Source organism: Phoca vitulina, unplaced genomic scaffold (assembly GCF_004348235.1).
Source record: "Phoca vitulina isolate PV1807 unplaced genomic scaffold, GSC_HSeal_1.0 scaffold8, whole genome shotgun sequence".
NCBI lineage: Eukaryota > Metazoa > Chordata > Mammalia > Carnivora > Phocidae > Phoca > Phoca vitulina.
This window is the reverse complement of record NW_022589711.1, coordinates 57,313,399-57,419,094: the sequence shown is the minus strand read 5'-3', so window position 1 is coordinate 57,419,094 and position 105,696 is coordinate 57,313,399. Positions and strand designations below refer to the sequence as shown.

The 105,696-nt window shown below is 43.3% G+C and overlaps 1 protein-coding gene and 1 non-coding gene across 3 annotated transcripts; both read right to left on the bottom strand.

The window, feature by feature from the left end:
• Positions 1-29,033: 29,033 nt before the first annotated feature.
• Positions 29,034-87,962, bottom strand: ETV5 (ETS variant transcription factor 5). Of its 2 annotated transcripts, none has more exons than XM_032406965.1 (13): positions 87,783-87,962; positions 84,605-84,723; positions 84,383-84,470; positions 84,205-84,252; positions 84,061-84,111; positions 59,395-59,524; positions 58,185-58,472; positions 46,782-47,041; positions 44,676-44,735; positions 39,897-39,965; positions 39,568-39,737; positions 35,130-35,231; positions 29,034-31,602 (listed from the first exon to the last, which is right to left on the bottom strand). In XM_032406965.1, the coding sequence occupies exons 2-13, from the start codon at positions 84,647-84,649 to the stop codon at positions 31,381-31,383; spliced, it is 1,533 nt and encodes a 510-aa protein (XP_032262856.1). In that variant the 5' UTR covers positions 84,650-84,723; positions 87,783-87,962; the 3' UTR covers positions 29,034-31,380. The 2 variants fall into 2 exon arrangements, with proteins under 2 accessions (XP_032262856.1, XP_032262857.1); XM_032406966.1 differs by lacking the exon at positions 87,783-87,962 and adding an exon at positions 87,649-87,772 and having other exon boundaries at positions 31,381-31,602.
• On the bottom strand, positions 65,449-65,555 carry LOC116634240. Its single transcript, XR_004299919.1, has one exon. It is a non-coding gene; the product is annotated as a U6 spliceosomal RNA (small nuclear RNA).
• Positions 87,963-105,696: the final 17,734 nt, after the last annotated feature.

The window sequence follows — 105,696 nt, the reverse complement described above, 5'->3', positions numbered from 1 at the left end:
GTATCTCATTGAGGTTTTGATTTGGATTTCCCTGATGCCGAGCGATACTGAACACTTTTTCATGTGTCTGTTGGCCATTTGGATGTCTTCTTTGGAAAAATGTCTGTTCATGTCTTCTGCCCATTTCTCCTAGTTTGTTTCTAATCGTAAGTAGGGATATTTCTTTTTTTTTTTTAAGATTTTATTTATTTATTTGACAGAGAAAGACATAGCGAGAGCAGGAACACAAGCAGGGGGAGAGGGAGAAGGAGAAGCAGGCCTCCCGCAGAGCAGGGAGCCCAATGTAGGGCTCGATCCCAGGACCCTGGGATCATGACCTGAGCCGAAGGCAGACGCTTAACCAACTGAGCCACCCAGGTGCCCGGGGTGTTTCTTTTAAATTCACATTTAGGAGCACCTGCGTGGCTCCATCAGTTGGGCTTGATCTCACCTCAGGTCTTAATCTCACCTCAGGTCTTGATCTCAGGGTCATGAGTTCAAGCCCCATGTTGGGCTCCATGCTGGGTGTGGAGCCTACTTAAAAAATAAAATTTAAGGGGTGCCTGGGTGGCTCAGTCACTAAGCGTCTGCCTTCAGCTCAGGTCATGATCCCAGGGTCCTGGGATCGAGCCCTGCATCAGGCTCCCTGCTCAGTGGGAAGCCTGCTTCTCCCTCTCCTGCTCTCCCTGCTTGTGTTCCCTCTCTTGCTGTGTCTCTCTCTGTCATATAAATAAAAATAAAATCTTAAAAAAAATAAAAATAAAATTTAAAAATAAAAAATAAATTCATGTTTATTTGGTGGAGTAATATCTCTCCCAGAATTGATGTGCAGCTCCAGAATTTTAGTCAATACTTAAAAATAAACAACTCTACAGATTCTGATAGCTGCAGATACCTTAGCTCAAAGAATTATTTTGGTGATTATCTTCCTTTACAACCTATTGTGATAATACATTTCAGAGTTTGATTTCTTTAGAGCCTCCATTATGGTGAGCTGAAGGAGGAAAAAAAGAATGCAAGTCACTGTACAGAAAGCCGAAAAAACCTGGGGCTTTCATCTGAAAAGGTAACTTTTCATTCTATTCTTAGAAAACTTCCCATTCCAGTGGATCTCCATGGTGGTTGGTGGCTTGTGGCTGGATTATCACTTGCAATTGCACCTGCCTCTTCCAACAAGGCTGTTTGTAACGAGACTAAGAAATATGTGGTATGGGACACTGCTTAGACAAAATAGTTAGAATCATATATACGTATATGATATATATACATATATATCATATACATTGTTTTCCTTTATCATTACATATGTAGTACAGGCATAATGTAAAAAAAGTGATAAAATATGAAAAATAAATGATGTATATGTGGAAATGCACCAAATGTGAACAGTGGGTTACTTCTATGTCATGGAATTAGGAGTGATATTTGTTTGTTGTTTGTTTGTTCCTATTTTTTCTGCATTAAACCTGAAGTTCTTATATTAGAGAAAAGGGAGCTATTTTTCCTTTTCTTTAATTTTGGAAAATTTTAGACTTGACTAATAAAGCTAGACTGTCACCTAGAGCTGTGCAGTGGATTTCAGACTTGCTTGGGACCCGTGACCCCTTTATGCTTTCGCCCTCTTCTTTCTCCCTTTTGGACTGAGAATACCTATCCCCTGCCTGTCGCACCACTGTATTTTGGAAATAGAATTGTTTTCTGGTTTCACAGCTCCACAGACAGAGTGGAATTTTGCGTCAGGACGTACTATATCCCAAGTCTCACCCGTAAATGACTTAGATGATGAAATTTGGGCTTTTCGGAGTTGATGATATTTAGATGAGATTTTGGATTTAGAGCTGATTCTGGAATGACTTAAAACCTTTGGGGACTTTTGGGGATATTTAGTATGTGGGACAGATGTGAATTTTGGGGAGCCCGAGGGCAGACTATACTAGGTTGGCTAGTGTCTCCCCCAAATTCATGTCCTTCCTAGAGCCACAGAATTTGACCTTATTTGGAAATAGGGTCGTTGCAGATATAGTTAAGACGTAAGTTAAGACAAGGTCATGTTGGAGCAGTGTGGGTCTGTGATCCAGTATGACTGGTGTCTTTATAACAAGGGAATATATACATAGAGAGAGACACAGGGAGAAGACCACGTGACAGGGGCAGAGGAAGGAAGAGCAAGGACTGCCATTAATACCAGAACCAGAGAGAAAGGCATGGAACAGATTCTCCCCTAGACCCTTGCGAGAGAGATCATGACCCTTGCCCACACTTTGCCTTCAGAACTGTGAGACAATACATTTCTGAGGTTCTCAGCTGTGCAGTTAGTGGTACTTTGTTACAGTAGCCCTAAGAAACTAATATAATTTGCACATAGGCTCCTGTATGGGTATATTATGCACATTACAAAACGTACACAGAAATAGATATTGAAGGGGCGCCTGGGTAGCTCAGTTGTTAAGCGTCTGCCTTCGGCTCAGGTCATGATCCCAGGGTCCTGGGATCGAGCCCCACATCGGGCTCCTTGCTCCGCGGGAAGCCTGCTTCTCCCTCTCCCACTCCTCCTGCTTGTGTTCCCTCTCTTGCGGTCGCTCTCTCTGTGTCAAATAAATAAAATCTTAAAAAAAAAAAAAGAAATAGATATTGAAGAATGTGTAAAGATGAAAAAAACTAACATTTTAAACCTTTTCTTCCTTTTTTTTTTTTAAAGTAATCTCTACATCCAACATGGGGTTCCAACTCACGACCCCGAGATCAAGAGTCGCAGGTTCTCCCGACTCAGCCAGCCAGGTGCCCTGAATAAACTAGCATTTAAAAAATAATTTCAACTTACTTATTGTTCACAAAGAGTTTGGCATAAGAGAGCAGTGGTACTATTTGCCGTTTTTAAATAAACTTATCTTGGGATAATTTTACAGGTACAGAAAAATTGCAAAACAGTGCAGAGAGTTGGCCAGAGACTTGGCTGGTGTGGCTGGGGGTGGGGGCAGGAGACAGGGCCTGCTGGATGACAAGCAGCTGTGATATCTAGGAGAGAACACTGACCTTGGAGCAGGAGACCCACGTGAAAGCCTCACTCTGCCGCCCACCATCTTCCTGCCTCCCTCAGTTTCCTCATGAGGGAGAACACGGGCGACAAAGCTACTGACAGAGTTGTGAAGGTAAACTAAATCCTCACTCTGCCCTGTGTTAGCTAAATGAACCCGGAGAAGATATTCGACCCCACAGTGTCCTCCTCTGTTAAAGTGGGGAGAGTCCTGTCTTCTCTATAAGGTTATAGGGGGGTAAGAGGTTGTTCAACTCTAGGCCACCTGGTCGTCTGTTCTTCCCTTTCTTTGTCCACTCAGCCACGTTTCCTAGGCTTTCCCTTAAACAGAGTTCTTGGTTACAGTTGCAAAAATGCCAAAAGGCAGCTCAAATATTTGCATGGAATGTTCAGACATACCATGAAAACTTGCTCCGAAACATACAGCTTGTGGCACTAACATTATTGACGTGTGTGTGTGTGTCCGGGGGTGGGTTGGTGACCCCTTAAAGACCTTCCAGTCTTAGGATGCTTTGTTTCAAGAGAAGCAGAATCTAGGCTTGTTGCTTTTATGCTGCGAGTAGTCTTCAGCTCTGTCTGGAAAATTCCAGGAGGAGGCTTCTTTAGTACATATGTCGGAGAAGAGCTGATTTGTTCTAAAACTAGCAAGTGCGTGGGATGCTACGCACCATTGCTCCTCAGCACCCGCCCCTCGCCCCCACTTCTGCGACACCAGCCTTGCCTTCAGCTGAGGAACCTCTGCCACCCCCGCTCCTTTCTCCCCAGACTCCCTCAGGGGGAGGGGGCACCCTCCAGGGTCTGGACTTCAGCCCTTTCCTCCTTTTTTCCCTTGACGACAAAGATCACTGAACAGGGATTTTAGAGCAGGTTGTTCTTACATCAGTTAGTCTCTGTTTCTCAATCCTGGCTACACTTTAGAATCTCTTGGTGAATATTGTAAAGCATACAGATTCCTGGGTCTCACCTTCAGAGATTCTGGGGAGAAGCACAGACACTGGTATGTTTGAAAAACCTTCTCAGGTGATGGGGCCCCTGGCTGGCTCCATGGGCGGAGCGTGTGACTCTTGATCTCGGGGTTGTGGGTTCCAGCCCCATGTTGGATGTAGAGATTACTTAAAAATAAAATCTTAAAAAAATAATAAAAAGCTTCTCAGGTGATTTTAAAGCCCAGCCAGGATTGAGAGCCAGTCCAGAGTTTTCTGAGCACCCCTCACTGAAGGCAGAAACCTTGTGTCTCTTGTGTACCACCGTATCCACTAGCAGCACAAATATTTGTTGAATTAAGGAATGAAACAGACTCCTCAGAGCCGTGGGAAGTTCCTTGGATGCCCCAGAGTGTTGGGAAGAAGAGGGCTACTTTACTGGGCTCCAGGCCCCCATCCTTACTTCACCTGGAGCGCTCACATTTATCTGTTGAATTTTAAATATATACTTGCACATAAGGCATGGAAACCCCTCATTTACCGATGAATTCTGGTTGTTTTAGATAAAAGAGTAGGGACGATGTCTCCTGATGCAGCACAATGGCCTAAGAACAAGTGTTCTCACGATAAAATAAAACTCCAGCACATGTTCATGAACAAGTTTTATAATTTAATAACACATTTGTGGAGTTCAATACAACCTTATAGCCATTTTTCCAAACACTTTAATTTTTAGAATAGTTTTAGATTTACAGAAGAATTGTGGAGACAGTACAGAGTTCCTACGTACCCTGTACCCAGTTTTCCCTTACTATTAATATCTTACATTAGTAATATACTCGGTAGCAATTAATGACCCAATATTGATACATAATCATTAACTAAAGTTCATCACTTTATTCTAATTTCCTTAGTTTTTACCTAATGTCCTTTTTCTGTTTCAGGATCCCACCCAGGATCCCACACTACATTTAGTTTGTCATGTACCCTTATATTTTTCTTGATTGTGACAATTTCTCACATTTTCTTCTTTTTAAAGACTTTGACTAGTTTTGAGGTGTGCTGTTTGGGTTTTTTAGAGTGGTCCTCTATTGGAATCTATTTTTCTCATGGATGGACTGGGGTTATGGGTTTTGGGGAGGAAGGCCACAGAGGTAAAGTACCATTCTCATCCCATCATACGAAGGGCACAGACTCTCAACATGACTTCTCACTGTTGATGGTGACCTCCATCACCTGGCTGAGGTGGTGTTTGTCTGGTTTCTCCACTGTTCAGTTATTCCTCCCATCCCTGCCCTTGCCCTACTGTTTTCTTTGGAAGGCAATCACTTTGTGCAGCCCACACTTGAGGGGTGGGGAGTTATGTAACCCTCCTTGAGGGGGTAGTATCTACATAAATTATTTGGAATTCTTCTACTCGGGAGATTTCTCTTTTTCTTTCTTTTTATTTATTCAATCATTTATTTATAACAGTATATCATATATATACTCTGGATATTTATTTTATGCTTTGGGCTATAATCCAATACTTCTTTATTTTGTTTTGCAGAATGTTCCAGCTTTGGCCATTGGGAGCTCTTTCAGTTGGCTCAAGTGTCCCTCTGACATATGACCATCAGTTTTTTTTCTTTTTTTTAAACACTTCCTTACTTTTTGGCACCACAACATGCCACAGGCTCATCATGTCCTAGATTGTAGCCATCTAAAAATGTACTTATATTGTTGTTGTGCACTCCTTGATTTCAGATTAATGTATATTTTTCTCAGAATAATTGAAAAATTTAAAAAGTATTAGACAAGTGTGTCAGGCTGTTAGAGATTTTACGATGTTGGTCAGCTTTTACAATTCGTAATTTGCTGTGCTTTCTTTCCTTGGTCAAAATAAATATTTTTGTACCTAATTCGGTATTCATGATTTTGTTTGTTTTTCTTTTAAAAAGTCCCTCCAATTATAAAAGTTTTAGGCCCTGGGGAGCCCTTGGTGCCCCTTGCTTCTTCAAGTGAGCCAAGACATTTAGGAATGAAATCTAAGTCTTCAATAGTCAAGGTCAAGTGAGAGAATGACAAAATACGAACATGGGAAAAAGCTGGTCCAGCCCATGGGCCAGGACAGCTGAGCCTTCTCTTAAACTGGTTGCTGACCATGGGCCTTTGCTAAGAGCACTTCTTTGCCAATAATGTAATTCAGTTGTTATTTTACTAAGCACATGGTACTAGTGACTCATTCAATAAGTACTCAGTGAGAACATTTATGTGTTAGGCATCTTTCTGCATAGCTGGAGATAATAAGACAAAGTCTCCAACTCAAAAGATGGGAGGCACATGAATAATTACAAATGGAATGTGACAGGTGTTCTGGGGCCATAAAATTCTCCAGGAGAGACTTATTCTCTCTTGAAGGGTTAGGGAAGGCTCCATAGAGCAAGGGATATTTGGATTGGGTCTTGACAGATGGGTAGAAGTTTACCAGGCAAAGAAAGGGTCATTTAGGTTAAGGAGTAGGGTGGCTGCATGAATAAGACTTAGGGTTGTGACAGGGCCTGCCAACCACAGTAGGAACCTTAGGGAGTCTAGCGAGCCCAAAGTATAATTACTGATTCTTTCAGTGTCCTTGACTCGATTAACAGGCCCTGTGCCAGATTCATCGTTGTAAATTTAGCATCTACATGGTTCACGGTGAAGAGTAGGTGCTCAAGAGCAGTGGTTGAGTGAAGAAATATGGCACTCGTTCTAAACTGACTCCTTCAATGTATGTGAATATTTGGCTATAAAGATGTCCAGTGTAGCATTATATATAATAATAAAAATCTCAAAAGAACTTAGATGCCCAAAAAAGTGGATTGGTTAGACCAAGCATGGTATCTTCACTAATGCAATAGAATTCTATATAGCCATTAATAACAATAAAGATAATACTTATGAATATGGAGCAATAGTTATAACATGTTGAGTGGAATAGGAGATTACAAAAACAAAATATACAATATGAACTCAGTTTTGTAAATTATGTGTGTGTATAGGTGTGTATATGAAAATTGGGCAAGGATTTTTACAAATTATAGATTATTCCAATTTTCTCCTTTTGGTTATCCACTCTTCCTAATTTCTCTATAATGCATGTATGTTAAATATGTAATAAGAAAAATGTTTCCAGAAGACTCAAATTTTGAGAAAAAATGTTTCTTGAACAGCCATAAAGCAGTAACCAAAACGAGTTCTCTGTTGAAATGCAAATCCTTGTGTGTGCACGTGTGTCCGCATGCAGGGGCGTATGCTGGTGTAGATGGTGTGGATGTACCAATATTTTAACACCTTGTTGCCCCACATTGAATGGTCTTTTCTTAACCATTGTCTGATTGCATTCTTGCTGCAGTCCTTGGTTAGAGGCCAGGCTGGCATTACTGTGCGTGGGATTCTGTAAATGTTATAAACTCACACTCGCAGCCTCAGCCCTGCCTCGGCGCACAGAGCACTAATTACCTGGCTGAGCTGAAACTCGTCCAGGGCCTTCTGATGCCTGGGAGCCAAAGCATTCTTCTTTCCCGGTCCGGAGATTATCTGATTGGGAGGGGGGCAAAAACCAGCCATATTAATATCCCAGGGCTTTTTCCTGCATCGTAGCCTTTAAAAGTCATACCGTAGAATATTTGATCATACACAGACATGTCCATAAAACATGCTTAAGTGAAAAAAGCCCAATTACCAAAGTGTGATCCTGTTTTAGTAAAAACTAAAATGTTTGCAGAAACACAGGAAAATATCTGAACTAAGATTTACGATCAAGAGCAAAAAGCAAGATGCAGTATATGTGGTCTGATGCCTCTTATGGTAAGAAAGGTGTAAAACAGGAAGTTATGTTTGTACTTGAATTCGCATTCAGGAGCCCTACAAGGATACACAAACAACCTAAAAGACTTCACCTGAGAGGGTGGCAGGGGGTGGGAAACGTAGCTGGGGTGGGGGCAACACTTCTCAAGGAATATCTAGTCAATACCACTTTGTTTTGAACATTCAAAAAAAACGAAAATTACATTAAAAAAACACGAGTAGACATACCAAAATGCTAATTTTGGGTGCTGGAGAAACATGTCATGTTTATTTCCTTCTTTTAGTGCATCTGCATTTTCTCAATGTTTTTCATGTGTTCGAAAAGGAGTTATTTAAAAATCTTTTTTTCTAAACTTATTAAAGTCTTTGTACCCTTGGTTGAAAAGAGGAGCTGAACGAGATTACTAACGGATTTTGGGGAAAAGTGGTTGTGTCGGATACCATAAATGCGAATCCTTCTTTCACCTGACGCTGTTTATTACTTCAGGCTGCCAGGCTGCAAAGAAACATTCTGGACATGGTTTCCATTGTAAGAAGAGCAGTAGGCCCCAGAATTCTCTCCAGAATTGCATTTGAAATCCAGCTCTGGCTACAAGATGAAATGCAGATTTTCCACCGCAGGCCCGTCCTTCCCACTCTCCGCCCCCAAAAGTTGATTCAGATGATACTTGAAAAAGAATCCCACACCACCTCCTTTCAGGGAAATGCAAGAAGTCTAGTCCAGAGACATTCTCTGGGCCTTTAGCATTTTTGATTGATTGTGAATTTAATATATTTTTAACTCAATTCAAGTGCTTCTCTCTCAAGAGACTGCTCCTCTTTTTTCTCGTCTGTGTTGTCTGGATTGTAGTCAGTGGAGTTTGGCTGCGTGTTTGTTGACACATTTTCTGGGCAAGGCTATTTGAGAAATACTGACATTTCCTCTAACTTTCTCTTTAGGCATCAACCCAGTTTGTCTCCCCATCCCTGTTGGGGCTCCAGTCTCTCTTTCTTGGAAGAGAAGAATCCGCTTTCGTCTTCACAATCATTTTCAGATTTTTTTCCTCTTTCTTTCTTTCCTTCTCCAGACTTGTCTCTATTCCATGGCCTGGGCATCTGCCCAGCCAGCTTCCAAACCATGCTGTGTCCTGAAGCACGGGGTCCTCTGCTCTCAGATGTGGAAGGGACCTCAGAGATCCTTTTAATTTGCATATTAGGAATCTCCTCTACTACATCCTTGCCAGATAGTCACTCAATGTCTTTTTAAACACCTCTAGTGACAGAGGACTCACTACCTTTCAGACCAGTTGGCCATCTATTGTTGGTGTTAGAAAGTTGTTTCCTCAGGAAGCTGAGAGCAAGCTTGTGGTCCTCTTACTTGCTCTTTGGGTGATTTCTGATCCGAAAAGAATCACCTGAGACAGGAGGATGGGGAACAGAGATCATTGCCCAGCCTGGACCAAAGGGACCAGAAGTCTGGCATTTGCCCCGAGGGCAATGGTGAGAGTGGGGGTGGGGCGGAGGGGAGGTCAAATCTTCTGGATTTGGCCTTAGAAGACAGGGCTTCATCCCTGCGCCATCTTTCACTTACTGACCAAGTTATCTGGAGAAGTCATTTGTACTCTGAATCTAGTTTCTCTCATTTGTAAAACTGGAGTTGTAATAACTACTTCCCTGGGCTAATGGGACCACTGAATGAAATAACCCAGGCGAAAATGCTTTGTAGCTATAGACTTTTATGGAAAGCACAGTTGTCATCTAAATTCTAGATGCATAGCTTAGTAAGTCCGTGAACCAGCCCAGCCTGAGGAGGTTACAAAGTGGAGGGTTTGGGGATTAACTTTGCCTACACGTGTGTATCATTGGCAGGATCAGCTCGTGACCGTTGTTGGTCACCTCTGGGGGGCCAACCCAATGTGATGACAGAATCTGGGCATGTCAGAGGCTGAAGGATGTGAGTTCCCATCTGGTATAAAATGCTCATTTTCAAGACGAATGAGAATTGGTGCCTTGCCCAGTCACATGGCTCAGTAATGGTGGGCTGGCTGACCATTGACCCCAGAAGCCTGATTTTTAGGCATAGCTCTTGTCAGTTTTTCTGGTATTTTGGACAGTACAATCTTCATTGTGTAGGATTTCCTGGATCACTGTAGCAAGTTTAACATCTCTGCTCCCCATCCACTGAATGACGGCAGCGTCTTGTCGTCTTTTTTTTTTTTTTTAGATTTTATTTATTTATTTGAGAGAAAGAGTGAGAGAGAGAGAGAGAGAGTGAGCACGAGAGGGGGGGGGGGTAGAGGCAGAGGGAGAAGCAGACTCTCCGCTGAGCATGACCCCAGCCAAAGGCAGACAATTAACCGACTAAGCCACCCAGGCGTCCCTCAACCTTGAACATTTATTCTCTTTTACAGTCTCAAGCAATTCCTCATCTTCTGTTCTTACTCTCACACTTGTTTGCTCTTCCTCACTCTCGTGCACACTCTCTCCCCCATTTACCACCCACTCCTCACTACTGCTGTCTGTATTTAACTATACTTAAGTTTCTCTCATTAAAAATACCCCTGGGGGTGCCTGGCTGGCTCAGTCCGTGGAGCATGTGACTCTTGATCTCAGGGTTGTGAGCTGGAGCCTCACGTTGGGTGTAGATATTACTTAAAAATAAAAAAATCTTAAAAAAAATACTCCCAAACCCCCAATCCTTTGACCAACTTCTCTCTCCTTCCTCATCACAATCAAGGCTGTTTAGGAAATGACAAGAGTAGTACAAAGACTTCCCACATACTTTTTGCTCAGACTTCCCAAATGTTTCCATATTACCACATTTGCTTTCTCTCTCTGCATCTAATTTCATCTAAACATATAAATGATATGTTTGTATTTATATATTTTATTATTTTCTCCTTAATTTATTATGTTTTTATTTATTCTTATTTCTACTATTTTTCTGTGTTCTAACACATTGATTTATTCTTTTTTTTTTTTTTTTTTTTTTTTACAGGGGGTGGCAGAGCAGAGGGAGAGAGAGAATCCTCAATAGGCTCCACACCCAGTGCAGAACCTGAAGTGGGGCTCAATCCCAGGACCCTGAGATCATGACGTGAGCTGAAATCAAGAGTCTGACACTCAACCCACTGAGCCACCCAGGTGTCCCGCACATTGATTTATTCCTGCATATATATATTTTTCTGAACTGTTGCACACAGGATGCTCATTTACCGCTATACATTTCAGTGTGTATTTTCTAGAAACATAAGTCAATGGTCAAAATCAGGAAATCAGGGGCATCTGGGTGGCTCAGTGGGTTGAGCGTCAGACTCTTGATTTCTGCTAAGGTTATGATCCCGGGGTCATGAGATTGAGCCACGCTGAGGGTTCCATGCTCAGCAGGAAGTCTGCTTGTGATTTTCTCTCTCCCTCTGCCCTCCCCCAACCCCACTCAAGTGTGCTCGCTCTCTCTCTCCCTCCCTTTGAAATAAATAAATAAATCTTTGAAAAAAAATCAGGAAATTAACATTAATATAATGTTATCTGATCTATAGATCTTATTCAGATTTATCCATTGTCCCAATAATGTCGTTTATAGCAAAGGAAACTTCATTTGTCACGTTTTAGTTGTGTTTTTTTTTTAAATCTGAAACAGTTCCTCAGTTTTTTCTTACTGTTTTATGACGCTGACATTTTTAAAGAGTAGAGGCCAGTCTTTTTAGTAGAAAATCCCTTAGTTTAAGTTTGTCTGATGTTTCCTCATGATTAGGAGTTCTGTAGGAATACTACAGAAGGGAGGCTGTGTTTTCTTAGTGCATCATATCAGGAGACATGGGGTGTTGATTTGTCTTATTATCGGTGACATTAACTTTCATCACTTGATAGTGTTAAGCAGGTTTTCCTCTGTAAAGTTACTATTTTTTCCATTGCAATTAATAAGTATCTTTGGGAGATACTCTGAGACTCTGCAAATATCCTTTAGTCCTCAAACTTTTCACTTACTAATTTTGGCACTCACTGATGGTTCTTAGCTTGCATTAATTATATTATTGTAATGGTTGCTGAATTATGATTTTCTAATTCCTTTATTCCTTCTACATTTATTAGTGATTTAAATGCATGCTCTTTTGTCAAATGCCTTTTCAGCGTAATGGGAATGATCATATTATTTTTCTTCTTAGATCTAGTAATATGAATTATACTGATTGATTTTCTAGTATTGAACCATCCATGCATTCATAGAGTATCCTCATGTAGTCTTTTTTTTTTAATTCTGCTGGGTCTGTTTGTTAATATTTCATTTAGGATTTTTATATCTATATTTATAAATTAGCTTGACCTGTAAATTTTGTGTATGCAATCCTTGTTATTTGTCTGTATCAATGTTAAATTCTCATTGTAAGAGACATTTACAAGGTTTTTATTTTTTCCAAAGCTGTGGAACTGTTTAAATAACATTGGCATTAGCAGCTCTCAAGAAGTCTAGTAAAAATTCCCTGTGTGTACGTGTGTGTGTGGGGGGAGATTCCCTGTGAAATTCTCTGAGTTTGCTGCTTTTTGAGGGAGTAGCTCTCTGATAAATTTCTCACCTCCTTTTATGGAAATTGGTCTATTTTTATTTTCTACCTGTTCTGAGGTTGATTTTAGGGAATCATATTTTCCTAGAAGTTGGTCAGGTTTTCAGAGTTAGAAAATCAGTCTCATGACCTTTTAGTGTTCTCTAATTTAGGTGTATTTCTCCCTTGTCATTTCTTATTTTGTGAAATTGAACTTCCTCATTGTATTCATTTTGTTTGGTTGCTGTAACAAATTACCACAAGCGTAGTGGCCTATTATCTCACATTTTAGTAGGTGGAAGTCTGACTTGGGGACTGCCAGGCTAAAATGAGGATGCTGACAGGGCTGCATTCCTTTCCAGAGGCTCTGGGAGAGAAGCTCTTTCTCTGCCTTTTCTAGTTTCTATAGCTGCCTGCATTCCTTGGCTTATGGTCTTCTACTTCCATCTTCAAGCCAGCAATAGCACACCAAATTCTCACATACATCTCTTGGACCCTTCACCCATCGTTACATTTCTCACTGACCTCAACAGGGAAAGGTTCTCTGATTTTAAGGACTCCTATGATCAGGTTGAGCCCACCTGGATAATCCAGGATGCTCTTCTATCTCAAGGTCCTTCAGCTTAATCAATATGTGAAGTCCCTTTTTGCCATGTAAAGTAACATATCCCTAGGTCCTATGGATGAGAGTGTAGACATCTTTGGGGGGGCCATTATTCTGCCTACTATACCCGTTTTTTCCCTTAATAAGATTGGCAAATTTTAATCTATTTTATTATTTTCCCCTTATTTATTCATTGTGTCTTAATTTATTCTTATTTCTATTTTTTCTGTTTTCCAACTTTGATTTATTTTTCTTTCTAGTTTCCTATAGTTTATGTTGTTGTTCTTTTTAAAATTTTGGAGTCAGATGTTCAATTAATTTGTTTTTCTTCTATCTTCTTTATCAGTTTAAATAAAATTATGAAATTTTCACTGAACACTCTTTTAATACTAGTCCATAGGTGCTGCTATGTTGTTTTCGTTGTTATTGCTTCTAGATGGACTAGAACTTTAGTAGTTACTTTTCCTTAAACCCAAGAAATGTTTAAGACAAAATTCTAATATTTTTTTAATTTTTTTATTTTTAAAAAATATTTTATTTATTTATTCATGAGAGACAGAGAGAGAGGCAGAGGGAGAAGCAGGCTCCCAAGGAGCAGGGAGCCCGATGCGGGACTGGATCCCAGGACCCTGGGATCATGGCCTGAGCCGAAGGCAGATGCTTAACCATCTGAGCCACCTGGGCACCCCAGAATTCTAATATTTTTAAAAAAATTTCTGAAGGTGGGGGGCTCTTGGGTGGCTCAGTTTAGCATCTGCCTTCAGCTCAGGTCATGGTCCTGGGACCCTGGGATCGAGCCCCAAGTTGGTCTCCCTGCTCGGCGGGGAGCCTGCTTCTCCCTCTCCCCTGCCTGCCGCTCCCCCTGCTTGTGCTCTCTCTCTCTGTCAAATAAATACACAAAATCTATGGGTATTAAAGAGGGCGCGTTCTGCATGGAACACTGGGTGTTATACGCAAACAATGAATCATGGAACACTACATCAAAAACTAATGATGTAATGTATGGTGATTAACATAACATAATAATAATAAAAAAAAAGAAATTAGGGCCTCCATGCAAAGAAGGGTCTGAGGTGAGATTAAAACTTTCCAAGAAGTATTTCCAGCTATATTCTACAAAGCTTTTGACCTCTGTTACATTTTTCTTAGTATATGGTCTGTAGAGTTCCTAAAGTGTGCTTATTTAAGGAATCTCAACCTTTCTGAAATAAAAGAACCTACCAGTTAGTGTGATTAAAAAAAAAAAAATACACAAAATCTTTTTTAAAAAGAGTTTATTTAGAAAAATTTCTGAAGGTGGAAGGGTCTTTTTATGTTCTGATTTTTTATTACTGGTATTACTGTACATTGGTCTGAGAATGCTTTCCTATGGTCCAATACCTGATCAAGTTTCATGAATGTTTCAGGGGCCCTTGTGGGGAACAGGAATGTGTTCTTTATTTTCAGGGTATAGAGTTGAAATTTTATCTATCAGAACTTGTTTATGAATAATTACATATGTAAGGTCTTATCTGTCATTGCTTATCTATCATCGTTTATCCACTTGACCTGTCATGGACTGAGAGAGGTGAATTAAAGTCTCCTACTAAAGTATTTGTGTTTATTTCTTCTTGTATCTTTTCTGACTTCTGCTACATGATGGTCATTATTACATTTCTTGGTGTATAGATTTTCATAACTATTAGATCTTCATTGTAGATCTTCCTTACCTCATTCAGTGTGGTATTTTTGATGTATAAAAGCTTTTAAGCTTTTATGTAGTCGAGTTTTATCAATATTATCCTTTTCGGTTTCTGTGTTTTGTGTCATGCTTAAAAAGGCTATCTCTATTCCCAGTTTTTAAAATTATTCAGTCATGCTTTCTTCCAGTACTCTTGTGGTTTTGTTTTTTGCATAAAAATTTAAAAAATCATCTGGAATTTATTTTGATGTAAAGAGTGAATAGGTGCCTAGCTTTGCTTCCTACTCTTGAACGCTGGTCTTTTCAGATGGCTTATCAGATGTCTAAACATCTTTATTGGATAATCAGTTATAGGAGACATCTGTTGTTTCTGCCTCCTGCCCAGCATCCTCTGCCTCGCTCTTTAATAACAGCCCGTCCATTTTCCCTGGGGAACTACCTCTCAGTCCATATGGTTTGTCTGGAACTGGTACTAACTCCTGCTGCAGGGCTGGGTATATAAATCAAACTTGGTGTCATCTCCCTGGCCGCAGTCACTGACTTGCGGATGGGGCATGACCTAAGCTAAGACAATCAGATCCAAGAAGACTTAGTTCTAAGACTTTTATTGATATTATTTCAGAAGACATCATCTTTTTCTATTGGACTTGAAGCTCTGCAAGTGTAAGCCTGGGTTTAAAGGGACCACCATCAGGTATAATCCAAGAACGAAACCAACAAAATGAAAAGCAGAGCCTTGTGTGATAGAAAGAGAATAGGTACTGGTGAATCTATGTGAGCCTCTGGATTCAACTTTGGCTTAGTCCTGGACTTTTCTGTGATGTGAGCCAAGAGGTCTACTCACCTTTTAAGATATACCAGAAAATTAACATCTGACAACCACCAATGTGTATATTGATTTACTCAGGCAAGATCATCAGAGGATGATAAAATCATCAGGGGAAATTTAATTGGGGAATGGTCTACTTATTAATCCCATAGGGGAAAGAGTAATTTTAAAATAGAAAGAACTAATGTGCCATGGTGAGCGCTGTGAATTCTGTAAGACTGATGAATCACAGACCTGTACCCCTAAAACAAATAATACATTATATGTCAATAAAAATAAATAAATAAAATAGAAAGAACTGGTGTTACCACCTTAACCACGTGATCAGCTTCAGGCTCAGCCCTCTCAGGGTAAGCTGACATCATGTGCCTCTCAAGGTGATGGGATAGGAAGTACACCAACACTTAAGTAGTAATTCCTGCCCAAAATGTTTAGTAGAATCTAATCACGAGAGACTATCAGACAAATCCAGCTTGTGATGTATTTTCCTAGTCAATAGGCTTGGTAAAGTTCTTACAACTTAGGCACTTTCATTTTATATACTTTTATAAATAGGTAGAAGGTTAGATGAATTTAAGTGAAATGTTTGCATGTGTCTATTATATTACTCTTTCATCTTGTCATAGATTTGAAATTTAAAAAAAAGACAAATTTGCAAACAAAGTATCCTTCATGCAAGCACACTGAAATAGGTACTATATAAAAATCTCATGGGCTTTCAAATTTGGTATGCCTCGTTCAATAAAATAGTTCAAACCTCTTTTGTCAAATCATATTATGAAATGTGCATTGCAATTACAGTCAATACTCATCTTATTTCAGTTTATAATAAGATTTTCCAGTTCTTATTAACAAAAAATAAAATTATACGCTAGCCGCTGGACCAATTAGTTTTAGCAGTATATACCTTTCTTTTTCATTAAATACATGGGAAATTTAATCATAATGTCTAATGAAATTAATGGAGCTATTTTGGCCTTTTTAATGCATTATTTTATTGCATTATCCCCCCAAAGCTGTCCACCAGAGTTCAATACCCACGTGAACACACATTTACTGAAGGAATATCTTGTTTTCAGTAATACTCATCACATTAATAGTAATTGATAACTTTAGTCACACATCACACTGAATAATTATAAAGTAATGAGTACTACCATTATCATCTCGTTCTGGTAACTCAGACGTGATCAATTATATTAGACATGCATCAGTTTGATCTCGACTGATTTTAGTAATCTTTCTTACCATACGTGCTATAAAATGTATTATTTCAAGTTTTTATGTATTTCTTAAATTCTGTATTAACACATTTATCTGAGCTGAAAAATGACATCTGACGTTTACTGACAGAAAGTAAGTCATAGTCTGGTTTGGCTGGTGGGTTTACCACGAGACCCAGCTTTGCAAAAAATTATTCTAGTAAATATTTTTCAGCATGTTTATTATTGAATGATCTAAAGGGAACCTCTGAAGTTCTATCAAATAGAGTTCAAGCAAGTGATGCAACAAAGGCACATAAACAAAAAGTCCTGAGTGATGCAGCAGACAGTTTAGGGCACTTCCCTGGTATTCTTGCCCCCGTGTAATATCTTCCCCTTCTGTGTGGGCGGGACCTAGAACTTGCTTTTAGCTAAGGGAATATGGCAAAGATGATGGGATGTACATGACTACGTTTATATGATTTTGTTACATAAAAGCATAACTCCAGTTTTATTAGAACAGACTTTGCCTTGCTGGCTTTGAACCAGCAAATGGCCGTACTGGGCTGACGTCAGTGTGGCAAGGAGCTGAGGGTGGCCTCTAGCTGGTCGACAACAGAGAATTTTCTCTGTGAATTTAGAAGGGAATCCTGTTCCATTTATGCTTCCGATGAGACTTCTGTCTCTTCTGGCACTTTGCAGCCTTATGGGACCCTGAAGTAGAGGACCCAGTTTAAGTCATGCCTGGACTCCTGACCCACAGAAATTGGGAGAAAATAAATGTGTGTTGTTTGAAGCCACTAAGTTTGAGGGTAATATTGTCATGCGCTAATAGGTAACTAATACAAATGGCAAAGATATGTTGAAATTCATATTTCAATATTTGAATGCTTTTGGAAACTATCAGATTAAATACAGGTCCAGGCAAAAGAATTACAGGTATAACACACAGTAGTAATTCTCAAACTGGAGCTTCAGAATCACCCAGAGGGCTTGTTTGGTAAAACACGGACTGCAGGTCTCATCCCCAGAATTTCTGATTCAGTAGGTCTCGGTGGGGCCTAAAATTTCTAACATTTTCTAACATAGAAATTCTAACATTTCTAACAAGTTGCCAGATGATGCTGATGCACTTGTCTGGAATCCACACTTTGAGAACCACTGATGTAGAAGCATTTGGTAGCTAAGTCTTGGTAAAACCTTTTCGGTATACTTACCAGAAATGGAGGAAATGATTAGACTCTAGTGACTGGTAACTTCCAGTTTGTTTGTTTTTTTTAAAGATTTTATTTATTTATTTGATAGAGAGCACAAGCAGGGGGAACAATAGAGAGAGAAGGAGAAGCAGGCTCCCCGCCAAGCAGGGAGCCCAATGTGGGGCTCGGTCCCAGGACCCAGGGATCATGACCTGAGCCGAAGGCAGATGCTTAACCATCTGAGCCACCCAGGCACCCACAGTTTTGTAAGTTAAATTGATTCCAATCTTTCCTTTTCAACGAAATTGAAGGAGGACCTAATGGAATTGTCAATTGATAGATCATTTAAAATAATTTCTGATGAAGATCAGTATGTGGACTTTGGCATATAATGTGGAAGGACTATTCTATAATGGAGTGGCATTTCAATTAAATACACACACACACACAGCTTATTCCATTCTTAAGGATTTGTTTAAGTGAACAAGATATATTAGTTAGGGTAAGTTAAACTGCGGTTACAGATAGACTTAAACATGGTTCAAACATTATCAAAGTTTGTTTCTTAACTGGTGGGTGCTCTTCAGCATGTGGTGAGTCAGAGACCCAGGCTTCTCCCATCTCGTGCCTCCGCCATCCGCCAGGGTCTTGTCATCATCTACATCCAACTGGAAGAGGGCATCGAGGAGGTACTCATGCTTTTCTAATAGCCCTAATCCAGAGGTAGCTTACATGTCCACTGTATCTATCTGGGTCCAGTCAGAGGAGAGAAACCATAAGGTAATTTGAATAAGGAGAGTTTAATATGAAGAATTACTAACCAATACAGGAGACTGGAATAACGGGATTGGCAGTTCAGAAGTAAAGGAATAGCAGATATAAAGAGTGAGTACTAGCCCTAGGGTGAGATAGAGCACCAAGGAAGGGTCCCAACACCCTCCTCTCCCCTCAGGGCTGAGATTCAGACTTTACTGGAAAGGCATATATATATTTATTTTTAAAGATTTTATTTATTTATTTGAGAGAGAAGAGAGCACAAGCAGGGGGAGTGGCAGAGGGAGAGGGAGAAGCAGTCTTCCCGCCGAGCAGGGACCCCGATGCAGGGCTCGATCCCAGGACCCTGGGATCATGACCTGAGCTGAAGGCAGACGCCCAACTGACTGAGCCACCCAGGCATCCCTACTGGAAAGGTATATTTGAGAGTTCCCAAGATCACCCTCAGGTTTCATGATTTGTGAGAAGGATTAACAGAACTCAGAAAAGCTGTTATACTTAAGGTTATGGTTGATCACAGTGAAAGGCTACAGATTAAAATAAGCAAAGGGAAAAGGCACACAGGGCACTGAGTCCAGGAGAGACCAGGCACGCTCTTCCAGTTGTCCTCTCCCAGAGGGACAGCACATCATTCTCCCAGCAGTGATGTGTGAAAAACACTCATGGAACATTGCCAACTCAGGAAGCTCACCTGAGCCTTGTTGTCCAGGGTTTCCACTGGGGGCTGATCATGTATGCTTGGCTTACTGCCCATATGGCTCACCTCAGTTAACCCTCCAGAGGTCAACTGAGTCTACATGGTCCAAAGCCCCCCAAGTATAAATCACATTGTTAGCATAGACTATGTGGCTTGGCCCAAGGTCCTAGGTAAACAAAGACACTCTTCTCAGGCAGGATATTCCAAGGGCTTAGAGGTTATCTCAGGAGCCAGGCAAAGGCCAAACCATTTTTTGGAACGTGCAAGGTTTGGAGAATGCAAGCCTGCTAAGGTAATTCTTTACTGTCTTAGAGGGTATGGCGATGGCTCACTGTAGGACAGAGAGTTCCTGACTGGTAGAACTTGCTGGAAATCCACCCTCTTGGGTGCCAGAGAGAGCTGCTCAAGGTCCTTCGCTACAGAGCTGACCGGGAGGGTACAGTACCGAGGGAAGCTTCTGGCCGCTGGTTGCTGCTGGCTACTGGGCACCACGGGAGCCTGCGCAGGGCCTGGAGGAAGTGTGAGCACGGTGGGAGTTGCAAACATTCTGCTATAAAACCACTGAAGGTAGGGGCGCCAGAAGAAACCGCTGGAAGCTGCTTGCTATGCAGCAGCTAGGTGCTAGAGAAGCTGGGATAACGTCGGGAGCCCACACGCAGGAACTGGGAAGCAAAAACTTTCTCCTTCAGGGTCACTCCGGGTCACACAGCCTTCTGCTGACAAAGCGTCACCGCCTCCTGGCAAAAAAGGAATGCATGTGGGGCCCAGGTTCATTTCACAAAGCAAACAAAAAGGATGAACTTGAGCTGAGAAACAATATATTGATAATGGGCACGGCAATGGCAAGGGATGCTGGGGAATGTAGTGTAGCCACGTTATGGCGACAATCTTATTACCAAGGGAGAAGAAGAAAATGACTTTGGTGGACAGCTAGCACCGTCTGTCCCACAGTGTATCTTTGCACTTACTTAAAATTGAAAATCAGGACTAGAATTGACACTAAAACCCATCTCATTCATACAGTGAACTAATGGAAAAACAGGAGTACCCCCATCTCAGGGTTCGCTGACAGATTCATTTTTGATAAATTTTTACTTTTTAATTTTAATAAATATATCCCAGATTTGGTTATATAGTTATATTGTTTTGATCAATTGTGAACTATTAATTTAGTAATCACTCAATACAGAATAATTTTTCAACATGTAAAGCCTTGTTGCCAAAGGAAATTATTTAAAACAATTTATGGTATATAGGTATGACAGAGTAAGATTAAAAGGCAGGATAAAGACTTCCCAGCATAAAAGTAGATTATATCGGGATAAAATTCTTTTGGGGGTGTACATGGAAATAGGATTCAAGCATAAAAAAGAGTGACATCAGGGCATCTGGGTGGTAGGTTGCTTAAATGTCCAAGTCTTGCTTTCAGCTCAGGTCATGATCGCAAGGTTGTGAGATCGAGCCCTGTGTTGTGCTCTGTGCGGGCTCAGGATTCTCCCTCTCCTTATGCCCTTCTCCACTCTCTAAAAAAAAAGAGTGACATAAAAGTCTGTGAAAGAGATTGTATAGTTTGGTGATAATCAATGATGAAATTTAGTAATGGTGGTAATTAAATTGGTAGCATTATTGAATCCATTGTTAAATTGGAATAATTATATTTTAAAATGTCAGAATTTACAATAAATTGGAGATTATATCCTTTTCAACTTTTCATAATATGATAGAAAATATTAAATGTTGACTTAAGACAGTGCTAACAGGTGTCTGGTTTTTAAAAATTCTTTTCTATGGTATGTGAGCAAAAAATGTGAAAACTACTGATATCATTCATCACTGAATTCTAAGTAGCTGGCTTGGTGCATGCTATGTAATAGGTGCTCAATAAATAATATCTGAATAAATAAATTAAAGAAAAGAAAGAGGGAATGGCAAATTGAGGTGTAAGCATAAACAATGTCTTGCCTAGACAAAGGGTATAAGAATCAAGTACGAATCACAGTCTTTTTGGTGAACCTTTTGCAGTTCATACAAATAACCTTGAAATATGCCTATCCTTTGCTTAAACGTCCATCTTCTAGGAATTTATCCTGAAAGTCATAAAAGAACAAAGACGCTGATTACTGTATTTACTTGTTCAATAGATCTTTTTTTGTTTGTTTAAATTTTATTTATTTATTTGACAGAGAGAGAGAGGGAACACAAGCAGGGGGAGTGGGAGAGGGAGAAGCAGGCTTCCCGCCGAGCAGGGAGCCCAACGATGCAACGATGCAGGGCTAGATCCCAGGACCCTGAGATCATGACTTGAGTAGAAGGCAGATGCTTAACCAACTGAACCACCCAGGCGCCCCTCAATAGATCTTTCTTAATCACCCCCTCTGTATTGGAGATAAAGCCGTTAGCAAAGTATACAGGGTCCTGCTTTCATGGAATTTACAGTCTATTGGGAAAGACAATCAACTAATCTTGCAAAGAAATGAATAAGAATTGTGAGAAGTGCCATGAAAAAAAGATAGTGTGGGAAACGTGGACAATGGGAGATGAGAGCAAAGGTAGGAAGGCCAGGAAATTGAAATTACTCACTTACTTGTGAGCGTAGTTGATTGTTTTCCCCTGGGGTGACTTTGGAATTGAGATTAAGGTCTGTGTTGAGGTTAAGCTGGTTGGAGGTCAGGGATGGTTTTGAAAGCAGTGTCACATTTCAGGTCCAGGGAATCGTTTGTGTCTGGCTGGAGCGGGACGGGGCAAGGTATGGTTGAAGCACCAGGAGGCCTGGTGGGGGGCTGGAACATCTACAATAAGAGAGAATGGGGCAAGATGAAGCTGAAGAGATAGGCAAGGACTCACGTTGTAAGGCCAAGTTAAGGATTTTGGTTTATCCCAAGAAATGACTAGAAACATTCTTTTGAGGACTACTTCACGTGACATAAAAAGCACAGACTTCAGGTGTTCAGTTTGCCAAGTGCTGACAAATGGACGCGTAACAGCCCCCGAAACCAACATCTAGAGCATTTCTACCACCCCAGAGCATTCCCTCCACCCCTTTCCAACCAGTTCCTGCCCATCCACACCTTGCTGTCACTTTCTGATTTCTATCTCCACAGCTCATTCTTCTTCTTCTTTTTTTAATTGCTGAGTAGCATTTTGTTGGATGGATACCACAACCTGTTTATCCGATCTTCCCTTGATGGACCCTTGGGTTCCTTTGGTGGCTATTGTGAATCAAGCTTCTCTAAATGTTAGCGCAGAGGTCTTTTTGTGAACACATGTCTATATCTCTCTTGGCTAAATACTTATGATTAGAATTGCTAGATCATAAAATGGATGCATGTTTACCTTTATAAGAAACCACCAGTTTTCCAAAAGAGTCGCACCATTTTATATGCCCTCAGCACGGTATTCTCGCCAACATCTGGTGGTATTAGGCTTTTAAAATTTTAGGTGTTCCAGTGGTTGTCGATGGAAAGGCGCAAGTGAGGGAGTGACTTGGGCTTAAAAATCATCACTCTGACTACAGTAGGGAGAAGGGGTTGGGGGAGGTAAGGGTGGATGTGGCAAGGTGTGTTACGGGGTGATGGCAATAGTCCAGTGAGAAGTGATTGTGGATCAGTTATGACAGTGATGGTGGATGTGGATTTGAGAGATATCTAGAAGGTAAAATTAGTAGGAGTTGGTTGTTAATTGGGAACATGAGAAAAAGCCCCAATTCTTTTTCTTTAAATTTTTAAAATTAACATATAATGTATTATTTGTTTCAGGGGTACAGGTCTGTGATTCATCAGTCTTACACAATTCACAGCGCTCACCATAGTACATACCCTCCCCAGTGTCCATCACCCAGCCACCATATCCCTCCCACCCACCTCCACTCCAGCAACCCCCAGTTTGTTTCCTGAGATTAAGAGTCTCTTACAGTTTGTCTCCCTCTCTGGTTTCATCTTGTTTCATTTTTCCCTCCCTTCTCCTACGATCCTCAGTCTTGTTTCTCAAATTCCTCATATCAGTGAGATCATATGATACTTGTCTTTCTCTGATTGACTTATTTCGCTTAGCATAATACCCTCTAGTTCCATCCACATTGTTGCAAATGGCAAGATTTCATTTTTTTTTTAAAGATTTTATTTATTTATTCATGAGAGACAGGGAGAGAGAGAGAGAGGCAGAGGCAGAGAGAAGCAGGCTCCCCGCCGAGCAGGGAGCCCGATGCGGTACTTGATCCCAGGACCCTGGGATCATGACCTGAGCCGAAAGCAAATGCTTAACCATCTGAGCCACCCAGGTGCCTGAAGATTTCATTTTTTGATGGCTGCATAATATTCCATTGTGTATATATACCACATCTTTATCCATTCATCTGTTGATGGACATCTGGGCTCTTTCCATAGTTTGGCTATTGTGGACATTGCTGCTATAAACATCGGGGTGCCCGTACCCCTTTGGATCCCTACATTTGTATCTTTGGGGTAAATACCCAGTAGTGCAGTTGCTGGGTCATAGGGTAGCTCTATTTTCAACTTTTTGAGGAACCTCCATACTAAAAGCCCCAATTCTTGTTTTTTGTTTGTTTGATTTTTGAGGATAGAGATCACTTGGCTTGGTTTTGGATATATATTTGTGCTGCCTTAATCTTCAGCAAAGGGACTGCTCAAAAATGGTATAGTACATATGTACTGTGGAATATGATGCAGGCACTAAAAATGATACTGTAGGAAAAGACTTCCTGATCTGGAAAGATATTAAAAATATATTATTTAAATAAGTTAGAAATCTATGTTCACTGTACAGCATGACCTTATTTTTATAAATAAATAACAATACAGAGAAAAGCCATGTGGATGGGGCTCCTGGGTGGCTAAGTTGGTTAAGTGACTGACTCTTGATTTCAGCTCAGGTCATGATCTCAGGGTCCTGGGATTGAGCCCCATGTTGGGCTCCTCGCTCAGTGGGGAGTCTGCTTGAGGATTCTCTCTCTCTCTCTCTCTCCCTCTTCCTCTGCCCCTCCCCCTGCTCATGTTCTCTCTGTCTCTCTCTCAAATAAATTAATTAAAAAAAAAAAAGAAAAGCCATGTGGAAGGATGTATGATAAAGTGTTAACTGTGATTTCTAGGTGGAGTTTTCAGAATAATTTTAAATATGGGCTAAGGTTTTTCTGTTTTTCTACAAAGAACATATGCTAATTGTGTAATATGAAAAAAGGTTATTTAAAAACACTTAACATTTCAAAAAAAGAAATTTAAGAGCACAGAACAAGAACAGAGTCCCATAGGAATGGCAAAGATGGTGGTGACAGCAATGTAATCTCTCCTCCTCTATCCCCGAATCGCTCACCAATACCTTCAGGGCAGGACACCTGGCAGGGATACCCAGGGCTCTTTCAGACTTTGAGAGTCAGGGAATAGAAGGGCTAGTGAGAGAGTCTGAGCTGAACTCAAGCCCAGGATTCTGAATCCATGGAGCCTTCTCTGATCCCTGCCTCAAACCGCCTTCGAATCATTCGGTTGTGTCTCTTTCTCTCACTCTGTGGAAATGAGCAAGTAATCCATGACCTCCATGTTGCTAATTCCGTCCTCACCCTACTGACAGGTTATCAGAAGCATCTGCCATATTGATTTCTCCTTTCTCCTGGAAATACTGTTCTGATTGTCCCTACCTGACTAGCCACTTTCCCCCCTTCTCCTCTGACGGTTCTTCTCCATCGCCTCAACCTCTTAATCTTGAAGTCCTTAGGGCTCAGTCCTGGGAACTTTTCTTTTTTCTATCTAGACACATTCCCTTAGTGATCTCATCCAGCTTCAGCTTTAAATACACACTGACGACTTCTTTGTCTCTACAGTCTGGATCTTTCCCCTGAACTCCTGACTTGTATATCTGAATTGATGTTCCCATTTGGATTTCTAATAGGCATCTCAAAGTTAATATGTTCAAAACAGGATGCCTGTTCTTCCCCCACTCACACCCCCAATTTCTCCTCTTCTATCTCAGTAAGTAGCTGTAAATGGCAACTTCGCAATTCCTTGTACTCAGGCCAAAAATCCTTGGAGCCATAACTGACCCCTCCCTTTCTCTCACTCTACACATCTAAAACCTATTGGCTCTACCTTAAAAATATACCCAGACTATGGCCCCTTGGTGCCCTGGACCAAACCACATGTGACCTCGCCTGCATTACCATATAGCCTACTACTTGGTTGTGTTTCCTTCCCTGTTCCCCTAGGACCTATTTTCAACTCAGCGGCCAGAGTGGTCCTTTAAAATATAGGTCAGATTATGTCACTTCTCTCTCAAAACCTCTAACAGCTAAACATTAACAGAGCAAAGGTCAGAGTCTTTAAAGAGCCTGCCTGGCCCTAGATAATACAACCACAATTTCTTCTTTCTGTCTTTGTCTCTTAGTATGCTCCCCATCTCCCTCCCTCTGATCTGGAGTCACAGGCCTTGCTATTCCTAAATATTCCACATGTATTCAAAGTTTCAGGGCCTTGCACTTGCTCTTCCCTCTGTCTACATGCTTTTCCTTCAGATATCCATCTGGCTACTTTATTTTTTTCAAGTCTTTGCCCAGCCGCGAGGTCTTCCCTGACATCCCTACTGAAAATCGCAACCCCCACACTTCACCATTCACTATTTCCCTTTCCTACTTTATTTTTCCCCCTAGTACTTAACACCATCTAATGAATACTGTGACTATTTGTTTCATGGGTTTTTTACCCCCTTCCCCAGATGTAAGATCCCTGAGATCAGAGACTGGTACCTATTTTTTTCCCTCCACTAATCCTAGAGCTGTGCCTGGCATAGCATAGGCCCAACTTATTGGATGAGTAATAGTAAGTTATAACTTGTATTCTAGCTTCACATAGACAACCATTTTCCCCACTAGCCTGTGAGCTGTTTAAGGGGAGGGTGGGTTTCCCTGTGTGACCCTCACCCCCACCCCTGCCTCAGGGCATCTATTGCAGGGTCTTATACAAAAGAAATGCTTGCTATATGTTTGTTAACAGAATGAGGGAAGCAAAGAATCACCCACCTTAAGTATGGAGACCACAAAACCAAGGTCATCCAGGAGAGCCCTGCTCATGTGAGAAGTAGGTGTAGCCACCTGCCCCCTACCTGCTCCATGTCCCCTCAGCCCACCTGAGTTACTACGTCTACCGACAGCTCTCTGCACACAGACCCCTGGGCCTACCCTCTGCTCCTCCTGGTAGGAAGTACACCGAAGAGTTCACATCCCTGGGAACAACCCTCAGCCAGCTGGGGCAGGAGTTGGTGGAGAAATGCCCACCCTCCTCAGCCTCTGGTCAGTGTGGTCCAAAGAAGGTGGGGTCAGCGTCTTTTGAGTCTGAGCCGCCCTGAGCTGGCAACTACAGCATATAAGGAGTCACTAAGGTATTACCGTGCCACGAACAGGGCTTTATTTGAAAAATGCCATCTGAAATCATTTGTTTTCAGCATCCAGCAGTGCCTGGCTTCTCGCAGGTGCTCAGTAGAGGCTTGGGAAATGAACGAACATATATCTTTGATGGTGGAACTCAGCAATCTTCAGAGCTTCCTTAAAGGTAATGACTTGAGGATGTTTTTAGCTGTTAAACCTTAGCAGACATGTGTACGCAGACACACACACACACACACACACACACACACACACACACCCTTTGAATTCCCAAAGGAACTCCTTTCTCCCATACCTCCTAAGAGATCCCGAATATCGGCTCGTCTCGTCAGTGCCCTCACTGATCTGGGAGGTTAGGCCAGGATGGCCCTGAGATCACTGAGTTAATCCAGTCAGTCCCGGAGCTGGGGCCAGAAGCCCCATGTCTAGTCCTCGTCCCACTGTAGCTACTGTGAACATTCCAAGAAAGTACTTTGGGAGGCTCACAGCCATATTTTCAGATTCAATTTCAACAGAGTGTTACCATTTAAGAAAGTCTGCCAAAAAGATAATGGGGACAAAGAAGTGCTCTGTAAACTGTTAAGTGCCATTCAAAGGTTAGCTATCTGAGCTTCACTGCCAAGGTCAATAAACCAAGGCTTGGGTATCGATTCAGGTCTTAAACTGGAAGAGCTGAAGAAAGGCTGGTCGCTCAAGGCCTGGTGTCTGGGACGTCGGTGTATTTGCCGGGATCAGAACCCCCGGGCTGGTTTGTGCTCCACTCTCACTCCCACCGCCTACTTCAAGTACAGTGCACTTACGCTAAATAAAATCAATGCTTACATATATATGTACTAAAACTGATGCTTTTCTGGCCTTTTTCCCTTTTGCTTGTGTTCCAGAAGCCACACACGGAGCACCAGCCACCTGCACCACCAGGCATCGGATTGTGTAAGGTGTCCAACTGTCTGGGGACATGAGTGTTTTTCTTCCACATTAGTTTACGTTTGTCCCAGCTGCGTTAGAATTTAGATTCTGCGCATACCCTGGCTCTCATGACCACATTCTTTTGCCCTCACACTACCTCTTTGTCATCTACCAACTGAGTAAGCATTGTTTGCCTGGCCTGGCTCATGAAAGGGGACCTCGATGAAGAGTAAACTTCACATTTTCTGGGCTTCCTTATCCTAGTGCCCAACGCTAGAAGGGCGGCCCAGTGTTTGGTGACCTCCCGCATTAGGTTAACGATCTGGGTCTGGGCCCGGGCTGGATAATGAGCCCGTGAATAATGGGGAACTGATTGTCATAGCCTTATCGTGGTGAAGCTCGCTTTGTCCTCGGCTCCCCTGCCTTCTCTCCAAGCATCTTTTCTTAATCTGTCGAAGCTAATGGGTTTATGTGGCAGGCATTCAGGCCTCACAAGCTCCGATTCGAGCCGCTGTGCACGGATTCAGTCTCAGATGTTTGTACACTTACGGGCTTGTAAAAGAGTGAAAGAAAGATGGTAGATAAACTTACAGAAAGCCTTCTGTTAGAGGCCTGAAAAAAGGTTCTACTTATTTCTCTCCTGTAACAGGAATCTTGAAAAGCCCAAAGGAAGGTGCAGAAAAGCGTGAAAGAGGAACACGGCATGGTCCCGCCCCGCACACAGCCCCGCACACAGCCCGGCACCCTGTATTTCCTTCCACCACACCTGCCCCACGCAATCAACCGATACATGCCCACCAGGAGGAGATGCACTGGGAAAAAAAATTCCTTCTGCTGCACGTCTAGGAAAATCACAGGCCAAGACTTTCTGAAGTCTTTGTTGTCCTTCCCAAAGGAACAGCCTGATATTGGTAAAAATTTTACTTGTTACGATTAAAGCTTGTTTGGGGAAAATTAGTAACGAAGAATTTCTTAGGTGCTTACTGTTTTTGCAAGTATATATCCAAGGGGATGAGCTAGAATCACTCTGGAACTCACAATCCTAGCCTAATTAGTAATCTTACACACAGTCCAGGGTCCAAACAGGAGCTAGGCTTTAAAAAATGGTTACTAATTTTGAGCAGGTAGGTGGGCTCAAGGAGATGGGGTGGTCTCAGCTCACCATTGGCTGAGGAAGAGGACCTCTCTACCTCCTAGTGCTTCGGATTCAGTTTTTATCCAGAGTTTAAGAGGTAAGGCCAAAGAGCACTATGCACTTCTATTTCCAGGTAACAGTTCCTTTAATTAGTCTCTACTCCAGTCCACTGGTAAGGCTAAACAGGCTGAGAGGGACAGAGGGAGAATGGGGTGGGGGGGGGAGAAGAAGAGAGAGAGAGAGAGATAGAGAGGGAATTAGAGAGAGGAAGCCAGGTGGCTTCTGCTTGCTTTCAAATTAGACCACAGAGGGCAAGAAAGAGGCAGGTTTCAGGCACTTGGTAAACTGAAAGCAAACTTCTTTATTGTACACAGTACAGAATATAACGCAGCTTGGCAGGATGCATACGGCCCTGCGCAGGGGAAAGTACTTCAAATCAACTGGCAGGTTAAAGCCTTTCTGCACTGTAGACTTTCCACACTCTGGAAAAGAAGCAAAAAAAACCCAAAACAAATAAAAAACCAAAACCATCCGGGAGGTGCATGAGTCCAATGGGAATGCAACGGTGATGCGCCATCCTGTGTCCCGTGACAGTACAGGCCCCATAGTTATGGGGGGGCGGGGAGGGGAGCTCAGGCTACAGAGGGTTATTTTCATACTTGCTAAGACAGCATAAATTCATCAAAAAAAGAAAACCCAAACCAGGATAAGAAAGAAAACAAAACAAAACAAAAACAAAAAAACCAAAATCCTATACAGCATTTACAACAAATAAATCTCTAGCCAGCTGGGGGTAAAATATGCATCTATATATAGACTATGTGTAGGTTAGAGAGCTATAAATATGGTTGGGAAAGAGTCCTTTGATTAGAGTACAATGCTAATTAAGGCCCAAGCTAGAGGTTCAATACCTTGGCGGGCTAATTAGCTTCCAGTAGAGGAAAACCTCGTGTGTTCGTTGCTATAAAACGCACCCCTTCTCCCTATGAACCTCTTCGCAGACGTGCGGCTGCTGGTCAGAAGGGGGACTGGCGGAGACGGGCGCGCGCCCCAGTCAGAGGCAAACAACTCAAAGCGTGTTTCTTCCCCTCACCGAGTCGGCACTGTGCGGCGCGGCGGCAGACCAGCGGTCATTCTCAGCGTGCTAAGTGCCGCGGGGGGCGCGGGGTCCCACAGCGGAGCAGGCAGCAAGACTCTACCGCTTCCTAGGAACTTCTCCTCTACTCTGAGGCCGACTTGCACATTGCTTTAGCTGGGTGGTGGAAAACTTTTCCAATATCATACAGCAACCGGAGTAAACCTTTTTCTTTTTCTTTTTTTCTTTTTTTTTTAAGGTGGTGGGAAACTAAAATGCTAGCACTGTTTTTTTACCTGTCAGTGTCACACGTACATCTCAAACCCTATTGAATCATATGCAGGGTTTAAAGTCCAAGGATTAAAGAAAAAAAAAAAAGAAAAGAAAACAAACTGATGAAATGGAAGTTGTCATCGGTCATGCCCGGGGAGACATCCCCAGGGTTCCCACCGGGTGGCCAGGTGTCAAATGGACATGACGCGTATTATGTACATATGCTTTCCAGAGAGGGCGTGTTAGAGGACACGGGGAACTATACACATAGAATCTAAGCGGTGTGTCCAGGCTGCCCTGCACACCTCAAAAATGTACAACTCAGGTGCAAATGTTCCGTCAGGCTGTCTGGTGCAGAAAGCACAAAGCAGGCAATAGAGTGGGCTTGTGCGCGGCTAAGGGGGCGCCCCCAGCAAAGCCCCTTTCAAGCTGCAGCGTCTTCATCAGTCGGCACTGCCCTGCTAAGGACGCAGTGCACAGTTACCAAAAGGTTTGTTTTTTTTTTTTTGCTTTAAATACCAAAACTACAAAAATCAGTTTATAAACTGTTTTTCCAAAACAACCACCAAAACAAAATGATCCCCCAAATCAAAGCAAAACAAAATACTGTCAAAAGTGTAAATCACCCTTCTAAAATGAAAGCCATCGACACACAGCCGTGTGACTGGGAAGAGAAAGGGGGCTTGTTCTACTTGGTGACCACATGGCTAGAAGGTTCCCAAGAGTAGCAACGGTTTATTATTTGAGAACCATGGAGTGGGTAACAGCTGTTCTGACTTTCCCCCCTTCTTTCTAGACCGAGGGGGAAAACATTTCAGCTTGAGCTAGAAGAACTCTCCGAATTTTAAGATCTACTTTTAACCCTTCGCGGGTTGAGCCTCCCCAGCTTCTTAGCCGACCGTTCTACAGGTTTGTCATTTCTTTTTCAATAAATTGTGCAAATCAGAGCCCTTCTATGTAAAGGCAATTAGTAGTCCATGATCAATGCAGATTGTCACACACTCTTGTCCTGGTTTGTGGGCACTAACCTGAACAAGGTATTGCTTTGCATATATTGTCCATGGGAAGGAGGCTCCATTGCAATCTCTTCCCAGAAACCTTGTCAGGATCAGAGCTGAGGCACCAGCCTTTTGATGGCTTTTCCGCCCCTGCCCTGTTCCCACTCCCCAGCCAAGGTATCTGTCTTTAAGGGTGCCAATCCAGAGACAGCTTGGGTTCTCCCGATAATACTCAAAGGGCAAGCTTTAGGAACAGCCAAAAACACAAACAAAACCACTGCCCTCGTTTGCCTGAATGGGAACTGCTAGCTCTAGGGTTCGGCCGCTCAGCCACTCAGAAACTTAGTAAGCAAAGCCCTCGGCGTAGGGGAGGCTGCTGCAGCGATCCATGTCCAGGAGGTAAGCCGGGTTGTCTTCAAAGTGGGTCAGCGGCAGGGTATCCTCCTCGCTGAGGTGACACTCGGACTCTGCTTTCAGGAACGGACGCTGGTTGTCGGGGAAGGCCATGGAGAAAAGGGCATCCGGGTCACAGACAAATTTATAGACGTATCGCTCCCCAGCCACCTGAGAGAGAGAAAACACACCTTCTCAGGCCCAGCTGGAACAGGGCACGGGGCGAAGGGGAAACCCAGGGAAGGATGACGAGGTATTTTTACGTCATCAGGTTCTCAAGGAGCCAGGGACCAAAGGAGGCTCATTAGTAACTGATTGTCCAAATCATTCAGATTTATTTTGATAAATCTCGGGGACCTGTTATCTGCCAAGTGTTTTGTTGACACCATTGCTTAGCAGTTGAAGACATCTGAATTTCAAATTCACAGTAGATAGGCTCGCCATTTATTTATTTATTTATTTATTTATTTATTTATTTAGGTCCTTTTAGAGGAAAATTCTCACTGTGTCGTACTCACAGCTTAGAAAGAAAGGTTATGTCGAGGCTGGTGCTTGGTGTTACAAGGAGGATTGAAAAGTGAAAGGCAGAAGTCAGACCCTGTTTTCAGTTACCACCGAAGTTCACAGTCTTCACAGTACTGCTTTGTTATTTGGAAGGGCTAGGAATTTGATCAGTAGAGCCTATGTAGAAATTTAAATGTGTTCCAAAGCCAAATAAAATTGCTTTTTGGCTTAGCTGCAGTTTTAAATTATGCATTCCATGGTTCTGCTACACCGAAGAGCTGCTAACTACCTTTTTATGAATTTTATGCATTATAATATTATTAGAACCAAAGGTTTTGATTCGAAGGCCTCATGATGTAGTTGATGAGCCATCCAGGTCAATGGGATCACTTATTCTCTGCTGGTCATTTAGCATCAGTGCAAGAGGACCCAACCACTGAAAATCAAACCTGATAACGCGCTTTGCTTGGGTAATGCAAAGGGGCAAGGGAAGGCAGCTGAAATTACTGATAAAATATTTTTAGGCTCAAAAATTCGAAAGGTTGAAGTTAACCCTGCCCTTTGGTCATTCTGTTGTGATTCTAAAATCTCTTTTAATTGCAGAAATATGGCTTTGCTTCCAAATCTTGGGTTTAAAAAAATCCGTTGCTACAGTGGCAGCTTGTAGAGGTAACAGCAGAATTCTCCTAATAGGTCCGAAAGCTTATTTTATGGTGACATGTCTGTCTAGTCACCAGAACATGGCTGTCTGCGCCAACGTTCTTTGGAATTCAAACACTAGGAATCAGGGGCTGTGGGAGTGAAACGGGACAAGCAACATCTTCGCCAAAGCAAGTCTTAAGGGTAGCAGATGTACACGATCCATCAACCCTATTTAGTTTTTTAAGCTACACACCTACCCTAAATCTCTTGATGCCCCACCCCAAAAGCCAGTACATATACACAGCAGAGGGAGGCAAAAGGGCATAGTGGAAATAATATGAGATCAGGGGCCAGGAGTGGATGGCTTCCCCTCCTCGTTCAGTCACTAATGAGTCTTAACCTCTGTGCACTTCAATCTTCCCTTTCAAAAGCTGAGGGTTTGGGACCACAGCTTTTCTACCTCTCTCCCCACACGGGCATGCTATCATTCACCTTTAATCAGTTCTCTTTCACTCACGGGTCATGTCATAAATATAACAACAACCCTTTACATTGGGTAGCACAGTATTATCTCTGGAACATTTTCACATATATTACCCTGTGAAATTACAGCAGGGTTTTTTTTTTTTTTTAATCTCCACTTTTATTAGGAAGAGAGGCTTTGGGAGGTTAATATAAAGCACCCAACTAATAAATGAGAGCATTAGGATCTGAACCCATCCAAGCCTCATTCTTGTGCCTTCCTATACTCTTTGCCTGTCTTGTTCTCAGAAATGAAGTTCTCTTCTACTTCCCGAAACAACTGACGACCTAGTCACAGGGACAACTCACTGTCGGTAGTTCAAGTGATTATGTCTTGTCACATTCCCTCAGGTTGGATCTGGAGTTGGGAACAGCAAAGGAATAATAGCACTTCTTCCTGAATTTTAGGATTCCACCTAATAGTATTAACATTAAAAGGGGAGTGAGTGTGTGTGTGTGTGTGTGTGTGTGTGTATGTGTGTGAGAAGTTTGGGGGAAATGGAAAGTGATTGCTAATGGGTTTGGGGTTTCTTTCTGGGGTGATAAGATCTAAAATTGATTGTGGTGATGGTTGCACAACTCTGTGAATATATTTAAAAAACCACTGAATCGTACACCTTACAAAAAGGGGAAATCGAGCAACCACCCTTCCTAGATTATCTATCAACTCTGTGCCAAGCACTGAAGTCAAACCCTCCGCTCTGCCCCACAGGAGCTTACATTACAGTACAGAGAGAAGGGCTGTGATAGAGAGGTGTGCAGGTGCCACTGGAAGGAGGAAAGGACACCCAGTCCCAGGACTTCAGATTCTTGGGAGTGATGCAGTGATGATCGGCAGGCCAGGTAATGAAGGCATTCGGAATGTTCTGGTTCTTAAATAGGATGATAGCTTAATAGGTGGGTTTTTTTTTTTCATTTTCAAATATGCTTGATGACTTCCATGCACATGGTGTATATTCTTTGGTAAACAAATCCTACATTAATTAAGAGAAGATGACCGTGCCAGCGAGAGCAGTCAAGTGTGGGTGAGGAAACAGGAATTGGGTGATGGTGCCCAGACTGGGAATAGCCTTACGGTCTGTATGAAGCACTAGGAAGTCCGTAAGACTTTATCTTTATCTTCACCTTTCTTCTTTATCCAGAGGACCGTGGCAAGCTGTTTAATAATTTTTCAGATGGTGAGAGGAATATGGGGTCACATTACCACCTGCCTATGAGAAAGATCAGCCTGGCTTCGGCATAGACAAGTTCTCAGCGGCAATGGCCATATGCTTCTGCCAAGTGCATCTTATTGGCCACCCACCACACAGACTGCCTAAATGTGTAAATGTTAGAATCTGGGTAACAGTACGGCATAAAATATGGTGGCTTAAGAAAGATGAACCAGTGATTAACCATTCCCAACTTCTGCCTATCTACGGGGTTTTCAGATTTTGTGCCAGGTTCCTCAAAATACGCCTTATCCTTTATTTTGCAAAGAGCGAGCTGGTACTAGGTGATTCTGCTGCCATTTTACAAACCTTGGGTTTTTTTTAACTTGCGTTCCAGTTTTTTCTGTAAGTTCTGAAAGAGAAATAGGATTTCCTGACTCCTCTAATGCTATTGAGAGTCTTTAACCAAGATATTTAGAGGTCTGGGTGTTTTGACAGCTAAAGACTTCAACTCAGCTCTTATGGCAGCGGAGGCCTTCAGGTTGATTCCTTCATGTACTCCTTTATGGATGTAATTGTTGGCCTGTGTTTCTGGACATTTCTGTAATTAGAGGCAGTTTAAGTAAAACCAGGGAGCCTAATTTTCCTATAGTGTGTTCCACGTGCAACCTCTGGTGTTCGTTTTCCCAAGAGCATTAAAGTATCCTTTATATCTCATTTGACTCTTAAGTTTGTTCTCCCAAGATTTTTTCCTACCACAGAATCACTTACAAGGCTAACATTTTCTCCTAGCCATTATAAACAGTCACATTACAGAAGCCCTTGACATTTTCTTTGAAAGTGGTCAGAGTGGTCTAGGTGCTTCTTATAATGGCTCACCTTCTGCATGATGCCCTTTTCGTAGTAATAGCGTAGAGAACGGCTGAGCTTGTCATAGTTCATGGCTGGCCGGTTCTTTTGGATGCCCCAACGCCGAGCAACCTAAAGAGACAGGAAAGTAGAGAGCAATGCAAACTCATTCCCTGGGCCTAGTGGTATTCTCCCAATCCCAGGAGCGCCAGCTCTGTGATTTGACTGCTTTGGTCAATGGTCCACTTCCCTGACCTGGAAGCAAAAATACTTAATTCCCTCAAGACCCAACATTCAACAAAGGTGATGATTCAGTCACAACCGCTAAGAGAGGTGAGATCCAGAGGTGGAAGAATCCTAGCACTTTAAGATTGCAGAGGGCTTGGCTAATGTCCCAGAGGAAGCAGGCTCTCTACTGTTTCTCCACATATGAATTATTGACCAATACCCATAGACCATTAACATGTTGCCATTAAGTGCTATGGTTTCTGTAGCAGTCAATAAGGAATAATTAGAATGGTCATTCCTGAAACATTAGGAACACACTAGTGAGTTGCTAATGGGCCAGCAGAGCAAAAGTTCAATTCTAATAAGATTGGCGAGGGGCTGGGAGCTGTTTACTTACTGCAGCTCATGGAGTAAGGGGGAACCAGATCATTCCAGCCCACTGCCATCCAATCCCCTGCTCCCAGCAGACTTGCAGAATGGACATTAAAACATGCAGCACCATTATCCACTTAATGAAAAATTAACAGGGCTTCCCAAACAGTTCTGAAGTGCATTATATCCAACCCAGTCCACCTGAGGTGCAGTGATGGGGAGATGTAATTGGAGCTTTGGGCAAAGAAGCCTTATAGCAAGAAAACTTCCTAGTGGACTTTACCCAATTGTCAGGACAGCCAAGCAATTTCTGTTCTCAAGTATCTCAACATCCAAATCCTACTTGTAAGGACGACCGTCCGTGTAGGAGAAGAGTAACTCTAGAAATGGGAGTCTCCTCAGAGGTCTTTAAATGTATGGAAACCAGGGGTCATGTTTTGAATATTTGAGGTCACTTTTGGAAACTTAAAAAAAACACACACAAAATAACTATATTCCTTTCAGCTTTAAAAAAACAGATGTTACACATGGAATGGGTAGTAGGGAGACTGCAAATGGGAAAAGCGGATCATGAAAAAGCATTTCACTTAAAATACTTCCTTAAAGCATCTGGGCAGAATGAAAGCAACATCTTCTGAAATCAGGATTCTAAAATGACCTTTAAAAATACCAGAAATGATCTGATAAGCAAGGAAGAATGCGTCTGTCCTAATTACATTAGAATAATTCAATAGGCATGATTCCTCTCTGCCTTGCAACAGACCGTGTGAAAGCGAAGTTTCCATTCGTTTGCCCTGGGCCCCGTATGGCACGCATGATGTCCCTGGCTCTCCTTTCTCCATACTGCACCCATTCCAGTGTCTCTTCAAAATAGCCAAAAAGGCACAATTCACCAAAAATCCATCCCTCGGTTAGAGAAGATAAACATTTTAAACCAACAGAAACAGCGGTGCAAGGGAGACCTGCTCAACCAATACATGTCCTTCCACCCTGTTCCAAAGAAATGACACTACGAAGCTGTCCTTGAACTGCTGTGAGCCCGCAAGTGATGCAGGGCACCCGAAAGGAAGCCTGGCCTCATCGCCTTACTGGATTCAGTGGTGGAAATCAATTCTGGAATATTCTTCGACTTCAGCCTTGACCTCTCTTTGCCGTCACTTGCATAGGCAATGGCTTACTGGAGCGAGGTTCTGTACATGCACCGACTTCCAAGCAGTTCTGGTAGCCATAGTTACTGACTCATCCTCTTGGGCCGGGGCCCTGTGATTCAGTAGCCTTCCCCAGAGCTGCTCCTCCTGCAGTAATGCATGATGCGGCACAACCGTAAGCTGCTGGAAATGAGGGCTGCCCTACTTCTGGGGGGAGGGGAGCAGGCAAGAGCTTGTTAGCAGCTCTTTCTTTCATTTTCCCATTCATTACTTCGATCACACGCATCTTGAGGACAGAGGCCGAGAAAGAGTTAAAAAAAAAAAACACCTCACATTTTTTTTCCCTCCCTTTTCAAGAGAGAGCAAGCCACAGCACGGGGAGCAGCTCTTTCTCGCAGCCCATCCTTTTAAACCTCCCCATGGCATCAGTTATCTGCCACATGTTCAACAAACAACCCTACCCCCCAAAATATTCATTAATGCAGATTCACAGTTAAAATGGCTCCAGATTAAAGCCGAGTCAGTCATAATTGAGAGGGTGCTAAGCTGGATGACTATCAAAAGACATTTGATTAGGGGGCCTGCCAAAACGCAGTTCTAAAACCACAATTTCCATGCACAGTGTAATGGATATTATGGATAATTACCCAGAGTGCACTACTCAGCCACACAGCTGCCTACAATTACGTCCCAAACAGCTTCCTCCTCCGCTTCACCCTTCAAGCTCCCCCCATGACAACGTCTTCCAGCTTTCTCGAGGAGTTGGTATCATCCTGACTTTAACAAAGAGTGGGGACGGCAAAGTTATACAACCAGTAGGGAAAGAGCTCAACCAACGCTGCACGCTGCATGTCCTGCGGCCAAAGTGCGCACACGGAACAGAAGCGGTTCTGGAACGTCAGAGAACCGAACACTCAGAGCTCGTGGAGCGCTGGGGGATTTCAAGGTGGGGTGGAAAGAAGTACTTCCTGCAGGAACGAAGCGGTCCCGTCAGCCGAGGGAGGTGCAAGGCCACCACAGGCGTCTCGTGTGACTTGGCTACTTGGCATTTATGAGCATTTTGGATTAATATTAGTTTCTCTATGAAGTACGAAAGCAGGCGCCCTTTACCATCTGTTCATCATTGTCTTTCCTGCTGGTAGGAGAGCAGAAGATTCAATAACAGCTTTACAGAGGGTCATAACCAGGTTTACCTGCAACAGCGCAGGCTCTGCTTAGGCCCGAGGCAGTGGCAATAAAGTAATAAAAGCTCCTGTTTGTGAAATGAGATAAATCAATAAGGACTGCCCCCATGACAGATGTGCTTGCAGCAAGCCTCAGTGGGTCCAGGCAACACGCTTTCTTCAAGCCGCCTACCAGCCAGGCCAAGAAGGTGGGGGGGATGGCTCTCGAGCATGGCGCCATTTCCACCTGACTTGCCCCAGGAGAAAACTTCGAGAAACACAGGCGTACCAAACTCTGGCTTTGAAGGGAGACTCAGTCTTAACGGAAATGGCTGATGATAGGAGAAGTTGACACACTTTCATTTTTATGAAGGATACAAGACAGGGAACACCACAGATCCTTCTTTTATAACTGCCTTTAGTGAAGCCTTCCTTACCCTCCTACCAGCCAGGATTCTTTAGACTTTCCAATCCACATAGTCTCCTTTTCTCATTTTAACTTTCAGACCATTTTCTTCTTCCAAATCAAGTGCCAAGTGGCTACTTCCTGCTGTTAACCCCCCGGGCCAACTGATACCCTTGGTGGGCTGAAGTGAGCCCCGGAGTTAACTGAACATCTAAAACTGCCCTTCTTGCTCAAATGCCTTCCAAGGGGACTGTTCCCATTTCATTTACACCCAACCCAAAGATACCTTTTGCTCTGCTGGTTTAGCATATAATACCTAGGTATACGCTACCAAAAGAAGCCTACATCAGATTTTCAGGGCATTTTTTTTTTCCCATTTATAATCTCTCTAGAGTCTAAATCAAACAGAAATTTAAAATCAACCCCTTTGGAATATGCCTAACTGAGAACATGATTTAATTTACTTTGCTATGTGATATTCAGGAAAGGGGTTCTGTAGATTCTCCCCATTGAAGAAATGGTACTGGTGCTGTCTGTAGGCCTTTCTGTCTATAGTTCTGGTGGTGTTTCTTTTTCTATTAAAATAATGAAGGTTTGGGCTACCTCTCAACTATTGTGATGCCACATAATACACAAGAAAAATCTAGGCTCATAAGATTGACCCATTTCTGATCATTTTCTCTCTCTAGGGCAGAGCCATTTGAAATATATGGTGGGGTGGTTGCGTCTGATATTACCAAAATGTCATACAATATGTTCATGTAGCCTCAAATATAGCCTGTGACATACGAGGACCCACACCAAAACAAGTTGGTATCACTGAAACAACACTTGAAAAAGACTTTCCAAGATGGAAAACAGATGCTATGTGGATGCATGTCTTCATGGCCTCACTCTTCTGATTTTGCAGACGTGTTACTAATACTTTTTGTGTTTTCTACAGTGGAGAACTCTGCCTGTTCCCAAATTGTAAATTGTCCTATTACTAGGAAGAGAACTGCCAAGCCCATTGGCCAGGCCAGAATTTGAATGAGAAGGAAGAGCAAACTTAACACAGTAAAAAGCCTCAGTGGAGAACTAAACAAGAGCAGACATCATCATCATCATCATCACCCAATCAAATATCCTCCAAGCCCAGCACCAGTGCTTACCTCCTCAGGCTCTATCAGCTTAAACTCCATGCCACGGCCCGTCCAGGCAATGAAGTGGGCATTGGCTGGGTCATCAAGCAGGGTAACCAGGAACTGCCACAGCTGAAGAGAACCTCGCCTCTGGTAAGGAGGCCCCTCCCGATACATGGTGGGTTCTTGTTTGACTTTGCCTATTTGGGACGAGGATATACATGCAATACTTTAGTCTTAGGTTTCTTGGACAATCTGGGCATGACGGAGTTGTTAATGCCAACCTGGCGTTCGCAAGACTGAGGTGTTCCGATACCTGTGCCATTCCGGCTCAGCAACAAACTGGAGGGGCTACTCACCTTCCAGTCTCTCAGGAACAACACAAGTGTCGTCAAAGTACAACCGGGGATCTTTTTCATATGAAAAACCTGAAGGAAAATTCAAAAAGAAAGACCATGTTGCTTAACAAATTCTATCTGTATTCTACTAAAACTCCGGCTTTAAGGACTAAAATGGAATTCTACTATTTCAGGTCCTAAGCCCTACTAATTGCCATATGTATGCCAGACTGAATTTGGGGGGCTTCAAAAGGACTTAGGTGTTCGTGTTCTGATGTCTCAGTCAGAGAAGCGTCGATTCCTGCTATTCAAGCTAAGAGTGCAGGGAAGTGCTGAGTCACCAGTAAGTTCCTTCACATCTTGTTAGGAGGTCTGTATAGGTCAGTGTTGCTGTGACTAAGCTTTTATATCTGAGAAGACACCTCATCTATTTCAGTTGGCCTAGCCGGGAGGATTTGGTTGATCTGTACTTAGTCTTGCCATTTTCCTTTTAGCAAATATTAATTTCAACCTTTCTCAGGACTTGTCGAGGCTGCCCGTGTACCTCATTCAATTATGAAAGAGCGTGGAGGGCAGACGATGCTGCCAAAATGAGGAAAGACTTGGGCCTGTGGAGGGTTGTGAGCAGCGGTAAGTTTAAAAGCAAGCTGCAAGTATTATCACCAGACATAATGGAAGAAATCTGAAGAGACTTTCTAGCAATAAAAATGTATTCATTATAGAGACAACAAAACAGAGGTCAAAAAAGGGGAACTGATGGGCTCAACACATGTAAGTGGAAATGAAAGGAAAAGAGGGCAAAAAGTGAAAGGGGTCAAGGAGAAGGAAGGATGAAGGGGGCGCCTGGGTGGCTCAGTCGTTAAGCGTCTGCCTTCGGCTCAGGTCATGATCCCAGTGTCCTGGGATCGAGTCCCGCATCGGGCTCCCTGCTCCGCGGGAAGCCTGCTTCTCCCTCTCCCACTCCCCCTGCTTGTGTTCCCTCTCTCGCTGTCTCTCTCTGACAAATAAATAAATAAAATCTTAAAAAAAAAAAAAGGAGAAGGAAGGACGGCCGGCACTCTCAATCCACACACCCTTAATGTGCACTCCGCGCTGACCACCCAGTCATGTCACCAGGGACCCTGACAAGATCAGCGGTTCAAATCAAAGTCAGTTAATAGGCTTGATGGGGACCCTATCCCTCCCTGTGGTCGAGCCTGCTCCTCTTCCAGCACACTCCTCGGCAGAGAGCCCCGGCAGCTCCCATGTGCTCAGCCCAGTGCCCTGCTCCATCCACCTGGCTGGGTACTACAGGGGTGTGTGCGTGTGTCTGGGGTGCGGCGGGGACAGGCCGCGAGGCTGCGCTGCAGTGAAGGACTAGCCTGAGATTCTGAGAGGGATTTGCTAGCACTTGAAAAGTCCACGGGTAAAGACGCCAAGAAATAAACGGCTGTTCTTTCTTCACAATTGGCCAAGATCAAGTTCTTCTTGGCAGGACCAGTGCCATGTTTAAAAGGCCTGGGACTGGGAAAGCACTGCCCAACTTGGAAGAAACTGAGATTATCTTGAGGTTTGTATTATGCATTTTTGTTTTCTCAGCCCCAAGCACTATTTCTCTGTTTGCTTCACGATATCAAAGGAAGTATATTTTATTGACATTTATTTATTATTTAATCCAATAAATATTTATGCCAGGCACTAGAAGAGGGTGGATAACAAGAAGAATAGAGACTCGGTTCTTGCTCTCATGGAGCTTGTACCCCGACGGGAGGAGATATAATAATAAAGCAGGGAAAGAAAACTGAGCCTCAGGGTACTGTGGAGCATTATAGAGTGTGGGCCATGGAGCCAGAATGATGGACCTGGATGGGCTGTGTGACCTCTGTGCTCCAGCTTCCTCATTTGCAGACAGCGGAAGATGCTCATTGTATGAGAATTAGTTGTGTGAGAATATTATGAGTTATTAACATATATTCTGTTACACTGATCTGTTTATCTTTATACCTCCGTGTCAAGAGTAGTTTCTGGCACATAAGTATAAAATAAATGAATGTTAAAAAAATTAAGATAGTAATTGTACACTGTGATAAGTACTATTAAGAAATGAATTGTAGGGGTGCCTGGGTGGCTCAGTCGGTTAAGCGTCCAACTCTTGATTTTGGCTCAGGTCAGGGTTGTGAGACTGGGCCTGAAGATTCTCTCTCTCCCTCTCCCCCTCCCCCAAAAAAGAAATTAATCGGATAATGTGAGAGCTTTATCTTATATAGTCTCCGTTATGGATTCTAAATTCCTTGAGGATAAGGACCATGTCCTGAATATCTTAGTATCCTCATATCACCTCGTACATAATAAGTGCTCAACAAATATTTGAATAAATATGAAAGATTCTCCATTAAAAAAAGATTTAAGAATACAATGCTAGCTTTTAAGTCAGGGTTTCAGTGACTCCTATGATAAATTTATTTTCCAGTCTGGTACTAGGAAACTGACTCTTATGACAAATTGTTGTACTTTATATTATCAACAAGAATTACATAATCCCTTTTTTCTTTCTTTCTTTCTTTCTTTCTCTTTCTTCCTTCCTTCCTTCCTTCCTTCCTTCCTTCCTTCCTTCCTTCCTTCCTTCCTTTCTTTCTTTCTTCCTTTTCTTCCCTCCTTCCTCTTTTTTTTTTTTTTGCCTTGGCTGCCAGGAAGCTATAAATTTCCTGACTTTCCATTTGGATTTTGACACTCCAGTGATGTTTTAATTGCCTCATTATGAAGTCATTATAAGTAAACTCCTTCAAAGTTTACACATCTGTCAAACTTGCCATGTTATTTTTAGTGCTCTTCTTCCTGTTCTTCCTCTAGGTAAGGATAATACATTCACAGTATACAGGAAAAAAAATGTAAATCTCAATGAAATTCTAGGTTTGGTTTTCAAACCAATCAGATGAGGGCCTGCCCATGAGTGTCGTTTCAGTGTATCTGCGGTTTCTAGTCACTGCCCCACGAGGTCCTCTAAAACATCTGCAAGATGCTGTTGGCTTAAGTGAAATTAAGTCAGTTGAAGTTGCCCCAGCAGTTACAGCAGTTGTGGCCACAACCATCCCACCACTCAAAGGTGGCAGGAAGGAAGGACCTGTTTGAGGAGCCCAGTGGAGAGGAAAGATTTACCCGCCGCGCAGAGATTCCAGGTGAACGAGCACTAAGGCAGGATGGCTATCTTAGTAATCGCAGATGCCAATCAGAAACACTTGTCTCACTAACTGGCATCCGTGGTGAAGCCTACAGAAGAAGGAAGGAGAAGCCACATCATGGTAATTTAGAGTAATTAAGAATGCAGGTCTCTCTGAAACTAGCTTCTCCGATGCATGGGGGGTGGTCAGGGAGAGGAATGGGAAAGAGTAGGGGGGGAACACACAAACTCGCCAGATATTCTGTGTGTTGTAAGCAGTCCAATGCTTTACTAAAAATATTTCCTGTAAGAGCATGCTCCTTTCTAAATGTTGTAATTATGCACAATGTTTTCCTCCCTCTCTTCCCCCACTCCCTCCCAGTTTGCCTGCTGCAGACATCAGTTGCTGCCGCAGAAACATTCGGGAACCTGGAAGAGAGCCCCACACAGCTGTGCCGATCGATCACAGTCAGAGGTCCGGTAGACAGCTCTTCCTTCCCAGGGCTGGACACACATTCAGAATATTCTCAGGCACCCAGTGCAACCCCATTGGGTGTCCCCTCTTACCAGGTCAGCGGGAAGCAGCTACCCATAGAAATCACGCTTGTGAACCAATCACTTAAAAAACGAGCAGATGCTTCCTAGTACTGTTTTATGAGCTTTTCAATCCTCCTTGGATACACACTGGAATCACCTGGGGACCTTGAAAAAGGACTAATGCCTAAGCCCCACCCCAGAATTTCTGATTTACTTGTTCTGGGTGAAGCCCGGACACCAAAAGTTTTAAAAGCTCCCAGCTGATTCTAACGTGCAACCAAAGCTGCGACTCTCCATGCTAGAGCAGTTCTCAAAACTGAGCGTGCATCAGGACCCCCTGGAAGGCGTGTCACAACCCAGAGTGCTGGGCCCCTGGAGCCTCTGAGTCAGCAGTGTGGGGTGGGTCCCGAGAACCTGCATTTCCAACAGATCCCAGGTGAAGCTGATGCCATGGGTTTGGGGAATCACACTGCCCTGGGTATTTAAGGACAGATGTATAGGACAAAAAGCAACTCAGTCGTTAGGCGTCTGCCTTCGGCTCGGGTCATGATCCCAGGGTCCTGGGATCGAGCCCCGCATCGAGCTCCCTGCTCAGCAGGAAGCCTGCTACTCCCTCTCCCACTCCCCCTGCTTGTGTTCCCTCTCTTGCTGTGTTTCTCTCTGTCAAATAAATAAATAAATAAATAAATCTTTAGGACAAAAAACAAGATGTACTTCTGGGAAAAATGTTGTAAGAAAAAAATCCCTTCCCCGTTTCAGTGTTCAGAGAAGAAGTCCTAAACGTACCATCTCAAGTATTCACACAGTTCCCAAGTTCTAGTTCAGGCTGATAATGTTATAAACAGCTACATACACCTCCCTGGATGGAAATGGGGGAACCAGATTGGTTTATTTTTTCTTCATATTATCCTGTGACCTCTGAAAAGTGAGAGCCATTACTATTGAAAATGATGGTGGCCCTCACTGCATTCAGGAGTGTGCCTCAAAATAACTGAAGGTTACCATCAATTAGCTCTCATTTTCATGACTTAAGAAAGGTTTAACCTATCTATGATCCCAAATCTTAGCCTGGAAGCTGAGAAATTTTAAGTTTGTTTGAATATTATCTTTTTTTAAAAGTTACTTACCTTCATGGCTGCTGGAGAAATACCCCCCTCTGATATAGGATGACTGGCAGTTAGGCACTTCTGAAAGAGAAACAGACACATACTCTGTCAGTAGCTTCTGTACGTGAGTCAGCACATCTCTTGAACTGCAGCCCCGTAGTGAAGCCCCTAGACCTTCTCCTGCTCCCAGGTCATGTCTTTCTGGTCTTGACCTGGGAGAGAGGTGCCACCCTAACTGGCAACATGGGCAACACCATTACCCACCATGTGAAAGTAGGACTCTTGGCTCCTGATCAAGAGAACGAGAAGGAAAAAATGATGCTTCATTCTTATAACTTGTTCATTTTAGAAATTAGTTAACACCAAATCTGGGGAGAGAGTTAATGGTATAAAAAGAAACTGGCTTTCAAAAGGCCGAGCTTGGCCTTCTGTCTCTACTGACTCAGGGGCTTTGGGGGTTAGAGTGGGATGAGGGGTGCTTTAGATCTTTCCCAATTTGCTCCCCTTTACAGCTGGTGGTCACATCCAATTCTGTGCCAATGGATGAGGGTGCTTTTTAGGCCAAAGAGGTTAGGGGATTTGAGGTTAGGAGCGAGGGCAAGGCCATTTGCAAGGACGTTTCCCCATGTTGGAAGTGTTGGAATGAAACCCGAACTCAAGTGAGCTCTTTTTCAAGCATCAGGTTATCCAGGTGTCCACTGAGAGGAAAGCTGGTAGGTTGAGTTGTGCCCATGCGGGACACATGAATTACAGATATGGTAACATCTGCTGAGTGTCTTGCTTTAAGTGGGGTGGGGTGGGGTGGGGTAGGGTGGGGTGGGGTGGGGTGGGGTGAAAAAACTCTTCAGGACGGATTAAAATGTCAATCCCCAAGGAAAAATATTGCTGGTCATGCCTGTTCCTGAGAAAAATACATCAAAGCTTTTAGGAGGAATGCCAGTGAGAATTTTACAAGCTATCAATACCTATACGCTTGGTAATTTTTTTTATCATAAAGCAACAGATGTCTCCCTTCTGTCTACCTCCCAGCCTTTCCCATAATCCATTTCTGCCTGAATTGAGCAATCTATGTATTATCTCCCAGAAGGCCAAGAGCAAACTATATAGCCTATTTGCAAAAGTCATTCAAATACATACTGCCCCACCCTTCCCCAGGGTCTTCAAGAAAAACTGCCATGGAAAAGGCTGAAAACCTACCCACCACCCTCAAATTCCTTTAGCACCAACTGCAAGAAAAGAGTGAGAAAGTTTAAGTAATTTCTGAAAGAAGAGGAAAAGAAGAGGAGGAAACAGTTTCTAAATGTGCCAAATGCAGAATTCCAACTCTTCTTACCCCTAATGATCTCATTTAATATGCCTGGCCTATAAGATACGTAGTTCGTGAATAAGTGTGTGTGGTGGTGGCAGAGGAGGGGGGAACCCCCAAGCACAGCTTAAACTTCTTGATATGCTTATGTTTCTAGACAAGAGGTAACCCACAACCAGACAAGGGTGCCCTAACATGTTACCTCTCCCCATGTACATCAGCAGCCTCTGAAGGACACCAGCAGCCTCCTTGCCCAGAAAAGGAATGCAATAGGGCAGTGAATCCCATGAGGCAATCAACAAGACAGCCTTTTCCATGGTGTACCCAGCACCCCATATAGTCATGACGTACCAGATGATTTCTCAGAATACCATTCATTTCAAGAATAGAAAGAATCCCATTCTACATGTAGACTCTCTTCCTTATGCTCATATTGGGAGTTTGTGAGTCTACCCTATTCAAAAGGAAAGCCGTAAAGCTAGGGGCAAGGACTAAAATGCAGAAATGATATTTCCTAGGTCCAGTGACCCTTAGATAATAGGTCTTAAAAAGGGCATCGCCACGATTGGATCTTTAGGCTCGGACTCAGAGGTGTGCTCCCCACCACTTTTGAATAACTACTGCACTTCCTCCCACTGGATGGCTTTTCTGTTTTGTTTTGTATTTAGTTATGAATAAACAAGTCGGCTTTAGTAGCTCCTAAGTTCTTTGAGGGTGATTTTTTATAAAACTATTCCCTAAAGCCCTGCACACAGAAGACAATAACAACCAGACAGATCAATGAGAGAATGAAGGAAGAAATGGCATGACTTTGTGCTAACCTGAATCAACGCAGTAATCCCGGGGCTCCTGCTTGATTCCCATTGGTGACTGGAACCCATGTGCCGGGGGGCCTGGCATGCCTGGGACCCCATGTTCATAGAGTGGATCATGGTATTCTTGTTTGAATCCCTGAGGGGGCGGGGGAGCTGCAGGGACAATAGGTTCTGACATTTGCCGGTGGTAATTGGGGCGATTATCTCCAGGAACTCCCGACTGAGGAGGGAAGGGGTGGCAGGGTTCAGACAGTTGTCTCTGAAATCTGCAAGAAGAAAGTAGTTATAGTTTTTAGCTAAGAACATGATATATGCCTACTCTGATTTAGCACTGGGAATTAGAAGTTCAGATAAATGAAATTATTTGCAAAGCACTTATTAATGCCTATTTCTGAACATTTTACCCTCTTTCCAAAATTATAGGGCATATTTCAGACCTCTTGAGTCAGGGAGTGGCAAAAAAGCAATCAAAGCAATGACACGGTAGCCTCTTGTCTCCCATGCATGTTTATTTCATACAGTCCCTCTGTACAGTTGGGCCAGGTTATGTGTCTAAATATATAAGACCACTTATTTGCAAATAGGACTAACATATACATATATTTATTAGTTCATTCCTTCTTTTGCCTGTAGATAGAATCAAATTTTAAAGACCAAAGAGTACAAATTGACCAGTTAGAAAATGTAATTTAAAAAATCCCATTCGTAATAGCAATGAAAAACAGAAAATCTCTAGGAATAATCAGGAAATGTGTAGGCCATATAAGAATAAAACCTTAAAACTGTTTTCTTTTTTTTTTTTTAAAGATTTTATTTATTTATTTGAGAGAGAGAACGAGAGAGACAGCATGAGAGGGGGGATGGTCAGAGGGAGAAGCAGACTCCCCGCCGAGCAGGGAGCCTGATGAGGGACTCGATCCCGGGACTCCAGGATCATGACCTGAGCCGAAGGCAGTCGCTTAACCAACTGAGCCACCCAGGCACCCCAAAACTCTTTTCTGAGGAAAAGAAAGAAAATTTAGTTAAAGAGAAAACATTTAGAGGACTTTGAAGCTATTGGTTCACTGACAATTATTCTTTAAAAGCAATGCCTTCCCAATCAACTTGATAAAATGATTCTATACTTTATTTAAAATAGTAAACAATTTTTGAAAAGAAATAACGATCTTTTAGATATATTCACAAATTTTCTAAAACTGCAATAATTAAAACAGCAATATAAGGAATGAAAGATAGGCATATCTAAGGAATTGAATGGGAAGTCAAAAACTGTCAGGTATATTCTAAAATTTACTACTTGTTAAAGTTAGCATTTCAAATTAGTGGGGGGAAGGTCCCTGTTTTATACCACATGTCAAAATAAATTTCATATGGATTCAAGATTTCAATGTGAAACCTTAATGACAGAGAAAATATATGTGGAAACATATAATCTGAGAGTGAGGGAAAACCTTTTTACACATCATACCAACAGTGGAAATCATCAAGATAAATATGGATATTCCTCATTGTATAAATTTCTACAGTTCAAAAAACACCAGAAACAAAATCAAAAGAAAACAAACCGAGGAGAACATCTCTAACAGTCAGAAAACATCAGAAACAAAAACCAAAAACAAAACAAGCTGGAGAAAAATCTCTAACAGGTACAGCAATATTGCTGACATAAGCAGCTTTTAAAAATCAGTAGAGAATGAATATCCCAGCAGAAAAAAATGGGTAACGGACATAAATAGGAAAATCACTAAAGAAGAAATACTAATGATCGTAAACAAACAAGAAGTTCAACGTCATTAGTGATCAAAAAAGTACTAAGAGAGAAAAGGTTTGTCCTGGTTACTTGGAGGATAAATCGGTAGTTAATAGATCTGTGCCTGGCACATAAAAAGCACTGAAATCATAAATATGATGAGATCTAGTTACAAGGATGGTCACCAGTGCAAGCCTCCAACAAGGGAACTGGCTAAGCACATTGTGATATAGCTCTTTAGTTGAGAGCAACAATCAAATATGATGTAATACACAAATATGTAAGAACCTGGAAAGATATTTTTGACATACTGTGGAAGTTACAAAGAACATCAAATTTTTGCAAAAATAAAAATTATTTATGAAAAAAAGTATGGTGTCATACAGATCTTGGGAGAGAGCTGCATAACTAAATGTGAACACTGTTTATCTTTGGTTGGTTATGATATTAGGGGATTTTCTTTTTTTGCTCATCTGCAGTTTAATAAATATACACTACCATATAATAAGACAGAACAATAAAAGCCTTTTGTTATTAATTGGGTAGCATTAATATCCTTCAGCTGTCAGAAAAATCCAAAAGTATGTCAACTGCACCTTCTCTGTTGGAAGGGCGGTATAGTAAAAGGGAAAGTGATAGAGGGCAAATTTTCTTGGCTTCAGTTTCCTCATCTGTAACATGGGGGTGTATTATGCATCAAAATGCTACTGGAATGATATAATAAAATCATGTCTACAAAGCATGGTTTGCACCACAGCTGGAGGATAGGTGTAGAAGTTAGAGATGGTAACCCTCAAGGTGAGGTCTCGATCCATGAAATATGTATAAGACACTCATCTCTGTGTATAAAGAAAAGCATCTGTGAATATATGCCCTCAGGTAGAAAGCAGGAGCCGAGGTTCAGGTTCAAAAATCAAAAATTTACAACAATGAATTCCAGTGGGTTATTTAAAATCAACAATAGAATCCTGTAATATTAAGGTCTTACTCTAACTTTCACTTGAATCCTATGAATAGCTTTCATAAAATAACTTGAATTTGATTTGAATCAATCTGTGGCAACAGGTGGCCAACAGATTTCTAGAATATCAAGATTCAAAATCTTTAACTGAAGAGATTTGGATGCAGAAGAAACATTGTTTAGATCAGGGTTTAGCAAGGCACTCACTCTGTGGGGATCTTTACTACCTTACCAAAAGCAGTACCGCAAGATCATGTCATAACATGAAGATCATCAAACAGTTTTACATATGCTTATCCTTTTATCCCAGACACCAAAGGCATCAGAATCTGCCTGGCCAATGTATTAAACAAGTTGTACAAACTATTTAAGGTTCGCGGGGTTGAGAGCCTTTCCCAGCGGCGCTGAATGCATTACAGCGGAACTTCTTCAGGAATGCGGATTTTCAAGGTTGCTGTTATTTAAGGAAACCCTTCCAGGGTCTTTGAAGAAGTGTAAATTTGAAACCCGGGTTTAGGCTTGACATTTAGAATACAGGCAGCAGCGGCCCACTGCAAACCTGATTTTTGAAGCGAATTCTGAAGAAGTGGGCAGAAAAGAAAGATGAAGATATTCTCAAGGCCTTATTTTTATAAAGTACCAAACCTCCCAGCCAAGTACTAACGAGGCCCGACCCTGCTTAGCTTCCGAGATCAGACCTTACACTAGCAGGAAGGAACAGTAACAGAGGCACCCATCTTCCACATTCTCTCCCCTCTGCCACCATCTTGGCTCCTTCAAAGGTGACCTCCACAAATCACTTCCTTTGATGGCTCTGGGAGGGTGCAGAACCGCTTAGTTCTGTAACCAGAGCCCCTGCAGCTGACAGGCCCAAGCCCTTCACTTCCTCCCGGTGCCTAGCTTCTCACCTTCCAGAATGAAACTCTAGAGTCGGCTTCAGGAAGAGGTACTTCCATATGGGTACCAGCCAGCAGCCCCTGCCCCTCCCCCAAGCCCCACTTTAAGGGTGCTTGGAGCTTAGGGGCCGGGGATCTGCAGAACAGATTCTATAACTGGGATGGTTCAGTCCTGGTTTGTTTTGAGGGAGTGGCATGGCAAAGGGGATCTTAAGGGTAGGTCACAAAACCAACATGTTTGGAGAAAGATTCGCTCAGAGCTTGCTGCTGATAATGGCTTTTATTTGCAGAGATTAGTAAAGTAATTCCGCTCTTGTCCTCAAAATACATTCTGTGAACTTTACTCACTGACCTTCATTTGAACCCCCTTCCCCTTTCCGCAATCCTTTTGAAGTATCTAAGAATGTGTTGTATATATAATACAGCTAGGACAAAGATGCCTCTTGTTTACTGAGGCAGGCAATCATTTTCAGTGGAGGAGCGGCTTGGTTCCTCACAAACCCCTTCTGCTCACCCCCCTCCCTTCTCCCTCCCACACCCGCCATCCCAACAGAACTCCTCAGGCCGTAGTGAACTCACAGTTGGTAGTTGGTGAGCAAAAGGAGATTTCTGACTATCAAGTGAGCTTAAATTCAATAGGTTACAGATTAAAGCTTTTTCGGTGCCAGTTTATTTAAAGAACCAGTTATTTATTTATTTGTCAGATTTATATAGCGCCTTTCCTCCCAAGAGCTCACCCACGCTACCAACATTTGGTTTACGTTATGAAAACCGTTAGATGCTTTTTCTGCATTTCCTTTTCGGTTTCTGCTGCCAACACACAGAGTAAACACAATGCTTAGAGGAAGAATGGAGAAAAGTGTGGATTGGAAGAAGGCTACGCAGTGGCTACGGGTGCCAGGTAAAGTAGCCGCGGTTCAGAGGCCGCCGGGAGATGATACATAAAGTCGGCCAAGAAACCAACACCATGTACTTAATGTTTCCATTAAGGCTAAGAGAAGATAGAACAGGGAAGCAGCATAGCCGGGTAAGAGGCTGTGGCTGTGAAGACAGAAGATCCTGGGCTGAAATCCAATCTTTACCACTTACTGGCTGTGTGACCTTGGGTGAGTTATGTAACTGTTCTGAGCCTCATTTTCCTTATCAATAAAGTAAGGACAACCAGGATACCTGTCCAAAGGTTTGTTGTAAAGGTTACAAAAGCTAATGCATGAAACAGGGCCTGGCTCGTTGTTCTCAGTATACGTTACCTTCAAACACCACCATCAACTGCCCATCTCCTCCCCCACCCCCCAACAAGCGAAATTCAGAAGCTGGACAACCATAAGGGGAGATTAAGGAATTGGGAGAAAACTCTCACACACATATAACAGAGTCCACTAGTTGCCTACCCAATATCCACTCTCCTTTCTCAGAATGAAAATGCTGATTTTTATTCACATTTATTTCACACTAATGTTTACTTTCCTGCCATATTCCAAGAGCCAGACACTGTTACCAAACAGAACTCGAACACTCCCTAAAAGCCCACCACAGAACTCTGAGAAAGCTAGCAGGGCTCTGTGAGGTCTGTCAGCACTGCCTCGACTCAAATTTGGCCCATCTAAACTGTGATAAAACACTGATAGATGAGGAACAAAATATGTCCTTTAAAGGCCTAGATGTTTGTCTGATTTCCTAACATCAAACACAGAAGAAGGACGGGGATGGAAATACAGGATGTCCTCAGAATATCAGCTGGTGAGAGTATTATTAGCTTTATATGTACAACACTAATACGTCTGATGATGAAAAGATTAGGAATAAAGGGAGCTTTACATGGTAAAAACTTACCCTTAACCAGTGAAGCAACAGAAGTTTCTAAGCTGTGCTATCTGCATCATTTTAGGAAGATTCCTTTATGGAATACGAGAGTGATCTTTAAAAAGTGTCACAGAAGCTAGCATTTACTGAGCACCTTCTCTGTGCCAGTACGACGTCATTTAATCCACCCGATGATTCTAGGTGGTAAGTAACTACCATTCTCCCATTTCCAGATGAAGAAACCAAAGCTCAGACAAAGTTAAGTGTCTGCCTGAGGTCATACAGATAGGAAGTAGCAGAGGTGGGATTCAATCCCAGGCCCAACTCCAGAGCCTACACTGTTTCTATAACTACTTTTAAATACTCTCTTGATGATATTTAAATAAAAATCATATAGTCCAGACAACTAGAAAACTCCCATATGTTTGGAAATTAAGAAATATATTTTTAAAGAACTACAGGATTGAGAGAAAAAAAGAAAACACTTAGAACTGAGCTTTTAAATTAAATCAGAATTTTAATTTAAATCAGGACTTGGGTAGGGAAATCAAATAACTGATTGTCCAAATCAGGACATCTGGGGGAGTAAAAAGGAAAGCTATGAGCAATAACTTCCATTAGGCATAAACTATAAGTGACCTGGGACAAACTCCAATATCTGGTCATTCCAGCCTTAGGAGAAGTTTTATTTGGTTATATGTTATACTATAAAGAAAAAAAGCTAAAAAATTAATGAGTGAATCATCCAACCAAAGCAGCTAGGAAAAGAAAAACAATGAAAGAAAGTAGAAAGAATAAAAGATTTTAGTAAGAGCAGAGAGAAATCAACGAAAAAACATCTAATAGAGAGGATGAACAAAACCGAAGTTGATTTGTTGAAAAGACAGATGATATTGTCTGCCAAGGACTAACTAGAGATTTTATGGCAATTAATTGTATAACTCAGACAAAATGGAAAAATTCCCAGAAAAAGTAATTTATTAAATTCACTCAACTAAACAGAAATTCAGAGCAACACCAGAAAAGTGAAGATTCTTAACTGGTAATTAAAAATCTGCCCACAAGGAAAATATCAGGCCCAAATGATTTTACTTATAAATTCTTCCAAAAATTCAAGGAATAAAGAATTCCAATTTCACATGCGCTATTCTGGTATACATAAAAAGGAGGACACCCTCTACTCATTTGAGGAGAATAACTTCAATGCTAAAACCCAACAAGGATAATATAAGAAAAAAAATTATACCTTATTCTCAATCATTAATACGGATGCAGAAGTTCTCAATATATGTTAGAATAAAAAGTCCAGCAAAAAAGGTAACATATAACAAAAAAGTTAGGTTTAGCACATGAATACAAGGTTGGTTTCACATAAACCAATGTAGCTCACTACATTAAGAAATGGAAGGAGCAAATTCATTTGATGATGTCAACAGACAGAAAACATGTCTGATAAAATTCAATATCCATTCATATTAAAAACTCTGAGTAAACTAGGAATAGAAGGAAATTTCCTTTAGCTTGATATAAGGTAACAAGCTAAAAACAATCCCTCTTAAGATTCAAAACTAAAAACACCCCTCACTCTGACCATTAGAAGTACATCATTCAGTCTGTCAAAGAAGGTTCTATTAAGCATCTCCAAAACTCAGTTTCGGATCCCAAGTGAATTTGTGCTGCCATACATAACATGCTATTAACAGCAGTGCGTGGAGAGGGGATGCGTCAGACACATTCACTTCATTCCAGGCCAGGCTACAGATATGACTCACAGTCAGGTTCTTCCCTCTCTAAAAACTACAAAATCTGAAGGACAAAAATGAATGGCAATTTATTGGGGATGGACTTTAAGGGAGGAAGTAGAAACAACAGAAAGCCTCGAGTATATTAAATCTCTTAAATCTGTACAGCATCTTCAGGGAATGAATACTTATCTATCAAATCACAAGTCCACCAAATGTAAGCTCATTCCTTTAAGCTTTGAAGATGTGATCATAACGACTGAGGGAGAGAATTTTCTCAAACAGGTTAGGTTATTCACATAACTGACCCTTTCTTGATGACTCTGGGGCATTCTATTCTATCAATTCAGCAGGACAGCCTATGACAATACTGATCCCTTGGGGAACATCAAGAAGCAGAGGATTTTTCCACCAGCAGTACTGTCTTAAATGCTGTCATTTCTTGAGATCTGCCTCTTGATGCTGAGTGAGAGAGCAGCAGATCCCAAAATTTTTAGATGATAAATTTCCTAGCGGAGCCTCTTCAGTTGAATTGTGGGGACTCCTTCAACTTGAGATGTAATGAGAAATGGTATAACGGAGGACAAAATCATACCTGGCCAGTACGATGGGTATAACATAGGAACGTTTTCTAAATTCCTCCACTTAGCCCATGTAAACATCGTAAGCAGCACGATGAAAAAACTTTTGAGATCGGGATGGCTGAACGAAAAATACGCCTCCTCTTTAAGGAGCAGCTGGTCTTTAAGGATAAATGGAACATGTCTCAACATGCCAAATTACATGGTTTTTTTTTTTTTCCTCCTTGAGGGGGAGGAAATCACGAATATAAATCATGGCTTCCAAACACAGTATTTATCTTCTAAAAATAACTTATGACTTGTGAAAAATTATATACTAAGATTATATAGAACATTACGAATGTACTTTTGAATAGATTATATTTTATTTGTTTAAAGTATAATTCTAGCAAACTGTTATCACTATCAATAAACATACACTGAGAACAAGTAAGATACTGGGCTGAGAAGGTTCTAAATCATGGTTTTTAAACCTCAAAAAGTTTATTCAACTGCAGAGGCATACTGTGAGCAAAACAAAAAAGATAACTGTCACAACATGAGTTTAGACGAGTGAAATAGGAATTTAGTAGGATTTTGTAATGTAAAACAAGGACAGAGTTCTGGTGGTTTAAGAGAATGTTAGCAACCCCCCCACCCCCCAAATCATAACCAAAACAAATGGTGCAGTTATAAATGCTTTGGTTTCTAAATGTAGGCCCCTGTAGTTGGCTATGTGACCATTAGGAAGTCCCTTAGCTGCTCTGAGGCCTGATATTCTTATCTGTGGAATAGGGTTTTTTACTCTGCTTTGGTTAGAGGATTGTTAAAAAGCTCAAATAAGACTATTTCCTGGGGTGCCTGGGTGGCTCAGTTGGTTAAGCATCTGACTTCAGCTCAGGTCATGATCTCAGGGTCCTGGGATCAGGGCCCCATGTCAGGCCCCGTACTCAGCAGAGAGTCTACTTCTCTCTCTCCCTTTGTCCCTCCTCCGCTCATGCTCTCTCTGTCTCTCTCTCAAATAAACAAAATCTTAAAAAAAAAAAGACTATTTCCTTCATATCTTACAAAATACCATATATTTTTTGGTAGGGGGTTATTTTTGAAGTAATATTCTTAGATTGCATTTAATAAAAAGTTAGCAAAGAACAAACTCTAATTACCAAAAAAAGTAATCTGCTCCATTTTAGGCAGGCATAATAATTAGGAGAGGTGGGATTATGAGGCTTGTTATCATACACAAGTGCAATTACTATTACTTTTACAAAATCAGACCAAGGCTTTTAGTTTGCCTCATTTTCTGTGTGCTCTCTAGTATCTACAAGCAAAATCATTTGTCATGTCTTTGATGTACTTTGCATCACCCAAATAGCACATGGATACCATCATTAATAATAGACAAGGGCAATAAGAACAAAATTCAGAGTCCTGGGTATTTGATACTTGAGGAAAAGGTGGGCTGGAGTAACGACGGGGGTAGAAGAAACAGCTGGATCATGATTTCTCAAAGTATGACAATAAAATATCCAGGCCATGCCCCCAGACCCACCAACTCAAAATCTGGGGCAGAGTAAGGAACCTGCACTTTTAATAAGCCCCTGTGGGAACTCCTGTACACTTGCAACTTTGCGATTACAGTGCCCTAGGGTAGAAGACTGAGTGTCCCAGTGTTGCTTTTCTTTTATCGATTCAGGACTCTGCCCTTCACCCCAGTTCTCTCAAGGATCTCTGTATCAGCCCAGTGTGTGTGAGGTCTTTTTATTCTAGACCCACAGTCCTAATGGCAGAGTGCAGGGGAAGTAAGTCTAAGATACACAGGCAGATGTCAGGGAGGAATCGCCCCCTAAAAAGAAATACCTGGTTTCTGGTTCCTACCTGTCTCTTTGGACACCTGAGGGCAGATAGTCCTACATGTCAGGGATCAAACCTTCCCCTTTTGGGGGGAGGGGGCTGGGTAGCCTGGTGACAAACCTATTTCACCACTGAGACTAAGGCTTCCTGTCTGCCAGGGCTGCAAGAGGCCAAACATTCTCCTTACACAAGCCCTCTGGGTAAGAAACAGGGATTGAGGGGGAACTAGGAATAAAAGGGATTTAACATGAAGTAATTTCCCTTTACACGCGGTATAACAAATACAAGGTTTGTTAAGTATTTCAAGGACCAAATATATGTCCCCCTTCATCCCTCCTCCTCAATTAATAATCCTTGCAGGAAATCAGGAAGATACTATTAAAAAGCACAAAACCAAAAAACTATTGAAATAGAAATGGTATCCAGGCCCGAGTGCACAAACTGGCAGCCTTGCAGAGTGATTTTGCCCAGAGAGGTTTTGTTTAGTCTGCAAAGTGCTGCCGTTGTTTTTAATTTGAATTAGTTGCCAACTTAAAAAACAAAACAAAACCACACAGCCTGGAATTTTTACATGAAAATCCAATTTCCGAATTCTCCTGAAGAAGTGCAAGGCTGTTAACAAGGTAATAAACTGGCAAAGCTTGGTGGTAGCTGTCTCCTTCAGATGAACTCCCTCTTGAAACCAAGGCCCACCATTGAGCCAGCCCCCGAGTCAACGCTCACCCCTTGGGCCCTATGTGTCATTGGTGTTCATGGCTCTTGGCCTCCCTAGGGGAATAAAGACTACCAGCCAAATTATGTAGTTCTTCATGGTGACTTTCACAGCCAGGGGGACAGGGGATCAGAATCAGACAAGAATGTCTGCTTTCTTTTCTGTATTTCATCTAGAAATAAAGTGACCCCTGAGAAAATACCAGGAGGTATTTGGGTTGGACCAGGCCTGAGGAAAGTATACTCATACATCCTCCCTCTCCGGCCCCTCAGCCCCACCCCCAGCCAATGCAGAACAAGAAAGAGAGGAAGGAAATGCAACGGTCACCATCTTTCGACCCTTGGTAACATCACTGACAACTGCCCACCTATGTATGTCCCAGAGAGACTCGAAATAAAAAGATGGGTCTCCAGAACAGCCTATATAAAGGAAGGCCACAGGCATCCAAACTTCTAGAATACCCAGATAATGGACTTACAAGGCTGGGACCTAAGAGGTTATTAAGTTTGGTGTTAGAGTAGGTTGCCTTTCCACTTTAGTTTGTTTGATGAGTGTAAGACTCTGGGCAAGTTATTCCTGATGCCTCAGTTTCCTTATTAGGAACATAGAACCTACCTGGAGCAAAACCAGAAGATTTCTCTCTCAAACGTAGGTAATTACAAATAAGGTTTTTAGCTAATTTCCTGTTAAAATGTGTTAAAATCAGATGAGTAATAATACGTTTTGTAATTTAGCGATTTTCCCTAATATGTAAATAAAATGCTAATTAAGTATTTGTGGGTAGCATAAAGCCAAGTTCAATGCTAGTAGGCAGATTCCAGTGAGAAGCCAGGAAACCAGCCCTCGATGAGCATGGACAGACTGTCTAACCTGGTCAAGTCTCTCTTCTACCTCCATAATGGGGGGATGGTACTAACCATCTCTCCTTTATCTACTTCATAAATTGTCTAGAGTACAACAACAGAGTGCTATATAAACAGGTCATATTCCTATTATTCGTCTTACCTCACAAGACGCCTCAACGCAATGGGAACTTTACAGGTACCTGGTAAATATGACTAACTGCTTCCTCTCTCCCCGTGGGGTAAAGGGGAGGGGATGGAGGCAGCGAAAGAAGCCCAGATCAGCACCCACCTCTGTTCTGATGGATACTGGTTTTCAGGCATCATCTTTGGCATCTGCAGGGGCTGATGTGGTGGCCGGGGGACCGCAAAGGTTTGCTGCTGTGGTCCAGGTTCAGGAAGTGAGTGAGGGGCGGGGGCGGGGCCCACACCTGGGACCGGGCCAGCTGCAGGGGCGTGTGCAGAGGTGGGCAGAGTTGCCTGGGGTGGGGGGAATAGGGAGTTCTGATGGGTGGGTGACAGGGGGGGGGTGGGAGGGGTTAATGGCTTGAACCCAGAGGGAGGCTTCCTATCATAGGCACTGTAAACAGAAAGAGAGAAGGAACCATTAAGCTGTGATGAAGCCATGAGCATGGTTGCCAGGTCCAGCAAGATGGCTAGGCTAGGTTGCAGACCCAATCGCCAGGAAATGACAGCATTAACATAGTTAAATTGCTGGCAGCCCCGAGGGAATATTTGTACCTCCGAAAAGTGACAAACACTCTGCGTCACAGGGACTTGTTTAACACTTCTAGTGATTCTTCTCCAAGATAATTTTAGCCTCTGTTTCCGGTTTCCTTTTCCCCCCTTCTAAAAGCATTCTCCATGTATGCGTGTGGAGGGATGGATGGGGTGGGGGGCAGAGTTTATGCCCTGGGGGGGTTTCTGGCCCCCTCTCCCAAGTACTCCAGGGTCCCCAGGAAGTAGTCAGGATCTCTGTGGAAGATAAATTTCTGCTGTAACAGGACTTGAATTAACGACTCTTCTCCCCCTTTCCCAGGCAGTCTGTGTTTATCTTCTAGAGCAAAGAATGATTTAAAATTAAAGCTTCATTCCTGGGGCCTGGATATTCTTAAGTAAAAGGGCACAGGCACGGGGACTTTTTCATATATTCTGATTTGAAGATTACTTCTTTGGTGCTTAAAGTTCACATTAACATATGATAGACATGAAGAAGTATATATTCCCTCCCTAGAAGCCACAGATCAAATATCCCAGTATTCAAGGTTCTTTCCCTCAGGAGGGCTCAGTACCCCACGCGCCCAGTTCCCCCGTGGAGCCGGCTTCACAGTTTTGCTTTTCATGTTTTGCACAAAGGCCCCCGGTCTGTACTGGCCTACACCTAGAGGACGACATTGCCGTGGGAGAGGACTCTGAGCGCTACCTCTGAGTGTCTGCTGGAGTCCTGGCAGCAGCCGGCCCCACGGCTCCTCTCCAGCCAGCCTTTCTCTGGTGTCACTTACCAATAGCTGAAGAGGCACTTTTCTCCATAGTTAGCACCGAGAGCCTGCTCGTGGCTGCAGGATGACAGCTCGGAGGAGGGGCTGTGCAGCTCCCGTTTGATCTTGGTTGGAGGTGGGGCATGAAGCACCACTGCAATCAGAAGAGGGATTGGGGGGGGCGGAGAGAGAGAGGAGAGCCCATTAGCAGGGAGCAAAAGGCTTTCCTTCTGCAGCCCCTGTCACTAGTGGATGGCTCTTGGAAGTCATGCCGAGTCACATGCCCAAGAAAGCCAAACACTGAAACACAGAGCCTTCCATCTAAAACCAATGAAAAGTTCTTTCAAAGTCGGAAGTCATCATCCGACACTTTTAATTAGCTGTGGGTTTTTTTCCCCATTTCTTTCGTGTTGGGTCTACTACCTCAAAATTCCTGCAGGTGATGGTTCGTCAAGAAAAATGCAGGTGCGATAGAATACCAAGGGTTGCAGACATGAAGAATTTTGTTTCCAAAAGGGACAAAACAGTCAGAGATACATTGGTAGACATTACACATTAACTTGTCAAAGGCTTGAAACTGCTCTGGCAAATACATTTCTTATTCAGAGGCATATAAATTAAATACAGGACTTTTTAAAAGTCCTTTCTCAAGCAGCTCTAAATATCAGCTCTGAGTAAGAAATACTTAACTATAAGGCATTTCAAAAAATTTAAGAGCAAAGGAATAAATACAACAATGGACCAAAGCACAACCTAGCTTAGGCTAACTGCGTAAGGACAAGTCCTGGAAACCTTTGAGCTTAGGCCGGCTCTGTGCCTTTCCTGCCCCAGGAAGGGCAGGTTTTCATAACCAATCTTTTCAGATAAGTGCCAATTACTTCTCCAAAACTGATGAAATAGTACACAGAGCTCTTGCATAACGTTTGGAAATCAAGTGCATATTCCATATGTGGTTCTGAGAGGGGAAAGTTTTTCAAATCAAGGTGACTTACATGGGAGTGAAATGAAACGAAATAAAACCAGGTTTGCCTTTTCTGTCTTATCTAGGAGCTGACTCATTTTAAAATGAGAGGGCATTTTACCCAAAGTAGAAGGACAAACTCTAAAAGATGCTACACCATTGGGCTGTCTACTACTCATGAATTAGGATTGTTGTTCTCTGCCCAGCTCTCATGAAGGGTGGGGGAGAGACGAGTTAAGTTTTGTGCCAGCAACTCTCCACTCTATCCAAGGTCTCATTAGATAGCTAACCACAATCAGTGCCCTGGTGCCCCACTAAAATTTCGGTCTGACTCAATGCTTACTCCTAGAACACTTTCAGGAGCTTAGTTCATTCTTAGTGATTATACTAGGCAGAATGAGTGAAACGATCATCTGTTTTCTGTTGAGAAGACTGAACAATCTTCTGGACAACTGCTTGCTCAGGTGCCACCTCCAACCCCAAGTTCAGGTCTCAGAAGTGAACAAATGCGACAGATGACTCTATCACAGATGACAAGTTTATAAAGCAAAGTGCTGTCAGTGACTGACTGGAAAAGCTAGGTTTTTATAATCCCTTTCCTACATAATGCCAACTGCTTTTCCTAAATACATGGAGTAAGTTTGGAGCTGGAAGATTTTATTTAGAAGTCATTAGAGTCTCTCTTGTGATTTTTTGATGGTGACATCATGGCAGCCAACCCTCAATTGTTATCAAATGTTTTCAGACATTCAGACACAGAAAATGGCTAAGCTTGTTGTTGTTAGAACGTTGTTAGTAAATGAAAAGGCAGAGTCAGACAGCTTGACACAGAAAAGCACTTCTCCAATGAAGTGGATACTCTGGTGGTTCTCAGCACGATCCCTTTGTCATCGCCTTTCCTCTCATTAGCCTTCTGCCATAAAAGTTTTGGGAAAATCATGAGGAAAGGTTGATGATGCCCCAGTGTAAACAAAAGTTAACATGTCCTTGAAAAGTCTACTTTTCTTTATCTAAAGAAAATCCCTTATAATCACGACTTTACCTACATTTAGAAAGTAAACAATTATGGTATCACTCAATTTTCTTATTTCAGGTTTTGGAAATGTATTGACATTTTCACAGGATTATTTAAAAAGTTACCAGTTCCAACACCAGAGGGTAAGCCAAAGTTGTCCAGAAAGAAACATTTTCTAATGGCTTTAGGAACAGCATATACCCATTTTGAAAGAGAATCTAAACTGACCACTGAGTCTGATGTCCTGCTTTCTTTAGATCTACGCAGTACTCTTAGTGTGTGTCCTATCATTTTGCCTCTAAAGTAAATGGTATCTTCTATCACCCCCAAACTGTCTTATACCTGGAATCTTATGTTCTCCACACACAGGAGGAGTTCAAGAAATATCTGGTGAGTGCTATGGTCTGAATGTTTGTGTCCCCCCCAAATTCGTATGTTGAAATCCTAATCCCCAATGTGATGGTATTAGGAGTGGGGGGCTTTGGGAGGTGATTAGGTCACAAGCGCAGAGCTATGTGAGGACAAAACGAGAAGAGAGCCTTCACCTGACCATACTGGCACCCTGATCTCAAACTTCCAGCCTCCAGAACTTTAAAAATAAATGTCTGTTGTTTATATGTTACCCTGTCTGTGGTATTTTGTTATAGCAGCCTGAATGGACTAAGACAATGAGTGACTGATTGGATTGTGTTTCCAATTAATTCTTAACCTTGAAGGCTGGGACCACATCTACCCTACAAGGCGAGGCAGTGTTAGTCATAAATATTTTTTCCCCAGGAATGAGCCATTCGAAAGAGAGAGAAGAAAGTGGAACACGGCCAGAGCGAGAATTGAAAGTTTCACAGATCAGTGACAAGAAAACCATTAGGGGCCGTTGGAGTGGTAAGGAAGGAGGCTCAGCTCTCCAAAGGGACTGCTGGGCCAGAGGATGTGTGAAGGAACCTAATTATGGCATACATTAGTCAGAGATAGTGGTGTATTTAAAGCAGGAACTTAGAAGCCCAAGGAATGTCCTTGCTTTCAGTCTGTTCCCTCCTTTGTAAAATGAGATATGTGATGCTGCCTCGAGAAATACAGAAAATGGCACAGCACCTTGCAGATGGTGCTATGATGTTGTGTAATTATACACTGTGCTTTCAAAAATAGAGTATTTAACTTCGCACAGGCAACTTCCTAAATGATGACAGAGACCTAGGAGTACAAAGCGTGGCAACGGATTGGAAAGAAAAAGGGTCATGAACTGCTAAGAAAGTTGGAAAAGAAATGCCAAGAAAGTTGACTATATAAGTTGATAAATACTACAATTAGAAATTTTTTTAAAGATTTTATTTATTTATGAGAGAGAGAGAGAGAGCACAAGCAGGGGGGAAGGGTAGTGGGAGAATTAAGTTTTAAGCTCAGAGTTTAAGCTCAGAGTTATAAAAATAGGCCCATGACAATAATGGTGCCCTGACAATAATTCCCACTGAATATAGATGACCTTTGTTATTATAAAGATAACATTCATTCATTCATCCATTCACCCACTCACTGAGCATCTTCTATGGGCCAGGCATCCTAGAGATGCTCGGGACAGGATGGTATGCCCAATAGCCATGGCCCTTTCTTCATGGCATGCACAATTTAGTGAGGAATCGGGACTTCTAGCCTCATCTCCTAGATGCACTCACAGTTAGACCAGGGCCTCACAGTCCTCTTCATTCAGGACCCTACATTTATAAGGACTGTGAGGCCCAAAGGAATTAAAGTAATTGCTCAAGGTCTTGGAGCTGCTATTAGAGGGGACAGAAATCAAGTGCTTCTGTCATTTCGGTAATCTACTGCACTGACAGAAATGGGAGACATTTCACTCACCCACTTTGTACACTAAAAATAGAGGACATAAACCTTTTTTTTTTTTTAACAAAACAACAAAAATATCACATTACACCTGGTTGAAAGTACTCTAGAACAAAGAAAAAAATGAATAAAAACTAAGACCTCTGGAAAACAACAAGGTAGACAGACAAGAAAGAGGCAGCCAGACAGAACCCTTAGCATTTACTTTGTGACAAGTTGCTCTAGCATACATTATTTTAGTCCATCTTCCCAACCCAATGAGAAAGCTACTTCTAGTATCCCCTTCTCATAGGACAGAAAACCCAGTCTCGGAAAGGTAAGTAATCTGGCACAGTCTCATACCTGTAAGTGGTCAAGATTCCTACCTAAACAGTGCTTAGTGATTCTATCATATTGCCTCCTGAGAGAATCTGAGAGAAAAAGACTAAATTAAAAAGGCATTAAAAGAAATAGGGAAAGATGGAGAAGAAAGACAACACCAGAGAAGAGAGTGGAAGAATACTTTTTGCCAGCTCTCAGGGTCTGTATCCTCATGTTTACTCAGCACCCTCCAGCTGGAAGCACACCTGATACACCTGCATCCATCCGACTCCCACCTTTCCTGTCCCTAGGCCACCAAAATGCCCAGGATCCCTCTTTCACTCCTACTGGCAACCAACATCTCTTGACTCCAGTAGCCTTTACTTCTTATCAGTCCTTGCCTTCTATTCCCCTAAAAGATCTCCCCTCCCTTCTATAATCCAGCTGACCAATATCTTCTGCTTATTAAGACAGCTATAGGAGTTTGAAGAGCTGGTATCTTCCACAGCCAGTCACTGACTGGCCAGATCCCACATTATTGCCATGGATATCATCTCTCTCTCTAAATGCCCTGCCTCTCCTGAAAGTGCTTCTAGACAATTCCCTCTCAATGCCACCTGTGAGACAAGAACACTTTGAGTGAGCTGTCTGGACTCTTACTGAACTTCAAGAACTCTGTTAAGGATCCTTACACAAATACGTATGAGAGTCTCTGCTTGTTAGGGGTAGGAAAGACAAGGATGCCTGTCTGACCAGATTTAAGTCTGTATCTGTGGTCGTGTACCACAAAGTATAATATATTGCTTTGTAGACCACCATAACACCATTTTAAATCTAGATCTTATGTTCATAGATCAACCAACTTAACTTTATAGTTGGTTTTCTTATTAGGGAACTCCTTGGGAGATTTTTCTATCTGACACAAAAATCAGGCCTGAGGGACTCCTGGGTGGCTCAGTCGGTTAAGTGTCAGCTGTTGGCTCAGGGCATGATCCCAGGGTCCTGGGATCAAGTCCCGCATCTGGCTCCTTGCTCAGGGGGAGCCTGCTTCTCCCTCTCCCTCTGTCTGCTGCTCCCCCTGCTTGTGCTCTCTCTCTCTGATAAATAAATAAATTAATTAATTAATTAATTTAAAAAATCAGGCCTGATCCTAGCCAATGCAATAAGTCAAGAAAAAAATAAATAAAAAGCAAATGGATTAGAAAGGAAGAAATACAACTGTCATTATTCAAAGATGGCCTGATTTGGTATGTAGAAGGTATAAAAGTATCCTCAAAATATAGGAATCAATAAGCTAATTTACCAAGATCAATGGCTATAAGCCTAATATAAAAAAGAATCATTTCTGTATACATGTGAAATTTTAAAAAATTTACAATAGCAACATATGACATCAAATACCTAGGAACACATCTGATAAAAGACATGTAAGATGCTTAAACCGAGAACTACAAAACACAAGAACATTAAAGAACTCTCAATATATGGAAGGATATATCATATTCATGGGTTAGAAAGCTTAACATTATAGAGATATCAATTCTGCCCAAATTTGGCTCGATGCAACCCCAAACTAAATCTCAGCACTACACAGAAATGAGAATAAAGAAATTACAATTACACTGAACAACACGGAAATTTCACAAATATGCTGAGTAAAAGCCAGACACAAAAGAGTACATACTGTGTGAATCCACTTATGTAACATTCAAAAGGACAGGAAACTAATATATGGTGTTTAATGTCAGACTGGAGCTTACCCTGAGGGTAGTGCCTGTTCAGGGGGCACAAGGAATCTTCTTGTACTCTGATAAGTTCTGGGTCTTGATCTAAATGCTTGTACAGTTTGTCAAGTTGTACCCTTAACAACTGCTATACATTATATCAATTAAAAGTTTCTCTTTTCTTGTATTAAGTTTTTTATTTTAATTCCAGTATTGTTAACATACAGAGTTATTTTAGGAAAAATATGGAACGCTTCATGAATTTGCGTGTCATCCTTGTGCAGGAACCATGCTAATCTTCTCTGTATCGTTCCAATTTTAGTATATGTGCTGCTGAAGGGAGCACAGGTTTCTCGTTTTTAAAGCAAGCAGCCCAGTTAAACAGGATTCCTGAGTTAATACTCATTAAGATTTCTCAAATTTTAGAAAATCTTTCTTCTGTGATGGTATAGAAATAGTCTTCCAAAGAACCCCAATTGTTTTGAAATAGAAAAAACAGACAAACTGGCCCATTCAAGAGAAATGATAATTCCCTCTGCTGACAAAATCTGTTTCCTGCACACAAGTCCAGGCTTGTGGACTCTGTCCAAGGCAGCTACCCCATGCCCCTGCTGGCTATTACAGCACATACGATCAAAACAAAGGAAAACCCTTTTGTTGAATGTTATGATGAACGACAGTTCGATTTAAAAGGAATTTTTTTTTTTACTAAGACAAAACCCACCTCCTCTAATAAGGCTTTCCTGGGGTGTTCCCATAATCATCAAAGTTTCAATTTGCCACTGACTTTGTTGTGCATACATATAACATTTATGTAGCTGCTGAGTGGTAAAGAAATTGCTGATCAGTGACACTGCAGTCTGAGCGGGAGAAAGACTAAGCCCGTCGTTATTTCTTTCGCTTCACACACAGGCTTTGCCTACTTTCCCCCAGTGGTTGTTGCTCAGGTTGTTTTGGAGTTTTCCTCCCTCCTTCTTCAGTTTCAGTACCTTCATCTGGGGCAGACTCATCTTTCCCAAATCAGCTGTGCGGGCCTGCCCTCGGGGGAGGACCTTATTTGGTCACACTCAACAGCCATGACCTTCTTACTTTACATGGAAAGTTGTGTCTTATGATGGAAGTTGACCAGAACACCAACACCTGCCTCCAAATGGCATGTCCATGAGGCTATGTCTAGGTGGCCCAAGCTTATGTCTCTAGAGCCTCTCACAGCACTTCTGAACGTGGAATGTATGTAGTCGTGGTAAGAGACTTCTTGAGATTCCAGAGTGATATTCCTACAGTGAAGGTCTATTCTTGAGCTTTACTATTCCCTTTGCCCCAGCTTTGGGCACTGTTCCTCTCTTAGGTCACTACCATCTCATCTCATTTCCCTCCAGAGTAAGGAAATATGTACTGTTTATTTCAAGAGTGGGGGGCAGGAGAGCCCAAGACATCTGCCCATACTGTTCTTTGGTTATGGCAGTGAGTAGAGCATGAGGAAAGAAGGCAGGGGGAAAAACCATCAAGCAGAAGGACATGTGAATATAAACATGATGCAAAATAGAACCAAACAAGCCACCCAGAAAGAGCAGGTGTGACCTCTTCTCTCCTCATGTACTCTTAACTTGTCAGAGTACCCCACTAGCAAAGACCAAAGGGCTTTAAGTCACCAGATGTAGTGTCCCTTGGGACTTGTGGTTTGAAGAGCACAACAAAGCCAACAGGCCTACTTTCCAATATACTGCTGCCTTTCCTTAGCTCTGACCTTTTTTGGACAAATTTTGAGACAAAGTGCAAATAACCAGTTAGTAAGAAAAAAGAAGTAGACAGAATGAGGCTTATTTTTTAAGTTCTACCATATTACCAGAAGAGGTCAGAAATAGGTCTTTATTTTAGGGTTGAGTAGATTAAAAATTCATTTCAAGCATAAAATATATTCCTAATGTCTTAATAGTCTTTGTAAGTGCTATAGCAGTACTAGTGAATGACAGGGACAGGCGATGATACTCTGTTCTGGGAACCAAGAAGGTTCAAGGGAGATAGATAAAGTAAGTGGATAGGTTCTGGCACTTAAAAAGAGCATCTGGAAAAGGAGATGCCTTTTGGATTTCCAAACCAAGTAAGAAACATGCTCAAACCCATTTGAACAGTTAACATTAATTCTGCCTGGCAACAGTTTCCAAAAATAAAAATCTGAAGTGTTATCAAATGTAGTTAGGGGGCACAAGTTCTAAAAGCAGAATTGGAGGAGGTATGGGAGAATGCGCCGTTTTCTTTAATATCTGACACAGCCAACCTTGCTAAGCATAAATTTAAAAATTGAATATAGTGAAAAATCATCCATAAATAGTAAAATGAACTATTTAGTAAGCTGTGCTAAAAAAATTTGAATGCTTCCCTCAAAAGCCCTCTCCTCAAACATGCAAAAACTATCTCCGACCCAAATATCTAAATCTGACTCTGTTCTTTTACACTAGTATTTTAAGGTCAATGCAATAACATGGATATAAGAGTAAGGGAATCAGCAACATAGGACATTTCTGGGCCTAAGGCCAGCATTTTTGTGTGTTGTTTGCATTGCTATGTATCCTTTAAAAATGTACCCCCCAGGGGGACTTGGGCGGCTCAGTTGGTTGAGCATCCAACTCTTGTTTTCGGCTCAGGTCCTGATCTCTCGTGACATCGAGCCCCGTGTTGGGTTCCACGCTTAGCATGGAGTCTGCTTCAGATTCTCTCTCCCTCTCCCTCCACCCTTCCCCCTACTTATGCACACAACACACCTGTGTTCTCTTTCTTTCAAATAAATAAAATCTTAAAAAAAAAATGTACCCCCCCAAAACAACTGTCTAGGACCCTTCAAAAAAAGGTCAATGTTATGGGGGAAAAAAAAGACAGAGTGTTATAAAGAAGATAAAAGACAACAAGAAATGCAATACGGGATTCTTAATTGAATCCTAGATCAAAATAATATTAATATCAGCTATAAAATACATTTGGGGGACAACTGGGGAATTCTGAATATTACTGTATAAAAGTTAATTTTCCTAGGCTATGTAGAATATCCTTAATCTTTGGAGATGCACACTGAAGTATTTGGGGGTGAAATATCATAAGACATTTGGGTAACAACTGGGGAATTCTGAATATTACTGTATAAAAGTTAATTTTCCTAGGCTATGTAGAATAGCCTTAATCTTTGGAGATGCACACCCTAAAGTATTTGGGGGTAAAATATCATGTCTGCAACTTGCTTTTCAATGGTTCAGAAAGAAAAAAATAATCTATACACAGAGAAATGAAGCAAATGTAGGAATATGTTTTAAAAATCAATCAACACGGGGGTGCCTGGGTGGGTTAGTCGAATGAATGTCCGACTCTTGATTTTGGCTCAGGTCATGATCTCAGGGTCAGGAGATCAAGCCCCATGTTGGGCTCCATGCTCAGTGGGGAGTCTGTTTGGGATTCTCTCTTTCCCTTGGCCTCTGCCCCTCCCCACCGTGTGCTCTCTAATAAAGAAATCTTTAAAAAAATAAAAAATGACACTACAGATAAAGGGCTAGTATCCAAGATCTATAAAGAACTTCTCAAACTCAACACCCAAAAAACAAATAATCAAGTCAAAAAGTGGGCAGAAGATATGAAAAGACACTTCTCTGAAGAAGACATACAAATGGCTAACAGACACATGAAAAAATGTTCATCATCATTAGCCATTAGGGAAATCCAAATTAAAACCACATTGAGATACCACCTTACACCAGTTAGAATGGCAAAAATGGACGGGGAAAGAAACAAATGTTGGAGAGGTTGTGGAGAAAGGGGAACCCTCTTACACTGTTGGTGGGAATGCAAGTTGGTACAGCCACTCTGGAAAACAGTGAGGAGGTTCCTCAAAAATTTAAAAATAGAGCTACCCTATGACCCAGCAATTGCACTACTGGGTATTTACCCCAAAGACACAGATGTAGTGAAAAGAAGGGCCATATGCACCCCAATGTTCATAGCAGCAATGTCCGCAATAGCCAAACTGGAAAGAGCCGAGATGCCCTTCAACAGATGAATGGATAAAGAAGATGTGGTCCATATATACAATGGAATATTACTCAGCCATCAGAAAAGATGACTACCCAACTTTTACATCAACATGGATGAGACTGTAGGAGATTATGCTAAGTGAAATAAGTCAAGCAGAGAAAGTCAATTATCATATGGTTTCACTTATTTGTGGAACATAAGGAATAACATGGAGGACATTAGGAGAAGGAAAGGAAAAATGGGGAGGGGAAATTGGAGGGAGAGATGAACCATGAGAAACTATGGACTCTGAGAAACAAACAGGGTTTTAGAGGGGAGGGGGGAGGGGGGATTGGTTAGCCCGGTGATGGGTATTAAGGAGGGCACGTTCTGCATGGAGCACTGGGGGTTATACGAAAACAATGGATCGTGGATCACCACATCAAAAACCAATGATGTATTGTATGGTGACTAACATAACACAATAAAATTAAAAATAAATAAATAAAAAATAATAAAATAAAAATAAATCAATAAGACAGATATTATAGTCCATCTCCTCTGAGATACTTCGAGAAAAAAAAAAGCCTTTGTCTTATGGTTGACTAACAGGTCAAAAGTAGATGTGCTAAGAACTTTAAAACCTGGCCCATTACCAAATTGGAAGGATACTATCCTGTTTATCCTTTACCATGTTTGGATAATACAACCCCAGGAACTAAAATTACACAAAGGCAAATGTTGGTCACATTCTAACATCTAAGCCTGTGGTTCTCAAATACTTTTTTGGCCCTGGTCCACTTAGAAAGGAGAAAGGAACACCCAAGAGAGGGCAAAATGAAAATCGCCACTGCTATCAACAGGAGTATGGCCCATGGCCACCTTTACCATTGCCTGGGTAAAAAGACAGTAATTATACAAGTAAAAAATATTAATAAAAGTAAAATCTATCAGTAATTCCACATACATATCAATACACACGTAACAGAAACTAAAACATATTCCCAACTCAAGACCACAAAGCATTCTTGGAAAAAGATGGGGAATGTCTACCCCTTGTAAATATACGTGCACAACAGGTTTAGAACATTACCAGAACAGCTGGACAACTCTTTAGATTTTATCCCCAGAGTCCTCAAGAGGACACAATGTAGTCATCACCAATCTGTGAAGGTTGGCAAAATAAAAAAGAATTACAGTCCTCTTCCTTGAGGTTCTCCTTTGTTTTCTTCCTCTCTAAGCAGCTGGTTTGGCTCCTTCTGTCCATAAAGGCTGAGCAGAGCCAGAAGAAGCAGCTTGAAATGGGTGGCCTTGGCTTTTGGTGCTCTGAGCCTTAGGGAAAAAAGGCACAAGAGTTTCTGAAGGCCTCAACTGGACCAACCTAGCTTACCTGGCTAGATCAGAACGGGATGCGGACTAAAGCCCTAAATTGTGTTTTAAAAGTATGCTGGCTTGGAGAATCCCCTGTGCATTTATGTTTTGGGAATCAAAGATTCCCAAAACATAGCAAGCAGTAGGACTCTGGTGTGGAATGAAAGCTCTCTACACAACTCATGGGAGATGTGACAAACAATCTGAAGCAGACAACACCTAGGTGAACATACACTACTTCAGGGCAGACTCTTTCTGCAATCTCAGCAAGAATAGTTTCATTTGTCCTGGGCAAAGTCCTACATGAAGAAAGCAAGGCTTCCTCCCTGGGATAGAATCTGGTATCAGTAGGTACAAGGAAAGTTCTCTTTAGGATTGGCACGGTGGCAATATTTAGGACTTTAGATTGGTGATTAATCATGGTGGTGGTGGGGGGGTTATGGTGTTGATTACTCCAGGTTATTTTTTACTACTTGTCCTGTTGCTAGTCAGGGACGAGAGGACTGAGTATCATCACCCTGGTGGTATATATTTATGGGCCCCAGGGTACAGAATCAACCATGAGGTAGCATAATTCATCAATTAACAATTCTAGAAGCCCTTCCTATATGGCCAATATTATCTTCTGTACGATAAATATCACAAGAGCCAAATTAGGAACTGATAAAGCTAGTTCCCGGAACATCTGGCTTCAGGAATCAGATTTCTTCTATGCAGTGGGAAAAACCTACAGTCAGCAAAAGAGAGGCTTCAGGAATTAGTGTGTGGACAAAAAAAAAACAAAAACAAAAACAAAAAAAACCCCCCAAAACCCCCACTCTATTTTTCATGATTGAGAACTAGAAACTTGGGGTAATATAATAAGCTCAAAAAAAAAAAAAGGACTTTGACCTTGCCATCATGACATGGACTATGGGAAAAAGCAGATCCAACAAATAGGGTTGGGGTTACACTGGTATTCAGAAAGGATCATCCAAAAGTGAGATTCAAGTCATCTGACCCTGCATGAACATGGTCGGGGAATACCAGAGCAAAAGAATAACCAGTGAAACCACAGCAGGTCTTGCTCAAGGAAAAGAAGTGAGGGAAGAAGATACCCTTTTTCGCCCATAAGATAGATGAGGTTACACCAAGTATTTGGAAATTAAGAGCTGGCAACTTTTTTGGGATGCAAGCCCAGGGATTCACATTGGTGAGCTCCTATTAAACATGAGAGGCACTTACTTGAAAGATGGTGTGGAGACTACATCTCCAGAGAGACCACTTTCAATTCACAAAGGGGGCGGCGGAAAAACAGGGTTAGCGGGGACATCAGAAGATTACTTCAGACTTCTGAAAATGGCAACCCAGAGGCCTTGAATACAAGAGTTAGAAATTAAAGGGAAGAAAAGGAGCTTAGAAAAGCACTGGCCCAACTTTGAAAATGTATAAATATAGCATTAGTGGAAAGTGGTATCTGAAATATCTCTAAGTGGCTACCTGCAAAGGCAGGAGAATTCCTCCCAGGATACAGGAATGAGAGTTATTGATAGAATTTCTCCCACCTAGGTTTTAAATTAGACAACGGAGTTGATACCATGAAGCAGTTAAAACCATGAAACCATGCTCTGTAAGCCTCTCCATCTTCTGTTTACCTGGGATAGCCCTAAATCTCTGCTATGGACTGGAGCTGACAGCAACATGGGTCTAGGCTGGGCCATAGATACATACTGAGCTCGCAGAACATTGCTTTCTCTGGGGAAATGCTGGCTGTTTATAGGGTTGCTGTTGGATCAACGACAAGAGGCTGCAGCGCTCACCCTGGCTCTGGAAAGTAAAGTGTTTCTAAATTTTGTCTTGTATAGGGCCGGTGTTATGGCATTTTATGTCCTTACTGCTCCCTGGAATGTGGAATATATGACAGGACACAGATTCAACAACAGAGAAATCCAGCTTCAAAGATGCCAAAGCACATCTGCAGTTCCAGCTCAAGGGGCCCCCGGGTGGAAGCTTCTGTTAGAACTCCCAACAAAGCCCTCTGGCAAGGGTAAAAGCAGGAAAAGATAAAAACTGGTGGTTTTACACTTACAAAAGGATTTACATTTCTCTGTGATTGACCTGACAAGGGGTCATACTTTACAGGAAAGGGCTTTATCGGGGGTATTCTTATACTGCTGGGATCATATTATTTGAACTATAATGTTTGTATCATCTAGTGACTTCACATAATGGGAAGGGGAATGGGATGATTTGGAGGTTTGCCTCTGCTAGGCTCAGAGCCATGATTACAACATCCCACAAAAAATTTCCTCCCCCCCCCGCCCCCAGTCTCTTCCAGCAATGGCAGCAGCTGGCCGGCAGAACTCGCACACGGTATCCCAGAATCAAATCACCAGCTGGAATACTCTTGGTCAAAAGATGAAAAACTCAATTTTGCCCATGAAAATCAGTTTGGGAGGTCACTGTGTAATGCACAACTGCAACCCAAAAGGTGGGATATTACCATGCAAGCTGACCACTCAGAATATGGGGGGGCACCCCCACCTCCGGGGGGGCTCAAGGCTTTCCCTACCTCTTTATTTCCCCTCCAGAGAGGAGAAAATGTGATCCAAGCCAAGGATGACATCCAGGTTCTAAAGGAGAGACAGTTGGGGGGGATGGGGAGAGCTTTCACTAGGAAGAGCCAAAGTGGTCCTCATGGCTATTTGCCTCTTCTGTTACAAGGGGCTGGAAAGTGCCCCCCACCTTCAAAGGCAGAGTGGGCTCTGGGAAGAGCTCAGGGTAATAACCGGCCTGTTGTAGGCCTTAGGAGCAAGAGTCCTCACGGGCTGACCTATGGTCCAGTGGCAAGTTTGCCAGGGTAAAAAAGTTGGCTGGTCATGTCTTTCCTCGGTCATCAAGTAAGAGGACCAGTTGCTAAATAGAATTACGGATACTGACCTTGCCCTTTCTTTAAACTTTATCAGTACTAACAAGAATGACACTGGTGATTTTTGAAGGTTTCTATTCCAAGTCTGGCTAAAATAGAAGGAAAGAGAGTCTTTGTATGGATCCTCCTTGAAAGAAGTGGTCGTGTTAGTAAGAGGGACCCACTTTGGACATCGGTACTGAATCAGGGATGTCCTGACTCACAGATGCGGAAGTGTGGGTAAGAAAAAGTGTCTATCCCAGAACAGCTCCTTCTTGTTCTCGGTACAAAATCGCAAATCTTTCAAGTAGTCATTTCCAAACAGAAAACCGCTGTTATCAAATTGGGAAGGTAATTTAATGCCAACGGTAGCAGAGAGGTGTTTTTTTTTTTTTTTCCTTCTGACCCAGATGAACTAGTTTCAGATTTACCTCAAGTTCACACTCTCCACACCTCAGTATTATTTTTGAAACGGCTTGGATCTGTGCAGTTTCTTCTCTTCAAAGGACTCATTTATCCTAACAACTTAGGATTATTACTTTAGAATCTGAAAATGGAAACCCAGAAGCCTTGAATAGAAGAGCTAGAAATTAAAGAGAGGACAAGCAGGGCGCCTGGGTGGCTCAGCCTGCGTCTGCCTTCGGCTCAGGTTATGATCCCAGGATCCTGGGATCGAGCCCCGCATTGGGCTCCCTCCTCAGTGGAGAGGCTGCTTCTCCCTCTCCCTCTGCTTGTGTTCCCTCTCTCGCTCTCTGTCAAATAAATAAATAAAATCTTTAAAAAAAAAAAAAAAGAGAGAGGGCAAGCTTCGAAAAGAACCGGCCCCACCCTGACTGAGGTAAGGCTTGTGTATTAACTAAGATGGGGCTCTTCCACCAAAATATTTTGTACAGAATGCATATATCTAATTGCATCAATGTGTCACATCCCCAAATTTTGGGCAATTGGAGAAACCAGAGCGTGTGACAGTCAAGGAAAAGGCTTGTGCGAGTGTACAGAGCTGACTCAGAGGAGAGTCAAGATAAAAATAAGTGGTTCCCCTGGCTTTGAATGAACATCCCATTTCGACTACCACCGGGTGGGGCTTTTTAGACCCACAGCCTGGAGAGCTGGTTTCCACCTGGGGCGACTGGTTACTTTCAAGCTTAAAGAGACTAGTAGGATGAAACAGTGACTTACTGGCCTGCTTACCACAAAAGGAAAATTTGAGCATTATTCATCCTAATTCCTTTCCTGGGGGAGCTGCCCAAAGAATTTCAATATTCAACTTTCACCAATATGATAGACAACTATTTGTTTGATTTTCACTTGTGAGAGAAACAGGTCTGAAGAGAGCCTCTGCGGTAGAGATGACGGGATGGTTTCCTCTCCTGTGGGCCTTACGTCAACCACAGATTTTACCATGAAGGGCTGCTCACAGGGGGGCCCACACCGTCAAGAAAAGGGGAAACAGGGCATTTTTCCTGAATGGGGAAAAAACCCCGCAAAACTACACTTTCTTTAACCTCCTTCCTATAATTTATTCCCAATTTACATGATTCTCATCTGAACTAGCATTTAAGGAAAGTGTTAATGATACTTGAAACAGGACTTAAGCATGGTGGAAAATTTTATCTTTGACTTCAAACTTAAAAATCTGACAGGAGAAAACCCAAACTCTAGAGAAATTAGGGAAATCAGCTTCTCTGAGAACCATTCCTCTATTTATGGCCCTCCTTCTCCTAAAAGCAGAAACTCGGCAAACGTGTCAAGGGTGTTTACACCGTGACTCGACTCTAGCACGTGCAGTCTTACTGGGAAACAGAGCATTAGCTGCACGAAGTCTAAACGCAGCCTAGGAAGACTTGGCTTGTGTATGGGCTTAAAGGAGGAATCAGAAAATGAGAACTAGTCCTAACTAGTTTTTTTTCCTACATATCTCTAAGGTCATCCCAAGGACTCTCAGAACTCTGGTTTTGAGATCCTCGGCTTCTCTGAGCAGTTAGAAGCTGGTGTTGGGGGCTGTTGAAAGATGGGGCGGGAAGGGAACCTGACAGAGAATGTGGTGTGCAGAATACATTCACCAAGGACTGGCCGTGTGCAGAGCTCAGTGCTAGGGCTGCAGCAGAGAGAAACAGAACACAGGGCTTCTCTGCTTTGGGAGAGATTGTTTCCCGTTTTAACAAGAATGTAAATTGGGAAGCAGGGATGAAGTTTAATATTTGTCAAAATAGAGATGACATTAAGGCCCTCTGCGGCTGTCTCCTTACTCCTCAAGAAAGAGCCCATGGAGAGGGAAAGGAAAGAAAAGGGAGTTGAGGGGCAGAAATCTTCTGACCTGAGGAATCCTTCAGCACAGGGAAGCTATCCCTACTAAGTTATTCCCCATTAAGATTCTGATTAGGACAACTCGGGTAGGCATTCCAGGATCTGGTCTTTACTGTGGGCGGGGCAGCCGCGTAGAAGACACATCCCCTTCTTCCACTCGACCTTTTCTATGGGAAAAGTACCAAGGACCCTCATTAATTGCCCTTTCAGGCAGTCACAAAGCCTTTCCAGGCACTCAGCTGAAAAGTGTTTCTGGAAGCTGAAGTCCTCCTCAGCCCCACTAGAAAAGCACAAATATCAGCATCCTCTTACACAGCTGATATCTAGGGTTACGTCCTGAGAGGTTTCAAACTCTCTCACAAAAGGACGATCTGCCCAGGCCTGTTCTTTTTTTAATAGGGAAAGGAAGACATTCTTGCAGGCTCAATTTATAACAAAGGAAATACTTCAGAAAAACAACAACAACAACAAACCTTGTAGTGAAACACAAATGCCAACAGCCTCATTTCAGGTGTGAGGATGAGGAGCAGGAACTCACAAGAACTCTTTAAAACTCCGAGGAAGCTGCACTGAATCAGTATTATTAAGTTTTGTTTTGCTTTTTAACTGATTGTCCTTTTCATGCTTATCCCATGGCCCTGGTCTAGCGCACATAGCCCTTTCGGGGTGGGTCTGTGAGCTGTTGGCCAAGATGGTGGAGGATGTTTCGAGTGGATACTGAGGCAAGCGTACCCCTAGAACCTGGCCTCATCTGGGGTGAGGAGGCCGCTCTGGTTTTGGGGTTGCTCAGAGGCTGGGTTCTTTCTGGTACTTCCTGGGATGCTCGTGGGGAGGCAAGGCATTTGACGAGTGCCCGGGCGGAAGGGTCACAGCCAGAGTGAGGCTCCCCTGGAGCTGAGTAACAGTCTGAGAAGTATCATTTTAAAATGACATGGATCTGACCACAGTGGGAAATTAAACAGGACAGAGAAGGCCAAGGAGTAGGGAAATTACAGCTTTGTCATTCCCGAGTCAAAATGCACGCCTAACCAAGAGATCTCTGCGCTGCCGCAGACATCGATCCTCGGGCCTGGAGTCCGGGCTGGAGCTGACAGCAGAAGATCAGGCAGGAATCTTCAGTGGGAGCTAAAGCCACCGCCCCACGGCAAGTGGCAGATAAAAGGGTAATATCTTCAGATCAAGTCTCAACACCTCTCTCTCCAGGGAAGCTAAACCACCCTCTTCTATTAGCAGCCCCTTTGGACAGCTCCAGCGTAAAACGGGAGGAAAAAAGTGGGGGGGGTGCGGCCTCATTGGTCAGTAGCAGCCCTACCCCAGAAGCCCAGACCATCTGCCTGGCAGTTGCAGGGTTAAAGCCAGGACTTAAAAGAAAACTGGAACCCCATTAAGCCCAGGCTCATTAAGCCCAGGCTCAGAGAACAGGGAGCAGCAGGGAAGCCAAAGGAAACTAATTTTGGAGGTTCTCCAAGCTGCCAATCACAAGCATATTTCTAACAGTCCCAGTGTTGTTTGAGTTGGTTGTTTTTCCACAGGCTGCACAATAGGGTCTGGTTATTCATTGAAAAAGTCTGCAAGGGAGCCCCGCCCTCCATTCACAACCAATTTGGAATGCTCCATTCAGGCAGGAGGGGGACTCAGCAGCTCAGCTCGCTGGGGCAGACGGAGCAGAGCCCAGCTGTCGCCACAGGGACGCTAGCTCGCCCAGTGCGCTGTGTTTATGTAAGAAATTCAGACACTGCAGGCGCCTGCCTGCTCTGCACCCTCCCTAAGATTCAGATGGCCAAGACCCTGGATGAAATCTGCAAGGATGTGCAAGTCAGCTCCAAGTAAGGTCGGCAAGTGCCCTCTGGCAAAAGGGGGAAAGGCAAAAGAAAACTATCTAGTGCTGCCCTGTTCAGAATCTGACTGTAGCTACCAGCTGAGAGAAAAAGACTTCACTGTATTTCTCCTGCCCCCAGGCAAGCTGGTTTGCCTTAGAGGACAGCTCTCTATGGAAGTCAGCCTTTCCAGACTCCTTGCTTTTCCATTCACTGCCAATAGCTACATGGGGAGCCACCTGGCATCCTCCCCAAGGGAGAGGGTCTCTGGAGACACTACTAGATTCTCTGGCTGCAGAGGGGGGAGGGTGCGAGCTACCTATTATGAACAGCTTCACAGTTCCTTTACCGCTTCACATCCGGCTTGAAAGCTTTATAATCCTCCCTCCCCACCCCCCCCCACCCATGCCCATGAGACATCAAAAGGGAAGAGCATGGATATCTTGGGGTTGGCGGGTGAAATCTACTCCAAGGACAACGCAAAGTACAAGGCTAAAAACTGGTTTGGTTTCTTAGAGATTTTTTTCAAATCTTCAATAATTACCCCGAAGAAGATCTGATGAAGCCAGTCTGACAGCCAGAGTTTATTTCAAGAAAAGCATACTACTTTGTGAAAATCAAATCCAGGAGATAAATTAGCTCTTGGGTTGGTTCTTTTTTTTCATAACATATTTGGCTATTTTCAAATATCTTCTGTTTACCTCTTCTCATTGCCTGCCCCACCCTGCCCACCAAGCAAGTGAGCTCAGAGGGCGACATGGGAAGAATTTCTCTATAGTTTTCCTGACCACAGAATCTCCATTCAATGTCTTGGCTGCTCTGCAGACCAGTGGCAAACTCCTGGCCTCTTGATAGCTAGATCTTATCCTGCTCCCTGGAGTCTTTGTGCCCTGTGCTGCAACTTTCTACCAATGCTTCCTCATTCTGGGCAGGGGAACACCCTTTATTTGCTTTGTGGGGGCTCTTCTCCCTGAGAAGAGCTGCTACTCCCTTGCCAAGCCTAAAGGAGTACTTACATTGTGGTTACAGACACACACACACACACACACACACACACACACACACACACTCTCTCTCTCTCTCTCTCTCAGGCGCGCCCACCCGCATATACACTAGGGACCTAGTATTTGGCCTCTCCTCCAAGCTGAGCCTCTTAGAGGGCTGGGACAATGATAGAAACTGACGACCAAAGCCTCTGTTAAATGAGCTTGATGAGTTCACAAAATGAATTTTTAAAAAAGCAACCTAATCCCGTACTGGCATCAGCATGCCTGGCGCTTGTCCAAGAGCTGGGAGCTGCAACATGACAAGACTCCGAGCTCCTTGGATTCCGAGTGGAGAAGCACTGTGTGCCAGGGCACAGATGGGGCCCAAGCTGCCTCAAGGGCAGCCGTGCGCCTGAGAGGGGGCTGTCAGCCTCTGAGGCTGGATCTACTCTACCACCATTAAAACTCGAGTAACATGTGGAGGGGACAGTCTCTTGGTAGAGAAGCACACACCCCCCCCAACCCCCCCCCTCCAACGAACATTTTTTTCTGAGACTGAAATTAAAACAGTGATATTCCTAGATGGTAGAAATGGCAGATAATACAAATCCCCAGCTTTATCATGCTACCCATGTCTTAATCTTATAAAAGTAAAGAATGCTGAAACGGGGTAGATGGTGAGTTCTTGAATGATACCAGGATTTTGTTAGCTCTGGAATCTACATCAGTGGTCTGCCGGGCAGACACACATGTAATTCCCTGTCCCAAGTTCTTGCCAAACACAAAGGACTGGAAAGGTTACTGGGTTTTATTAGAGGGCTAAGAGCAGAAAGACATCAAAGAGGAAGAGAAAAAGTCATTGTTTGTAATAAGCCTAACTGAATTAATGTTAGAGAAAATAGATTTTGTGGGAACACTTGGCTCTCTTAGATAAATGGGGACTCTAGGTCTTAGAGCCTTAAGAGTCCAGGTCTAAGGATCTTGGAGGCTATCAAAACAGGAAGGATTTCAAGTCACTTAGCACCTCTCAGTGGTAAGGTAGTGGGCTAGCTAACAAAGACTTTGAAAGATACACTGTAGCCTGGAGTCAAATGACCTCTCCCCTCCACATCCCCCCATCCCCCCCAGCAGCACTCCTCTGTCTTCTCCTACCTTCAGAACCTCTGGCTCTCAAAAAGGACAAACTGATAACCTTGACTCCCTCACATCTCTCCTTTCCCAAGTGCCTACTGTTACTTTCTTACCAAACAAAAGACTTTGGGACAACCTTTTCAAATAGAAATGGCCCATGACCACAAAGCAAGTAAACTCAAGAGTTTTGCTCCAAACTGGGCCCCAAATGATGTACCCTCTCCAAAAGGAAGGCCCGGCCTCTACTCTATCAACTTCATATGTAGTTAAAAAAAAAAAAAAAAGTCCAGCTGAATAATCTCCTACTAAAACAGGATTAAGATCAATGTGTTTTAGGCTCAAGGGCTGCCATAACAGTTAATTCTATTTCCCGAGTCACCTATTACAATGTATTTATGAAAAGTCGATTTTATCAGTTAATTAGCCAGTCCTTAGGAAATTACTAGTACTTCCTTCAATCGGTCCATTCTTTTTGAAACACAGATTTAAAAAAGAACACTTCAAGGGGAACATAAGGTCATTTGGATTTTCAAACAGTTCTCTAAATTATATTTGCTTTGGAGGCCACGGTTTTAAAATAAGATTTTTATCATGACTTTTCCCCAGTGTAAAATATTTTTGTTATACAAGATGCTGACAGGTAAACATTCACAATATCACAACTAAAACAAATGAGTGTGATTAAAAGAAAATTAGAACTGAAATCTCCATTTAAAAAGTACTATTTTTATATGCTACAATCTAGTAATACCTTTAAGTGCCAAGTTAGTCCAGAAAAATTAATGTAAGCTCCCCAAACCTAAGCACTTTGAGTTCCAATCTTATCCATGGTTTTGATTTGTAGTTAATTCTATGAAAATGTACAGTGAAAATGTAGAGTAAAAATGTATACACATCTAACCACTGACTCAGATTTCCAGGTTTGTAGCTCTGTGTTAATACACATACACACACTTATTTATATTATATAAGATATATACATACACACAGTTTTATCTGTATGTACACCAGTATGTCTTATAATAAAGATGTCAGTTTTATAGTTTTTCTGTTTTATAGGCTTCTTCCAAATCCTAGATGGAAAAACTCAAAGCACCAAGATACTTAATAAGTTTTTCAGGATCATGGAATGAAAAGAACTGAGGTGACAAACTGGGTGGCCAACAGTCTCCCTAAGTCTTCCCTGAGGGTTGGCTCTAGGTTTTTGAAATCATGAGAGAGAGCCTGGACCACACCTGCATGTGCCAGTATCCCCGGCTCTGCAGCTCTGTGAGAGCTTCTTTAAGGATAATATTTTACAATTTCTTTTTCTCATTTCACCTAACCTCTCCCATTTGCCCCAAACCACCAGTCAGTCTCTCCAGTTATCTGGACCTTATATTATCCCCTCTGTAAAACGAAGGGGTTGGGAAGACTATCTCTACAAGGTACCTGCAGCCCAGTCTGGGATCTTCAAGGTTACTTCTCAGGACCAGGGGACAATGGGGGGCACTGGCAGAACCCCTCTTGTCTATAGGTTGCACTTTCTGTTGCCTTGAATTTGACCTTTAAGAATTTCCAGATGGGGGGATACTTTATACTAATGTCTGTATTTGTGAGGTAAGGTGAAGTCTATATAGCTAGAAGTAAGTTGAACATTTCTATAAGACTTAGAAGAACAATGGTTTAATTTATTCAAATCACACTTATAGATAGATGCCTATGGTTAGGAACCCAAATCAGGAAAATTTACAAAATATAATCTCTTTAGAAGCTGAGCTCATAGCACTTACTGAAAAAAGTAAGCCATAATCTTCAAAACTGACATTCTAAAATAAAAATTACCACATTACTTAGTATTTCTTTTTCTCTTACACACACACACACACACACATACACATACACACCTCCCCCCACACACATATAGAAAATTAATCAAATCATCATTAAAAGGACAGATTAGAATCAGTGTGTCAGGCCACAGAAGAATATTTGTTACAAATGCTTTTGCTACTACAGGGAAAAGGTTTGCTTTACTGGGCAAGTGCAAGTTTGGTTTACAGTTCATTGATTGGCTGACTCAAATCAACTCATAAGGTTTTATTAAATTTGAATGAGTTTCTCCCCCTCCCCTGGGATAATCATGGGCTCTTCCAGAAGGTGACTGCGGTGAAAGCTGATCCTCAATCCAAGGCTGGGAGACGTGCTCACAGAGAAGTCTGCCCAGCCCCGGGCTCTGCCAGCTTCCATGCATCTACACGGTCAGTCACAACTGCAGGAAAACCAGTCACACATACCAGTAAGGATGAACGGCTCCAGAACATACCACTGCATCCTTGTACTCTTACTGAACCTCTAAGGCAAGCTGATCTATTTGAAGCCCTCCTTCTTAAACCTCCATCTCCCGAAATAAGAGTCAGAGAAGGGGAAAGAATTATTAAAACACTTTTGAGGCTACTCAACCATCTGTTTTATCCTTAAAGGACAGAAAAGCTCAACCTTAAGAAGTTAAAGCAAAAAGCAAACAAAGTAAAAAACACATCACACTTGGTAAGCAAAAATATCTCTGAAAGCATCTCCATTTTAGGTAGGTATGGCAATTTAATTAAAGAATTTAGCACATTCTATTGGCTGAGTGGGAATTATTTCTAAGGAGCCAAAACACATTTATTGATTCCTTCACTTTAGCCTATTCCTGCAGAGAAACATCTCTCCAAATATAAATCTTGTTTACTGACATCTTTCTCTAAAGAGCATACCTTTGCTTCAGCACATGAAATCAATCTGAATGCAGTCATCTCAACTCCCTTTTAACTCTTTGGGTTACAGAGAAACAAACAAAAGTGTCATAAAAGCATTTCAAAGAACTTCTGCCAAGAAAGCCACCTCCCAAACAGACTGCAGTTTTTGCTGCTCTGAGTAGGAAATGGAAACGCTGGGCCAAATTGTCAACACAGAACAAAGTGGGATTACAAATCCCGTCTTTTATCTTGCAACACACACACACACATACACACACACAGGCACACACACAATATTTGGGTTATCTTTATTTAGCCTTTTAGTGGCAAGCTTCCCAATCACTTGTAAGCAATCAAAGGGCAATAATTAACATACATTTACTTTCTTATAGAAAAAACAATAGCAAGCTGTGACATCGCTAAGGTAACTATGCATTTGTGGGTTACAGTTTATTCCCTTTTAAAGTTTCATGGCATTGTGCCTTGAATAGGAGGTATATCATTAAAGAATGTTTAGCTGGTACCTCTAGGCTTTCATCTAATGACTTAGAACAGTCAGCTTTTACTTAAATACAAAGATACCCTCTCTCTCCTGTGGCATTTACACACATAAACACACACACACATACACACACACAAGATCAAACAAAGCGGGAAGAATTTGTTGGGCAAAATGAGAAATCGAGTGCTTGCCTGGCTCAGGTGCTTGCTATTATAAACTATGACTAAGAGACATGAATTTCTCTATGATGCAACTCTCAAGAGAGGCAGCATTTTCTCCAGGCCTCTCTTAAACCAGCTCACTCGCCAGTGACTAATGCTCTCTAGAGCTGCCCCGTGCTGCTCACATTTCATCAGCCAGCTTTGTCCTTGAGAGCTCTGCCTGGACCATAAAAGCTCCCAGACCTGTTGAGGACAGCCCGGAAAGATCAGTAAAAAGCTAACCATGCCCTTGCCAGCACCGAGAGCCATCTTTTGAGCTTCCCACTGCATTTATTAACTCAGTGATAGGTGCACTTAATGACCATTTGAAGAATAAGTTTTTACTCCTCTCTGAAAGATAAAGTCCTGACAATTACATGAAAAATAAGAGTAAATCAGGTCACACTGTGACCACCCTGTGTCAACTTAGAAGTAGAGACAAAATTGACAACATGTTGGGTGAAGCCACAATTAACTGGAATCTTCCATTAACTATTTTCTGCACCTTTAAAAGAGAAAAAAATGTCAGACTCATGATCTGCATCAAGGACTTAATTTATAAAACAAACAAACAAAAAAAACACCATAAAATAACGTCTGGTTAAAGGATGTTAAGTCCAACATCCTATACATATAATGTCAGCTGATCTTTAATTTTGAGCTTGAAGCCTTGCAATATTCTTAGGCAAAAAGAAATTTAGGATGAAGTTATGTTCAGTAAATCTTATCTGCAATAGAGTAAAAGCATTTTAGAAATAACTCCAATAAAGAATTAAACAAAAGTTTTGAGGGTTAACTTTGAACTATTTAAAGAAACTAAATGCATTCCACTGTCCAAATATGCTGGCAATGGCTGAAAAAAGTCTTCCAGACATGGATGTTCCAAGACCAAACGTTTTCAGAACAAATGTGCCACCACCAGAAAGGTACTTACAGTTATCAGACTGGAAATCTGGGACAAACTGTTCATCATCAGGAACTTGTGCTGGAAAAGAGATTTTTATTTTAGACATTTAAGTTTTATTACAAAACGCAGTAAAATGTTTTATATGGAAAATCGGACAGCCAAGAAACTTGCCTTCAGCTAACCAAGCCTCTTGAAGTTGACTGAGATCCTGAAACAACTCTGGAATTGAAAACAGAAGACACCAGAATGAGAACTCCTGTGCTGGGGAGAACACGGAGGATGAGTCTACATGCGGCTCTCACAGGGGGCCATTTGAAGAAGCCACAAACCAAAGGGAAAGCTTTACTACCTTCAGAATCATGGGCCAGATCTGTGTCCAAAAACTTCCTCTTTCTGTCAATCACAGGCCGCCCTCTACATTCCTCTGAGCGAGATTTCTGAAAGAGGCCAAAAGACAGTGAAGGCTCAGGGGTAATAAAGGGGTCAAAGGGGGTTGTGCCACTAAACCAATGAGGAGAAGACTCATATTTGAAGAGGGAGAACAAAACAAACCAAAGCCACATAAACTTACCCCTGGGACCATAAAAGGGACTTGCTGATCATAAAACCCATCCATGGTGCTTCCAATGCCTTGAATATCACTTTGAAAGGTTTCAGCATTGAGTAATTTCTGGGGGGAAAGGGGTCCTCCTGTAATAGGAATTTGGGAGATTTTTAACTGAGAGGGAGCAAAGAAGAGAAATGAAGTAATTTTTACTGCTCTTTCTTTAGGACCTGTGCAAAATCGCTACCTTTCTCTGAGGTACTTAAAGCCCACTCAGAGTGTAAGCTTTACAGACTAAAGGTGTGCTTGATTAAGGGCATCAAAAGTTCATAGTGTACTTAGTGTCAAATCCATTTACCTAGCCCTCCTACCCTCTCTCTCTAATCATAAGTTTGCTACTATCTGTTCCCTATAAAAACGAAAACCAAAACCCCTTATTTTCATTATAAAAGGGTGATTTCAAGATTCTCTCCAATAGAAGATTCTCCAGAGCATTTGTAATGTTAGGTCTTTTTTTTTTTTTTTTTTTAAGAGATAATTTAATTTTTGACAGTACAGTGACAGGAAGTAGAGAAAATGGGTTTAAGCATTCCAAATTATTGGCAATTAAGAATATGACATACATAGTGTTTCTAAAAGTAGTTTGTAGGTCAGTGGTAAGACACCATATATAGTTCCAGGAATATATCGATCAGAGATATACTTATCTTCACAGAACACTCTTTTAAAACCTAATTCTTCTGTTCAAACAGACATAGGGTCTGTATTGTCACAAATATTCCTATGGCAACTTACAGAGATATCTGTGCTATCAACAACTTCTAAAATAAATAAAATAGCCATGAAAAGTAATGGATCAAGGAAACTAAATTCCATCACACAGACTTTAAATGCATCTCTACCACAGATCTTAAAAAAATATTAAAAGCAAAAGATCCATGTAAAGAAAATTCAGTTTGTTTCTTACAGTGAAGTAATTTTCCCCAAACTTGCCCTCCCCCCCCAATTAAACTTGTTCCGGCACTGTCAGGTCTTGGGGCTGGGAAGAGAGGTTGAGGGTCAAATGTAAAGGAGGGAACGCTTTCTAATTTGGGAGGAATAAAGTAACAATTTTAGGAAGGTACCATCTTCCTGAACCCTTTGTTTCATTCTCCAAATAGAAATGCAGTTAAATCAACAAAATGGGGAAAACAGTAATTTCATTTATCCCCAGCTCTAAACAAAGCAAACTGCTTAAGGATAATTCTTTTGTTTACCCTGCATACAAATTTTAAATAGGGAACTTTTTCTCAGTGGACAATTCCACGCAACTTGTTTTTCTTAAGTGAGCAGGATACAAGAAAACCCTTCGTGGTCAACCTCCTTTCAGCACTCTGGCCCAACTAGTCAGAAATTTTCAAAGTCAAAGAGAGAGAGAGAGAGGAGCAAAACTGCACACAGTCCATAATTTCCTAGAAAAACATGCCCGCTAGCTTGCCTGTATGCCTTCCAAACAGCGCTAAACGTTCAGAATAAAGCCTCTTTCTCAAATGTCATCAACCCGTATACAAAATCTGAGAAACGTCGGCAGTGAGTTGAGGGCCATGAAAATGAGTCCTCTGTAGACTTCAAAATCTGTCCGATTAAATCGTGACCTTAGAAATTCTGTCAGTGTCTATGGGGGAAAGGGACAACGGGGAAGAGATAGGAGGGGGGACATATTTCCGAGCCTCACGATGAAATACGTTGCAAAACACTTCACCACGAAGAGCAAAAATACCTTTTTAAAAATGAAATAAAAGAAGCTGCCATACGCGAACCAGAAAGAGGCATAGAGGATTTTTAAAGCAGCTCTCAGAGTTCAAGGGCTAGGAAAATCTTGTTTAAAGTATAATTTTTTTTAAAGCCTTAAGGGAGTTTAAACCACTTCCTTTGTGGTCCCCCCTTCCCGGTGCCCCCAGGAAAACTTTAACGCGGCGCAGCGGCGCGATCGAGGCCCCTCCCCCGCGGCGCGCAGCGGGCCTGGTTTTATGAATGGGAGAGCGAGCCGCGGCCGCCACATCAGGTAAAGGCTGTAACTGGATCCCTAGCGCTGGGCCCCATTCACAAAACAAGACACACTTCCACCCAATTCCCAGCCTTCCCCATTCATGAAAACTCCTTCAGATGCGCCCCCGCCCCCACTTCCAACGCACGCCCAGCCTCCGACGCAGGCCCCTCACCCCCAGAGATTTCGGAAGAAAGCTCAATGCTTCATTCACAAAAAGGGAAAGAAAAAAAAAAAAAAAGCCGCAGGGAGCAGCGAGCCAACGAAAAGAAACCCGCTTCATTCATAAAGTCATCCACATTCATAAAAACCGAGCTGCGGCGCCGGGCGCTACCAACCACCCCCAACCTCCAAACATCTCTCCTTGGCACTCCTCAACCAGGAGTTCGGTTCCCTCCAGAGCTCTCCTCTCCTCTGAAAATGCGGACAGATCGCTAATCCAGTGAGAGGCTCCAGCATCTCTCCATCCCCCCACCCTCCGCACCCGTTTTTTCCCCTACTATCCCCAGGCCGCTGCTCTGATGCTCCCCGACTTCTCGAGAACCGCGATGCAGCCTGACGCCCTCAGGCTGCTGGGGTGGGAGTTGGGGGATTGAGTGTCCACTTCCCACAATTTGAAACTTGCAAGGCCTGCATAAGTTCCTGGCCAACCCCCAACCCCTCAGGCTGCACATGCCTGTGTCACTTAACCCCTCCTGGTGCTTTGGGGGGGCATCACCTCTCAAATATTCCCCTTCAAGCTGCTTCCCGCCCCCTCCTCCCCACTGCAAAGCTCCGCCGGGCGTCTCTTCTCGCGAGCCTCCAAGGCTCCTCCGGGCTCTCAGACCTCCAGAGACTGTAAAGCCCCGCAACTCCGCGTCCCTCCCCCCCCATCCCCACCCGAGAGCCCCCGCACCTCGCGCCCGGCCGCGCCTCCCCGCGACGTGCGGAAACCCGCTCTCCGAGCGCTCCGGAACCGTTAGCTACCCCCACCCTACGCCTCCCAAGAACCGAACCGGACCGGGCCACGAGAGCAGGGGGTGGCCAGCCCGGGGGGGGGGGGTACCTCAGTCCAGATAGAAAGTGCACCCGGACTTTGAGGATTCTGAATCAGCCAGTGAACTCTTGCGGGCTGAGCCCTTCGGAACGGCTCCTGAACACCCCTTCCGATGCCCTCCTGCCTCCTCGACGCCCCCTCACCTGAGGCAGCCGCTCTCCTCCGGTTGCAGCGGCCCCGGGGCGCAGGCGCGCTCACGCACGCGCGCACCGGGCCTGGGCGCCTGGGCGAATGGCTGGGCCGAACCGCTCGGGGGACGCTGAACCGCTCCGCGCACCAGCGGCTGGACTCTGCGCCGCAGCTGCCAACCAGGCTGGAGCGCTGGCCCGGCCCCCCGGGGCCTGCTGCTCCGCCTGCCACCATTGGCCCGCGGTCCTAGCTCAGCCTGGTTCTCATTGGCCCGAGGCCGCTCCTGCGCCTGTCCATCACGTCTTGTTTACCCTGTCTGCGGGCAAATCCAGCCTAGCCGCCCCATCCACTCCAGCCCCCATTGGTCAATATCGCTTTCCTCTCCACCCCCTCAGGGTCTGTTTTACATAATTTATGCACCGGGGGCCATTGGCCAATCAGCACAGGCTTGTTTATATAATGAATGTAAGGACGTTTTTCATTCATAAAAAACGCGACCTGAGGGGGAAGCTTAGCTGAGTCAGTGAAGCACTTAAAGGGGCCGAAGCCGCGGAGAGTCGCGTTTACTTCCCTCCTCGCAGCTCTCCCAACTTTTCACCGAGGCATGGCTCTTCCCCGTCTCCATTCACCCCTATTACCCCACCCCCACTCCCCGCCCCGCAACGCCACCGCCAGGATGGGCCACTGGGCGCCAGACGTTCGCAGCTGCAGCACCAAGCAAAGTTATCATTTTAGAATTCAGGCGAGAGGAATTCGTCATTCCACCCAGAGAGAAACTCGCTGACCGACCTGGGCGTTCGGCCCACAGAAACACAGAAAACGGAAACCGAGCCCTCTAATCTTAGTTACCTTTAAGAGAGGCCTTAATTTCCTTTAACCAGGTTTCCAGTGGGGAAGAATAAGCAGTATCTCCCTTTAAAATCTGAGCTCTCAAACAGATTTTGGTTACTATTTTATCCTGGCAAGGCCTAAGGCCCAAACAAATTCCGTTTGCTCCCCCTGTTTAATTGCAGTTTACAACCTCCGCCAGAATAGGTTCTGGACCCGAGATGAGATGAGAGAGGGTCGGAGCTCAAAGAAATCCTCTCCGGGGATGGCACCAACCAGTCAACCGACCTAGAAACGTAAATCCCTCCGAAACGGGCCTGCAGAGTTAGACCGCCTGCCTCCCTTCCGGGACTGCTTGTTTTCCATTTAAGTGTTGAATGCAAGATGGTGCATTTGCGAATTAGATCCCGTGCAGCTGGGAACGGCGAGAAGCTACTCTGCCTGCCAAACGATCGGGCACTAACTGCAATTGCTGAGATTCTTAACAGGGTGTTCCAGGAAACAAATAAATAAGCAAACCTCTCCCCACTCTGCCCCCTCTACCCCCTCCTGTGAAGGCGGGGCAGCTCTCTGCGCTCCCCCAGGATGTTGGGGTGCCCTGCCATTCACCCTGCGTGCCCGTGGTAGGGAGGAAAGACGCCAAATGTTAGGAGAGAGCCCCTAGTGAAGGGGGTAGCCGACTGTGGGGTACCACCACCCCTGCCTGGGGAATGCAATGTGGATGTTGAGGGGAAAAATTTTTTTTAAGTCAAAATTTGCCCACCTTCTTTTCGGCTTCCATTTGTGTATCTTAAAGAGAGAAGCCACTTGGTTTGTCATTTATAGCCCAAGAAATGTTGGGGTTCACCAAAGGAACCTGGAGTACCCTGCTTGAGTCCCGGACCCAGCACTGGTCCTTCGTGAGCTGTTGGCTTTTGCAAGAGACTCGGGGAACATGAGTTGATGGGTGGGAAGGTGCTCTGAACTTTCAACAAGCAGTTCCATGATACTTAATTTCCTAATAGAGCATTTTGCTTCTGACGCCAGCTCAAGGACAGTTTTTCCCTTAGTGCCTCTCTTCATTCCCCAGATAGTACCGTTTCTGTTTGGTGGCTGGAGATTTTACCCCAGTCCTGCTGTGCTGCCACTGGGTTGCTACCAGCCCTGAGGGCTTTTTCTCTCCAGCTAGACTCCCAGCCCAGGTTAGCTCCCCAACCACTTCCTCCCCTAAGGCAGGCAGGCCCCAGAGTCCCTATGTGAGAGAAATAGCGTGTGCCTCTGTTGCTCAGCAAACCACCAGGAAATATCATTTGAACCCCAAATGATGGAGGACAGAACAGGTTGACACCACAGGGAAACAGATTTTAGCTTAGTGTAGCATGAGGAAGGACTTTGGGATGTTTGGAGTGGCCAGTGAAGGAACACTCCCACTGGTAATGAGTGTCCTGCCACAGGACACATTTATGCAGAAAGATTTAAGGATAGAGCAGAGGGACCACTGCAGTGGGTGGGATAGATGCACGCAGAGGATTGTTCTAGCTCTAAGAGTCTATGATTCTGGAATTTGGAGCTTGTGTTGGAGAGGGAGGTCCTTGGGCCCAGGCACCGTATCTGCAGTGTGAAATGTGATGGTATAACTCATGATGACCAACCTTGGCAAGCTGACTCCTGGGCACAGAGTTGGTTCCTTTTTGTTTAGTGTTTCTGATGTCTTTTCTCCACACCTCTTCCTTCTTTTTTTCTGCTTCTCCTTCTTGGTGACTTATGTCCTCTGCTCCCATCCCTATTCCACTCCCCATCTTCTCTTGTTATCTTTGCTTTATAAGAGTTCCTTAACTCTTAGGGGGTGCCCGGGTGGCTCAGTCGGTTAGGGCTCTTGATTTCGGCTCAGGTCATGATCTCAGGGTGGTGGGATCAAGCCCTGCATCAGGTTCCGTGCTCAGTGCAGAGTCTGCTTGTCCCTCTCCCTCTGCTCCTCACCACCCCCCACTCACTCTCTCTCTCTCAAATAAATAAAATCTTTTAAAAAGAGTTAAGTGTCAGTATTTAGAAGTTCTTTGTCTAGTACATTGAGTCTTTCCTCCTTAGAACATTACTTACAGCATATGTTCTAATGTACAATTTCTTCTCTTCCAGGAGAGTAACAGGACTGGAAAAGATAACAAAAAGAGTGACCAGCCCTCTGGAACATTCATCTAGGGGCAACCTAGCTTTTGTCCTCCAGTGGTAGCCAAACTCACTTAATTACAACAGGATAACTTGCACCTTGTTCTTCAATGTGCAGTGTGTCTTCAGGGAAACAACATGGAAAAATGGAAAAACAAGTCCCTTGCCCCAAGCCTGAAAACGTCTGTTCCCTTAGAGGACAGCTTTTAAAATTTTCCCTAAAATCCCCAAAGCAGTTTAAAGTGTAAAGCAGGCAACTCTGCCTCCAGCCGATCACCAAGATGGCGGTGGGAAATGTGGCCGTGTCCTGCTCTCGGTCCCTCACCTTGAGAAACTGCCTCCCATTCCACTATTAGAACTGTTGTGGTGAGTGTAGCCCTGGGTGGAGGCTGGAGCGTGGGCTACATGGTCCCTTCCGGTATACTATGGAGGAAGGGACTTGAGGGCAATGGCAAAAAGGTAAGGAAATGTTTGTTCGTTTGCTTGTTTTGTCTTCAAGGGAGAGATAAAGAACTCTATTTGGCTAGCGCCTCTTCCTTTCTCAAATTCAGGAGTAAATACCCTAAAAATGGAAGAGAGAAAAGAAAATTTTTTAGATTCAATGTCTCTTTAAACAAACAGAGGCCATATTGCCTTCAGGGTTCCTTATAGCCAGGGAATAATAACAGCTGACATTTACTGAGTGCTTAATATGAGCCAGACACTTTCCCAAACCCTTCGCATGTGTTAAGCACATTTAGTCCCAACAACCGTCCTCTGAGGGAGGTACAATTATTACCACCTCCACTTTTCACAGATGAGGAATTTTCAGTCCGGGAAGGTTCCATAAATCACTCCAGGTCACAAGAGCCAGCACTCAGTGAGAGGGAGAGTGTACCTAAGGGGGCCCCTCCGGAGCCCGCCAGTCCCCACTCTGCTGGGCCGCCTCAGCCCCAGGGAAGGAAGCTGCAGGACCACAGCCAGCGATGAAAGAGTACCTTGCTGCCGCAGGCTGGTTAGGGGATTTGCTTGTACTAAGCCACTTGACCTTCCTAACAGCCCTGTGATGTCCACACCATTCCTATACCAGTTTTACAGACGAGGAAGCTGAGGCACAGAGAGGTTAGGGAATTTGTCTAAGATCTAAGAGTAGGAGTGGGGAGTCAGGAGCTGAAAGCAGATCTTGAATGGAGTCCTTGCTCTGAAACACTTCGCTATGAAGTCTCCGTTCTGGCTGTTTTCCCTCTGTGCCTTTCCCTCATTTGCCTTCAGGGCTCTTATTGGCCACTCCCACGGAAGTCCTGGTGCTTCCTTGGGAACTCGCTCCAGCAACTCCCACCTGACTTATGAATGACTCTCCTGGGCCAAAAAGACTTGGTCTTCAGTGAAGCCACTTTTAGAAAGAGAATGGAAATTTTGTTCACTGAGCATCACCTAGATGCCAAGCTCCATGATAGACGCTTCATGTACATTGTCTTGGTTGATACTCCCAATCCTCTTCAGAGGGAGCAACAATACCCAATTTGCAGCTGTGAAAACTGAGGGTCAAAGCGAGAGGTTAACAAACACGTCTGAGGTGTCATAGTGAGGAAGGAACAAGCCAGGCCTCTGACCCACGGGCCTAGTGGGAACTTACTCCTCTCCTGGTCCATTTCCTAAGCTTGAGGACATCCTCTGTCCTGCCTCCTTCTCTTAACTTTCAATTCTTAGATTGTAGAAAACATCTACTCTCCAGGAAACCTGGGGACACATGTCATATTTAGATACCTGTTGGCTGAGGGATTTCTTCCTTGAGCCCAAAACCTTAAAAAGAAAAAAACAGTAGAGTGAAGTCTTCAGAAACTTCCTAGGCCTCCCATAGCCTCCAGGAAGGAGTCAGCTCTGCAGTGGGCTCTCCACTGTGTACGAGTGCCCCTGCTGTCTCTCCCGAGCCTCCTGGGCCCTCTGGTCGGACCAGTCACAGCCCCACATCCTGCTCTACCTCCCAGGCCCAAGAAGGAGCCCCCCAAGCTGCTGGAATCTGGGGGAGGGGGGAATCCCGAGTCTTATCTTTCAAGTTTTCTTGCTCCTGTGCCACATTAGTGTGTCAGTCAGAACTTGTCCGTATATTAAGAACATGCTTCTCCAGCAGCCCTTCACAGCTACTGTAATTTTTTGCCTCTGATCTGCCAAGGGAAAGCCACCAACCAAGTGAGTTTGAATTGGGCGTAGAGAAAGGGTCCGTGGGTTCTGGGTGAGAGCCACAGGGCCCCCTCCAATGAGGAAGTGGATGAACTTGAATGTGTCGACTTGTCAAAATCTATTTTGACCACTCAGAGTCCTCTTTTTGCTTCCCTTCTGCCATTAGTGGAGAGTTCCTTATGGCCGGGGGTTGACACTTACTGCGACATTCCCAGTTCAGCCCCCCATGTATGAGTAGCAGGCTCAGAACTTGCCCGCCTCGGGCTCTGCAAGGCCTCGCTTTGGCATCACCCCTTGGGCCCGCTGGAAGAGCAGGCTGGTGGGGCTGGAATGTGGATTCTCTCAGGGGCCTGCTTCAGCGTGGCAGCTGGAGAGCAGGTGGTAAGGAGGGTGGTCCTTTCAGCTCTTGGCTTGGCTTGTTAAGCGCCCACCTCTGCTTCAGCTCTGTCAGGCCTGTGGAGGGGGCTGCATTTAGTTTGAGTTGGACAAAGGAAAGATCAGGCATGGCCACTGGTAAGGGAGCCCCCAGGTGAAATGTCCCATCCGTGGATTTGATCATATGACTTCACCTGGGCATCCGGCCTGCCCCTTCAACCTGAGGCAGTCCTTCCCCTTTATTACCACATGGAGCCAAACAATCAGAGTGTTTAAAAACAGGTAAGTAGCCAAATTACATAAGCAAAACTGCAAAATATGAGAACAGCTTCCCATCCCAGGAAAGCTCGGACTTCTCTGCCCCATGGAAGGGGCTCCAGTCCTCTGTCTGTTCCTCCTTGCACGTGGGGTCTTCCTCGGGGCAGGACACAGGTGCTCATACAGTTTGGCTCCCATCTCTGTGGTCCCATCGCTGAATGTCTAGGAGGCTGGAAGGTCGACATCTTGCTCTTAAGAGAGATTATCAGCTTGAGGTAAGGGAGTGCTTGGACATCTCAACTGTGACCTATTTTGTGTGTTTGTTTACTTTTTACTGAAGCATGTATACAAGCAAGTACACAAATCATAAGTGTAGAACTCGATGAATTTTCACAAAGCAAACACCTCTGTGCATCTAGACCCAGATCACAAGACAGAACGTTATCAGCTCCCTGCTCCCAAAAGACCTCCTCATGCCCCCTTCTACTCATTGACTCCCTCTCCCCACTCCCCACAAAGGTAGCCACCATCCTGGCTTCTACTCTCATAGATCAATATTGCCTATTTCTCTTTTTTATAGATGGAATTGTACAGTACAAACTCTTCTGCGTCCGGTTTCTTTTCTTTACTATATTTGGAAGAGTCATTCATTTTGTAGTGTGTAGCTGTGTTGCATTCAGTCTTTGCTGCATAGTTTCCCATCGTATGAATATATTACAGCTGATTGATCCATTTTACTGCTTGTGGACATTCGTGCAATTTCTAGTTTTTGCTCTTACTATTGACACGGCTATGAATATTCTAGTGAGACTGTAGTTATTAACCTAGTTTGAATCGGTTCATTTAAAATGTGGTCATAAGGGGCACCTGGCTGGCTCAGTCAGAAGGGCATGCAACTCTAGATGTCAGGGTTGTGAGTTGGGTACAGAGATTACTCAAAAATAAATTAAAAACTTAAAAAAATTTTTTTTAAATGTAGCCAGAAGATTCATTTTCATGTCTTATTTCTTTGAAAAGTGACAGAGACTCATGACAAAAATTCTCAACATCCCAGAAAGGTGTGGAAAACAAAAGCCCCTTCATCACTTCCTTTACCCGTAATCCAGAATCATGCTCTATTAACAGTGTCTTGTGTATCAGTCTAGGTATTTTCTACTGCTCAGACAATCATATCTAAGGATATGCTTCATACCCTTAAAAAACTCCATAAACTGGATTTTATTACACTCCATTTCTGCCCCTGCCTCTCCCCGCTGAGCGTTACAGAGTCCGGGCAATCAGTGGATGCCGGGGAAGGTGAATGGCCTATCCCTCCTGTCAGACGCGAACCTGGGCTATCACTTTGAATGCGCTTTTATTAAGGTAAGACATGGGAGTTTGTGCAGCAGGAACTTCCATTTCTACTTCCGTACACATTTCTTGAGGGGCTGGTGTCCCCCGCGTGGAGCTTGTCTGAGAAGAGCTCCCAGTCTGGTGGGAGGTGGGTGCAAGGCACAGGAACAAAAAGCTACGATATGATGTTTACAGGCGTGGTAACAGGGACCCGTAAATGGGTTCTGAGAGTACAAAGGAAGGAGCAGTGAGTACTTCCTGTTAGGGTCAAGGGAGGCATCAGAGAGAGTTGACATTTGGGCCAGCTGGAATGTTTAATTACTAGGACTTGGCTGGGCAGAGCAAGAAGGGAAAGGCCTTCCAGGCAGAAGGAAGGACCCTCACAGACATAGCGAGGCTGGGCAGTAACTGGCATGTTCAGGGACTGGCCATTGCTTCTGTGTGGCTAGACCACTGGATGGAAGGATGGTAGGGCCAGGAGATGACTGAGACAGGGTGAAATAGGGATTGGGGAGATAAGATATCAGGGGTCTTATACAGTCATTACGGGGGTGATCATCCATATTTTGGAATTGTGGGCTACATCTCTTCGGTGCTTAAAAACAAACAGCCGAAAGACACGGAGTGATTGCTTCCAACATCACCTCCTCCGAAATACCCTTGATTAAAGTATTGATCACATTGTTCCTGTGTTTGTGTTGTCCATGGGACAAACTCCTCTCATAGGGACCCCCTTGCATGCTTGTCTGAATTGCCCAGCCCCGAACACAGCACCTGCACTTAGCAGGAGGTCACCAAAGGATGAATGAGTACGTGAATGAGCAGCAAGTGATTTTGACTGCCCGGCAAAACTGTGCTTGAGAAAGGGGGTGGCTGGGTGAGCGTCTCTTGGTGGATTTGTTTTTAGGCACACCCAGCTTCTGCCTGCCCACATGGTGGGAGAGGAATGAGGAGCTGGTGACCTTGGCCTCTGGACCAGCTCAGGCTGTCTGCTGAGGGAAGTGCTTCATTTCCTTAGCAACACTACCTGCACCCAACATGGGGCTTCAGTTCAGCCAGACTGGGGATGGCATGGAGCTTGGTGAAACCCTCCAGCCTCACCTCTGCCTTTGGCAACCCAGGGGGAGTTCATACTGCACTAAAATGCCCACATCTTCCATTTCCATTTTGGAAATCTGGGCCTTGCTCAGAAAAAGGGGATCAGCCTCCTCATTGACTCCTTCAACCTAGATCCTCCCCTGCAGACAGCCCCTTAGCCACTGGGCTGGTGACATGAAACAGGTTGAAAGAACCACTTTCCCTTTCTCCTCAGTCTGCCTGGCCTTCCTAAGTGTGGCCGGCTCTCTGGAAGAGACCCCCACCCCCACCCCTGAAGGCCCCCTTTAGGCAGGCCAGAAAAATCAGCATTTCCACCTGACCTTCGAGGAATTTTTTTTTTACCAGGTAGCACCCTGGGTGGGAGAATTCTCCATGCCTTTTGACTTGAACTGCCCTTGCAATCTTTCCTCATTCCTGCTGCTCTTTTCTGCATACCTAATTGCTTTGTCTATTTATCTGGGTTTCATCTGGACCTTCCCACTTAGGAATGTTCATTTTGTACTTGGAAACTGACCCCAGGACCTGTTCCGACAGGGTCGTCTCAACCACAGTAGAATATAAATGCTAAATATGGTCTTCCTCTTCCTCCTTATGTGTTAGACTGCCTTCCATGTGGAGATGTAATTTTTCATTCCAGGATCCGTGTTTTACCCTTTCCAACCCACACATTGCCAAAAGCATGCGGGCAGCATTCATTTACAACTCTGTGTACACCATGCAGATGTAAATGGTTGTGAGGTAATCCATCAGGTAATAATGGTCATGGCTCTGTATAGACTCATGTCTGGAAGAAGCTCTTTGTTTATTAAAAAATCTTCAGTGGGCTAGATTACCTCTCGAGCTTCCCAGACTCACTGTCTTCTCTTGCAGTTACTAAGTTACACCTGCCCTCCCTTGTGTGGTGAGCAGAGGGAACAGAGGGGAAATCCGGAGCCAAAGCCCCAGTTCATACTTCAGCTCCGTCGCTATTAATTATGTGACTCTTGGTTCAGGCCACTTCACTTCTCCGCATGTGAGTCTCCTGTCAAAAAAATGGGAATAATAACAGAGTAGTTTGACTGTTCAGTGAGATTGGGTGTGAAGGTGTCCAGTGCCGAGTAGGCAGGAGCAGTGGGACTGGGTTTTCATCATGGCTCTGCCACTTGCTAAGTGGGTGAATTTGAGCAAATTTAATCTCTCCGAGCCTCAGTTTTATCACTGTAAGATAGGGATCCTAATGCAAACCTTAGGGTTTCCAAGAAGGAATAAATAGGATATTTGAAAAGCATCTAGCGCAGTGGGATAGATTAGAAACATAACACATCCGTCTCCGTCCCTTCTTCTCTGTGTAAATTCAGGGGCTGGATGAACTTTTCATGACCACTCCTGACCTTTGCAATACTTCCTGGGATAAATGAAAGAGTTTCTAATGTCTCACTTCTCAATGTGGTATTTTCCTTTCTTGTAGATCTCATTAGTGTTTTCTTCCTAACTACTTTTCTCTGATGTCTAGTGTTTCTCTCTCCATTGATTTCTGAAGGAACTAAAGGAGTTCTGTTGGATCTTAGGACAGAGGGCAGAATGCCTTCATGAAGGATGTATTATATGAATGGGATCTTGCAGAATGCTGAGGAGGTATTTTTTTTTAATTTTTTTAAATTTAATTTTATTATGTTATGTTGGTCACCGTACAATACATCATTAGTTTTTGATGTAGTGTTCCATGATTCATTGTTTGCATATAACACCCAGTGCTCCATGCAATACGTGCCCTCCTTAATACCCATCACCAGGCTAACCCATCCCCCCATGCCCTCCCCTCTAGAACCCTCAGTTTGTTTCTCAGAGTCCATAGTCTCTCATGGTTTGTCTCCCCCTCTGATGCCCCCCCTTCATTTTTCCCTCCCTGCTATCTTCTTCTTCTTCTTCTTCTTTTTAACATATAATGTATTATTTGTTTCAGAGGTGCAGGTCTGTGATTCATCGGTCTTACACAATTCACAGCGCTCACCATAGCACATACCCTCCCCAGTGTCTATCACCCAGCCACCCCATCCCTCCCACCCCCCACCACTCCAGCAACCCTCAGTTTGTTTCCTGAGATTAAGAATTCCTCATATCAGTGAGATCATATGATACTTGTCTTTCTCTGATTGACTTATTTCGCTCAGCATAACACCCTCCAGTTCCATCCACGTCGTTGCAAATGGCAAGATCTCATTCCTTTTGATGGCTGCATAATATTCCATTGTATATATATACACACCACATCTTCTTTATCCATTCATCTGTTGATGGACATCTTGGCTCTTTCCATAGTTTGGCTATTGTGGACTTTGCTGCTATAAACATTGGGGTGCACGTACCCCTTCGGATCCCTACATTTGCATCTTTGGTGTGAATACCCAGTAGAGCAATTGCTGGGTCATAGGGTAGCTCTATTTTCAACCTTTTGAGGAACCTCCATACTGTTTTCCAGAGTGGCTGCTGAGGAGGTATTCTTTGGCGGAGAAGGGGGTGTGGCGAGCACGGGCAGAACAGAATGATAAAAGCACAAATACGCATGAGTGTGTGGTATTGGGGAAGGAGGGGTGTAATGGGTCTGAAGCAGTGGTTTACAAAGTCACCCAGGTGTCCTGGCTCACAGCATTCAGAATTTTCTTATGCAAAGAACACTACGATTTTTTTTTTAAAGGTGATCACAAAAGCACGTGGTATAGAATTCTCTCACATGCACCCAAGCAATTTAATTAGTAGAAAATGGGAATTTATTTTTTGTGTACATATAAAACCACAACGTGAGCACATGTCTGTGAAATAAACAACCTACTGAAGACACACAACGGGCTGTTCCTGAGGCTTTTCCACGATTTTTCGCCAGGGACTGTTTTTACGCCCCGCCATCCGCGGGCTCTCACTAGAGATAGGCAGAGCTGCTGGTGCCAAAGGTTTAACAAAAGTTGATGGGAGAAAACTTAACATGGAGAAAATTGTATCTTTGAGCATAATTTGGACAAGACTCCATTATTCTATTTTAGTGAAGGAACATTTCTTTCCAATTGATGAGACTTCTGAGGTTCCACTGAAGTGCAGCCTGCAGGATGGGGAGGGCTGGGCTGGATGCTAGGGTGGGGGGTAGGGAGGATGCGGAGGGGCAGTGTGGAGGGGAAGCAGAGCAGAGGATGGTGAGTTTGGAGGGGCTGGGTAGGGACCGGGAGTTGGGTAGTGAAGATCTGAGGAGTCTGGATCTGATTCCTTGAGCGAGAGGGAACTAAGGTAAGTTCTGGAGTAAGGGAGTGACACGTGAAAAGGGGAAATTTGGGAAAGACACATCTAATGGGTATGAAGGGTGGCTTGAAGTACATCAGAACAGAGAGGTAAGAGAAAAAAGAGCTCGGATGCCAGATGAAGAGATGGGGGGCGGGGAGTGGGGAATCAAAAAAAGCATTCATTCTAGATGTCTCTTTGTCCTGGCCCAGAATGCTCCAAAGTGCCAATGAACAGGACGGGGTCTGCAAGAAGAATGGGGAAGGCTGGCCATGGGCTACTGGCCCTCTAGTGCCTCCGAACAATTGCAATCAACCCAGCATGTCCTTCTGCTGACGCTTTCTGCCCCCGCTAGCTTGCACAGTGGAAGGCGAACAGAGTTCTGAATCCCTCCAGTAAGTGACTAAGCTCGTACCAGGCTGGAGAGGAGGCTCACACTTGCTTATGCCCCTGCCAACCTTGCCCCCCACCCCAACAGGGATTTCATCCAAGAGCCCCTCATGAAGACTGACCCTGAATGGTAGAGGCCAATGCAAGCCATTTTGAGCTCAAGTCCAGGACTGACAAGGAACAGAATGCTGAAGGCTGTTACATTTGTTATTTTAAAAGATTTGGTACATTATTACTTGTCAGGGAGTAGGATCGGAAGTAGAAATTGTTCTTTCAACTGGCAGGCGTGCATATGTATCATGATACTTTAAAAATTTTTAAATTTATGGCCCAATTCCAATCAGATATTTAGTAGTCTCACTTTTTTACAGTTTCCCCAAAATTGTTTGTTACTGTAAATTTTTTTTTTTTATCAGTCTTCTTAATTCACCAACATTGGGGATTTGGTCCTTGAAAACTTCCCAAAACATTTCGAATTATAAAATCATTATACACTCATTGTGTACAATTAGGAAAATACAAAAATGATTCAAAATTAACAGGCACCCATAATTCTAGAAATGAATACTGTTAACATTTAAACATATTTCTTCCCTGGCTTTTTTCTTCACTGTTTTACATAATGGAGATATATTTTTTAATATATAACTTTGCATTTTGCCTGAGATTATAGGCATGTCCCCAGGGCATTAAACACTCTTCATAAACTCCATTTTTAAGGTTTGCCTAGTATGCCTTCTTATGGCTATAACATCATTTACTTGTTTCCCTGCTGTTGGAGATTAGGCTGTTTCCAATTTTTTGAGGTTAAAAACAACACTACCGTGACAATCTGTGTGTGTGTGTGTGTGTGTGTTTTAGTTTTAGTATAGGTATGACTGCTGGAGAGGGGCCAGATCCTGGTGCCTATGTCAGAGGAGGTTCCCCTGCCCCCTTCCTACTGTGAATGACAGTGGTCAGCTGAAGGAGGGGCTGCTCTGGAGGTGTCCACCTGGCCCCTGGAAGAGGCAGTAATGCCCAGAGAACAGGGCTGTTGTAAAGGAATCAGAGAGGTCTTGCGATTCTACTTTGTAATGGGGGAATCTAAAAGGGAATTCATTTTCAAAGGAAACATAGAGGCTTTCAAAAAGTCTTTTGAATTGATTGGGTTAGTATTGTGTTGCTTTTACATGTGTTAAAAATTTTAAAATTGCATGTGTTAAAAAATAGAGGATCTAATGAGGGAGAGAATAGCAGTTGCTTTGAATAACAAACTAGTAGGGATAAGAAGACATTGGCTTCCTGAAGTTCTGTGCAGGCTGGCTTTCTTGGTGAAGCAGTCCCCTGGGAAGGAGTTTTGGGGTCAGCAAATCAGAATTCCCACTCTAGCTGGGCTACGCTGGGCAAGTTGCTTGGCCTCTCTGAGCCTCAGATTCCCCCATTGTGAAATGAAGCAGAAGATGACACTACTATTTTTCACCTGCAGTTTGTGGAGAGGCTTCAAACACCAAGTAAGGATCTGCAAATGGCAGCTAAGACGGTGCCCTAAGAAGGGGGCTGAGGCTTGTTCTGGAACTGGAATCGTAGATCGGTGTGCCTGACCTCAGGACAGCTCAGCCTGGAAGACTCAAACCTCCAGAGCGTGGAAATGCAGGTTATATTTTCAGAATCTACTGCAGGGACTGAAGTCATCCCTCTTCAGGCATTTACTAAATGGTTGCACTTGTGCACCCTGGATTTCCTTAACTGATAGTTCGACGCTGTGCTTTTTTGTCCCAGCCTGTAAACAGGGACAGGGCTGGGCTAAGCGAACACTGAAACATTGCATTCCGGGGTCAGATGTTTAAAAACCCTGCAATCAAACCTGAGGCCATATTCGGAAACAACTGTATCCGATGACAGCTTATTATGGAAGGTTCTGAACTTCTAAGAATTCCTTAGTAGGAAACAAACAAAATACAAAGCTCTCTTCCTAATGTTCTGCTGCTAGGAATTTTTTTTCTTCCTGACTTCTCCAAGCATTCTGCTTGTTGATTAAAACAGATCCACGGTGTGTGTGTGATGCTCGGGTGGGCAGAAGGCTAGCTTCAGAGGGCCAGGGAGATGGAGAAGTTCGGTGTCACATGCATTTCTGGGAGGTATACTCTCCATTAGTTAACTGTGGTCATCGAGTAAAGTTTTCTGGTGTGAGTGTGTGGCGATGTGTTTTTGTGGGTTTTTGGCTTTTTTGAGTCTGAGGAACAATGAGAAAGAGAACCTTACGATGACCTGTCAGGCCCACAGGAGGGTTGGTTTTGGTTTTGGTTTTGGTTTTTTTTTGAAGATTTTATTCTTCAGTAATCTCTACACCCAACATGGGACTTGAACTCACAACCCCAAGATTGAGAGCCACATGGTGCACCGACTGAGCCAGCCAGGCGCCCCTGGAGGAGGAGGTTTCCTTTAGAAATGTTCAAGGGGAATCTTAATACCCAGTCTTCTTTTGCCCTTGTCTCTGGGAAGGAAAGAGTTACATCTCCTGCCCCCACCGGGACATTTTATTTTTGCAGTTCTTTGAAGTGCCCTGAGAGCTAAGCATCAGGCCCAAGGCAGCTCTGTGTATCTTTGTAACAGATTAGAACATATTCACATTTTATTTGCTCACAGAACAAATATTTCCCTTGGAATGAAACCGAGGCAGCGAAGCAAGATCAGGCAGGACTAGCCACGAAAGAGAGCACCTCCCCCGCCCCCCCTTCCCCCGGCCCCCAGGGCCAGGCCGGCTCAGGGCCTACACCATTGGTTCTCCCCTCACCTCATTTAGGCCCTACAGACTCACAGTGATTGATTAATTGAGTCATTTATTCATTCAGAAATAATAATTGAGGGGCGCCTGGGTGGCTCAGTCGGTTAAGCATCTGACTTCAGCTCAGGTCATGATCTCAGGGTCGTGGGATCGAGTCCCATGTTGAGCTCTGCACTGAGCATGGAGCCTGCTTAAGATTCTCCCTCTCCCTCTTCCTCTGCCCCTCCCCCTGCTTGTGCTCTCTCGCTCTCTCAAATAAATAGATAAAATCTTAAAAAAAAAAAAGGAAATAATTATTGAGCCCCAACCATGGACCAAGAGCTGTGCAGTTTGCAAAAATAAAAAGAGAAACAGACTCTCAGGGGTCTCATAGTCCAGTAGGGAAGCTAAGATGTTTGTATATGAATATCTCTAATCAAGGTGGAAGAGATAAATCTTCAGAACTCAGGAGATCAAATGTTCTGAGGTGGATACTTGTTCTGCTTCTGCGTTGGGTGTGCGTAGGGCTGGGGGGACCAGTGGAACGTGTCTGACACAGTTGATGTGTATGTTCCTCTGTGTGTGTGGGCTCTGCGTGTGTGCGTGTGTTTGCGGTGTGGGGGGTGCTGTGTATGTGTGCACGGGAGTAAGTGTATGTGTAGGTAGTAAGTGATGGTGGTGAATATGGGAGTGAGTGTGTGGGAGTGGTGGTGAAAGGTATGCATGTGTGATGGTGCTGTGTGTGTGTGTGTGTGGTGTGTGTGTGTGTGTGGTGTGTGTGTGTGTGGTGTGTGTGGTGTGTGTGTGTGTGGTGTGTGTGTGTGTGTGTGTGTGTGGTGTGTATTGATCATGCTGGTGGTAGAAGTGAGGTAGGGATGACTTTTAGGCAAAGGAAGACTTTTGGGGTAAATGTGTATGTGTATATGGTGTGTATGGGGTGTGTGTGTGTGTGTGTGTGTGTGTGTGGTGTACTTGTTGGTCACGGCGGTGGTAGGACTGAGAGAGGGAAGGCTTAGTGACAAGTGAAGGTGGGGAGGAGCAGGGTGGTGGTGACAGGGGAGGGGGGAGGGCCCAGCAGGCTGAGGAGCTGTGCCAGAAAAGGCCTGGAGCTGAGAAGACTCTCGAGGGGGTGTGTGAGGGGAGGGTGAACAGTCAGAAATAAGCTGGGAGGGAGTGTTTAATTTTGATAACTGCTTTCTTATCCAGACAATGGCAGTTTTGCTTTCCCCAGCTGTCCCTCTTCCTGAGCTCATGTGAGATTCTTGGATAAAGGAACCATTGCCTTCTCTGAGGATCGACCCCAGCTAAGACTCAGGCCTCAGGACGGAATCTCAGCGATTCTCTGAGCGATTCCTGGGCACCTTCTCCACCTGGGTGGTTGCACCAGACGTGGTTCAAAGCGCTTCCAGCCTCCTGAGCTCAGAATAGCAAAAGCAGATTCTACTGGGCTTGGGGCTGAGGAGGTTTAAAGGCTGGAATCCCTGAGGCAAAGGTCAGAAGAAAGGACAGTGCGTAGCTACCTGCCGGAAAAGCAAGGGGATTGCTAGCTTCCTCATGATTCACGGGCTACCCTGGCTAGATCTGCATTTTGTGGAGCTTTTTAAGGAACAAACAAGGAGGCAGATGGTAGGAGCTGGCTCCCTTTCTCAAATTTTGGTTTGCTTTTCATTACTTTTCCCTCTCTCGATAGGGACAAAGCTGCTGTAGGATTCAAACTTGGCCAGATAGGAATGATTTATTTCCATTTTATTAGACAAGGAACGCAAACTAACATTTACAGAAAGTCTGATGTTTGCAAGATACATGTCATCTTCATAGTTACCTATGAGGTAAATATTATCATCCCCATTTTATAGATGAGGAAATCAGGGCTAAGAGGGGTAAGGTAAGTAGCACACAATCACTCCCAAACCCCTGCAGTGAGCTCCCTGTAAGTGGTCACCTCGCTGGAATTTGAATCTAAGTCTGTTGGACACTGAGACTGTGCTCTCTTCATAATGCTTCCGGAGGTTTAGGAGGAGGCAAGATCCGGTGAAATGATGACGTGTTTTATTGTCAGATCCTTAGGTTCGAACCCAAGCTCTTCCTGTACTGCTTACATAGGCGAGCTTGCATCCCTTCCTTCCTTGCTTCCTTGTCAAATGTCCATCAAGGGCCTATGATTATCCATGTCAAACACGGAGCCCGGAGCCGGGACATACCAGTTAACTCACGGTCCCAGCCCTCCTAGACCTCCTCCAGTCTGATGGATAACGCAGACCGTGAAGCAGGCAGTTATCACGTGGTTGGAGAAGGGTTATGCGGGGGCGGAGCATCAGATGCGGTGGGAGCACCTCGAGCTTCTCTGTCTGGCGCAGCAGCTACTCCCCCCTGGCTAGCGCCGGCATGTCAAATAAATACTGGGTTTTGAAGGCTTCGTACAAAAAAATGATGTTCAGTATTTAAGTATTAAATTAACTATTTCAAAGTATTCAAATTATTATTTAAAGTTGTTTAAAATTATTTCAAGTATTGAAGTGTTTAACTGATTTTAAGTAATTAATACCTTTTATATTGATTACATATGAAAATGATAATATCTGGGAAATTTTTGAGTTAAAGAAAATATTTTATTAAAGTTAATTGCACCTGCTCCCTTTTACCCTTTTTATGTGGCTGCTAGAAAATGTAAACTTACATATGTGGCTCACATTATATTTCTATTGAACAGCTTTGCTCCAGAAGAATAAGAACATGGGATGATATTTCCCATCTTAGCACAATGATCTGAGACCCTTTCCATGTGACCTCCCCAGGAAGGTGCACGAGAGATGGGTAACACGTTCTCTCCCTTCTCATGACATTTCAGTGGCCACTGTTCATTGCGGGACCCTTGGCCTTCTGATAACATGGAGAGGGTGTCTGGTGACAGCTGCAGAGCTTCTGGCTCGGCCCCCTTGAGGATTCCTTAGTCTTTGGGTCCGACATCTTGAGATGTAACTCTCGTAATCCTTCCTTCCCCTCCCCCACCCCCTAAAACGCAGGGCTGGCAATCAATTGAAATAGATGTTGCTTGCCTTGGCCCCTAGCCATCTTTGCTTTTCTTTATTGTAGCAAAAGAAAACCATGTGAAATATTTGGAGTGAAATCTGTTGTCCAATATAGTCATTGGATTAAAAGAGAAGATCCATTGGACTAACGGTAAGGTCTTTTTCTACATTAGGTTCATGAAACTGGGAGAAGTCTTGGGAATGGACTAGTTCAGCGCCCCCTCCTGGGAAAGTGAGGCTCTGAGAGGCTAAGTGGCTTGTGTAGGGTAGCAGAGCCCTCGGCGGTGGTGGGCTTTGGAACCCAGTCTTCCCCCTACCCCCAAC

Coding starts and splice junctions, on each gene's coding strand:
- ETV5 (XM_032406965.1), bottom strand. CDS start 84,649: ATGGATGGGTTTTATGATCAGCAAGTCCCTTTTATGGTCCCAGGG. Junction 84,471..84,604: donor TCCCTTTTATGGTCCCAGGG/GTAAGTTTATGT, acceptor GGCCTCTTTCAG/AAATCTCGCTCAGAGGAATG. Junction 84,253..84,382: donor TCTGGCCCATGATTCTGAAG/GTAGTAAAGCTT, acceptor TTTCAATTCCAG/AGTTGTTTCAGGATCTCAGT.